The sequence below is a fragment of the Coturnix japonica genome, chromosome 34 (genome assembly GCF_054131305.1).
Source record: "Coturnix japonica strain WE chromosome 34, WE-NBRP24, whole genome shotgun sequence".
Lineage (NCBI taxonomy): Eukaryota > Metazoa > Chordata > Aves > Galliformes > Phasianidae > Coturnix > Coturnix japonica.
Window position 1 is genome coordinate 4,413,594 of NC_140696.1, and position 142,038 is coordinate 4,555,631.

General features: G+C 46.0%; 3 protein-coding genes across 32 annotated transcripts in view; 2 read left to right on the forward strand and 1 right to left on the reverse strand.

The window, feature by feature from the left end:
- The first annotated feature begins 6,275 nt into the window (after window positions 1-6,275).
- GRAMD1B (GRAM domain containing 1B) lies at window positions 6,276-102,791 on the forward strand. 27 transcript variants are annotated; one of them, XM_085526124.1, is made up of 22 exons: window positions 6,456-6,781; window positions 30,787-31,641; window positions 35,149-35,223; window positions 70,593-70,803; window positions 77,430-77,450; window positions 78,848-78,871; window positions 83,769-83,853; window positions 84,601-84,704; window positions 84,860-84,955; window positions 85,434-85,514; window positions 87,144-87,259; window positions 87,697-87,910; window positions 88,069-88,258; window positions 88,607-88,750; window positions 89,059-89,177; window positions 90,065-90,207; window positions 90,842-90,945; window positions 91,341-91,544; window positions 91,761-91,851; window positions 92,634-92,741; window positions 97,031-97,148; window positions 97,818-102,791. In XM_085526124.1, exons 2-22 carry the CDS (start codon window positions 31,277-31,279, stop codon window positions 97,905-97,907), a joined length of 2,703 nt encoding a protein of 900 aa, XP_085382250.1. In that variant the 5' UTR covers window positions 6,456-6,781; window positions 30,787-31,276; the 3' UTR covers window positions 97,908-102,791. The 27 variants fall into 27 exon arrangements, with proteins under 27 accessions (XP_085382258.1, XP_085382260.1, XP_085382250.1 ...); XM_085526132.1 differs by lacking the exon at window positions 30,787-31,641 and having other exon boundaries at window positions 6,276-6,781; window positions 35,146-35,223; XM_085526133.1 differs by lacking the exons at window positions 6,456-6,781; window positions 30,787-31,641 and adding an exon at window positions 20,212-20,252 and having other exon boundaries at window positions 35,146-35,223.
- Window positions 102,792-102,798: 7 nt separating this feature from the next.
- Window positions 102,799-110,414, reverse strand: SCN3B (sodium voltage-gated channel beta subunit 3). 4 transcript variants are annotated; one of them, XR_014938283.1, is made up of 8 exons: window positions 110,125-110,414; window positions 108,485-108,648; window positions 107,164-107,389; window positions 106,208-106,346; window positions 105,508-105,604; window positions 104,402-105,062; window positions 104,237-104,320; window positions 102,799-103,327 (listed from the first exon to the last, which is right to left on the reverse strand). XR_014938283.1 is itself a non-coding variant. In XM_032449136.2 (6 exons), exons 1-5 carry the CDS (start codon window positions 110,213-110,215, stop codon window positions 105,541-105,543), a joined length of 684 nt encoding a protein of 227 aa, XP_032305027.2. In that variant the 5' UTR covers window positions 110,216-110,414; the 3' UTR covers window positions 102,799-105,062; window positions 105,508-105,540. The 4 variants fall into 4 exon arrangements, 1 of the variants encoding a protein (XP_032305027.2); XR_014938282.1 differs by having other exon boundaries at window positions 102,799-104,320; XR_014938281.1 differs by having other exon boundaries at window positions 104,237-105,062.
- Window positions 110,415-127,859: 17,445 nt separating this feature from the next.
- The window catches only part of ATP12A (ATPase H+/K+ transporting non-gastric alpha2 subunit), a 16,025-nt gene continuing 1,846 nt past the window's right edge, over window positions 127,860-142,038 (forward strand). Inside the window, exons 1-20 of the mRNA XM_085526122.1 lie at window positions 127,860-128,142; window positions 129,756-129,896; window positions 131,474-131,533; window positions 131,878-132,081; window positions 132,595-132,708; window positions 132,896-133,030; window positions 133,556-133,673; window positions 134,301-134,569; window positions 134,662-134,860; window positions 135,325-135,434; window positions 135,704-135,838; window positions 136,116-136,308; window positions 136,693-136,868; window positions 137,200-137,336; window positions 137,756-137,906; window positions 139,636-139,804; window positions 140,524-140,678; window positions 140,789-140,912; window positions 141,168-141,313; window positions 141,568-141,701. Of these exons, the coding sequence (XP_085382248.1) occupies window positions 128,134-128,142; window positions 129,756-129,896; window positions 131,474-131,533; window positions 131,878-132,081; window positions 132,595-132,708; window positions 132,896-133,030; window positions 133,556-133,673; window positions 134,301-134,569; window positions 134,662-134,860; window positions 135,325-135,434; window positions 135,704-135,838; window positions 136,116-136,308; window positions 136,693-136,868; window positions 137,200-137,336; window positions 137,756-137,906; window positions 139,636-139,804; window positions 140,524-140,678; window positions 140,789-140,912; window positions 141,168-141,313; window positions 141,568-141,701 (2,879 nt within the window). The 5' untranslated portion in view covers window positions 127,860-128,133. The remainder of the gene's footprint in view (window positions 128,143-129,755; window positions 129,897-131,473; window positions 131,534-131,877; window positions 132,082-132,594; window positions 132,709-132,895; window positions 133,031-133,555; window positions 133,674-134,300; window positions 134,570-134,661; window positions 134,861-135,324; window positions 135,435-135,703; window positions 135,839-136,115; window positions 136,309-136,692; window positions 136,869-137,199; window positions 137,337-137,755; window positions 137,907-139,635; window positions 139,805-140,523; window positions 140,679-140,788; window positions 140,913-141,167; window positions 141,314-141,567; window positions 141,702-142,038) is intronic.

A 142,038-nucleotide genomic window follows, 5' to 3' on the forward strand; every position in this document is an offset into this window, starting at 1 on the left:
CAATCCTCTTTTTCTCAGCAAGCTTTTCTTGGTCAAGAGGAAGATACACAGAATGAGGCCCAACATCACCAGATCTGAAAGCACAGGATGTATTTGGAGATGATGTGCTGATAAACTTGGACGTGGACTGATTCCATCACCTAAAAACATCCCCTAAATTCCTGATAGAAGCACCTCAAACCTGTTGTGCATATTGGCAGCCACCTCTGAGTGCAGCATGGCTCTGCCACTGGATAACTGAGGATCAGCAAAGCCAGGGCAGATGATACCTGTGTATACCTGTGTGATAAGCCTTCATTGTGGTGGTGATCTCTAGCTCAGTTTGCTTTTATATTAAGACCTTGGTATGCTAAGGAGAGTGCTTCCCCCAAGAGCCTTTTGTTTGCAGTGCTCCTCTTGCCTCCTGGCTTTGAAAACTTCAGTGTTGTGGCATTGTGTAGCAAAGCTCCTGCTTTTTCCTAGTCTGTCAGCAAGCTTAAACTGGGCATGGATTTATTGAAGAGGGCTTGAAGGGCTGAAGCCTATGACAGAAAACTGTCAGGGTAACGTATACTCTATACTCTCACTTCATACCATAACATTACTTCCTCCCCTGTTCTCAGCTTTTGGGGCTACGTCTGCTACTGCCTTCTCTCAAATGAGAGATGTAGCCTCTGGGAGCACACTGGATATGTGGTTGTGTGATAAAGCCAAGAAAGCAAAAGGATGCAGGAGGAAAAATGGAAAAGATAATGATCCTTCTATACTTTGATATGAAGCCCGTAGCTATAAATAGAACCTTCATAGGAAGGTCCATAATTTGCTGTAGTACTAAAAATAATCCTGGTTGTTCCTGTCTGGCAGTCCTGCTACTGTCGTAACCCCTTGGCAGTCAGTGCTGCTGGCCTTAGCTGCAACATCTGATCCCTCAAGGCTCAAAATTTGCTATTTTTCTTATACCTACTGGAGGCTGGTTTGAGGACTTGTCTGCTTTTCAGTTCTAGGAGACACGTTATGCATATTCCTATCAGTTCTGAGTGTAGTTAGCCAGAAGGCTGCTCAGTATCCCACAAGCACAAATGGTGCAGGAAGAAGGCAACTGAATGACCATATCAGTTCTCTGCATCTCTATAGGCAGCTCACACTTGGCTTTTGCTTTGCATATAACCTTAGAAAACAGACTTAAAGCGATAGCAAATACAACCAGACAAGAAAACAGCACAACGAACGTGACCCAAATGTGTGAAAATATCATTAATGGAGTATCATAGATTAAGCAGAAGGTTCCTAGTAAAGTAATTTTAGTGAAGTAGAGAGTGGATTTGTTGCACTGCAGTGTGGAATACTGGCAAATGACGCTGCATCTTTTTCCTCCCCTAGGATATTTGCTGATAGATCTTGCACAGAGTGATTGCTATGAATATTTTACTTTGCTGTTCAACAGGCTAAAATGTGCTACCTCAGGAAACTATGAAATATTAATACTTGCTAGTCAGCAAACGATGAATGAATAATCCAGGTCTTGGATCAGACATGTTTCTGATGATCTGGATCTAGATTCCTAATGCAGAAGGTTTTGTTTGGCTAACATGGGAATAATGAATTTGCATACAATTTTCTTCTATGGGGAAGCTGAAAATTCAAGCTGTGTTGTCCAGGAGCCTGATGGGAACGAGCTGCCAGATTCATCCAGCTTACACAGCAGGCAAAATGTTGCCTTCTCTCTTCTTCCAGTCAAGGCAGCTGGTGATTTTAAGGCAACTCAAAGTAGGATGGAGGATCAGGGAAGCTGATGGACCATTTCCATTCGCTTCCGCCCAAGTGCTCCCTCTGTGTGCAGGCAGGAGGGCTTCCTCTAAGATGGTGGATGAGGGTGAAGAATGCCCAAGACCTGCAGGCTAAACAGTATTTAAGTAATGGACCTTCTGGTCACTGGGTATCTTTGGTATTTGGGGTTATAACTTGGGCAATAAAAATAGACACCAAAGTCAACAAATGCAGGAAGCCCTTACTCCTCAGATATTTTAAGGTGCAAACATCTTAAACCTGCAGGTATGTGTTTGGGTAGGAGTATTTAAATAAATCTGCATGGCACAGGCCACAGGAGTTGACTAAAAAGGTTATAACGAGCTGATTCAGTGACTACACTAACGAGATAGGAGCAGCTGTGATTTCATTGCTGCATTCCTCCGATTTCCTTGTGGAACTCTGAACTTCTTCACATGGTGCAGAGGTTGGCATGGTTTGTATAGATGTCAGAACCCCCCAAGGAGAGATGCTAAAGCTTCAGGTATTTGATGGTTCTCGTCTAAATGTGTCTCAGAGGTTAAGGCACAAGAGGTTTATTGAGTGTGGTGGGTTGGGCTTTGGCATCTCCATTTAAACCAGTGGCAGTCAGTAGTGTTCAGCATACCCAAGGTCAGTCCAGGCCACGTTTATTCTGGTTACTTATATCACTGAAAGACTAGGAAAGTTTCTGCTTCAAAAGCAGATGCTCTCCCCATATGTTCCGTGCAATTTCTTTTCCAGCATCAGATTGGAAGTTTTCTTATTAGAGGATTTTGAAGAAGAGCTGTTTTACAGTTTGGCAGGACTGGTGCCCTTGCTATACTGGTGATTTTACACTGACTTTGTTGTTCTCTTTGCTTGTTGCTTCAAAGATCTTGAAACATGTTGTGTGTGTTTATATGGTAGAAGGAGAAAATTGAAGAGCTGAGTTTGAGCAGTGCATCTTTATAGAGGTTTTCTCTTGGTAGGGAATGAACAGTGTGAATATTCTAAATGACCAATAAAATGGGTTCAAAATCACTTTTTTCTGCCTGTGGGGCTGAGAATTGTAATTCCTTTTGCATCCATTATTACCCTGTCCTTGAAAGAAGCCTCGAGGCCACAGCTTTTTCTTATGAACTTTAATCTCTGATATTTATTATTGCTGTCTATTGCTTGTCTGTCTGTCTCTAATGTAATCTATGTACGCTTGACTTGGCCTTGATGGCAATGGCTGTTTGGATGGGGGGAAGAGGAAGAAGGAATATGCTGAAGGTGCAGTAAGACTTGTGCCTGGCTTCTGGCCTTTCAAATGGAAGTCTCTGATTGTGGCCACTGTTTACCTGGCAAAGGACTTGTTCCTTCTTGGTCCATACTCTTACACACTACTTTTGGCCATTTTGGCATCTCAAAGATGATTTGATTGTCCTATTATGTTTACTCTTGTAGAGAAACCGTTAGATCAAGGCTGGAACTGGTGATTGAGCACCTGGTGAGGGGCTGGGGCTGCCCAGCATATTGTTTGCATCTGTGCTCCGCAGGTGGCCAGAATGAGCAGACCCAGTGTGCAGCCCCCCCTGGGCTCATACATGGGCCAGCCACTGAAGGATGAACAGTTTTTGGATGCTGTCTGAAAAGGAAACAGTTCTAGTAGTAAGTCTTTTGCTATTCAAGTGTCCTTTCTCTTCCTTAGCACTTCCAGGTATTGAGATACCCATTAACTTTGTAGTTTCCTGCTGCCTTTGTTTGAAGTATTTGTTCATAGGGAGCATGGGAGACCATAAGAAGGAATGATGTGAAAACCCAGAATCTGCTTCTTTATTAAAACAGCGTATCTCAGGAAAATAACTTGGTTCCTGTGCTGTGGCAGACTTAATGCGATGCTTAGATGGGATCTTCTATGTGTTTTATTTCTTCCTTTGTGAAGCTGTACTTCCTTTGTAGCTTATCAATATCCCTGTAAGTCTGTGAGGTCAAACAGCGTTCTCTGAAGCACTGGATTAGCTTTGTGCAGACTGTAACCTTGCAGAAGGGGATGTAAAATGGCAGAGATGCCTTTAAAGGGCACAAATCCTTTCCCTCTTAAGGGAACAGAATGTGATTTTATATCTAAAGATTGCATAATTACTGTAAGTGTAGGGAGCGTGTTTTTATTGCTATATCTACCTTCAGAAATTGCCATCAGTCCTGTGGAAAACCCTGTGTAACTTTACCATCCTCGGTGTATTTTAAGCTGTGCATTGACAGCTCTGTTTGCAAGGCTGATTTTCTGAGACATGGGGTGATGTGTGGAGCAGTAATAGGCTTCTGGAAGGGGTGAGCATTGCTTTTTATGGATGAGCACTCAAAACAAGGGACTGAGATAGCCTTAACATAACAGAATTGCTTGAGTAATGGCTGTATCTGAACAGCAGCTGTATTCCAGATATATTTTGGCTGCTGAGAACAGAATCCTTCAAATCCAGGTAGACTAACCCCAAACAGTGATTATAACGTTAAGTTTGCAGAATGTCTGGATGCTCCCTTGCAGATAAACCACTGCTGGCTTTGTGCTGTCAGCCTGCAGAGCTGCCTGGCTCGAGGGAGCTGTGCTTTACACAGGTTTGTTTCGTTAGCTGAAGAGCATTGATTTTGGTTCTGTGTTTGCTTATGCACAGCTGGTAAGGAGCATAGGCAAAGCAGTTTCCTTGCTTTAAAGGTCCAGGGATGGCTGTGTTTGGTGGATTATTTGTACTTCATAAAGTCGTATAATGTACAGAGTTGCTAGGATCGAGTCCAACTACAGTAAATAATATCCTACTATTACAGTGGGTAACTCCCCACACAGGGAATATTTTACCCCACGTGTGGCAGTAACCAAGGCTGCAATTTACTAGAGTCTAAAATAGACTTAGAATGAGGGTAGAGCTTTACCACTGGAGTAAAATTCCATTTAATTAACATATTTAATATAAAAGTTCCAGAAAGTACTTCCCATTTGGATACTGTGTATGTGAATACAAGCAGGTAGGGAAATGTAGGAGGCTGGATTTGAAGACCAAGGAGGTGTAATAAAGTTGCTCTTTTGAGCTGATTTTGTTATTTATCTTCTAGAGAAGTGGTTAAAGTTGCTGGGGGGTGTCTGTGTAACTTGTTAGCCAGCTGCTAACTTGTATATAAATCTACAGCTCAATGGTAATGAGTGCCTCAGCACATCATAATGCTGCTACTCTATATTAGATCAGATAATATAAACTGTACCCTCTAAATGAGATAATTCAGACTGGGTATGGGGAAAGGTTGTCCCTTCTGCTTGAAGGAATGAGGGGAGAACTACTTTACACTTCTGCTGTACATCTGCTGCTGTGTCCGTGAGCCAAGAAGTCTGGCTGTGCAGTGTGGGGTGTTCTGCTCTCTGCTTAGATTGTCTGCTATCCAAGGCAACCTGGGTTATCTGCACTGCAGTGTAGGCAAACTTCTGGTCCCTGGCTGCACTTTGGCTGCTGCTCTATTCATTTATAGCAGGTAAGATGGTTCCCAAGAAGGCTGCTTGCCATCTGGCTGCAGTCTGTCTACATCATGTAAAATGGGATTGCTAACAGTTGTGTGCTCTCAGGTGTTAAAGAACAAACACTGGGGTTTGCCAATGGTTGATTTGAAATGGTGGTAGGAAGGTCGTGGTTTGCTTTGAGAGCAAATGGTGTAGGAGCTCAGAGCTGGATTACAAGTGGAGGGCTTCACTGGGTTTATGTTGTGGGTTTTGATAATCTGTGGTCTCTTTGCCTTATGTTTCTAAGGTAGTATATGCTTCTTAACCCATTTTTTCCCCTTTGATTATGGTGGGATATATTGACCTACTAAAAGCAGTCCACTGGCTTTCTCTGATGCAGATCAAACGAGTCAGTCTGTCCCTGGAGACTTGTCAGGATAGGACAGAGCGTTTCTGATAGAACTGGAGCTTGTGTATTAGGTTCTGCAGCGGACTGTGGTGAAAAGACACAGATATGTGAGAGTTTCAGGCTGTACCCAGGTCTTTGACTTGATTGCAGTTGATGAGAACTTTGGTGTCTGAATCCCTAGGACATGCTTTTATGAAAGGGAGAATTGGTCTGTAGTCACTGAAATAAAACGATGTGCAAAAGCAAAGAAATGAGATTGGAAAAGAGAATCATATATCAATGCCATGAGTGTTATTTATTCTTATAGTGATACCTCTACTCAGAGGTGATCCTATGCTAGAACAAACCTGATTACCCATTAGCCTGGTCTAGATTAGTATCTGTGTTTCATATGTAATCCTAGCTCTCTAACCTTTCTGGGTCTGGAAACAAATACTTATTCTCCCAAAGAACTGTATGTAAACTGCAGGCAACTGGGGAACGTGCATGAAATCTGACCATCTCTAAATCCATCTGTAAGTGGAGGAAGTATAAATATTGAGACCTTCTCATAGTATGATTCAAACCAGCTCCGGGTAACAATGAGGGATTAAACTTGTTTAGACACCCTTGTAGCTCAGAAAACCCTTATTATGTTGATGCCAGGTTTTATTTGTAGTTTCCCCATCTGCAGCTGTTTAGCTGTTCTGTTTGTGTGGGGGATGCTGCTGGCTTTGCAGCCTCGTTATCACCGTGCCTTTAAATCCCTTTAAGATTGTATTGCAAAATCCCACCTGATCTGGGAGAGGAGCAGCGCTGAGCATGGATTGGAAAGCAGAGGGGAAGGAAGATCCCTTCAGAGAGGCACCCCTGCTTCCAACCCTGCAGCCAGAGGAGGGTTAACGAGGCTCACCGCTCCTGTGCGAGCAGTATACTTGGCAGCGAGAGATGCGCTACAGTGCGAGGGGAGGCATGGAGCAGCTCCCAGCTCTGTTGGCTGGCTGTCACTGACCTCACACCTCCAGAGCTGGTGTCCGGTTCACAGCGAAGGGTCCCCTCCTCCCCAGCCCGGATCCTGACCCTCTGGGGGGATCGTCTGCTCGTACGGAGACATCGGGCTCCAGCACTGCGAGGCGCTGCTGCCGGCTGATGAATGAGTGCCCTCTGAGCAGAGCCAGGTAAGAGCCGTGCTCCTGTTGCCATACTCTTGTCCCCGTGTGGCTCAGGTGATGCTGGGAGTCACTGGCAGTACTGGGTTTTGATGGTCTGCGGGAAGCAGATACATTGCTAATGGTTTACCATGTGGGGGATATAATAATCGAGGTGTTTGGGGGTAGATCTCTCTCCTTTGGAGGTGTCTGGGAGGGGATCTTGTGTCATTTTGTCTGGTGTGTTTCTTCCTTGGAGCTATGAGGTTACTGCAAGTCGATAGTAAAGCTATTAACATGGACTGCTGGAAGAAGCTGTGATGGGGAAGATCAGCTCATGTTCAGAGGGAGAAGAAATCTGCTTACTTTCCACTAAATTTTTATGAGTTTTAACTGGCTGAGACTCATCTCTGGGAGTCCCAGTATTAAAATACAGAACACCACATAAGAATGGAAGTGGTGTCCCATTGCACAGGAAGGATGATATTTTCACACAGTATATTTAGCAACACACGGTATTTTCTGGACCTCCTGGATATTGCAAAACACTTCAGCAGATAGTGCTTCAATTTTAATACCACGCTCTCCACACCCTGTGCTGATGCTTCTTATTCCTGTAGGTATATTTTTTATCCCCCCTTTAATTTCCTTACTTAGTTTATTTATAACCTAAGCGCTTTTCTTTAAGTACATATTCTTAGGCAAACACTTTAACATGCAGGCTGAGAAGCAGCACGCTGAATGTGAGTTTGCAGGCTGCTGGATGCAGCAGGTTAGTCCAGCACTCTCAATTTTGAGGTAAGGATCAGCTTCACAGATTACTCTTAGGATGAACTGTAACAAGGTTGTGAATATCCTGTGTAATTCATTTCTATACACATGTGTGACAGCAGGTGTTATTTAGAGCAGTAAATGATCCCATTCTTGGATGGGAGCATGAGCGGAACTGAGCAAGGATTTGGGCCACACTGATTATTGGGTGGATAAACTCTGCTTGTAAAACATATGTCTTTCTCAGAAGCAGACATTAGGCCTTAAATAGTGACAGCGTTAATCTTTGCTGCTGGCTGGTTGTGGTTATCTCAATAATAGCCAAATCTTTTAAAGTGGAGGGGAAGAAGTGGACACGTGAGAAATGTCAGCCCTGAGTGGTTTATGTTTGGGTGAATGCAGAAGTTACAAGCTTCATAAACCATTGGAATTTCAGACTCAAAAGCAGGCACAGGTTTGATCCAAGGTAAGGCAGGCATTCCCTTCTTTTCTAAGTGTTTTCCACAGAGTAGAGCATCTTGAAGAGAAGAAAAATGTCTTCAACTCTTGGGGGTTGAATGTACAGACTTCAAACACCACACTGTGCCTTAGAGTTGGGTTTGGTTTCGTCTTTGTGTTTTGCTTGAATTTCATGAAGGAGAAAAGAACTCTGCTAACAAACACTAGCAGAAATGTGGTTTGTGACCTAGATGATCAGTACCAGCTGTAATGCTCACCATGGGATGCTAACTTAGCAAGTGAATTCTGGAGCTAACTACTATTTATGGAATGACTGTGCTTGCTGCCAAAGGGCAGAAAATACATTATTCCAATTAATTTGCATCTTGAAGGAGTCTGAATCTTGGAGGTGACCATGTAATTCCCTGCAAGTAACCTTGGCTGCATGTGAAGTGCAACCCCTCATAGTCAATATTCTTAGTGTATATTTGGCTGCACTTCCGAAAGCATTTCACTTAGAAAAGACAAGGAATTCATAGTTGGCTGTTGTCCATGAAATACTGTGCGTGTAGTTAGACTGTGACATGCCTACATTGGAGGTGGATGCCGGTGAGTTCCAGCACTTGTTCAATATCACCCCTTAATATCTGTAAAGTACCTGTTGCTTATTTTTTAAACATCTGTAGATTTAAACGTGTCTTAAGATGTGACTATATTCCTATTCTGCTAATTTGTTTTTTGACCTGGCTTCTAAAGCCAAGCTTTTCCCTCGTGTTCAGTTAAATCTGATAGGTACTGTATGGTGGAAGTGCTGGAATTCTAGATTTGTGGTTAAGGAAGAATCTTAAATTCATTTGGGATTGGGCACTAAGGGAATACAGCAGCAGGGAAAGGTTCTGTAGGGAAGCAGGAGGAACTAAACGTAATCCTAACTGACCTGAGGAATGCAATCATATGCCATGGAAGCTCATGCAGGTTTTGTTCTCGGGATTAAAAATAGATTGGTCTACTGATTGTAATGCTGTCAATGATGACATGCATTTATTTGGCATGTCTATGTATTATGTTCAGCAAATACTCTGGTACAGAAGAACAATGCAAGTTGCAGAGCTAGAATGTCTCCTGTTTAACATGATGTCAGGTCGTGCATGCTGCTTTCCCATGAACTTATGAACTGTGCATCATCCTCCCCATCCCAATCCATACAAATGCTTATAGCACCATTTACTTCACATCTGTCTCAAACTGCTTCATGCATAACATAAACACAGGTTCACTAACAAATGACTCTGGAAACAGAAGTGTTCTCAGAACAGCATTACATGCTGGGTCAGGTGTGCAGTCAATAACTTGGTATGTATGCTGAATTTCACAGTGTTTTATGTGTTGAAGTGAATAAGAGTGAAACTAATTATGATCTTGATATTGTAGTTCTGTAGTCTGCATTCAAGCTCTTCTGTTGATGACAGCTATGGCCCAGCCTGCTGTTCTTATGGAAGATGAATAGTAGGATCTACGTTGCTTCATTGAAAGAGGAAGTAATTGGCTGGTTGAAAAGCTAGCATAGGACTCCTGGAGGTTTGAGTTGTCACTGCTCCATTGCTGGCTTCTGGAGTGACTAAGCATGTCACTTCAGGTCAGCCGTTGTAACAGAATGCTGATATAAGTGTCTAAGTACTGTGGATTGTGTTAGCCTTGCTGGTCCTCAGCTTCCAGCAGGCAAAACAAGTGTGATACCCTAGAGGGGGTTGTAGTGCTAAATGGAGATGGAGAAATTCTGTAGTTGCAACAGGAGCCAGTTAAACATCTCAGGTAGTTAATAAGCTGGTTTTAATTGCTTTCTGGCTAGCATTGCAGTTCCTCTTTCTGTTCTGGGGTGCAAGGTATAATTTTCAGAGGTCACCCCTTTTGCTTGTGTGACCAGTGAGGTGTCCCATGTTGTGCACCTTAGCTTGGGATGTTTTCAGACAGCATGCAGTGACACTGCTGTGCCCAGATGGAAGACTTGCCTTGAAAACTCAAAAGGAAGTGGTAACCCTGCTTAATGCTGTGTCTTGGTGGACTCTGCTATGATATAAACACATCTTCTTTTCCCTGTGAGACAAATAGATTGTGTAGGGCTAATTGCCTCCTGTCTGTGCTGTGCTGGAATGAAGGGGGATTGAAAACGCTCTTTGGAGATCATTATGATCGTGTTCAGCCCTGGTGTGATCCAAGAGAAGCTAATGCAAAAGAACAAGCTGTCGTCTCCCCCTGTGGTGCCGCGCTCATCATTGTGACACATGACACAGTAGAAAGGGCAAAGCCCCGTGAGCTGTGGGACCTTGCTGCCCTTTTAGCCCCTTCAGCAAAGAGGGAACACATCCCAAGAGGAATGGTTTACCTGATCTGACAGGCCTGGTTTTCAGGCTAACTGTATAAAATGTGGAGCAGAGCATGCACAGGGAGGGAAGATGTCTTCCCACGTGCCTTGCTCATCTCATACTAAACCAACCAGGTGGCTCAGAAAGAGAAACTGCTGTTTAGAGAGATCTTAGCTTGTGGTAAGACAGAGCACAGCTGGGTAGAGAAGTGAAACCAATTCTTGATGTGCTGGTGTAGGCTGCAGTGCTGATTCAGTGTGAGATTTCTGCAGCTTTCTTGCATACATTACCATTTCTAACTAGGTCACTTACAGTAACTATGCCCAGCTAGCAGGCCTGGTGACTGCAGTGTAGCCACATGTCCCCTTGCTGTGGATTTGAACTTTTTAGCATCTCTCATGCAGAGGAAAACCACATCAAGTCCAGCTAATGCCTGGTTAGTTGGCTGGGTTGTATCCTAGGAGAGAGGTTTATTGTTTTTTTCCCACAAATGATTCCTGATCTTTTCATTTGGGAGTATTTATGGGTGCTACGAAGACAAGGAGTTTGAACTAGTACAGAAGATGAATGAGAGAGACTTGTTCCATCTTGGGTTCCTTGGAACAGTCATTTAAGTACCTGTGGTCCTTTATATGCAAGGAGCAGTGACTACGGGGCTTAACACAATCGCAGTGTGTCTGTGGTAGAGCTTAGACAAGTCAGATAAGCCTTGTTTCCTTTTGAGCTGATAAGCACCTAAACTAGGCATCAGCTACAGCTTGAGTTTATCTCTACCTGCTGAGCGCTGGTACTGCGGAGTCAGTGATGTGGTGAGGTGGTGCACAGGGCGTCTGTGATCCTAAAAATAGGACTCTGTGCCCATTAAATAGCGACTGTGAGCAGGGGAACAAACAGGCTTTAGCCCTCGCTTGCTCAGAAGTCTGGAATCTTCCCTTCTGATGCAGTTCTAAGGAAATATGAAATATTCACATGCAGTTGTGCATCAAAGCAAGGAAAAGCTTCCTGCACGTTCCCCCCTCCTGTGCTGAGACTTGAATAAATCAAGTATTTACCAGTAAACAGGAAGAGAAACCCAGCCAAAGGTGTGTTTTGTGCTTGACCCCTGTCTGTTGTCTTCTTTCCTTCCTTTGCACAGTTTTAGAATTACAGCATCCGATACTCATCAAATCAAATTGTTACCAAATGCTGCAAGCCCACCACTAAATAATGTCCCTTAAGACCATAATGTCCTTATGTCCCTAAATAATGTCCCTTAAGTGCCAAGTCTGAATGTCCCCAAAGTACCTCTAAGGATGGTGACTCCATCTCCCTGGGCAGCCAATTCCAACGCATGATGTCTCTTTCTGGGATGGAATTCTTCTTGATATCCCACTTTAAACCTCAACCTCAATATGTCTTGTTGGCACACCTTTCCTCACACTTCCAATCTTGGTACTGAGTTTTCATGCTATGTTTTAAAAAGGCCTGTTTAGTGTTATGAGTTTGCCTTACAAATGTGTGTTGTAGGGGGAGAGAGTTCTCATCCCACAAGATATAAATGCTTGGTTTTGGACTCCCTTGGGTCACTGTCCCTATATGTGTTTATTCTAGTGAACTTTAATGTAATAGAAATGTCAAGGCATGTCTGTGAAAGCATCCCATAGACATGTGCACAACTCTGTTTTCTAATTCTTACCTGCCTCAATGAGAATTGTTATTCATAAGCAGGGATAGAATTGGAACTTGCTGTAACCTCATCCTGAGTGTTCAGAGCTGCTCTACTAAAGAGCAAGAATTTACTGGATTAGTAGAGATTGTGTTTAATAGCTTGCTAGCAGTCATGTCAGCTTTTGAACTCAAAGAGAGCCCATCAATCTACCGGGGCAGGATTACCAGCAGACCTGCTGTGGGGGAAGAAATTTCAGGGCTTGGTGTTTTGACCACGCCAAATGGTTGTTTCTTTACTTAGGGTTTAGAAACCCTATTGGGAAAGTGGGCGGCAGGATGGAGAAAATCAGCAACTCTGCATTACTCCTGGTGCGTGATTATTTAGTGTGATGTTTTCCATGGTGGCGTCCAGCCATAATGAAAAGCATGGGAGAGATTGCTATTTCCAGTAACCAGTTCCACCCTTTGTGCTGGGAAATGGTTGTAGGATAATTTGTTTATGATCACCAGGGTGGAAACTGCAACCTGGATCTAGATAAAGGCTTTACAAGTGACCCTAATTCTTACTTGTGCTACAGCCCTACACCCTTCTTCTACCTTTCCAACCTGAAGTTCAGTTGTGTTATGATTGAAAGAAGCTCCTTCTTAATTCCCTTAGTTCATTTTTGTCCTGTTATTCTGTGTTTCACACTCTGGAGACCTCTTTTAAACAACTTGAGTTGCGTGATGTTTTACCTTATGAGTCACTGCAGTCTCTCCATAGCTGTCATCCAGCCAAGATGTACTCATTCAAACTTATTAATCCAGTGGAGAAACTGATGAATTGGGTGATTCTTCTGCAGCATTTTTGCTTCTCCAGGTTTCCTTTTATCTTCAGATGTTTAGACTTCCCTGGCTCTGAGGGTGCCCAATAGTTGGACCAGTATTTAATGCTCAGCATTGACTGGTTGGTGAGATAAAAATCAGTGGGCTAGAGAAACAAATGCCTCAGCTCAAGGGAATTTCTACTGCTGAGTTACTTGGTTCTATGATACTTTCCACTTGGCAAAGTTGCCTCATTTCTTCAGCAATGTGTTTGCTTACGTTACAAAATTAGTCACCAAATCTGGGCCATCTTCTTCATTGGTTTTCATTCTAATTTCTATATCGTACAGCATAGGAAACCAGTATGCAATATTTGTCATGAACTTCTCTCAACTGAACATCTGCTCTTCCTTGTCCTTGCCAAGGAAAGCATTAGGGATCCACGCTGGATAGGAAAGAAGATTAAAAAATACCCTGTTTTGAGTTAGAGCTGTCTGTCAAAAGGCTTCTCCTTTGTAGCATGAAGGAGTGAGAATGAATGTGACCAGTGTGTATGAAGGCTCTGTGCTACCTCAGTAGCCCAATGAGAGAGAAGCTCCTAACCTTATAATGAGAATCTGTGGTACAAAGGCAGCTTTGATCTCTCATTTAGAAAAGCCAGATGAGGGCAAAATGGGACAGCAGCCCTAAAGGTTTTCTGTTGGAGCTTCTGGGAGGCAGTGCAGCAGTGTGGATTTGTGAGTGTTTCTGCCCATGTCCTGCTTGGAGACACTCTGTCTCCTGTGGGTTTTGGCACCTTCTCAGAGCTGTCTGTATAGCTCAAGTCAGGAGGAGCTCTGTATTCATGTGCTGCCTCTGAGCTAAGGAGCCCGTAGAGGTCTGGAACATCTGCTCCAATTCAAAGTCTGTGCAATGTTAGAGCTGGAAGAAGCAGTTCAGGTCAGTGCCTTCTCTGACCAATAACTGAAGGAACTGAGGCTGAACAGAGTGAGCTGCGTGGTGATGCTGACCAAGCTGGCGTGTGGGAAATGCATGTGAGATAAGGGTCATCCAGTGAAGAAATAACTGTTCTTGTTCTGTTTTCTGGTGGCTGATATTACCTTTGAAGGCAAACTTCTTTTTAAAACAGGTCTAGTGTTGTTCTGCAGTCAGTGCTCTCCATTGGTTTCACTGTCAAAATGTCAGTTAATACCAGTGCTGCAGTGCTTCCTTCAATCCATTAGTTTTAAGAGGCAATAGAGTTTAACAAGTGGGTTTTAGCTTTGTTTTTAGCTTCCCTTTCCCCCATTCATGAATTGTAAGTGTAGGAATCCAAGGAGCTTGACAATGCTGTCATGTCAGCCTGTCATTCTTCTGTGATGCTTATTGATGTATTTATTTCCTGTTACTTTGTGAAAGCTTAAATGAAATTATTCTGGGCTGTAATTTGAATGTCAAGTGTAATTATTGCTGAGATGATCTGCTTTCTAGTGCCCTTGACTCTCTAGAGACATCCCTTCATCTTGAAGAGAGAACAGAAATTGAGACGAGGTTGCTCAAGGCCAACACTTGTAGTTTGTGTCCACAAGAGAGCATTCTGCTTTCCCCATTTGCTGTGTGAACAAACTTCACAGAAGGGTATTTAAATTAATATTAAAGGAACTGTTAGAAGCATGGCAATAACAAATGTGTGTGTTGTGGCATAACTCTGCAGTTAGCCTCAGGGTAACCTAGGGTTTATAGCAGCAGCCTGGGGGTCAGCATCTCCAGGGTTGTTTGTTACCTTTAGATGGGCAGTAGTGATTGGCTCAATGGCTGCACACTTCTCTACCGAATCCCCATTTAAAACAAATAAAAACCCTAAATCCCATCAGCAGCAACAAGAAATGTTGAATGGGTTTTACTTCATGAAAACATTTCAGTATCCCACGTAACTGTTTGCATGGATCCTACAGCCTTCTGTCCGATATGTTAGTACCATAGAAAGGGATTCTGCCGCAGTAGTTGACAGCTGACTGGAAAACTACTGCTTAGATCTGCTTTAAAATGGGAGCTGGGTGTCATCATCTGTTGCACTGGTTTATGAGAATAGCAAAGATGCTCATCTTCAGCCTCTGTAGTGAATGGAGAACACACATGGCTTTGGAGATCATAAAACACATTGACAAATTGGCAAAGCATCTAAGGGTCGCTTGAATTGCTGCTTTTGTGATCCAGGAGTAAGAAAAGCTTCTGAAAGTATCTATTCTTTTAAGCATGTGGGGTTCCTGTTCCTCCTCTGGCCTCTTCCAGGCTGACTCCAGACTGAAAACAGAGAGGAAAACTAATCACAGCAACATAGCAAATCCATGTTAATAGTTTTACTACGAGCTTGCTCAAAGATGTGTGCTGCAGATGTCTTTAAATATGAAAATGAATTGGGTAAAGCTCTGTCAGTGGCAAGTAAGCTGCTCTGAGTAACAGCTTGGCGTATTCAAATCCAAATGTGCTGCTTCCAAAATGTCATGAAAATGTATGTGTAGTATTTGACTGTCTGTGTGCCATCTGTGTGTGTTCTAGTGAAGCTCTTCAATAACTTGTTAATCGTTACTGTGTTGTTCCTTTCTTTAGCACCCTCTGATCGTTAGCAGGATTCCCAAGATAATCTTATTCTTAGGGGTTTCATTCAACTAGATTATTATGGTTGGGTTTCACACATGAAGAGGAAATTAAACCATGAGCCCTTGCACTTGAGTGTTTTGGACTAAGGAGTGATCCTATTTGTTATTGTTAAAGGCATGTTAAGGGGTGAGAACACAGCTCCTATGTACTGAAGTGAATATAAACAAGTTAATGCATCAGTGTTGGGCAGTAACGAAGTGGTTTGAGGAGAGAAAGCAAGGGAGAACATAATGCTGGCAGCTTGGGAAACTGGTTAAGAACTAATTGTGCTCTGACTTTGCAGAGCTTCTTGGTGTGGCAAGAAGACAGCACAGCTCTGACAGAAGATGTATTCAGAAGATACCCACAATTTGTCACATAAAAATGTTATTAACTTCCATTATCTTTGGGAAGGAGAGAAGCATAATTGCCCCACTGCTGGGAATGTTTTAACTTCAGACTGTCCAACACTGATGTCTTATGCATATTTATACAATGTGTGTGACTGTGATTGGCAGTCTGAGATGAGCAAGGTTTGTTTGTGCTTTTGAGATGTGAAAGTGGTTATTAGAGCAGTGCAGGTGCCCATGGAAGCTGTGTGCAGCATCGTTTTATTTGGAAGGTGTTTACTTAACATTCATCTCTTTCACTCGTGTGTTTGTTCCTGTTCACTTCGGCAGTTCTTTGCTGAAGTTGTTTGTCTGAATGGAAACCAAAGGCTGCAAAAAGTCAAGACTTCCAATTGTGAGCTGAGGCTGGGACTGGTTCTGGTTCTCCCTATAATGACAGCCCAGGTTTCAGCTTTGATTCGCTTCCAAATCATCAACTGAAAACAACAGTATTTCAGCTCTGACCTCTGGGCTCTGTTCCAGTGAACTGACATTCACCAGAGTTTTTGATGCTGTGTTTTTCAGTGGGTTGGATTTAAATCCCTGCAGTGGAGAAAGCTGTATTCTCCAGAAGAGCACTAAGTGGCCAAGCTGTAAAGTGTGGGGGAGAGGATTTAGTGGGATTTACTTAAAGATCGACAAGGAAGGCTCTTCCTGAGCTGTAATGAGGGAATCTGATGCGAAGAGTGTGAAGTTTTGGCAGGCAATGTGAGGAATGTGCAATGGAGGAAGGCAGGAAGAGGTCAAAGAATTGTCCTGGAGGGATGCAATAAGAAAACAGGGTCTGGAAAGCTCAGTGAAGGGCAAGACCTGCTGTGTGCCTTGGAACTCTGATCTTATTAAGAAAGGCCTTGCTGTATGTTAATGTAATAAAAAGGAGGAAGAGCTCTGAGTGCTTTGTATGTAGTCTGTCCTACCCTGAGCTCTGCTGGGGGATGTCTCAGCATTGCACAAGTTCAGGGTATGGCTTAAAGTGAGTCTCCAAGATTGCATTTGGAATCAAAACATTTCCTTCTGGTTGAACACAATCAGAGGGAGTGGAAAAGAGAAATGAAATGGAGGAAAAAAGACAAGGGGGCATACGTTTCTTTAACTCTGTTCCTCTTATAACTGCACACAATGTTGCTTTTCCAATGGGAGACAAAGCAGCCAGATGTTGGGAGAACTCTGACTTTTCAGTGGGGAATTTGAAGCTATTTAATGTTTTTTGTAACATCTCCCGCTCTTCACTCATCTTTGTGAATGCTCCAGGAGAGTTTTGGGTCTTGGCTGAGATCGTGTTCCAGTTTTACAGCTAGAGAATGGAGGTTCAGATAGTCAGCTGCTTGGATAGTTTCAAATAGACAGCATTAAATAATATATCTGAGTTTAGTAGACTGACATGTGCTGATTAAGAATGTTTCAATACGTTTGCTTTGGCTTCTTTCTATTCTATTGCTTATTTCAGCATGAGATAGTGTATTTATGGTAGGAGTAACTGCATCAGACTCAGACACTCTGTTCAGCTGAGTTTTACCTGGGGAGACTTGACTGCAGTCCAAAAATAACATGTTTTGGTACGATTTTTCTCTTAATTTGTGAAGAAAATGGGGATTTCTGGGAAGTTTCTCCTACACTTAGCAGTGGCATAGTGTGCTTACTGTAACTGTGTCTATGGGCATCCCAGGTCTGTGGCACTGGGATGACTTGCAGCACCTGACCTCAAGCTGCCCTAGAGCTCTGTGCTGTCAGGTTTTTGTGCCAGCTGCAAGGCAGCAGATGTTTGGATGATGCTAACCTGGTCTGCATGGCTCCTGTTTTGCACAGATGACAGTCACCTCAGTTCCTTCCCACACAACCGCCTCCTTCACCTCCTCTGACAGTCAGGGCTCGTTTCCATGGAGCTGTTCCAGCCATACCTTAGGAAACCTTTTTTTCTGTTCCCCTATAGACATCATTTGAGGTTTCCATAGAAACCTTCTGAAGGAAGGCCCACGGTATCTTAAGCAAGTTAAGAACTTGGTAAACTCCATGTGTGCTCCTAACACACATGATGGCAGTGTTCACTGCCTGATTCATTATTCTACCTTGTGTTAGATATGTTGAAAAAGGCCTCAGGCACTGCCTGACTTAGTCAAGCTCAAACTCTGAAAGTTAGTTTCCTATTTAAAAGAAACAACTAGGAATTACTATTAATTAATCAACTGGTGTCACGTTGTGTATTTGAGATATGGAATTATATCATTTATATTTTTTGACTAGTGTTGGTCTTTTATAAAGATAAGAGTGGACTGATATAACTGTGCTGTATCCATCTCCCTGCCCCCCAACCCAGTCACCTTCATAACCTCAATTTGGGCTGAGAAGAATCATGTGGTTTTTAACAGAATCTATTGATATTGTGTTTGTGCTCTTTAGGTCAAGGGTGTGTCCTTTGTGTGCCTGCTGTGCTTCTTTAATTCCATTTGCTCTGAAGTTGACTGGGTTGTGTTGGTTGGATTGGTTTTTAGATCCTATGCTGTGACTTTAGTATAGAAAGATACTTTGAAGAGTTTGAGAGATAGTGAAGATGCAAAAAGAAAGTGTGTGTCACTTCAGTGACTGGAAAGTGTATTTCAGTGGTGCTAACCAAGAGGGAGATGGGAGGGCTCTACTGGTGACTCATAAATAGAGGGGAGGCAGTGGAAAGTTTGAGTTTGGCTGAAGTGCTGTGAGTGTCTGGAGGTGGATTCTCAATTATTGCATTACAGAAATGCCTGAAGAAGAAAAAAAATGATTCCTTCGGTCTCTTCTGTTTAAAAAAGAAAAGAAACCAACCACCCAATCTGTAACACTTTGTATTTTTGTCACTTGCCTTTTCTTGAGTTGAAGGTGACTAACATGGAGTATGTCCTAGTAAGCAATCACTTGAACATTCCTGTGCCTTTTTGCTGCTTGGATTACTAACAGCTGTTGTCGCACACTGTGGGCTTCAATTCACTTTTTGTTTCCTTGTGTTGCCCCTGCAGAAGTTTGAGAATCTCTTGATCAAGTTCCCTTTATTCTGTGTGCAGGCACTTGCCATACTTGGCTTCTAAACTTAGAGCCATGAATAATTTGTAATCTTTTTAATGATCTTTGCACAGTCCTAAGGAAAAATGGCCTGGATTTTGAAGGGAGAATCTCGCCGTTCCTTTGTGTAGCTGATTAAATAGTCCCTATTAACTGAAAGAACCGTGTGCTGGGTACTGTATGAAGGCAGCACTAGAGTAACTTCAAAAAGGGAATGGTCTGTGCCTCCCATGTCATTTGATTTCTGGTCTGGAGCTTGCTCTGTGTCAAAAGACTAAGTAGAAGAGCTTGGCTTTGTTGGCACTCCTGTATCCAGATCCAATGCACAAGAGAAGCACTGCCCTCAACAGGTTAGTTAGCCTTAGAAAGCAAACTGGGAGGGGAAACGGATCACTGCCTCATGAAGAAATGTAGCATCCTTTTACAGGATTCCAGTTCAAAAACCACCACCAAAAGCTGATGGGTTGACAGCACAAATAGATGTTTCCTATGGGGAGGGATTCATACATGTATAGATCTGTAGCTTGATAGAATTGCATGCTATGTCATGATAATGCATGTGAAAGGTTGCGCCTGCATATGCAAAGCTGCTCATGTGTATGTTTTTGCACATTAGAAGTCCAGCTGCATAATAGGGAGGACAGCTGTGTTTGCAAGTCTGTATTTAACCAGTGTGCTTATTTTATAAGCAGCTCCTGTGAGTGAAGAGGTTCTTAGGAGCCCAAATCCTGCTGCAGTCCTGTAGTTACTTTTTGAGAGGGGAAAGAGAGAAGGGTATCACTTCTTATACATCAACTCATACTGCTTACCCTGAAAACGATGCATGAAATCCCTATTCCTCTCCACAAGGTTGTCTTCATATAAAAGATATTCCTTAGCATCTCTTGCTAGTGCTGCCTTCTGTCCTAGAAAGGAATCTGTGCAGAGAGGTTGCTTGCAGGAGGGAGCAACGTGTGAGAGCAGAACCTCACCCAGTGGATGCTGCAGTCCCTGGTTCTGCTTTGCAGCCACTTGCTTTCCTTCTAGCCCTGTGTAGCAGCTGTGTAGCAGCAGTTGGTGCTTGCAGTTGCTTTCCGTGCTTGCTGAAATGCCAGAACAAGCTGTTAACTTACTGCAGTCGCAGACAGATTAGGGCCAGTGTTATAAATGTGAACTTTGTCAGTCGTAATCTCATCGTTTGTTTCCTCTGGCTTTAAAACTGCTCTTTGGATAGAGGTGGGGGCGAGGGGGGAAGGAGGGAGAGCCACAGAAGATCCTGCCTGAAACTCGTCCTTCCATTCATCCTATGATCCTGCAATCCTTCCTGCACACAGTGTGCCTTCACTCCACCACTGCAGCTCTGGAAGGTTCTGACATGAACCCACTGCTGTGCTTTAGAGGTTTCCCTGATGAAGATGGCTGTTGAAGACTGCCTATGTTTTCTGCTGTTCACTTAACCCTGTAAGTGCTGCACCACCATATGCATTTCATAATGGATTTTAAACATTTCAAACATGTGCTGTGTTGGACAATTTTAGTTCAGGAAGGGTTGGCTATTAAAAGGGAGAAAACAAGGAGTTGAGGACATGCAACAGTGGGTATTACACAGGTTTGTTTGTTGTAGCTGGGTTTTTGGATGCCAGTCTGCATGGGACAATAATGGTTTAGTAATTGCAATGGAAACTATTGAATGAAGAGTTGTTTGCTATTGAAATTAGTGTGGAAGGAAAAGCATTATGAAGTTACATGCCAGCTTTGTATAGCAACAGCTCTTAACAAAAGTGATAGTTATGTGAGTTCATTTAAATGCTTTAGTGTGTAATTGAGGTTTGTGTTGAGGATGAGTTGTAGGCAATACAGGGCAAGGCAAAAGTTGTTTGCTTCCAGTGGTCAATAAGCAGATCACATTGATGTTAAGGGGGAGTGTTATGCCATCAGATACCAGGTGTGGTGTTGCTGGTGGTCTTTGGAGAACTAAGATTTCAGTTGTTTTCTCCTACCTCAGCTGGTCAATCTCTTGTTGCAGTATATCACGTAACCAGAGGAATCTGCTCTACATGAGGTGGATTTGGTGGCAAATAACAATTCTACTTGAATTGGAGGCCGTGCTGGTTTCAGGCTTTGCATCGCTGAGGTCCACTGTGATAGTGGGAAGGAGGCAAACACTGAGTCAGCCGTGCTTTAATGTTTGAACAGCTGTGCTGCTGTCACTGGGCAGACACGGAGCCGTTGAGCTCTAATTTTACATCTTCATTTGTTTCTTTTCTCTTGATTCCCTTTCAAAGAGCATCATTCTAAACAAGCCCTCTGAGATGAGGGAGTTGTGTTTTTTTTTCCCCTTGTTTTGTTGTTTCTTTGTGTAGGTTCATCTGAGAAAGGGGCTGTTGCAAGCACCTGCTGAGGAAGTGTTAGTGCTGTGCTCACTTCAGGAGATACCCAACTCCTGCAGTCACCTTAAAATACACTGATACGGGGAAGAAAATGATATATTATGTAGATTCCTGCTCATGGGGGCTGACTTCTGTGTTCAAAAGCTTAGTGCAACTCCTCCAGAGAAGGACCTCGATCCTTCCTGCACATAAATTGGCTCATGTGATGTGAGGCTGGCAGATGATGCTCGTCTCTGTGTGACAAAAACCTTCTGCATTTCTCAAGCAGATGCTGTCGCTGCATCTTTGTTTCTTGATGAGAAGAGGCCCAGCCTGCCTGTCCATCTGGCTGCGCTTCTGCTTCACTAAGTGCTCTATTCTTTAAACTGGGCAGGTTGTTGTGATCTGAGCTGTTAGAAGCGGTTTTGTACCTCGGGCAGACAGCTGCATGGCTGTTTATATACTTGATTGGACTGTCCATTGAAGTTTGGGGGGGGAAAGGAACACTAACTTCTGCACAGCATTTGATTTCCACTGAGCCTGAACACCTTGGGAAAGGTGCTTTGGGAGTTCTTATCATAAAAGCTACTTGATGCAGCAGAACAAATTCTATTGCAAATTGCTGGAAGATACAGTTCTGTATCATGAAAGGAATATCTGAACAGAGCCATACGGAGCCATGACTGCAGAAACAACGTATATGAGTACAGACAGATTCCTCCCCACAGCCCCGTGCATATGAATGTTGATAGAAGTGTTAATTACTTGTGCTGTACCGTAGGATTCCGATGGTAATTTTATGTAGTTTAAATGCTTAATGCTCATCAGATGCAATCCAACGTGGTTAAACCAAGGCACAACTGAAAACCACAGGGATATGAAATCTCCATATAAAGATGAAAGATGCAACAGATGTCATCTCTTAAGTAAGGTAAGAAATTCATGGCCCTTCTCATTGGGGGCAGATGAAATCCCAATGGGAAGTGACACATCTCCAGTCCCCTCTTCCAGAGATTTACTTCTTAGTGCACATTTAGGATTTAAACAGAATGCTTTACTCTGAGAACTATTCAGGAATTGTTTGGCCATTGGCAGCCATACTACTGCTATCAGTACTCTTTAAACTATGCCTAATTATAAAGTCCATTCGTTATTTTAGACCCAAATCAAGTACTTACATAAGCTCTGTGCCTTAGATTTAATTACTGGATGTGATTCGCATCAGAGAAACTGATTCATCCAAAGTAGATAATTGCCAGATCCCAGTGTATTAAAGGAAGACATTTATCTCATGCCTCACTTCCACTTGCTGGGGCTTTTTTCTTTGCTATTTAATGCAGGCTTCTTTCTGACACCTTTAAAAAGGTGCTGTTGTACAGGTTAGCCCAAGGCATGCTGATGAGAGGCCCAGAAATAGCTTTTTTTCTTATCTAATAATTGTCATTGTTCACTCCAAACTAATACAGGTTTGCTGAGAAGTGGGAGTAGAACTGAGTGCGGGCAAGAATGAATGGCAGGTGTATTTATAACTAATGAATAGACGCTGCGAGTATTCATTCCTGCAGAGGCTATTGACTCAAATGCTGACTCCGGGCTGAATAATTTTCCAACTAAGAGTCAACTTTGGAAATGAAATCCAATTCGTGGTCCAGAGGTTTTTGTCTATTCCTGCTTTCAGATTCTTTTCCAAATGTGATGGCATTGTTTGCTAGGATTGGGGTTTTCTTTCATCCTACCATAGGTAGAATCCAGCCCTGAGGAACAGAAGCCATTCTGCTTGTATCTTGTCTTTAAAAACTACTGAATGGCCTTCAGTAGAAAAACTAAATCTCCTTCTGTGAGTGAGGAGTCCCAATTAGAAATATCTGGGAATGATGCTATTCCCCCACGTATGTTCACACATCCTGCCTGCATCCCTTCCCACTCGAAACATGCTTCTAAGATTAGCAGTGGTTAATATTTGAAATACAGGAACAGCTTGTTCCCAAAAGAAGCCTTGGGTTTGTAGGTTTGATAGACTGGGCAGAATAGGAGATGCAGGTACTGGTTGACTTTGCAGAGCATCTCAGTCTGTGGCAGATGCCAAAGTCCAGGTTTGCTTTCCTTTTGTCTCAGTGATTGCTCTCACATTCCACCAGAATTTTGCCTTCAGTTCTCCTTTGCTTAGCAGAAGTATATGAAAGAAAGGCCAGCTTGTCCTATATAATTCATTGTTTGGGTGTCAAGTCTTGTGCATGTAGCCAGCAAAACATCTTAGCACACAACTGGGTCCTTCAGCTTCCTCTACAAATATCCTCCCAGGAAGGAAGAAATTCCATATAGATATATAGATAAAACACTTTGCTGTTTTTTATCTCCTCCTCTGACAATTCAGTCCATGGTCTGTTAGCACCTGCTCCTCAGCTTTTGTCCTTTGGAAGCAAACCTGACATAACTTAAGAACATCTTGTACTCAGCAGCAGGACCCACAGGGAAAAGCCTTAGTGTCTGTATGAGCAGTGAAACTGCTGATCTCAAAGAATATAAGATGAGCAACTGGAATGTGGGAGGAAAAGCAAACCTCATAAGGGCAAGGAAATTCTTTTGGCAGTATCCAAAGAGGATGAACAGTGTTAATGACCCAGCTCTTGGAGAAAGGCTGACTTTAGCAGGCATGTCTGGCTTGCTTGAAGATCTCTCTGCATCCTCATTGCAGGCACAGCAATCTGATCTCGTAGGGTTTTGTGCTGTTGTCCAATGATGGACAGATTTGTTAAGGGTTGAGAGATCTTTTGTGGATGGCTCAGGGAACTGTGGGCTCTGGGTAAGATAATGTTTGACTAGAGATGAAAGAGTCTGGTAATAGTAGCAGCTAAGCATATAAAACACTTGCAACGTTGTATTAATAGTATCTTCTATGTCAATAAGGATACTGGAGGCAAGGAGCCATCTTACAGCCCCCATAGAACCTGCTTTATCTGAAGCTAATCAGTAACCCTGCCTGCAACTTTGTAGCCACTAGAGAGCAGCAGGACCCTGTTGGTAGAGGTTCCCCCAGCAGCTTGTGCTGCTGCCCTATTTGTGCTAAAGAGAATCTGTTGGGCTGTGGACGTGGAGAGGCAGGAGGGTGAACCCAGAGTGTGAAAATGGATGTTCAAGATGCATCGAGAAACCTCAGGGCAAGAGAGAGGTCTGCTACAGGTGCCTCATCACTGAGAAAAACAGTCTCATAATGTGAATTTAAGAAGCTGTCTTGTTAAATTGAATTAGATGGCACATAAAGCCTCTTTTTAGGGGGGATGATGGAAAAAGTGGGGTAGCCCCATTAGCAGATAGCTTGTAATTTGCTGTTGTTAGATATGGCAGCTTTTATTTCTTAGGTTTATTCTTCATGCTGCCAGTGCTTCATGTAATGGTACCACAAACCATTTCTCTCAGCTTCTGGTTTTAGAAAAGCTTTGATTAGAGGTTCGTGTCCTTCCATTTTGTAACTTGCCCTTTGCTGAAGATTATATTAAGTGTGTGGCAGTGGTTATTCACAGCTCCTAGTGAGTTTCATAAGGCAGAGGGGTCATCTGAAAACAGCCAGCGTGATGCTTAATTTGAGGGTATTTTCCTCTCATTCACAGCTTCTCAGAGTTCAGATGTGGTAGGAGAATAATCAGCATAAAGTGTGATAATAAAACTGGAGATGCTAACTGAGATATCAACTCATTAAACAGTGCAATCTTCAGACTGAATTTCCCAAGGAATATGAAGAGGTCAGCAGGGTTTTTATAGCTTGTGGTTTCTTAACTGTCACCAAATCAGATTTCCTCTTGAAGAGCAGTGGGATTTCAATGCATAACTTAGCTGCTATCAAGAGAGAAAGGAGCTGTATCTTCTATTCACCATCCTCAGGTGGATCCTTGATTTGCACTGCAGTCACTCCTATGGGTGACAGACCATAGAACCTCCAGCTCTGTTAGATCAGGTGGGCTCAGCTCTGCAGGGCTGTACACTGTACACAGGGAATCTGTGGTACCTGGAATTCTGCATGTGTGTATGTATAAAAATTAACTTATTTCCAGCTTAAATCAGTAGGTGTGACTGACTGCCTTGGTTTCAGTTGGGATGGAGTTGATTTCAGACCTCAGCTGCCTGCTGGATTAAACCACAGCAGTAAACCTCCTCAATTGCAACCAAGGCATCACTAATCTTAGCAAATGAACACGTAATGACAGAAACACTGCTGGGAAGATGCAGCTGTAAAAGAGTGGGTGGCATCCGTCACGTCTCCAAATGATCTGCAGTGACTGTTCCCAAGACGTATGGAATCAGCTACATTCCTGCCAGTGGATTGTGGAGGTGTTTATCAGAGATTTCACACCTGCACATGCAGACTCAGGTAAAACTTGTGCCTGAGGGGCATATTCAAGGCATTATGATTATATGTGATAAATGTGGCATCTCTGCTCTGACATTCATTGCATATGATGGTGGTTTTGATCTGTGTAGAACCTTCCCTGTCCATTCACTGTAAATAATTGCTACCCATTGGTGGTGCATGTACCATCTTATGTATGCGCTTGCTGTTATGCAAGCGAGAAACATGAGTTAATTTTGTGGCTGCAAATATACCTCACCTCAAACAACTTCGTGGCTTATAACCCAAGTGGAGAGAGAATTGTATCAGCATTACATGCTAAGTGTGATGGTTGTGCTGTGTGTGGGGGGAAATGGCCTTGCTTTGTCTCAATGTCAGCAGTTAAGTGCAGGATTGAGTGTGAATGGCAAAGTCAGCTGGAGGAGACATTTTTCAGCATTGAAGTGGTTCCCAAATAGCTCCATTCTGACAATTGTGAAGAGAAATGACAGTTTTCCTCAGGCATTTGTCTAATTGAGGAAATGAGCTTCTAGCAGCCTCACCGCTGAACTTGGGGATAATTGAGGTGATGGACAGGAGTGGTATTTTTAAAGCAATCTTTACGCTAGCTGTACAATGAGTTTACTAGTTGCAGAAAACCTTTCCTGTCCTTCTGTCATTCAGTGGCTATTAGGATTTCAGAGCTAGTTTTGGAGTTTCCATTTGATCTTGCACAGAGTAAGACTCAAGGAAGTACTTATTTCTTTTCCTGCAGGCATTCTTTTCCTCAATATTTTGTCAGGTAAAGCAATATTCTGCTTTTTGCTCTTCCAGCTGAGATGGGAAAAAGGACTTGGCAGTTGTGTGTGGGCATCAGAGTGGGCATCGCTGCTTGCTGAGAGGACTAAAGTCCTTCTGGAGCCTGGCTGTCCCATGAAGAGCAATGCAGTACTGGCTAAAGCACTCAGGGTTCTCCTTTGAGTTACGACCATTTCTTGGGGGCAAATAAAACTTAGCTATGCTCATTATTTTTTAAAGAGGGCTTGGAGGATTTGTCACAGCTGTGTGTAGGCAGTTTTGTGTCTTCCCAAATGCGCACTGAGAAACTTCTACCGTGTTTCTTTTTGTGTGGGTCTGGGTTAAATACAGCAAACTGGACTGACTCGAGCCAATGAAGCAGATATTTTAGCTGAGTAGGAAAGAATGTACTGTTCAGAGACCTTTTGTACTTACAGGCTTGCTCTGTGATTAATGGTGTGTGCTGTGAGCTGTGACCCGTTAGGAAAGTGCTGAGCAGGTAGTGGAAATCCAAGGAATTTGGACAGAGTCACTTATTTGTGTGCTATGTATGCAATGCAAAGCAAAGATGCCAAGCTCCAATGCAAACTTATTCAAACCATCACCTGTGCTTTGTGTGGGACCACATTTAACCTATGCTAGAGGAGGAGTGAGCCTTTGGTGATGCTCTGTAGCAGTGTAGGTAGGCAGTGCTAAATGATGATCTGCTCCAGTTCTAAATGGAAAAGAAAACCAAGGAAAAGGCCCTTGTTCTCTTGCTCCATTGCCATATTCTGATGAATCACTGCAAAGTCATGACAGCAATTCCATGTGTTTTGCTTGCTGGTCTTTGGCTCAGCTATCCATTTCAATTTGGATAGAAAGTGCTATAAAAGTGTGGTCTCACTGCTGGAAGAAACAGGTGGTTTGCTGTGCTGTTTATGGCTGGTGGTTGCTGGGGTTCTGGATGATGACTGAAGAACCTGGGCTTTGCAGCTGTGTTTGAATGCCTCCAGTTGTGTGATACTGTTAGCAATAATTCACGGGTTGGAGTCTTTAAGAGTTCCTGTTGCTGTGAGAATTGCTTCTTTCAGGAGGTGAGAGAGAAATAGGTACAAGGTAACTTTCAGCCCAAAGCACCATCAGGATCAGACCTCTTTCAAGCTATATATAAAGTAATAAAGCACTCCCAGAAGTTGTATAGATATGATTCTCCTAGGAGAGTTTGGATACAATGCAGTTAAGCCTGTTGCAACCCTTGTTATTGCTCATTTCAGCTGCTGCTGGTAGAGGTGGATTGTTGACAGCAAATGAGGCAGAGATGGGCATGGAATTTCAGCATCATGTTAACCATAGGTAATGCAACTAGTGCACATATAGGCTGTGCTTTACATGGGGCAGAATGATGCATGTGCCGCTGTTTTATTTCTAAGGCCATTTGTTTGCTGACTTGCAATCCAGCTGTTTCACTTCACAATGAGGTGTGTGGTGTAATGAGACAAAGCCTTGGCACAAAGTAAAGGCTTAAAGAATGTGAAATCTGGTGGCAAATAATCCAGGCTACAGTCATAGTGTAATGTTTCTCGTGGCAGAGATTGTGTCATCTCAAATTGGACATGTTGACTTCCATTGCACTGTGGCTGTTCTAACAGACATTGGTTTCCCTGAGAGTGACTGGGGCTACAAGACTGCCTCCATCTTGCTTTGTAATGCATTGAGGTCAGCCTGTTGCTGGTATTTCTCACCCTGCAGCCTGTGAAATCTGTGGCATCTGTCTTGTAAGGCAGAGCCTGAGTTTCAGAGAACAACACATGCAGGTATCTGGTATCACGTATCCAAAATATGCTCAGATGGGAGCAACTGCTGGCTGGTGTGCTGTGTTAAAGGGACAGCTTTGCAGGGCACTGAAGTCAGGCATGGTCAGCTGGTTGCTGCTCCTCGCATGTATCCACGAGTTTGGCATTTGTTAAGTTGTATAATATCTCATTCAAATTCAAAGGCCAAAGGATGTCACAGTCAGTTCTGGTGTAAGGATATGTTGTACTGTCACAATGTGATTATTCTTGCAGAACACTCTTGAGATGGAAGAATAAATGCAGATAAATATATACCTTTTTCATAGCACTGACACTCTGCATTCATCTGGTGGGGATGATGTTTTGTTTAAAACACGTGGGAAGGGCTGCCAAAGAATACAGGCTGCCATTAGTTTATGTTCTCAACTCAGGGAGGAGATTTTTAGCTTTTCTGGGGATGTTTTTCTTTATTCCTCTTATCAGTCCCATTCTACAGACACTGGAAACGTGTCCAGAATGCTTGGGTAGGAAATATCCCACAATATCCTTGATCAAGCTGTAGGACTGAGAGCTGTTTGCTGCTGTGCTCACTCAGTTGGGGCAGAGTCCTGCTGCAGCAGCAGAGGCTCTCGTGGAAGCAGTTAAATAGTGCTGTCATTGTGATTTGCACAGAAATAGCACTTGATCCTTGGTGCTATGTCTCACTTTGTGGGTCAGGTGCTTGAGTGGTCTCTCCTATTACATTGCTCCTGCTTTTTTTTTTTTTTTCCTAAGAGGCTTGGACAGGTGGTCGGCATCCTCTTTGCTTGATAAGAATGTCCTGAGGATGTTTGAGAACAAATAAGTGTTGCTTACTAACCAGTGAAGCACTTGGAATTAAAGGGTGTGTGTACCCTGTCTTAATCAGGTTCCCTTGGCACTGCCACTCTGTGAGCAGAGTAGGGATGGATTCTATCTTGCTGAGGGGGTTCCCAGTAGGGTTTAGTGAGCCAGAGGGTGAAGAAACTTCTGGAACTAAGGGCTGCTCATCTACTTGCTCCATTGGAGAGGAATGGAAGTACTTCTAGAGGATGGGGTGTGGGTGGGATTTAAGGGGAAACACTTTCTTTTCTTACCATCTTTATGTGAGAAATAAAACAGGAAAGCACCCCCCCTCCTTCGCCCCCCCCCAACCCTTGCAGTTGCAGGTATTTGCTCTTGGTTAAGATTTAGCAATGATTGAGTGCTCTTAGAGACACAGGTGTGTGGCCATGCACTGAAAGGGGTTTTCTGTGAGTTAACAGCTGGTTGATAATGTTCTGTATGTACAGGTGGCTCGGGTACTTGATTGCAGGTTGCTCCCTATTTGAGTCTGAGATTTAACTGTTTTATTCCATGTATATTTTTAAGTGGGGTGTTTGTGGAAGATGTTCTGATGGTGCTTGGCCTATTGGTACCCAGATGGCCGAAGCTCTTGATGTTGATTTCAAGCTTTGCTTCATCCAGTAACATAAAGGAGAAGCAGAGCACAAAAAAAGGGCAGTGCTACAAAGCAGGATTTAGGGATTCTTCCCCCTTTGCTCCTGACATAATAAATCTTCCCTTTTTGGACACATTCAGTTACATATGTCCCAGATTCCACAGTTTCTTCTGTTCCAAGTTCAAGTGAGGTTTATTTTCAAGCAAAACTTCGAGGCAGCTCATGCAAACCAAAATATTTTGGTTTGGGTCAACAGAAATATTGTTTTTAACCTGAAATCAGTGGGGCTTTTTTCTTTTTAAGGGTTCCGGCTGTTGAGTGAAAATTAAAGCTGTGTCAGATTAACTGGGATGTTTTGTTCTGACAGCGTGCTTAGAATTCATGGCAGCTGAATTGTAGTTGCTCTCTTGAAGTACTTCAGTTCTGTCACTCTCCCCTAAAAATCCATCTGGATGCAGTTTCATCCAGGAGCTTTTGAGGAATACAGGATCTGGATGGTGAATCACTTGCAGTGTTTGTTCTTAATGGCTTGGTTTCATCAGCTGAATTTTGCAAGGCTAGTCCCAATCCCGCTGTTCCTCCCAGTGCATGAGCCCTGGTTTTGCTTCCTTAGCATACTTGAATCTTCCACGTAGCATGTATGTTTATCCTAGTCTGAATCTGTCCTGCATGTTTAACTGTCTTTGTGGTGTCTTTGTTGTTCCTGGACCTTGAGACCGTTCATCACCCACTGTGCCATTTTGGAAGCAGCATTGCCCTGCAAGGACTCCCTTTTGTCAGCTTTCACCTACATGAATCTAAGCTAGAAAACCAGCCAGCCTCCCAATTCTGGTGCCACCTGCTGCCACTGCCTCTTCAGCTTCTCCTCAATCCCTGTCCTTTGCTGCCCTTTCTGTGAGCAGTCAATGGGCACTACAAATCCTAGCCTTGCAAGAAGGCTGTGGAAGCCTGACTTTGCTTGTCCCCTCCCTGCACGGGGTGGGCTGTCCAAGCACGAAGGTGGGACAAGGGGAAAGCCTGTCCAATTGGCTTCTACAGAAAGTTATTATTCCTTTGTACCCTTGTCATTCGGTTGATTTACAGCAGCAGCATATTTGGTAATATAAACCCTGTCCCTTGGGATTATGAGTGCGGTGATGCTTGGAGCAGCTGCCTGCACATGTCTTACCCGCTACTGAAAAAGAACATGCTGCTGCTGCTCCTCCTCCTCCTGATATTATCTAGTATCATTTCTTCCCTCCTTCTTTGTCTCTCTCTGACCTCCTCACAGCTCCACGCCGCTCCATACTTGCTTCGTCACTTAAGAAGACCACAGCTGAGTTCCCCAGCACAGCACCAGGAGAGTTTATACCTGAACCAACATTAGGCAAAGAAGACAGAAAGCAAAGAGGAGGGGGAGAGGGGAGGGGGGAACAATCTGATAGTGAGCCAAGCTGTTGCAAGCAAGTCCTGGTGCTAAACCCGCTGCTTTCAGAGACCAGGAGGGGAGGAACCTTGTTTGGCGGAGAGGGGAAGGACAAAAGAAACTTGAAACTGGCTTTCCTTGTGGCATGTCAGTCCTGAACACCCCCCCCTCTTCCCCACCCCCTGCTCGTTAAATGAAAGCACCTGAGGAACACGAGATTGCCTGCGTGAGAGGGAGGGCTGGTGCTGGACTGGGTGAGGGAGCAGAAAGGCGACTTGTGGCTTTGTGGTGTGGCTTACACTGAGATCAGAGCTAGCGTGCCTGGGGGTGGGAGCAGGAGGAGAAAGGGCACCTGATGCCAGCTGCCAATATGACAGAAACCCTGCAGCTCCCTGCCCTGCAAGTCTCAGAGCAGCAGGTGGTGGAGGGCAGCCGTGCCTGGTCCAGCTCATCCACCCCCACCCTGCGCAGGAAGCGCTTCAAGATGAGGCGGATGAAGAATGTGCAGGAGCAGAGCCTGGAGGCCGGCAGTTATCAGCAGGATTCTCCTTCCTCCAGCAAGGAATACCTGCAGCTCCCATCCATTGAGATCACCCCCTCCAGTGATGAGGACACTCCCTGGTCCAACTGCTCCACACCCAGTGCCTCCCCGCGTCGCAAGCGCTTCCTTCTGCGGAAGTGGCTGCGTGTCAGAGAGAAGAAGGAGTGCAGTGAGAGCAGGTATGTTGGTGGCCATCTCCCTTCCCCGCTCCCCAAAAAGCCCCTTGCAGTGGGTAGGGCCTGCTGAGCTCTTGGTGTGGCTCCGCTGAGGACTTTGTCCTCACCCAGTGGCTGGAATGGGTAATACAATGGGTTGGACTTGGTGATGGCGGATTAAATGGCATCGTTGTATGTGCAAACAGTGGGTGTGTTGGAAACAGCATCGCAGTCCTTCATTGTGGCTTTCCCTGTATCTTTTCTAAACAATGCAGGGCAAGCAAAAAGGACTTGTCTGAGCGGGGGAAATTGTGCTTAAAGATTGGGTGGTGGGACTGACTTCTGTGGTGTGTCCTGCAGAGATCTTCAGGAGAGAAGATAGTGACATCTCAGCTGGGGTTACCCAGACAGGGAATGCTGATGCTCAGTACTTGCTGGTTTGGGTTTTCTTGTTGGCTTGTTTTTGTTTCATTCTCTTGCTGGCACTGGGACAATGAGGGGATGATGGACACCATGGATCTGTGTGTCAAGATGTCTGAATTCAACTCTTGGTTGCTTTCCAGACCTGAAAGTTACTCTGCACTTTGGCTGAAAAGTAGAGGATAAATAATTCCAAGGCTCCCAAGGGCTTGTCAGTGCAGCAGGATGGATGTCCAGCGAGTTATTGAGTAGACATGAAGCAATAGCTTTACCTTATCGAACTGTGCAGGTGTAGCTGGTGTCTGCATCATGCAGTGTAGTTCTCTCCTCTTTTAGTGTCTGAAGGGAACAATGTACCTGTCATGAAGGGCCTGAAAAATACAGCATGCTTTCTCTGTAGGGAAGTTAGCACTGCATTAATCTTCATGTTAGCTTAGTGTGGGCTAACTTTGTCTTTCCCTTCAGCCTATGGCTTTATGCTTTAATGTAGGTACTGCTTTTCTCTCTGAGTATGCGATAGCTCTTCTTGCAGAAATACCTAGAATAGACTTCTGTGCTGATGGAGTGATGGAGGTGATGGTGTTGTTAACCTTGGATATGTTTTTGAAGTGCTGACTGGCTAAAAACCACCTCAGCCGATGGATTAGTTGGCATTAGCATACCAAAGCCAGCATGGCACCTCCACCCTTCAAATGGAGTGGGCTTCAAATCTGTCCCTTTTACAATGGAAAACACATGATGTTTTCAAATGGTATATTTCCTTTTCCAGTCCAGAAGGAGAAAACCCAACATGGTCACAGTGTGCTGTGCCACTGCACTCCTGATAACTCAGCTCTTTCTTGCCACTGCTGCAGAGTGGTTTGGCTCTTTGCAACAGGTGCTGGGAGCACTGTGTGACTCCTGTGCAGCAATTAGTTATTATAATCTTGAAGCCCAGCAGCCTGTACCCCATCACATGGCCGGATTTCCGCAGGGCTCTCCAGGGAAAAGCTGCTAGCTGAGATCAAGCTGTGCTCCAGCTGATGTGTTCCACTGATGCACGCACTGCTCACAGCCCTGAGCCGCAGCAGCAGCTCTGGCCGTCAGCACGCAGCGTGCATCCAAGTGAATAAACTCCATCCTATAAAATATTTTAGGACACCAGGTAGTTTTTAGTAGCCTGTGTAATTTTTATGGCTGTTTACCAACTGGATCTCCGCAAACTGTTTGGTGGTTGATAGTGAGAGCCAAAGAGCGGCTGTTTGTTAAACATAAAGGAGTGTATGTAGGAGCTTAGCACTGCCTGCACCACTGAAACAGTGGGAAGAAGCCATTTTCTGACATAGGGCCTTTCCTATAACTGATGCTTGCCTGAAAACAGTTCATATGTTGTTCTTCATATGTGCTTCTTGCTTGAGAAGGTGCTGAGGGGTCTTAGGTGATGCTTAGAGCCTCACTGTTGGCACTGGGGCTTTGAGAAACAACCTTATGAATTCTAGTTGTAACATTGCAGTGCCTTGGAATGAAATAAGGAGCTGTTTGCTTTTAACTGCTCTTAGTATAAAATTGCAATGCCTATGTGTAAAACTTCCCCTTGGATTACTTCTCAGTGCTGTTCTATCTTTTTTTCCCCTCCTCCTAACACTGAGCGTCTTGAGCATTGGCTGGTGACAAGAGGGCAAGGTGTTGCAATATCTGTATCCCATTAAAGTTTAAACCTTAACCTGAGGGACTTCTTGAGCTTAGGTGAGTGGGTGAGCGTGGAAGGGTTGAAGGTACACCTTGTATGACTGTAGTAAATGTTCATCTGGGACTGCCAGCATTGCAGGAGCAGTACTTGGGTTGTATTATATTGGACTTCTCTTCCTGGTAAGTTCTGCTGTCTGCTTAATCAAAATGGATGTGGCAAAGATTTTTTTGGGAGGGTTTCCATCTGGGGATAAATGAGAAGATACGGAGTGTGTGAATATTTGTATGTAAAATGTATATAATGAGGGCTGCTGAACTCCTTGCATGCTTTGGGTTCATGGAGATCTCACCACAGTGCTGGCTTTCTAAACTATCCCTTGGTTTAGAGAACGTTCTTGGTTATGGTTTTTGGTAAGAAGTTGTTTCACAGCTTGAAGCCAATAAAAAGTTCTTGCTCTTGAGTTGTCCTTTCTGCTATGAAATGCTTGGGAAATGAATGATGGAGTATGTGGGTACAGGAACAGCAAATGCAATCTCTCCCCTCTTGCTGCATGCCATGATGTTTACCTGCCTTGGCTCTGATGGAAAAACCACATTGCATGCAGTGGGGAAGCAAGGAAGGTGTAGTTATCATTGGTGGATGATGTATTTTGTGGCTCCTGGTGTCAGGGAAAAGCACCCTGTGTTCTGGGTGGGACTGCACAGTTTGTGGTAGGGCTGTGCTGCCCTGGCTCACAGGTGGGTACCCAGGCTGGGTGGAGGGAAGCCAGCCCTGGGGCAGCTGCTCTATGTGCTGCAGCCTGTTGTCTGAAGGAAGAATCAGAACTGTTCAGGGCTTGGAAGGGAAGCTTTGCAAGGAGGTAAGCAGTAGAAATGAGCAGCAGCAGCTCTGAGGCCTTGGAGCAGGTGGAGGCTGCTGGAAGAGAAACAGTCCAACTTCATGCAGGGCTGTTACAAAAACAAAAAGGAAACTAATAGCACTGAAAACCCAAACACAAGAAAAAGCAAATCCACAAAACACTGCAGAAACCCCCGACCCATTTACAGGAGAAGAGTGACATCTTGTGGGCTCAGCTTGCAGTTCTCCACCACAAATGGAGCAGTCACTCCTGGCCACTTCAGCTTGAGGAATGGCTGCCTTGTGGTGCTGCCCAGACACTGGTGGTAGTTGAATGTGAAGCTGTATGAAACCATTCTGGGGTGGTGTGATGAATTAGTTTATATACTCCTGTAGCTCTTACTTAGGGAAGCTTTACTAGATGAGATGAAGAAGCTTTAAACCACTCATGCCTGCTGTACATCAGATATGAACTTCCTTCCTTAGTTTCTCTCCGCACCCTTAGTGTGATGAAGGATGAACCTTGTGTTGTTCTCGGTCTAGCTTTAAAACTGAAGTGTCTAATGTGGAAATCTCTCTTAACTGCTTGTCTTCTATTGCAGCAGCCAGCAGAGCAGCCAGCAGAGCAGCCACGATGACGACTCGTCCCGGTTCTTGAGCCCTCACACTCGTGACGACAGGTAGGGCTGGATGGGGCTCCGAGCACTGCTGGAGCTGTGGGTATCCCTGTGCACTGCAGAGTGGCACCAGGCAGCCTTTGAGGGTCCCTTCCTTCTCATTTCTGTGATCTGAGCTCATCTGTAGCAGCTGTGATGTTCAAGAAGAAACTCAAGTTTCTTGTGCTTAGGGTTGATTGATGACTGCTGTAAGATGCATCACTGGCATAGAAGCTGCTGAAAAATGAATGCTTGTTTTTGTGTGTGATTTATTGTTGTTACTCTGCCCAGAGATATGATTGAGAGTTTTGCTGTATCTTGTAGCTCATCTCGTGAGCCTGAAAGTGCTTCAATTTCTTTTGTGCCTTGAGCCTTTCTGTCCTGGTTTGGCTCCTGCAGGTCCCTTTCCCTAATAACACCCTGGTCTAGATTTTAGATTATATTATTTTTTTATGCTGTGACTATGCTGTATTTAATGTTGCAACTGTGGATCACAGCAAAGCTGATTGGAGTGCTTCATGAGAAGCATTGCGATGTGGCTTGTGCTCCATGTGTGCAGTGAGAAGAGCTGTGTTCCTGCTCTGTTACTCAGTTACCCACCCAAGCCATCCTTGAGGCCAAAGGCCTTTCTTAGGACTGCAGCAGGGCAAACTCTCCCTGAACTCAGACCCCCCACTGATGTCAGAGACCAAAGGATTGAGTAAGAACTGGGTAACAGCTAAAGAAGCATCTGAGGAATCTCCCACTTGAGAGAACATCCCAACCCTGGGGAGCTAATTAATATCCCAGCAGAATTTGACTCTGAATTAGTACTTAGTAGATGCAGCTAACCTTCTCTTCCATATGTTTCCCTCCAATTATCAGTCTCTCTGGTGCTGTGGAGCCTGGCGTAATTGACTATTGGGGAGCAATGTTTGCAACTGGTAAATAAAGAATCTGACAGCAAAGCAGATGGGTACTTAGATTATACCTGGACTTTCTATATACATAGTGCAAGCTGCTGTGTTACTTGACCTAGGATTTCACAGGTTTATAGAGTTAGGCTTCCTTAACTCTCAGATGGGGGTTTTCTGAGTACGGCAAGAAGAGGCACTTCCAAATCATTCCCAGCTTTCATAGGTAGATTAAACCAGAGCCCTTAGGTTGATGCTGAGAGCATCTTTGTGGCTGGAAGTGTTTGTAAGAGTGCTGCCAGATCTCAGACCAGAGTGATGGTGAGCCTGCAACATTCTCACAACCTTAGATTTAATTTCAAGTCAGCTGTGTTTGCTTGTTTAATTGATGATATAGGAATTCTAACTAAAAATAACTAAGAGGTTTCATAAGTCCTGCAAGTGGTGACAAAAGCTGAAGAGAAGGGCAGGAGAAAGAAGAACAAAAAGTCATGTGGTGCACACCTCCTCTTGGCCTGCTGCCTTTGGCATTGCAGGCAGGTGCACTACAAGGACCAGAGCAGAGAGAGAGAGCAAAGATCAGCATCCACATCAGTGTGCCTGGAAGAGGGCTAAAAGAAGCTACCCCAGCTGGAATAAAGGGATGCTGAGTTGCTATGTGGACTGTGGGATTTAAAATAAAGAATGGAGAGGAATATATAGCTGAGGATAACTGATACCTGGACTAGGCATAATCAAGATCTTAGCCTGCATGCTCTTACTGTGGGTTATGGTACCAGGGAACGCTGCTCATGGAGTTCAGTGCTCAGTGATGGGATTCCAAGGATCGTGCTCCAACCCGAGGGCTCTTTCAGAGAAGATTCAATGTTTGCTCTGCTGGCTGATGCGCTCAGTGTCGACCAGCAGCTCTGTTTCTTGAGGTGTGAGCTGTTGAATTGTGAAGCACAGTCATGGTCCAGAACCCACACCCTGAAAAGGTGTCCTGCAGCACAGCAGTGAAGCAGGTCTGCCATCTGCATGTGTCTTCCCTGAGGAAAAAGCTTTCCTTCTGCAAAGTCATGTAAGTTGTGTGTGTGCGTCATACCTGGTTGCTAATGCTGAGAGGGAGCCTGTGCAGATTTGTCTTCATTGTAAATGTGTGCTGTGTGGGTATTTTCTGGTGTCATGGAAGGGAAAAGTAAAGCTAGGAAGACTTAGCTTCCTGCCCTATGATCACGGGTGAGTTTGGATGAATCATTTGAGTGATTTTTCATACCTCATAGGAAATAGATAAGAGGTGCTGGATTAAGCTTGTGGGTTGCTCAGGTACTGAAACATCACGACCATAAGAGTATGAAGAGAAGTGGTAGAGCTGAGTTGGTGTCCAAAAAGTTGTTCTCTCAAGCAACTTGACTTAAAGTAACTCACAGCATGGGTAAGGTTGGGATGGAGGCAGCTGGAGACCTTGAGATGTACGTACATACAGTTCCCTAATCGTGAGACAAAGATATAAGTTGCTTTCAGCTCTGTTTTCTACATGAAGTCTAAGGTCATGAGTCTGCTTGTGCTTGAACCAAGGATTTGTTCTGCCTTGTGGCATTGAGGTTTGGAACACAGACAAAGCTTCAATGCTGAGTTTAGGCTACTGGGATGGAGGGGAAATCAGTCCTCAGCCTTGTATGCAATCTAAGGAGACAAACTGCTAAGGTGGAGGCATGGAAGTGGAAAGTATGGGAATGGAGAGCAATAGGGCACAGTACTGGGAGAAAAGAAGCACTCTTATGGCCTTATTAATCAAAATTAAAGAAATGAGAAGAGCTACATCTAAAATACCCCAGCTTCTTATGACCTGTATCTTAGTTAGCCCCATAGTCTGTGCAGTAACTTATTCTGGTAATTCTGGGGCTGTGGGGCTTGTTTTACCTTTGCATAATCTAATGAGAGTTTCCTCAATGGATCAAAATCGAGGACTTGCAAAAGGATTAGAGAATAAGTTAAGACAGAGACAAGAAATTCTGCCTGCCATTTGGGTTTGCAGGAAGTTGTGCAAAGATCTGGAAGGAAGACAGACCTCTTTGGTTATTGCCAATGTTGTATCTCGGGGATCTGTTTGAGAAGCTAGGAGGAATTCAGTGTTTCAATAGTGTACTCAGGACTTGCTTATACTGCACCTTCCTTTCCCATGTCCCTTTTCCCCTTGACGTGAGGAGAAGTTGACTTCCATGCTTCCCCTGAACTCCAATGAGTCAGTTGGACTTAACATTAAATGGACTAATGTTGGAGATGCTTAACCAGAATGGCACAAAGCTCCTTTGTCACACAGGAAAGATGGCTAATGTTTAGTCAGAACTCATGTCCTCCCTGAACCTTCCTCCTTATATCATTGCTGCTGATTGCTGGGCCCAGCACTGATTCTGAGCTGCAGAAGACAAGAAGAGCAACATAAGAGCAGCTCTCTTCCACTTGGGCTGCTAGATTTGCTGCTGTCGGCAGAGCTATTGTGAATGGAAATAGCAGCCGCCCTGTTCCTCATGCGCCAGCATTGTTCCTTCCTTTGAAGATGGGCTGTTGTTAATTACAGCGTGCTTAGAGATGCTCTGGTGGATAAGAGCAGGCTGCTACCAAGCAGCTGGAATAAGATGAATTTCTTCTCTCTGTGTTTAGCTGAGAAGCTGCTTTTGCACCTGGTGTGCCAGCTCAGTGGTTCTGCCCTGTAGAGGGGTAAAGCTGTTTGGAAGGAAAGCTCTCATCCCTTTTCCCTGAAGTCCTGGTGTTCTGTCAGTGAAGATAAGGATGTTCTTTTTGTTTTCCATTCTTACTCTTTTAATCCTAAGGAGACTGATCTTGAGAGCACTTTGTGGTTTTGGAGCAAGGGGAATGTACCCTATGCTTCCCTCCTTCAGAACAGAGGGATGTAGAAGGACAGACACCTCCTCTGCCTTGCCTGGGGCCAGCAACCAGGGGGAGACCTCAGAGGATGAACTGGCTTTCTTTGCCCATATGCTCAGTTGTTGCCATTGCTCAGCATGGCAGTCTGAAGCTTGGAAGAGTTTAGAGCAATCGACGAGCTTGAGAGCAGGGTGATTTTAAGCTTCCTATAGTAATGTAACATATCTTACCTCTGGGTGTTAGCCTCTGAGAGGCAGTTTGATATCACAGAAAGCAGGTAGACTACATTCAGAGTCCCAACCATCACTGAGAATAAATAATTCTTCTTATCATTTGGCCCTCTGTTCCAAGCTGCTGTGGCACAAAGGTATCTGCATGTTGCCCCTTTGAGAACTCAGCTCTCAGCTTTCGGCATGAGAGCATCCATGCAGATCAGTAGTGGAACTTCACAAGGAGTGATCTTACACCAGATGTAACAGCAGGGCAAAGCAGGATTTGGATCTCACTTCTCCATTTCCTGATCAGTTCAGTCTCTGCTGGATCAGTGCTTTATCATTAGGTAAAACCCTGCTGTGCCTTGATATCTCTGAATGCAGAGGAGTTCTGACAGACCTCATGTGGCTGCGTCACCAGCTTGTGATGCTCAGGAACACGAGGAGGAGGAGAGGAGATATTCTGATGTCCCTCTTCTTCCTTATCTGAGATGCAGGGCAGATTCCTTGTCCTGCCTTCCTGCTGGTTCCTGGGAACAGAGGACTCAGTTGTGAAACTGTATTTCACTTGGAGGCTTTCAGGTTACTTCATCGACTCTGCATCCTCTGGGAGCTTTGGGATATTCAGGCTATTACAGCTGGTAGCTTGAGGGATGCAGAGGTGTGGGGGGGAGGCTGAAATGCATTGCTGTAAACCATCCCATTTCACAGAGCTCCAGTTTAGTAGGTAAGCCTCCTGTCAGCAGGCTTACATGCAGCATGCTTTCATCTGCTAAGCCCCTTGCAAAGATTCACCTTGCAGCAGAGCACTTACTGTGCCTCGGAGCAATACTGCTTTAGAAGCAGCCATCAGAGGGTTTCAGAGAACTTGATTGATTTTTAGCCTCTCACAGCCAGTACTCAGGCTTTTGAATAGAAAGGAGTGAGGCTTTTTGAGGGAGCCTGACACTTAATTCAGGTAGTGCTTGGCCAGGCTTATACAGCGATGCTGTATGACCTGGATTAGACTCCTTTTACTTCGCAGCTATAGGCCAGAAGTTCTTAAGCTGTGAAACACATCACTTCTGCTGTATAGATGCCTGCATAACCTGCTAAGTGGCCTGGTATACATCTACATATGTAACCTTCCAATTATATTGCATATACCCAAAGGTGGGTATAGAAGTTGTGGCTGTACCAGGGATCTCTTTTCAATGCATAGAAATGAACTGGTGGTACAAGGTTTTCTCAGAGCTCTGCGTAGGCATTGCTTCTGTCTCACTGTCAAAGAAACCCACCATCCTTTGCAGGAGGTGTTTTAATTGAGATCTCATGAGAAACCTCAGTTCGTTTGCAAGTCCTGTAGGGAGCTTAGCTGGCACTCCTGTTGCAGAGATAAGATCTGGAAGTACGTTCTTCCTTTGTATTTTGTGGAGTGATTGATGGATGAATGCAGTGCAGTAAAACAAAGGTGTTATGTAAAAAAGCAGGGGAGGAGGAGGGGGCAGAGAGATGATGCATAGCTCTACAGGTCCCTTCTTCACAGCATTTCTTCCTTGTGATGAGAAGCAGCTCAGGAAGTAGTGCTTGAGGTCCCCAATTGTAGCCTGGGCCTTGATGTGGTGTTTAGGTGTTACCTGCATGGAGCTCCAGCTCTGGGTGTACATTGAGACGAGTGGTTGGTAGAGAGGATGGTATAGAAGAAAGGAGGTGACTGTACTGTTAGTCAACTGTGCTACAGCTGACATACAACTGACCAAGAGGATGGAACTGCTTATTGTGTCAGAAGGAAGTGCTTGACATCTCTTCTGCTGTCCTTAGTGCAGTGCTTTGTAATTAATTGGAAGGGGTGAGGTGGGAAGGGTGCCTTGAGGCGTCAGACCCTTCAGCTGCTGCAACTGAAATCTGCTTAGGATGCTGTTAAGGGCTCAGATCTCTTGAGCTTTTCCTCAGAGCTTTGGAGATGGAGTGAAATCTGCTAATTTGTAGTGACCTGTTGGATGTGCAGTGGGCATGGAAAAGAAGATAACTACTCAAGAGAATAGCTGGGGGAGAAGCATTGCAGGGCTAAGCAGGTTAAAACCCATCTGTTGAGCCAGTAAATGAACAGGCAGGACTGGCACTTATCAGAAGGCAGAAACTGAAAGCTGCTTAAAGTTTTTCTAGACTACTTCATGTTGCTTTACCATGGCCTTTTTCATGCTTTTAGTGCTGTTTATCTATGGCATATGGAAGTATTTGCAATGTTTACCTTGGAAAATGTGTGCATCTTTGCATTTCATAGTTGGCTGCCTAAACGGGGAAACACCAAGCACTGAAAATATATAATACAACATAAAGAAGCAGAAGTGAGATGGGGGCTGCCTGGGAGTTCTATGGTGTTTGATTCTTGATGCATTCCATGAATGCTGGAAATAAGGTACTGTTTGGAAATGCAGTGCACAAAAAATAATGTCAGGAAGAGGTAGTGAAGCATTAAGTGCTTTATAGAGAGCTGTCCTTGCAACTTTGGGTTTTAGCTGCCTCTTTTCACATGCTTTCTCTCCACCCTGAGATTCTGCTTCCATTTAGCAAAGTGCTCAACCCAGTGAGAAGCTCATCTGTGTGTTCCCCCTCATAGCAAGAGCATCTTCAGCAGAGGTTTGAGTGATGCTGTGCCTTTAAAATTGAATCGTCTGTGATAGAAGAAATCTGAGAGCACAGAAAGGAAACCAGTGCCTCTTGCGCAGAGCAAGCTCTTTGGAGATTTCTCCATTGCTCTGCATTCTCACCAGCCTGGTTGCTGCTCCTTCCCTTTGGGGCCAAACGGCAGCCACTAGGATAGCATCGATGGAAGCCATCCCAGAGCCATCTTAATGGTGATGTTACATCTCTCTGCGGTGGACTCTGAGCTCACCAATCTGTGCCTCTTTCTCCCCAAAACTGCTGTGTGTGTGTATACAGCTGGGATTTCATCTTCTTCTGACTAAACAGCGTTTCGCTCCCTCGCTGCTGAAGCAACACTTGCTCAGGTTTCTGGGGGAACACATGGCACTTGGACAGACTTCCCCATGCTGGTGACTGTAACCGTGTGAGTGCTCACCGTGACCTCATTTCTTCCTTTTTTTTCCTCCTCCTCCTCCCTTGTTTATCCTCCCATCCGTTTCTTTCTTGGCCTTTGCAGAGTATTTGTTGTGCGTTTCGGTGATAAGATGGCAGCATGCGTCTCCCCACCGCGCCATGCATCGTAACAAGGTCAGGTGTTATCATGGGTACTAACCAAGCTCTGTCCTTGAGCCCCTCTGCTGGACCTCTGCTTTTCTCCTGTGCTCCTGCAAGTCTGACTTAAAAACTCTTCCTTAAGCCCTCTCTGCTGCTTGTTCTCCCTTTCCTCTTCAGTACCCCACTGTAAAGCTTTGGTTGTAGAATGCCTTTGTGCTCTTTCCCTTACCCTTTTCTTTTTGTTTAAATAGCAGGTCACATGTAAACATGGGCCTTGCTTGAGGGATGTTGGTCTGTCAGAGTTTCAGGTGTGGTAAGGTGGTGGTATTTCCCTGTTGGGGAAAATAGAGAAGCTTCACTTCAGGCTTAAACATGTAGGTGCTCAGACTTCCTTACCTATCCCCAACCTTAGAGGGTGTTGCTTTGTCTGCACAGTAACTGCCATGCATCAGTGCCTTCAAACTCAATCGTTCTGGGTTTCTGAATGCAGGGTGGCTTTGTGGTCTGTGACACAGTGAGATAAGTCATCATTGTACCCCTAGTTGCAAGCAGTCACCCTTTGCTCCACCTTGTTGATGCCACTTCTATTGGAAGGTCCCTCTGCCATGTAAGAGTGTGTGTTGTGTGCTTGGGCTGAGGTGCCTGTGTCTGTGAGTTGGAGGCTTTTGTCTGAGAGCTGATTCTGGAGCTGCTGCTTTCTCTGGTTTAGTCTGAGGTTTCAAAAACAAGAGGGCTCTTTTTCCTTCAAGACTTTGCAGTTCGTTCTTGAAGTCAATATATTGTGTGCATGCTCCTGCTGCAATGTTTCTCACCCCTTCATCTGCCCCTTCTTTTTTTGCCTGGGAGAGGATATTGCATTAGATGTGTGGGTCAGACCAGTACAGAAAGCTTAGTTTTTCTGGTGTGCTGCCTCTGTGGATTGCCTTTTAAGCAGTGCCAGCCCAAAGGCTTAAGTTTATACCTTACTTAAAGACGTAGCTTGATGTACCTGAATGTTATGTTATTACAAAAGGTCTTGAGTTCTGGCTGTCAGGCATCTCATAGCACTCTGATTTTTGAGAGATCAAGTGTTGAGCATTGTACTCTCATCCTGTCAAGCTGTCAGGCTTGGGAATGATGTATTCCATGCCACAAGTTACTTCAGAATATCCTGGCCTAAGAAAAAGGGAGGTGATCAGTCCATTGCACTTGTGCTTCAAACTATCAAGCCTTGCTGCCTTCCCATGGGCTGCTGCAGGTTACTTGTGATGGAAGGTAGAATTCAATGATGGCTTTTTAGCTTCCTGACAGACTGAGATCCAGGAGTTTCAAGGCATGTTGTGAGTCATGGTCTGTTGTTAGCCCACAGTGAGTGAGCCTTTTTTGGGAGGGTTGTTGCACCATTACAGGCAAAGGCAAGTTTGAACTCTTAACCTTCCAAGATAATGATGGGAAGAAGAGCCAGAAGACTTTGTGTGACAGCAACAGGCCTCTTTCATTACAGTATTGCTCTGAATCATCTTGGTTTCTCCACTCTGCTAATATACATCATCATACAAATATCATCATTTTCCTTTTCAAGAATATCTTTCCCATCCCAAATCTTTACATGAAATTACTTTTTATCTCTGGACAGAGAGGAGCTTCTCTCCATGTTTTTAACTCCACGATAGCCAAAGTTCTCTCTTTCCTGCTGCAGTAATCTTTAGCCTTGCTCTCTCCTCCAAGACCCTCAGATATAATTTTCATGCCCTGCTGAACCACATTGGCATGGAAAGAAGTAGCTTAGCTGCACTTTCTGTTCTGCATACAGTGTGACTACATCTCCCATGATGCAAAATGCATGTTTTATTTCTGGAAATGAAGGCTCACGTGATTTCCCAGCTGCTGCAGCAAATAGGGAGTCCCTACTGAGATTGTTCTCCATGGGAAATGGAGGTGTGTCCTAACTTGCTGTGATTGCATCTGACAGCAGAGGCTGTGGGGCTGCAGAACGCTGCTGACTTCAGGAAGGAGTTGGGAATTCATCCATCTGGCTTGTTTTCCTAAACACTGAGGTGCAGAACAGTCAAACTACTGCTTCCATACATTCTGGGGCCCTTCACAGTTTTCTTTCTCTTTCCCCTTAATGTTCACTTGTTTATTCCATTCCCTCCCACTAACATCACTAACAGGATTTTGTCTTGCTTGCACGTTCCATAGAAGCTCATGGTTTTTGACAGCTGCTCCCAACTCCTGCAGGCTTTCCTTTCTTCCCACATGGGAGAACCAAACCACACCTCACATGCAGTGCTCTGAGCTCTGCCTGCAGGTCACATCTTCTCCAAGGAACTCATGCCACAGCCTGAACCTTTTGTTTCTATCATGTGGGTGCCTAAACAACTCATGTTTTAGTTCACAGGGAGCTTTGAGGCTTTGCAGGCTCACACCCCAAACTAATGCAATGGTATGGCTGTATCTATTCATAGCAGTTTGGATCCTCACCCAGAGCTCAGTGTGTCACACTGGGTTGTTCCCTTCCGAAAAGTGGACTTCCTCAAGAGACGTTTCCTGTTTTGCTTTTAAGCTCCCGAGCTGGAATTAGCTGCTGTAATGAGAGTGCAGAGTGGGAACTGATATTTACGAGTAGGTGACTACATGAAAGACAGCAGAAATACACCCTTTTAGTGTGCATTTCAGTACATTGAATACAGCAAAGCTCAATGAGGCTGCTTTATGGGGTGTGTGTGCATGTATGCCTGTGCACAAGAAATGAGTAGCACAGCTTTGCAGAAAATAGGTAGCTGCCCTTGAATTCGTGTAAACTGTTGAGTGCATTGTAAATTACATACCAGTGCCCCCTGGGCTTTGTGTACTGTAGTGTGCAGTGCCTGCCGTGTGCCGAAGCACCGCTTGCTGCACTGCTCTATGAATAAGCACTTTCATGCAGTGATGTTTCCAGCCCTTAGAGGCTCTTAATTTGACTGAGCTCTGCGGTGGTTTTTTTCCAGCCTTCCTCTCCCTCCCTCCCAGCCCGGATTGCTCACGTCTCTCTGCTCTGCCAGCACCGGAGCACTCTGACCACTGGCGTGCAGCGGCTCCTGGCTGGCTCATCAGCTCCAGCCTGGTTTTGTGTCTGGAGCAGACCAGGAGGAGCGAGAGGGAGAGGCTGTGGGTGATGGTCGGGGCTGGCTGAAGTCACCCTATGCCACCAATCGCTGCCTCGGCAGCTCCGGGTGCCTTTTGACGCCAGCACAGATTCACCTTAGAGGATGATTTGATATTTGCAGCGTCTGAGCTGACAGTGTGCACCACAGAGTCCTTAGTGTAGGCCCAGTCATTTCTGTGTGTTATCCTGAGGTGAGTGCTCTCAGTAGGGTGCAGATGACTAACCTCCACCTTTCATTTTCTTTTTTATTCCTCTGCACGTGTTACTCTCTCTTTAAATGGTCTCTGCTATGCTTATCTTCTCTTGCAGCACTGCTTCTCTGCCTGTCTGGCTGTCTTTTCTCACGCTATCCTTTCCTCTTCCTTCCCCCCCTTCCTCCTCCTCGCACCTCATCCTTCCTCCTTCACCCACTGCGCTGCCCAGGCCCCACTCCTTTGTCCTGATTTCTGAAGCACCTACATTAGGGGGTTTGTTGCCCCTCTCCCCTCCCATAGAGCAAGAAGGAGGAAGAGCAGCATGGCCTCTTACCCCCAGGCAGGCATGGGTTGCTGCCTGCTCCCTGCAGGAGCTCAGACTTGAAACCAGGGGGAGGAGGCAGGCTGTTCCCCAGCATCCTACACTAATCTGGGGGTCAGCAGCAGGGAGGGCTGCTGAATTACATGGATTCTGTGCCAGCCTCCAGTTGGGAATCTAAATTGGGACTGTCAGCTTGAGATGCTTTTCCTTTGTGTTTGGGGGTAGCATGGTGAGTTCTTCTATGACTTCCATGTTGCTCCCATCCACCTGTCAAACTGTCTGTCCTTTCTTCACCATCCTTTTCTTGACTCTCCTTTTCTCTCCCCCTTTTCCTTCAATGCCCTTGTTTACTGATAGGCCAAGCAGAAAACATGGAGACGTCTGATATGGCGACAGCAAAGGTAGGATGGAAATGCTGCCGGCCTCACTGTGCGTAAGTGGTTTCGCTTGGCAACTTCTTACTTTCTCTCACCCTTTTTGCTTTCTCCAGACCCTTTTCCCTGAAGCTGGGAGTGGTTTTAGTGCTGAGGGTTGGCAGCAGGGTTTGCATTCCAGGATAAAGTTGGTTTTGGGGCTGTGGTCTGTGCAGAGCTTTTCTTGTAAGATTTCAGAATCTTCCTGCCCTAAAATATTGATGCTTTAGGCTGAGGTGGGGATAGGAGAGATGTGTGGGGGTCTGCATTGCTGCCAGCGGCAGTGCTGCCTTTGTCCAAAGGAAAACCTGAGAGAGCTGGGATGCTGGCTGCAGCCTGCATTGCTGCTGTATGAGAAAGGATCGCTAGAGGGTGCTTAAGGGGAAGGTTTCCCACCGAGTCTGTCTTGTGGAGCAGAAACGCCTTTTAGCAGCTTAATTTTCTTCTCTTTTTTTCATTATTATTATTTTTTGAAGGGGGGGAGGAGGGGAAGCACCACAAGGGAATGCTGATTGATACAATAATTGGAGCTTGTAGATGCATCTGCCCTTTTAATGCAAGGCTTCTGTTCTGGCTTTGCTCAGGCTGTAGGTTCTGTTCTCTGGGCTGGCAGATGGGAAATGTGTGGGAATGGAGGGGGGAGAGGGTGAGATGGGGTGGGGAGAGAGATGGATGCTGCACGTGGCTTCTGCATGCTCCTCTAGGGAGGACTGGGAAGCATTAAGCTGGCTCACTATTAGATGCTTCTGTATCATAGCAGGGGAAGTTGATGGTGTCTCTGTAGCAAATGGTTGTTTTCTATTGTGCCCCCAATGCAACTTCACCTGGCACTGAGCGGGATTGAGAAGGCAGAACTTGGAAAGAGGGAAATGGCATCAGTGGTTACAAAGCACCTGCACTGAGCTGGATGCTCAAGCCTGGCAGTGTGATATTCTGTGCTCCAGGAGGCACCTGCTTCACATAGAGGTAGTCCACAGTTCAGAAACCCATGGTGCTGTCCAGATTGAAGGGCTTTGTCCTATATCTTAGTTAAATTCAAGTGAAGTAATTATTTTCCCCTTTCCCATTTATTTCTGCTGAATACTGTGTATTTTCCACTTCACACTGCCATAATTCCTCCAAGACTGCACCATGCTTGTGGGCAGCTGCCCTGTTTAGCCCCAGGACTGGGTTATAGGGTTTGAGTTTATGGCATTAGTTAATAAATTCTATGAAATGCTTCAGGGTAAACACAACGTTATAAAGGTAAAATCCTTCTCACTATTATGTTTGCATAGACTTCAGCTGCCAGTCACTGCATACCCACAAAGAATTGGAGGAGGAGGTTTAACTGGTTTATTTCTGTCAGCCTGAGTGCTGGGAGCATCCCAGGGCTGTAGCACAGGATGTCGCTTACTTCCATGGCTGCTCTCCATTGTATTGCACTGCTGCTTCCTTTGCTGCTGGGACACCTTCCAGGGCATCTCAGGAACTGGCATTTCCTGCCATGCCAGAGAAGGGTCCCATATTGAGTGCTTCAAAAATGAAGGCATGGCTTTGAGCAACGTGCAACTTGTGGCTTTAGTCTTGGGGTGATCATTCACTCCTGTTGTAAGGCTTTCTGGGCAATCAAATGCTACTTGCCCTGTATGTGCTGTGGCCCATTGCATTGGGCTTGCAACATGCCGTCCCATCACCTCACAACTTGGCTTCTAACTGTCCCAATAAATGTAGGAGCACTGTTTCGTTTTTTTTCCTTTGCCCCTTGCTGAGAACCAGAGGGTAACGCAATTAACCCATTAACAAAGCAAATTGCCTCCACGTGATGCTCAAATGCTTCCCAGGAAAGCATGAATCACCTTCCAGGTAATCAGCGAGTGGAAAGGTGGAACATAAGTCAGAGAGATGGTTTCCATTCCCCTCACAGCAGAGGGGTTCTGCTTTCTGCACTGCATGTGTGCACATGGCAAGTCCTCGGTGCTGCTGGTGTGGTGCAGAGGTAATTAAGCTCCTGATTTACGTCTTCTGTCTTGAAGGAAATCTGTTTGTCTTATGAGCTGTAACTCGAACAATGAGTGAAGTGAGAAAAGATGCCTGTTAGCAGAACCTTGGGGTTCTTTCTTCTGTGGGGATACTGGTTGGCTTGTATTAGATGGCTCTTGCTGAGGCTGCTGTGGGGAGTAAGGGGAGAAAGATGATGGAGTAACACAGGATAACTGGCTGCTATTTTTCCACTCAGAGGGTGATGACACACTGGAACAAGTTATCCAAGGAGGCTCGTATTTACACTACGGTCTTATTTTCAGTTACTGTTTTTTGCTGTTCATGTGGAAAGAGAAAAGTTTTTGCCCCAAGGAAGGATAGTTTGGGTGGGCTCTGCACACAGGGTATGATCATCAAAGATGATCTGTGTTCACATTGACACAATGCACAGCCTGCCCTTGGAGCTTCTATATCACAACACGATGAGCATCTCCTTGCAGTGCAGTCTTAAATCAGCACAGCTTGCCCAGTTTCCACCCAGAGCTTTATGGCAGAGCCAGAACTGCCTTTGATCCCTTAAGGCCCCAGTTCTCTTTTCTGCTTTCCTATTCTGCTCTGTGGGATGGATGCTCAGGATAGAGTAGGTAGATAATTTATCTGGGATTCAGCTTGTGTGTGACTTGTAAGTATTCTTAGCACTGTGGAGGTGGGCAGGGTGGTTGCACGTAGCCTACCTCTCTTGATATGTACACGTGCTCTTTTGTTCTCCTATTTAAATTTTAATATTACTCGTTCCTCTTGAGTATTGCATGCAGATGAAGGAGGAGAAGGGAAAGGGTTTACCTGCACATTGCAAACTGCAACAGAGGGAGCAGCTCAAGGAAGGCAGAACTGAGAGTGTCCAAAGCACTCACATAGGGTGACCTGTGGTCCTCTCTCTCAGGCTGTGAGCGCTGCAGACAGCAGATCCCAGCTGAGCTGTGATGGAGATGGCAGCACCTGCCAGTCTGATGCTCACACAGATACTTCCCACTTCTAAGTGATCTATTTCCTTTGATAATTTCCTAACCTTCACGTTACTCTTCTGTATATTATTTTTAAAGTACATGACTGCTTATCTCTTAATACCTTTCTTGCCTGAGCTTTGATTTCTAAACATGTGACTGCAGCATTAGTCTGTCCCAGATTTGCCAAGCTTGCAGGTCTCCTGACCCATTTTGCAGCATTGTGATTTGCTTCCCTCCTTGCAACCTGCAGGCCGCAGATGTGCAGCATTTCATGGTGTGAAGTGGAGCTGAGGCCAGGCAGCTCATATAGAATTGGACCTTATGGGGGCTGAGATTTGAGGGCAGCTGTGTGTGGGATGCAGTTCCCCATTCAGTCATTGCTTCCTTCTGCAGCCAGCTCAGTATTAAATGCTGAAGCAGAAAGTGCAACCCGTGTCACAAGCGTGGGGGAAGCCAGGTGGATGATGGGGTTAACACCAAATTGCTTTTTCCCTTTTGCAATTGGACTTCTGAGAAAGGCATCTCGGCATCGCTTGTGTGCTTTCTGAAACTTCTGCCCCCTGCTGAGAAGCCGGTTTCCTTTCAGCTGCGGCTTTTGAATGCCCAAAGCCATTTCCAGCTGAAATCAGAACTAGAAATCGGCTTCTGCTTGTTGTGATTCATTGAGGGGAGGGGGGGAAATGTCTAGTGCTGCTTTTGAGCGGGATGATGCGGAGGTGAGGAGGAACTTTGTGCTTTGTGCAGGTGATGTGCGTTCATCAATGGCTTCTTCCTACTCAGGGCCAATTGCACATTAAGCTTTTTAAGCCAGAAGTGCTGAACTCGTCCCCCCTGCTGTTGCAGATGGGGGTTTAGTGTTGTCCCATTAATAGCGGTGTCACGGCTGGGCTGTGAGGTTCGTCATTCAAAGAGTAACACAAACTCAGCTCCCAAATAGATCCTTCATGATACGGAGGGAGTAATGGGCATTTCTCCCCCTTCTGCGTCACCCACTGCCCTGCAGCGCCTGCCTGCCCCATCCCCATCCAGCACAGCCCGGTATCGGAGCACAGGAGCGGATCTCAGGCCGGTGCCGGTGCCGTGGGCGGGCCGTGCGGTGCCGTGCGGTGCCGCACATGCTCAGCAGGCGGCGGGGCGGTTCGGGAGCCGGCGGTGCGGCTGCGGGCGGCCCTGCGCCTCTCGGCCGCGCTCGGGGCGGGCGCCGGGGGCGGGAGGCGGCGGGGCCGCGCCGCTGGGGGGTTCGGTGTATGGGGTTCGGCGGCCGGTTCCGCTCCAATATGTCCTGCGAGCTGCGGAGCTGGCGGTGGGCACGCAAGGACGAGGGCAGAGGCTTCTCGTGACTGTACTGATGAAAGGCTTCAAGCTCGCCTGGTAAGCGCAACGCCGGGGCGAGAGGGGGGGTGATGCGCTCCCGAACGCCGCTCCGCCGCAGCAGCCCTGCGGGGATCCCCTGTATCCACGGTGCTGTTCCTGCTCGGGTATCTCCGTCTCATTGCGGCGCTGTCCTTTGCTCCGGGCATCTGATGCCGCCGCTTCTCCTCCTCTGATTGCTCTGCTCGGGGCTGTGCATGAATTTGCATCCCTGGATGCGCGCACATCGCGTCCGCGCACCTGAGAGCCTGGAGAGTACGTATAGAGATAGAGAAAAACAGAGCTTTTCACCCGAAGAAAGGTGGTGAATATGGCTTGTGCCCTACGTGTGTGGAATGGCTTCTGCTAGGCTCGCCTTTTAAATAGCTGCTCTCGGGGTTATATGCACCTTGTCGACATCTTTCCATAAGGACGCCCTGCAGGTATCGCGGCGCTCTGAACCACCGTGCTGCTCCGGGGGGGCTCGGGGTTGCAACCCAGGCTGCATCGGGGAGCAGAAGGGATGGGTGTGGGGATGGAAGCTGCTTAGCAAAGCTGGGTGTGTATCCGAAATGTTTGCATGTAAATATTCTCATTGCTGGCGTTTATTTTTAAGGTCGGTGTTTTATATGGGTAGGTGATATATACGGTTGCAGTTCTGCGTATGGCGTGTTGAATTCAACTCGATTAGCTGTATAAAACCTTGAGCATGTCGAAAGTACCGAGCTGCAGTCAATAGCCTCTGAATCACAAAGATGAAATCAATTTAATTACAACTTTATCAGATGGGAACGGTTCCGTGGTGGAATGATGGAATGTGACTTTGTAATTTGGATTGAAATCACTGAGGGGATGGCAAGGCCTGTTTCTTAACCTAAAGATTCCTCTGTAATGGTAGAGGCAGTAATCGTAGGGATAACGGCCTCTTGCTGAACTCTGCAGCTTCACATCAGTTTGAATTTAGTACTTTGAGATGCTTGGCCATAAAGTGTGAGAAAGCAGCGAAGTTCTTCTTGGTTTGTTGTTTTGTTGATCGTGGCTATTTTTATTGTTATTCTTTTTGCTGTGGAAGAAAAGCAGTAGGGCACAGCAGTAGGAAGCATCCTGTACTGGGCCCCAGGGGACGGGCTGGAGCCAGAGATGACTCAATAGAGCATCACTTCTGATTTCTATAATCTTGCCTTTTATTTAATTACAGTTAAAGCCTTTAGAGTTTTCCTGCATGTGTATGAGCATACATAAGGCAGAGCTGTTGGAAATCACATATAGCTTCTCTGTCCCCTTTGCTGCTTTACGTGGTGTGCAGTCGGGCTGATGAGTTGCATAATAGCTGAGCGTACTACCGGGTGAAGCTGAGTATGTGTTAGAAATGCCATGATGGTGTGGATCTGCAATAACATGGCACCCTGCTGCATTCAGCTCTGCCCATCCGTGAGCAGCACTGGGCCGTTCCTGTTAGTTGTGTAACTGGAGCACTTTTGCACTCCCAGTTCTATCACAGCTCTTATAATGATTAGCCTGGGAACCAATCTGTTAATTTTGTCAGGCTTCAGAGGTGAGCAGGTGGTGCTGGGCAGGAGCAGGAGCTGGATTGGGGCATGAGGGCATCACTGAAATGGTTGTGGTGTTTTTAGCTCTGCCCTCTCAGCTGTGTGTGCCTGGAGCTGCTGTGTGCACAGTGCTGCCCTGGGGCTGTGTGGGCAGCAGGGAGCTGTGCAAATGGCCTATGCTGTTCCCTGGGAACGCTTAGAGAGCGATTCCCAAACCCCAGCACCCCTTTCATCTCCCTCAGAATCCCTAGAGAAACAGGTGAGCTGTTTTGATGGCTCACTGTGTTTAATAGAAGCATGCAACGTTTTGAATCTCTGCAGCAGTTGTTATGCTCCTCCTCAAGGACGTCTGTGTTTGCACACACTTTCATTTACTTTGCTGTTCAGCCGCATCCAGGCACCAAAGGGTGTGTTAAGGATGCTGTTTAAGTCCTGGTTCACCTATGAAGATGTGTGTGTGTGTCCCTGCTGGATTGATCAGTGTGGATAACCAGGAGCACAGACCTAAACAGAGACTGCAGAGTTCTCTGCTGCTTGTTGGACCTGGTTCCGATACCTCCACGTGGGTTGGATGGCCTCAGATATTCATAATGAGTTTGCTTTGCAGGGTTAGCATTCATTTCAAGTGGAAAAAGCGCCTCAAACGTGGTTTAGCCTTTGCTTTAGAAGCAGTGGTTCCAGTTTGACGTGGCACTGCTGGGGTTAATGCAGATTTCCGCATGGAACAGTTCTGAAAGGACACATGATTTCGTTCTGTACCAGGAAGGGCAGCAGCGCGGGGACAGAGTGCTGTCAGCAGGAGCTGCCCTCTCTGACCACGAGGATGTGCACCCTCCTGCCTTCAGCCCACCCCTTGGTTGGGTGCTCCTGCTCTGCTCAGGATGCTGCAGGGCGTTTTCTCAGGGTGCCTTTGGCCACTTGTGGGTCTCATGGGGGAGCGTTGTTTTGGCACAGGACCACGTGCTGAGCCCTGAGACGATGTCATGCAGTTTTTGCAGCCCGCCGCCTAATTTTGCCCAAAAATGATCTCATCACCATCTGGTGTCGTGTCAGTGCTGCGTGCTGTCGAGTCACTGGGCTGTCACAGCACACTGCAGCACAGCACAGTCCTGCTGTGTAACCATCATGGCTTTGTGACATCGCACTGTGACAGTACAGTGTTGCTGTACAAAGCCATGGAGTCCAGCATCCTGCTATCCAAAATAATCCTGCGGTTCCCCGGTGCCTCGTTACCACCCCACAACATGCATTTGTCTCATTGGGGCCCGGTGTCCTGGTTTGATAAGTCATCTTCCTGTCACGGTGTGCTGCTCTAATGCTGAGAGAGAACTTGTGCTTTCTCTCCCCTCCAGTTTCGGGCACTGCTGCTGCTGTGCTCCCTTCCTCTGGGCTGAAGCAAATGACTGAAGAAGTCATGCAGGGACCAAAGCAAGCTGGTAGTTGAGCTCCATGTCCCATAAATAGGATGCTGAGCAAAGCTCTGCCTCTTTTTCTCCTTCCTTTTTCATGGCTTGTTTGTTGACTGGGATATTTCTCAACCTCAGGACCTGCTGTATGGAACCTACAGAGAAAATAAAGGCCGAAGGCTCTACCTAAAAATAAGCCTGTAATTCATTTTTCTGTAAGTGCCTGTGGGTGAGGAAAAAACTGTGAATGTTCCAACACCCTACTTATCTGAAGGAAGGATCTATTATATAGTTGTGGGGGTGGGATGGGAACTAGGTAGGGTTACAGAACAGCAGAGCTAAAATTAGCCCTTGCTTGATGTCAGGGAGCAGGGAAGATTAACGTGGGGTGTTTTCAGTTAGGCAGCAGTGATTGCAGGATTCTTTTGCTTTCAGAGCTGGCCAGAGCCCTTGCAGAGGGTCCTAACAGGGTCTTAGGGCCACAGGTATTCAGGAGAGGAGTGAGGGGTTCCATCAGCATCACTCTATTCCTGTGTACCTTTGTCCTTACGGTCCAGCCTTGCAGCATCTTTGAAGCCTGAAAGCTGAAAGCAGGGGTGTGATACAGAGCATCTGGACTTGCTGTAATGCAGTGAAGTGACACGTGTGGGCGTGGGGTGTCCAGGATTCACGCTTCCTTAATTAAACAGTGAAACAGTGATGCGGCGTAAATAGCTTTTAGCTTCACCTCCACGCCGCAGAGTGTTAAAGAGCCGCCCTGGGCGGTAGAAATGAACTTGGTTCTATTGCATTGCAAACGAAAGATGGGTTTTAAAAGTGGTTCTTGCTCAGATTTGTTGGAGGAGGGTAGCAAAAGAGTTCAGCTGAAATGACATAATTGTGCTGTTGTGCGTATTGTGTTTAACTCCTAACAGGAAGGTCAAACTGTTATTTGTGTCAGAGTGCCCTGTGTTAACCGGCTCTTTTTGCCTCTACATCTTTCTTTCTTTCTTTTTCCCCTTGTGCTTTTTGTTCTGCACGTGGATGTGGGGACTCAGAGTGTTCCCGTTTGCTGTGCTGTGGTGGGAAGAGGGAACCATATTGGTAGGTCAGTCTGCACGTTGTTCTGCATCCAGAATATTCTGGGTTATCTGGCTGAACCTCTGGCAGTTGTGGGCTCTCTGCTTCCTCTCTTAGCAGGACCAAACGTTACGATGTTGTGTCAGATGGCACAAAGAACTTCCAATGGGGATCTCTAGATTAATTTTGCAAATGGTTTCACGGTACGATCAAGTGATTAGCGGCGGGTTTTGTGCTAATTTAGCTGGGCTTTTAGGGAGTGGGAAGCGATAGCAAGCAGCTGAGAACCCAGGCCATGTGTGCTGATGGGAAGGGAAAACCTCGCATGCGATTCGCATGGCCAGGCTGTGCTCAGCTGCAGTAACCCAGCCAGAAATAGAACCGAGATCGGCTCATTTCCAGTTTTTGTCCTGGGCCGCACGTTGAATTAATACCTTCAGCGCTAATATGGTATAAAGTACAATCAAAGGGACTTTTGGAGTTGAAAACAAACAAACAAACGAACAAATTACAGTGGTAATAGACTGCGTGAAGAAAAACTGAGTCATTGTGAGCCCCTTGGTCTGAGATTTGGTTTGCTCTGGTTCTGCGTGATGCCGGATTTGCAGAGCTCCCCTTTGGTGTCATTTTGTTTGCAACAGGGTTTGCTTTCAGCATCGGATTTTGACTCCAAACGTGATGAACTGACGACGTTTTGTTCTGTAATACACATGTGCTGATGGAGAGCTCTGTGAGGACAGCATCTCATACACTGTGGCAGTGCAGAGCTGTGCTGCCAGCACCCAGCATCCATCCTTCAGATTTCTCCTTGGGCTGCAGATTATCGTGACTGATTGGATCCCAATCATTTGTGGTCCCTCTAAAATTGCCTTCTCTGCTTATCGGATGGTAAAATCGCCTTGCTGGCTGCGTAGTCCTTCAGCAGCCTCACAAATGTCAAGTGAAGGGCAAACTGCTTGGAGCCGTCCTGCAGCCAATGCTTGCTCAGGGCTGAGAGCAGTGAGGCTGCAACGTGGCTCCTCCTGAGGTGCCTTTCTTTGGGTATACGGTAGGAAAAACACATGAAAAGAGGTAAATACAGTAAAGAAGTGGTTGTGGGTAAGATTTATCAAGAACTGGTAGTCTCTATGAAGGCGTAAATGTGGATTGGAGGCTCTTGGTGTGCTGTTTAACCACTGAGCACCTTCCAATGAGAAGCAAGGCCCAGGCTGGAGGAGCTGGGAATTGGAAGAGACCATTTATGCCAGGGTCTGTCCAGATGGATCACAGTCTTGCCCCCATGCTGCTTTCTCTGTCTGCAGCATGGGGCACGCCATTGCTCTCTCTTCCCCCTTGCGCTCCCTCCTGCTGAAGCCGTTTGGTATTTGCATGTGCAGGAAGGGGATGGAGAGCACTGTTCAGCAGTGCTGTGTGTGATTCACCCCACGTGTCTCAATGGTTCTATTGAAGTAAACAGAAACACTCACATATTTTACATTTTTTTTGCTCAGTCAGGGCTATTCTGTTTGATAAGTGGGCAAGGTCAAGGCTTGAAAGAGCCAACTATTGCCATCAGAGCACCAGAGTCAGCATCCTGCTCAAGAGTCTCTTTTGGTTGATCACGTTTGCCCTTGGGAACAGAGCTCCTCAGTCTCCAAGCTCACCAATGTCATTCCTTTGCCCTGTTTAGCAGCCCTGTGCTTGTTCTTGAGCGTTCCTTTGCATGTGGCTCATTTCAGTCCTGGTTGTAAAGTGCAACTCAATATCAGCCTGCTGTTATGTTTGTAATTGATACTTACTATGAGCGGTAACCGTTAATTTTCAGTATTTTGAGTCTGGAAAAGTAAATTATATAAATCGAGATATAATAGCAGTAATACTATCCAAGCATAAAATAAGCAAGTTCAAAAGAGGGTATTTCAGACCAAAACAAATGCTGCGCGTAAGTTTGTTGCTTTTCTTTTCCTTCTGCAACTCGTTTAGAGCCACATGCTCAATGCAAGATGGTAGAATGCCTTCTCTAAGCTTCTCCTGCACTGGTGCTTTCCATTTGGCCAGCTTTAGGTTTCACTTTGTGCAGTGGTTTGCTGTACCATTTCTTATGGATGGAACGCTCTCTCTGCTTAGCCAAGGGGCCTGGAGTGGATGTTCTGCTTTTTGTTTGCTAACATGGGATGTGAAGTGCTGCCATTGACATTGGGTGGAGTCACAGCCACTCTACATGTATGGCAAAGGAGCAGACATGGAAGGATGTGATTTGATGGCAGGGATTTGGTATTTGGGGTAATTTTAAACCACTTGGAATCTCAGGTTTTGGATGAATGTGGTTTCACCACACCTGATTTTGGAACTAGAAGGAGAAAGAAGGAGGAGAGCATGAGTTGGGTGAAAATGATGTAGGGCAAAAGAAGTAGGTATATAGTCAGGAGTAGTAAAAAAATATCCATATATTCACATGAAAAAAGGCACCAAATTAGCTGTGGGGGGAGGAAGGAAAACAACTTATCTTTGGTGTAGAGAACAGCTCTGTCTTTAACTAAATGTGTTCTTTAAATGAAATACTAAGCAAACAAGCCTGGGTTTAAATGACAGCAAGAAGAGAATCCAAGGATTCCAGGGGAGTCGTTTGGAAGCTCTACACAAGTGAGGGATGGTACACGAAGTGCTGTGAATTAAAAGGTTTGCTTTGGGGACAGGCATTTGAGAAAGCTGGTGGATAGAGCTGTAATTTTGGTGTCTTTCTGACCCGTTAGGAATGGAAATAAAGCAGCTACACAGTTCTGAAAGAAGCATCCTTTGTTTATGAGGAAATGGGGTTGTGGGTTTGCAGCCCTCCGTAATGCAGTAATTAAGGAGTGGTGTGGCGGCCTTCAGTCTGACGTACGTTTTAGGAACGGGGTTTGGGAGGTGAACTGCTGCTTAGCTGTAGGCCTTGGAAAGATGCTCTGTGCTGTGTCAGCTGCAGCTCAGGGACACTGGCCAGCATTCAGTGGCTGGTTCAAGGCAATGAAACTGCATCATCGGTTCAGATACACGCAATATTGGTTTTCCAAGGTTTTTTTTTCCCTGTTGGAGGGCAGGTCATAGCAGAAGTGATTTTGGAAACAGATCTGAAATTGTGTTGGTTTTTGGTGTTTTTATTTTAGTGAGAAGGTTTTGCAAATGGCTCTTTGCCACGCAAGGAGAGTTTCATGCACAAGAGCCAATGCAAATCCTGAGGAGTTACAGCCACTACAGGCCATGCAGGAAAAGGGTAGAGAAAATGAAATGATAATAGCCTTGGTTTGCAGATGACCAGCCCACCACATCACTGCCATTTCTCCTAGCTGATATGGCTGAAGTTATTTATTAATGCCTTTATTAATGGCTGCCTAATGCCGTTTATGAACATGGCAAATGGAAATGGCTGTACCACTTCTCTCATTCTCCCGACTGCAGTGATTTGCCTTCAGCCTCATTTCTTCCTCTCAATTTAGTTTCATCTCACTGCTCATTGTTATAAGATCTTTTAATCTCTCTCTCTCTGTGGCATTTACATTCTTCAAATATTTGTTGACTACTTTGCTTTGTTTAACCTCCAAGTGTCTTTTTGTAAATGAGCCTCATGAATAATGTGATGTTTTTGTTGCTTTCCTTTGAGTTTATTCCTCTACAGGAATGTGGAGCTGTGCTGCTGCTCCTTTGCGTTCTCAGTTCCTTGGCTTGATGTACGTGCTTTGCTGTTGCCTCTATAACGCCTGTATGGAGTAGGAACGAAATAAAGGAGCAGTGCTGACTGCTCCTTTGTCATCACAGGAGGCCTCTCTGCTTTTCAGAGCACTGGGATATTTGCTAAAGCACAGCTCATGTGTTGCATGGGATGCCAGGGATGTGCAGGACAGGTGGGTTGCAGCAGGAGGTGACAAGAGTGAGGAGGCTGTGACATCTGCAGCTGCAGCCAGCAAAGGGAGCAAGGAGCAGGCAGGGTTAAGGAAACCCTGCTGATGTGGGATACGAGCATTCTTAAAGAGACAGTGGGTGCGTTTCTTATTCCAGTGGGCAGCAGCCAGTTCAGATGCCAGAGCTGGTGGCACGTTGCAAAGAAGGCTTTGTTTCAGCTCTACCAGGCTGCTATCAGAGCAGGGAATCTGTGTGTCAACTACTTTTGCGAACACAAAATGCATCGGAGCAGGGAGAAGCTCGCGTGCTTTAATGCTCTCTCCCTCAGCAGAACTGCTGCTGTCTGCAGTTTAAATGCTTTCAGAATCGGATAGCAGAGGAGCAGGGAAGACACAGTGCTGTGCCTCGGGAAAGGCGACGTGGTAACAGGCGATGCAAGCAAGTTAGCTCTTCATTGCTCACCTCCCCAGCAGGCAGCAGGACTCTCCCTGTGGATGCAGGTTTCTGTGTGTTTGAGTGCGTGCAGAGGTCTGTCAGTTCCATGGGAAGATGTTCTGATGCAGTGCAGGGATGGGATGGGGTACAGGGGGTTGCTGGGATGGAAGGGAGTGGGGTGTAAGGGAGAAGCTGGGCAAGGCACTTAGAGAGCAGCACATCTGTGCTGTGCAGGAGTAAGGGCTGCACTGAGTGGCTGCTCAGTGGGTTTCTGGGTGAGGCCAGCAGGATTACAGGAATCCGAGCCCATCCTGGAAGGAAAGGGTCATGCAAGGTTAAGAAAGTCAATTAGTGAGAGTGGGGATGGATCCATTGTGTCTGAATGGGTGGCCAGAGAGAAGATTTCTAGTGGTTCCGGTGACGGGGGGTGGGTCTGAAAGCAGTGATTGGTGAAGGCTTTAAAAGGCTGAATTTGGTTGGAATAAAGAGATTTGAGCAGCCCCAAAAATCGGAGCAGCTGCTGTAACTGCAGCTGTATGACACGATGTGGAAGCGAACATTGCACCAGGCAGTGCTAAAGAAAGGGATGGCACCCTTGTAATGCTCTTTTCCTTTTAAATAAATGTACTCATGGGTCTGGGCTGTTCCCGTGCAGTGTGGTGTGGGGCAGGGAGTGCAGGGGACTGCAGCAGTGGGGCATGGCTGTACCAGGAGGCTGGCTGTAGCCTGGCTGCTGGGACTGAGCAGCTGATGTGCATTCTGCTCTCTCCAATGGCAGCTATTGAAGCTTTACCCAGATGGCAGGGAGTTCTCCCTTTGTGCTTGGCTTGCCTAAGGCAGTGTACATAAGGGTTGCTTCCTTGCTATTTGGAGCAAGAGTGGATGTGGCTTCCTCACATTGAGTGCTGTCCAAAGGATGGGATTGGTGTGCTTTGGGTTTGAGGTGATGTTTGACTGCTGCTTGTCTGATGTTGCTCTAAATATAACTGAAAATACAGTGATGTGTGCTGTTTACCTCTGCCCTAAAGGGGTAAGAAAAGAAATACACCAATAACAGAGGCAGTTTTGTAATGATCCTGCAGGAGCCTGTCATTAATGCTCAATCTCCTGTTTCTCCTGCTATTTATCTGTGTGTATGATGTCATTACTGTGGTTAACCTGTTGTTTTGCTTTTCCTTCCATCCTTTCTTAAACTGGGCATGCTTCTTGCACCTGGAATGCCCTCAGACCTTGCAGTCGAAGGTATCTCCTTGAGCACAGTGGGGTTTGGACTGAGCACAGCCTGGTGTCCCCATGCCCTTCACTGCAGGGTTGGAGGCTGGCAGTCAGCTATTGAGGGTGGGGTTCTGTCTGTCTGCAAGCTGCCCAGCCATCATCACAGTGCTAGGAAACAGAGAAATGCCAGTGTTGTGTTTAATGCTTGAGCTCCGAAATTTCTGCTGGTGTTATTGATGTTCTGGTTAATCTTCATTTCCAAGTACACTGACTGCTGTACGCGTTATCTGTCAGTGTGGCGTGAGTGCTTCTGGAGGGAAACATGCAACAGCTTATCATCAGTGCACTGGGGCAGAGCATGTGATGGCTCCAGAGGCAAAAAGGAGATGGACTTAATATCATACGAAAACTGGCAAGGAGGTCAGCCTTTTCCATTGCATCATCCCAAACCAGTAGGTTCCAGGCTGGAGCTGTTGTCTCTGTGTGGTCAGTTGGGTATTTGCTTTCTTTTGGCTATTTGTCCTTACCAGGATGCCACACCATGAAGGGATGTGATTCTTTTGTTTCCAATGCACAGAGCAGTGTTGGGCCTACTGAGTGTCATGGCCTCATTTCCCTTTTGCTGTCCTTCATCCCCAGTTTCAGATCCCACACTGATTTAAAGAGGGCTACAAGTTCATTACATATTCTCACAGGTAACGTTGTTTATGAAGACATTACTGCAGAGATCTTGGGTAATTCCACATGCGATAGCAGTGGTTGATGATAAAACTTCCTACAAAGATCCTGGGCACACTAAAATCAGTTGTCCTGTTTGAAGGAGGCTCCAGCCCTCCCTCAGGTGCCTTATCCCTTGGTGCTGCCCCTCAGTCCTCACTCACTGTCATGACATCTGTCACGACATCATGACACCTTTCCTGCTCTGAACCCTCCATGTGCAGTTTGGAGCTTGGTGCAATCCCAACAGGTAGGACTCTTTGTTTCCTGGGTGAGGTAGGATCTGCTGCTGTGAATGCCTTGAATTCTGTATGTTTCCTTTTGTGCAATTAAGGAGAGCTAATGAGCTCCTTTTAGTGCAGTCTCCTTGCAGAGGTAGCTGACCTCTTGTTAATCTTGGATTAAGTTCTTAGTAAGAACTGGCTCTTTGTGTGTCCCAGTTAAGATGTTGACACTTTGTTCTCTCTCCTTGTTCTCCTCCTCCCCCCTCGGCCTTCCCATGCCTTTGAGTACATGAATGCCTCCTTCCTCCCCCATGCTGGAGGAGCCCATGTGCTCATAGCAGCCATCGCACCCATGAAAATGCTGTTATCAGTTCTGAGTGCTCCAACAAGGTTTTGGCTCGTTCTGGTACCCATATGGGAGCACATTTCTTTTTGCAGAGGGAGAAGAAAGAGTTCTGGAAATTCTCTTTATTGTTTAACAGGGTGAGAATGCCGGGGTTTGAAGTGCAGCACCCACTTTGTGTGCTGGAGGCTGCCCCAATGTTCTGTGGGCAGGAGGCAGCCAACAGGACCGCAAATCCCAGTCACAGAGTGGAGAGTGTGATGGAGAAACACAGCTTCTGTGCTGCACCAAGGATGTGAGCACAACATTAATTACCATCCAAGTAAGTCAGCTACCCATTAACGCTAATCTTACTTGCAGATCCTGAGGTTGTAGTGTTCCACTGGGGATGCCCTGAGGACAGGTATACTGAGATTGCTGGTATGCCTTGCTGAAGCTGCCATCAAAAGTGCTGTGGGAGCGTAACTGTCCTTGGTTCTGTTCTGAACTCAGCTGAAGATTTGACCTGTTGGGTGAAACTCATGGCTCACACACTCACTCACTCCTTCCTCTGTGCATTCAGACTGTCTCCTGTGTATCCATTGTCAGCCTTGGGCTTTAATTACATGGCCAGTGCATCGTTTCCCCTCACCTGAGATTCAATATGCATCAACATGCTTGAGTTTCGGCTGGGCAGTGCTGTCTGCTGTAGGTGTGCGTGCTTGGAACCAGAGCTCCTTGTAGGAGTGCTACTGTTGTGGGAGCTTCCACCCAGTGTGGGGCTCATAAGTGCAGTGTTGGGGCAGTGGTGTGAGGTTGTGCTGTGGGAAGTTCAGCAGTCAAGGCCTCCCCAAGCTGACCTCAGAGGAAATAATGTGCTGGTGCTTGTCTTGCTTTTCTGGCACCACGGCAAGAGGTGAGAGTGTTATGTGCAGGCAGAACTGGTCAACGTAAAATGAGTTCTGCAACTCTTGAATTGAATGGGAACGGGTAGCTTAAGAGAACTTTGAAGATCCTCTTCCCAGTGCACTGTTACCAAAGGTTCAAAGTCTTCATAGTGACATGCATGGTGCTGCAGAGAACCAGAAACATACCCAGAATGTTTCTCCCTCTGTTGAATTCTTGGTTGAATTTTGAAGATCTAATTAAGTTCTTAAAGCACTTGAGGTTTCAAATTACCCATAACTTTGCCTTGTGCACACACCACCCAAGCAAAGCCTAAGGAGCTTTTCATCAGGTAAGCCTTGCATTTTTACAGCTGCTCTTACAGTGCTTTTAGAAGCCAAACTTTCTTTGGATTCATCATATCTCGTGTCTCTCTGAAGGATGGTCTTAACCTCAGGTGCTGGACTCATCTTGCCAATTCATGACCTGCTTTGAGCCTCAACGTGCTCTCAATGCGTGACTCTGAGTGTCATACAGAAACAAACAGAATAGGTTCACAGGCTGCGAAACAAAATGGGGTCATTCAGCCGCCTCCTTTGAAGTATAAAGACTTGCCCAAACTGATTTTTGTTTGAGGTACAGAACGGAATTTAGAAGAGCATGAAACCTTCCTTTGTGTTGTTTTCCAAAGTTGGGTTATCTTGCTTTGAATTAAGTAGTTTTTAGCACTGTTGCTTCTAAAAACGCATCTCTTTCATCTTGGCAGAGTTTGCTCTGCTGAAGCTGTGGTGGACGTGTAGAGTTAGAGCCTGAATTCAGGCATTAATGGGTGAAGTGGCAGTTGTCTCTTTTGGTGGCGTTATGGGTTATTTTTGGTGCTCTTTGTAAATCTCAGTTACTTGTGAACATGTAATTATTTGTCTGATAATATAATGTCTGATTTTAACAGAAGTCAGTCAGTTTAAAATCATGCACAGCATGTGAATTGCACGGGGGCACATGTGATGGTGCAAATCATTGATTCATAGAAGCAAAGCACCTCCTGCTCCCACTGCTTTAGATTATTTGAGGTGCTGGATGACCAGCCTTTGGGAGAGGTCTTTTGGGACAGTAGTACTGTAAGTGGTGACTGATTCTGAAGAGAAAATTATCAGCAGTTTCAGTGCCTGGAATGGGTAAAATACAACATAAGGAAGCAGAGGGCAGAGCAATGCATATTTACATCACTTAAGGTGTAGTGGGAGCAGTAGGTCTCCAAGAGGTCATTTGCAGCATCTAAATTTGGCTGCAGTTGCCTGGCTTAGGTACTCTGAATCATGCTCTGGAGTTGCCTTCCTGGCTCCATTGACACCACAGGGAGCTCTTACAGCAAACATATCTGATAGGTGATGAGAAGGTATGTGTTTTTAAACCACTGTGGCCAAACTGGTGCAGCATCTTTGGCCCAGGAGCAGGTGTGAGTGTCCTTCAGAAACCTCACTGACGCTACAACAAGAGTCACCAACTTCCCATGATACAACTCTTAAACAATCCCCAGGCCTGTTTATACATGGCTAGGCATGAAAAATTAAACCTCATTAGCTTTGTGGATGGAGTGAGCTAAATTGAGTTGAGGTCACCTTAATTCGGAATGTGTCCTCGCGGTGTTTCATTCAGTTTAGATAATCCACTTTGCCTGTTAATTAGGGTTTAATTTTCCTGACTGTTCTTGTATTGACATGCTTGCAGGTTTTGAAACTTTCTCTTAAAGGAATGGATGGGTGTGTGTGTGTGTGCAGGGAGAATGAAGGGATATATTCTTTTAACCCGGAGGATCTTCACTCATAGGCTTAGCCAAGACTTGACAAACAGCACCCAGAAATGCCAAGATTATAATCAGGGGCCATCGGGAAAAATCCCAGGAGCTCCCCCTCCCCCTTCTGGTGGGCAGGGATGGATCCCCAGGCATTAAGGGGCTCGCGTTATGTAAAGAGGCAGCCCACAGGCTGTGTGCATGCGCACGCGTGTGCGCGTGTGTGCGCGTGCAGCGGAGGGTGTGAAAGAGCCGGCATCACCAGCAGCACAAAGAGCAGGGAGGGGGGGGAGAGGGAGGCTGAACCATGGCAGGAGCCTGGGTAGTGTGTGGGGTGGCTGGGAGAGAGGGTTGGGGGTGTCCATAAGGACTCCCACCCCGATCCCCCATTCCTTCAGCACGGGCGATGGTGATGGAGGTGAGCACACACGAGTGCATGAATGAATGAATTCCTAGCTGCTCCGCGCTGCGTTCCGGTCCCTAATGGCTACCAGGTTAGTGTTCCTCTCCTGTTCTGTTGCCGACGTCTCTCTTCCTCTCTCTCTGCCTCTATGTGCCGTCTGCTGGCTCCGAGCGTGTGCCTGTGTGTGTACGTGTGCATATGTGTGTGTGAAAGACACAGCCCGAGTGCTGCTTGTGCCACGCTGAGCACAGGTTTGCTGAGCAAATTACCGTCCGAGACATACGCTTTCCAGGCAGATTAAATCTGGAGTCCATGTTGGTTGCCATTGCTGCTCCTTTCTGTTCGGGGGACTTGAAAGCAGACAGCGTGACATCATGTTGCAGAGATGCTTCATTTCTTTCCCCTTCCCCAGCCCCGATTTCTTTCTCCCTTATTCTCCCCTATGTGTGCGCCCTACCTCTCCTGCAGCGGAATTGCCAGAGCAGCCTTTTCGATTGTTTGTAACAACGAGGATCAAATCTGATTGTTGTTTGCAGCTTTCTCTCCCCTCACCCCTCCTGCTTTTCCCTTCTCTCCAGCTGCCCACCCCCCACCTCCCACCCCCACCACCAAGGGACAGCTCTGCTCACTGGGCATTGGAGGGGCTGAGCCCGCTGTCTGGCCCCACAGCACCTCACCGGAGGCAGCAGCTGCAGGAAGATGGTGTTTTTGTTTGCCCATGTGCTCCTTTGCTCTCAGAGCTCACAGAGCATGCAGGCTGCTGTCTGGGTTCTGCTTTGCATTCCTCTCAGCGTTGATGTATTTGCAGAGAAAGGGATAGGTTTTTGTGCTGCTCCATCCTCCCAGCACTATACAGGTGGCTGTTTATTTATTTATCTTCCCTATTCCCTGCAAATACTACTTTCCTTAGATTACTGATGACTGGCATCATCCTGTCCATCATGGAAATTACTGATTCAGAGTGTGTATATATATATATATATATATATATATATATATATGTATATATATACACCCGTGTCTTTGCTCTGTAAGTCACGTGCATCTTCAGGACAACCCCTTTTGAAGCTGGTAGATTTACCATGGAGCTCCTGACTTTGGCTCAGTAGAATAGGAGGAAATTTTAAGCTAAAGTGCATTAATTCTTGATGCCCAACTGCTCGTGCCACTGAGAACCAGAGAGCTGGATGAAGGAAGAGAATATGCCACGTGGGGACAAGCCTGAATCGGGTCCTGGGGACAAAGGACTGTAAGTGAGTGATGGTTTTATGCCCTTGGCCCTCTGTTTTTAGCTCCCAGCTGGGCTGTGCTGCTGCATGGTTAGAGCAAAGGAGAGAGGTGGCATAGAGGATATTGGGGTGAGGGGATGGGGGATGTTGCATTGTTGTTTTTAGAATAATAAAAAGATGGAACATTGAGGGATGAGGGAAATAAACCAATTTGGTCAGGGTTGAAGATCACAGCATCTTCCATTAATCCCTGCAAGCTGATGGTGGTGAGTGGGAGGATGTAAAACTCCAGCTTTGTCTTCTAGTTCTGAGATGCACGGTGTCCCAGCACCTTGTTGCTGGCAAGGTGTGATGTGAGGCTTTGTTAGATGAGTAACCTGTGATTTATAGAACCCTTGTTGCAAGACTGGATTGCATTCAGGAGGATGCTACCTGTGCTGGGGATAAAGGCCTGTGTCAGCTTTGCTGAGGTTATGGCATGAGATGGGCTGGAAGGAAGAAGGTTTGTGCTCTCCATGAGGTAACATGGGAATCATCCAAAAACCAGTCTGGGTATTGATCATTATCAAGAGCATTATTGCATTTTTTAAAAATATCTATGTTGAAAAGCTGTGCGAGGCATTGAAGGCAGGATCAGATATTGCAGTTCCTGCTGTTAATTACAGGAGCCATTGTGATGGGAAGGAGGGGAAACAAAGCCCTTCTGGTTATCCTTTCTGGAGGTTCCCTGGGGCTGTGGCAGGGCTGGGTGTGAAGCAGGAGCACAGTGGGCTTCACAGGGATATTGAAGTCTTACTTTGCATTATTTTGCATTGTTCTCCCTTTACTGCTTCCCCAAATTCTTCTTCTTATTCATCCCACTTTGTTCCAGGTGGTTTGCCCCCCTTCGGAGCAGATGTAACTATTAATTTGTGGGTGATTAAGCAGTTTAGGATATAAATTATAACACCTTTTTGGTTCTCTGCAGATGAATGGCTCTTTCTAGCATATGCCTGTTGCAATATCAGGCATTACTGTTAAGATTTCTCTTGTTCTACTTAGAAAACACGTTCTGACTTTTTCTAGGGAAGCTGAGGATCGTTTTGAGCGCAGTACAGTGGGAGTTTCCATACGATATGAGACCGTATGTCCATTGGAATTGCTTGTCTGTCTCCAGTGGTAACCAGTATCAGATTCAAAGGAAAACAATGACAGTGTTAATAATACATTTGACCAGCCTCGCGATGCTGTTATGTGTGCTGATGGCACATTCTTCCTTAACACTTGCAGTGATTTGCTCCTCCCCTTGAAGCACAGTAATTGCATTAATTTTATCTCATAAATATGTAAACACGCTATTGAATCTCACAGGAGGAGGAAACTATTGTGTGAACCTTCAAAATAATCATGGAAATGGTTTGACACGATGGATCTCTCTGTTACAAACTAACTGCTCAAAAAGCAAGCAGAAAGTGTACTCTAAGTATTGTTTTTAAAGCAGTTGTCATGCAACACTGCTCAGTGTCTGCACAGCTCTATAGCTGGCCCTCCTACTGCTTTAATGCTTTCTTTGTATCTCTTTTTTTGCTGGGAGATGCAGCGTAAGCATAGTGTTCTGTTATAGCCTTTAGAACAAGGGCAAAGCAAAGGATGCAGGGAGGGTTTCGTTCTCAGCTGATAAATCCGTGTAGGTTGGTGATGACCAAAAAGTTGTTGCCATCTTTTTGCTGCTCGGTGGGCTGCTTAATGAGTTTCTGAACCTCAGCTTTTTCCAGTGATGTCAGACTGTATCAGAGAAAAGCATTTTTGTGGGCGTCCAATTAACCCCCTTGCTAGCTGCTGCTGCTGAGGAGAATTAACTCTTTTTGTCAGCCAGCCAGGCTTGAGGTGCCTTCTTGACCCTGTGTTATTTCCTGCTCTTTTCGAGGCTATACCAGCACACTTCTGTTTTGTGTGAGGATATCCTTCGTCCTTGAAAGCATGTAAGCACAGGCCTGACTTTGTTTGCAGCCTAGATTTCAGTGGGCCCCGACACAGAGCTAAATGCATGCTTGAGTTCTTTGCTTCTTCACAGACATAGCACTCAGTACCATACAGAATGAAGCCTGATGGCTGCAGTGCTGCCTGTCGCCCCATTTGGGCCCCCTGTTGCATGCTGACAGATGGGGGGACGTGCAGCTTTTGCACCTCTGTTCTGGCAAAGCAAGTTCCTCTGGGAACCATGGTGATGGTGGAGGCTGAGATTAGCTTTCCGGATCAGGACTTTCTTCAGGAAGTCTGAGAGGGTTAGAAATATGCTGCAGGAAATGGTGTCACCGATCTGTGTCTGCCTTCTGGGAAGCCAGCGGTGGCAGCGAGGCAGGGAGATCTGTATGAGTGAGGCTGCCCCTTGCTCCCATAGATCCTTCGGTACCCTCCTAACACAATGATTGAGTTGTAATTCACATTCTGCAGCTGCAGGATTGAAATGGATTTGCGTTGCATCCTCTTAATCCCAGCTGATCATTACCTGCAAGGAGCCCAGTGCTGTGCCCACAGCATGGCTGTGCCACGCTGCTGCATGGGCTGGGGGGCAAAGGCTTTTCAGCAGGTACATAGGGGGGCTGTGCTTGGCTGGGGGTTGCACCCAGGAACAACAAGTGTTTGCTTCCTAGGTGGGCTTGTTTGTGTTCCGTCCCTCTCTTGGCCTGTTGCATTCACTAAAGGCTGCTCTGCAGGGGTGTGCAAGGCCCTGAATGCTCTCTGCTCAATTAGTTCTGTAAAGCATTGTTTATTACTATTATTATTCTTTTTTTTTCTTTTTTTTTTTAATTGTCAAAGTGGGTCAAGTCGTTTTGGCATTTCAGGCGCCCGATTCCTGGTTCAATTGCAGGCCTCGGTCACTATGACAACTGCAGCAAGCGTTCGTCATGGCTGTGCCTTGGGCCAGGTTCAAACTTGGGGCTGCAGCATTAGCACAGAGAGTGTTGAGGGGCTCGGGATGAAGGGCTGCAGGTTTGTAGGGCTGTGCAAGGAGCTGATTTAGCTTTGTAGGGCACACAGAAGATGCTCAGTGACTGGAAAGCAAATTCCGAGGTCGATCTGCTCTCTGAGGTTCCTTTTGGCAGAGCTGGCACAGGCAGGGCATGCCAAGCTGAGTGAGCACCTATGTGCCAGCTGCTGTGGAGCTGCAGCAGTTTGGGTTAGTCAGGCATGGCCAAAAAACCCACTGGAGGAGCAATGCAAGTCCTTGAGCCATCAGTATGAGCCAGCCATCTCAGCTACACACTGCCTGGGCTAGGTGTGCTGCGTGCAGCCTTAAAGCACACTGAGAATGTGTTTTTCATGTCTGCGTGAGTGTACATTGAAATGAGTATTAATTTATTGCAGCCCACAGGAGGCAAAGTCTGTCTCATTTATCATTTGATTGCATTTTGGCAGGTTCCATCTGAGTTTCACGTGTGTACAGTGCTTCTCTATGTTGCTTTTAAACTGGTTATCTTATGCTTTACTTTAGAAGCAGGCAGAATTCGGTGCTGTGTTATAATTGTAATGAACAGAGCCTTGGCTGAATGTGACCTGGTCTTTAGAAGAGTTGCTTGAAGATGAAACTCAAAGTGAAACCTGCGTGTGAGCTCCCATGAGCTGAAAATGGAAGGGAGGTGGTGCTTGAGGAGCTCAAGTTTTGTAGGGCTGCAGCAGAAAAGCAGAATGTCCATTCAGAGCAATCCAGCACAGTGATAGGTGACTCAGGAATGCTCGATTCAGATTCCTCCCTTGTAATTCTTGGGAGCTCTCGAATCAGTTTGCATTGAGTTGAGCATGCTGAGGCAAGATTGAGGAAATTTGCTGTAATGCCAGATAAGCAATTACACAGCATGAGCAGGAGCAATAGAGCCTCAGAATTATTAATAAGCATAGGAATGGCAATTGGAAACCATTTCCGTCTCTGATGAAGTGCAGGTTGCAATGCCCTTTGCACAGCACCTTGTGCACGTGGAAAAAGGCATCAAAGAGAAGGAACAGCGTGGGGATCTGAGTTTTTATGTCTTACACTGGGATTGATGCTCAGCTCAGTGTTAAAATGGGTTTCTGCTTTAGGTGTTGGCGGAAGGCATGGGTTGAGAAGCTCCATTCCCTTCAACGATTCATTGTTTCCGTGAATCTCTTTCCTTCTTTGATTTAAGTCATGAGAGCTTTTTATGTTCTGGTGAACTGTTTTCGTGCTGTCTCTAACTGGTGTGGGAAAAGGATGGTTTGATGCAGGAAGTCATGACCGCATCATCTGTGAGTGGTGGCATCTCCCCCAACCCCCCCCCCAGTGCCCCAGGGGTTTTGATAGACTTTAATGGAGCATTTCCTCAAAGATAAGGTTCCTTTTTTTTGTGCATGCTGCTGGGAAGGAGGGGTAGGGTGGGCCTTTATGGTGAGCGTGCTGACATCTCCCTTAGTCTTGAGCACAAGTTGAGGTTTTCTGAGCTCGGTTCACCATTTTCAAGTCTTAGAGCCTACAGGAGAGAATGAGGTCATTTTCCCCCCTTCTTCTCCACTCAGTTGAAGAGTGGGTGGAAAAAGACACTGACAAGCAGCTGAAGTTCCAGTTGCTCACATTGAGTGACATCTATCTGCTGCCTCACTTCACTGGGAGAGATCAGTCCCAAGCGTGACAGTGGGTATGTGGCTTTGGGCACCTTTATCTGCTGTGATATTGGAGAAACCTCTGGGTAGTGCCTCACCTCAAGGGGAGAGTGCAGCATTTGCTTTCTGTTGGAGCTGCAGGTTGACATCCCTGCTCTGTCTTTCTATTTGCAGTACTGCCAGTAACTCAAACCGCAGCACGCCTGCCTGCTCCCCCATCCTGCGCAAACGCTCCCGGTCCCCAACACCGCAGGACTCCCAAGGAGACACCATGGTGGAAAAAGGCTCAGACCACTCGTCAGACAAATCCCCTTCCACGCCGGAGCAGGGTGTACAGCGGAGCTGTTCCTCTCAGTCGGGCCGCAGTGGGGCCAAGAACTCCAAGGTAAGGAGCGAGCAAATAACTGTGGTCAAGATGCACACTAAGTAACATAACTGGCTTTGTCCAGTGCTATCTATTTACCTCCTTCTTCCCCCATTATGATTCTAAGAACTGGAGGCCATCTGGGTAGGTCAGACCTACCCTCTGTCATCCTTTCAGTGGACTCAGTCCATGAATTGCTGATGGCTTGGACTGTGGCTCAGAACTGGCTTTTGTAGGCTAATCATTCGGGGCCCTGTTGTCTTGGCAGGCACTGTGATTTTGAATAAGACCTTGAAAATCAGCTGTTGCAATTGCTCTTTATCAATTAGATCATGGAGGGTCATGGAACACATAAAGATTCCTCTGTGCAGACAGCTTGTAAAAAGCCCACGCATCTCTCTAGTCCTGGCCAAGCCGTGTTGAGATGAGGTTCAAGCTGTACAGAATCAGTTTGCTAGTCCTCTGCATGGTGTCTCCTAATGGTACAATATTACAGGTGTCTGAAATCTTGGACAGATGATACTTTTCCTCAGTAAGGGACAGTATTGGACAGTATTTTGACAGCATTGGAGCCCGTATCAGCCTTGTCTTTGCTGTACAGAAAGGATGAGGGTTTCAGGTGTGGGGCCTCCTAATTTACTGTGAACAGTGGGATTTGGTGAAGCAGGGCTGTGGGAACCAAGTGTAACCTTTGATAGCAACGCTGACGTCAGTGGTGTAGTAGCTGCCAGGAGCATTTGCGTTTTACTCATTTTGCAAAGTGAAATATTTCACCCTGAACCACTCCACAGTGTCAGAAATGACTGTGTGGAATAAACGCTGGCTTGTGGGCAATGAGCTGTTGGGTCCTTCGCCCAACTTAGTGCTGGATTGTGTCATGTGCATGAAAAGTCTTCATCTTGGCATTCACCATCAGGAGAGGAAACAGGATCCACTGGCCCACACTCCCTGGGCTGATTTGCTCTCTCATCTCTAAGGAAGGAGGATGTGTGTTAAAAAGATGAGTTGAAGGGATTTTTGGGGGACTTTTGAGGCTAGGCGGTTCTGGGGCTGCCCTTGAGGTCAGACTTGCTTCCTGTGTGCCCAGTAACCTTCAGCCACCACCCCTGGGTGGAGGAGAATGTGTGATGGTACTGTCAGGCCCAGTGTGTATGGGCAGTCTGTCCCCAGATAGAAGCCATGTAAGTGGGAGGAGGCAGGATGCTTGCTGTGCTCATTGCACACCGAGGGTCAGCCTGTCAGGGCAATAGCATCCTCAGCAAGGGGTGTTCCTGAGGTGAGTTGTGTTGCTTTAGCTGCGATGGGATTCAAGGCCACAGTAATGTGATTCTTAACAACGCAGGGACTGCTGAAGCTTAATAGTATAGCTTAATAATAATTCATGGTGCTTTGAACAAGGAAAGGAAGTGGAACTGGGAGGGTTACGATGCTGACTGTTGGGTTTGGTGGGTTTTCCTTCTCTTGAATCGTGAGGTAATTTCTCTTCTTTCCTTAATTTCTCTCTTTTCATTCCTGCATGCTTTCTCTCCGATTAAGTCACACAAGCGCCTCTCCAAAGTAAGCCTTCTTTTTTCTCTCCTGTGCCCCACTGTAGAATTGTCTCATTCTGCAGAACCCCTCCCTGTGGTACCGAGCAGTGACTCCAGTAAGGCATTCTCCTGGCACGGCTGTGAGAATGTCAGCAAGAGCTCACCCCGATGCCTGTAGCTGAGAAGCTGGTTTCACTTATATCACTGGGATCTCATTAATATTTGCTCACATGGTGTGAAAACTGGCCTGTTCCCCACATTCCTTCTATTAATTTCAAGTAATTTTAGGCTTCGTTTTAAGATTTGCTTTTCCTCTCCCTTAAAATGAGTTGCTGCCTTTATAGGGAGAGACCCTCTGGTCTTTGGTAAGGCTGAACTGTACCATAATCCATCTTCTTTCCTCCCTTCTTTTATGCCTTTTGGAAGCGGGAGTTGATCTCTCTCTAACTTAACTGTTTGTTTGTTTTATGATGAAGAGTTGATTTGAGGCCATTGATCTCATTTCATTGACCTTTCATGTTTTTCTGTGTGATGTAAATATTAAAGATCGGTGATTTCAAATGAACCCAGCTTAAACCTGGTAGAACAGACTCATCCCGAATGAATTGTGAGAATTCATGGGCTCGCTCTGGAAGGTAGTAAGTAGAAAATCCCTCTGTGGGGTGCTTGGATTGGAGATGAGCTCATCTGAGACGTGATCTCACATCTCTGTGCTGCCCTCAGAAGAGTGTAAAAATCAGACACGCTGTTGGGATGCTTATTGGACAAAGTGTCAGGCTGTTGGCATTTCTACATGTGAATGCAAGTGAAGTTATAAATCAGAATGGCTTGGATGGCTTCGTAATCCGCCAAATCAATGTCTTGGCTTTTCCCCAGCTGATACCTTGGATTCAATTCTAAGCAACCTCCTAGTAAGCAGTGAAGTTTACAGTGCTGTGTTACTGTTTTTCCTTGGTCAGAATGCCCCTTGTAGCCAGCCGTGTCTTGCATGATTGCTGGTGGCTGCTGGGATCTTCATGTCTTCCTTTAGATAGGTTGTCTTTTGCATGGTAATTGTAGCTTGGGTGCTATATAGAGGATTGTGGGCCTAAGATCTAAAGTGAGGTGTGACACCAGTTCTATGGAAGACACAAGTATGGAGTGGCAGAGCCCTGCAGGGCTTGCTGGTGAGTAGAGGCACATGGGCAGGCTGGGTTGGAGGTGAGAAGAGCTTTGATAGGGAGCGATGCGTGCAGTGTGTTTGTATTGCTGCTGTGCTTTATAACAGCTAGAGAAACAAAAGGAAGATGGAGCCGAGGTGAGTGCTGGTGTATGGAAAGCAGATGCAGAGAAAGGGGGTCCTGGGCTCTCCCAGTCCTTATCAAAGCCAGAATCTCACCCTGTGCTCCACAAAACAGCCCCTTTTGGTATGAGAGGGTCGGGTGCAGTGAGCTCCCTGTCTCTCCCTACATGACGAAGATTCCTGTTTAAGATGGGGAAAGGCTGGGAACAAAGAAAGGAGGGGCAGACATGGTGAAATCTCCTTTTTCAGCCTCTTCTCCTTTCCCCACCCCACTTCTGTAAGAAGAACGGTTTGATTTTTCCAACCTGTCTCGCTGATGAAATGAAACAGCTTGAGCCCATGAGTTTGATGCTGTGTTGATACAACCGCTGACAGCTCTGCTTGAAGTCCCTTGCCCTCTTTTGTCTGTCGCTCTGATTGTCGTGCTGCAGTGCTGCCATCAGAGGGAGCGCTTCACCAGGAGTTTTTAAGCACTGGATTGCATCTGTAAGAGGCCTTTCTTGGAGCTGGTTTCCCTTGCCATCCACCACCATGGCATGGACCAGATGATTGTAAGCCTGTCTCAGCCTTAGGCTCACACTGCTGCTCCTGAAACAGCTTTCTGGGCTTAGGGAACGAAGGGATTTTGCTTACTGCCAACAGTGAGATAAGGTATTTTTAACTCTCTTGCTCTTGCACAGAGATAAACGTGCTTTCATCTCTGTTGCAAGATTCTTCCCACTGTCTGTGCCTAATAGCAACGCAGACTCAGAAGACTGTAGAGCCGTTTAGGTGGGGAGGGGTCTCTGAAGGTCTCTGGTCCAAAATCCTGTTCAAAGTCAGGTTGATTTGGTTAGACTGAGTTGCCCAGAGACTTCCCTGCATTTTGAATGGAGATACCACAGCCTTGCTTGGGTCCCTGCTCCAGTGCTTAACCACTCTTGCTGTGAACAGGCTTTATCCAAGTAGAATTCCCTTACTGCAGCATATGACTGTTGCACCTTGTCCTTTTAGTGTCAGTTTTGAGAAGAGTTTGGCTGTGTCTTCCCATTTGATCCTCCTGCTGGGAGGCACAATCCCCCTTTGAGGTATTCTGCTCATTTTGAACAGAGCTGACGAGTCTGAGAATAAAGTGCATCGATGTATTTGAGTTACAGGGATACAGAAGACAGGTGAATAGTGTAGATCTAGAGGTATGCAGACCAGGAGGGAAGGGTTCTGGAATGTATTCAGAGCTCTGTGCCCTCACCCTGGCTCTGTGCCCCCATTTCCCTGGTTATAAAATAGACTTAGTGATATATCTGTAGCCCATGGCATGTCATTCACTTGGCAGAATGTTTCTGTTCCTCTGGAAGCAGAAGTATGTAGGAGGGATTGTGATCCTGCTCCCAGTAGTGCTGAAAGATGGAAACTTCTGTCGGCTTCAAGCTGGCAAGCTGAACTTCATTCATGTGATCCTTTGCTTCCCATCTGCACTATAAAGCTGTAACTTTCCAAGCAAATACAGGATTATTAACCCACAAAGATTCAGGGGCAGCCTTACAGTCATTAGAGGCTCATAAATGCCCCATTTTTCCTCTTTTCTCAACTTCTCCAACACTTCCTGGTTACAGCCACCATGTAACTCTGCATTCTGCTGTCAGCTCCCACAGCATCACCTCTGCAAACCAGTGGCATCTTTTCCACTTTAGTGTGCAGCTCCCTTCCTCCCCTCCTGCTTCATTTGATCTTTTCTGTTCTAATGCTTATGGTTTCTTTTTCCAGTATGACAGACTTAACCTGCTCAAAGTAAGAATATGTTTTTCCTCTTTCTTTTTCACCCCTCTCTGCTATTCTGTCTCTTGATTTTTGCAGTCTGCAGCCCTGACACTCTGTGATAAACCTTTTCTCTTTATAAGTTGAACGCAGTTGAAGTTGGGTTTAAGAAGTCAGGTTATCACAGAGCCTTAGTTTTGCTCTTCTTTGGACTCTCTGTAGTTACATGTAAAATGTAGATGATGGGGATGAAAGAACCTCCTCATGTTTAGGAAACTTGAAGCCTAAGATGAAGCTTGGGTATCCATCTAAAGGAAAAGGGAAGATGCTGCAGAGGAGCCACTGCTGGGGGTGGCTTTTCCTTGTCCCCTTGCAGAGAAGAATGGCTTCAGCTGGACAGTTTATGAATGGAGGGTATGGCCACGCATGGAGAAGTGTAGAAAGTAAGAGAAGAGATTCCTCTACTTAGTTATTGAGCCTGTTCAGCTCTTTGGCTCATATCCTTTCCCCTGGGTTTGGGGAAAGGCCTTAGGAGTGTTGCTCATTCAGGTATCAAATTGCTGTGGTTTGTTTTGTGACATATTCCATGTTACAATGGGGATTTTCATTGAGGACCAGTGCAGTGAACAGAATGATTTCCCAACTGGCCAAAGTGCCTGAGGGTGGCAAAAACAGTCCTTGGGAAGGGTTGGCTGCCAGCTGGGTGTGGGATATGGGTGCATTGATGTACAGGGAGCACAGGAAACTGTGAGCAGGGAGGAGAGCATGTCTTCATAGCAATCTCTGGTCCAATCTGTTCTCATTAACACTCTGCACTTACTTCCTTATGGTAAAACATGATGAACCAAACATCATTGCTCCTGTTGTGAGCTATCCCAGCACAGCTGATTTCTGTGTTTATGGCAAATAGGAACGTAGGTCTCTGAGTGAAACTTTCTCAGACTCCCTTAAAAGTCTGAGATGAGTTTGTTTGCCTCGGTATTCTAGCCTGGATGGGATATAAAACTGACAAATACTCCCAGTCCAAAGTCAGATGCAAGATGTCTTCAAAGACAGAAGTGCAGTAAGACATTGCTTCTGCCTTTGTCCATTCAGCAGAACTCAGCTGGGTGCCATGTAAGGTGTGTGGCTGTGGGTTGGAGGAAGGATTGGGTGCAGCTGTGGGGCTGCTGGCACCCACAGTGCTGATGCTGTGCCCCATGGCTCAGCACTGCTCATGTTGTAAGGCTGCAGTGCCACAAGCTTTGTTGCTGTACTGGGGTAAATCCACCCCAGCCGTGGGGATGCTTCTGCTCTGTGTCCTGACATTGGAAAGCCAGCCTTGCCGGAATGGGACTTCTCTGGCTGAAAATGGCTTTCCAAGAGTGACTTTCCAAGCCAAATGAGCCTTTTCAGATGCTCCAGTGTGACATGTGGCCTGTCCTGAAACCATCTGAAATGCCATAATAAGGACAAAAACATACGTGTGCAGATGATGCAAAACACTGTGCTAAAATGTTGCAAATAAGTCTCTTTTTTTTTACTGTTCAGCTTTTCTATTGCTTTCCTTCAGCAACGTTCTTGTCCCTATACGTGTCTCCCTTTTAAAATGTAAAATACTACTGGAAGTGTTGGCTGATGGCTGCTGTGAGTATAAGGGTCTCCCTGCATTCTGAAGGTTCACCAAGTGTTGTTGTTTGCAGCGGGTCCATTCAAATCAGTGTGATTTTCCCAACCTGGGCTGCAGGCCTGGAAAACGAAGCCTCAAACAGAAACATGTGGCAGTGGTTATGATGAGCTCCTCTGTTGCTAGTGGGCATTGCTGTTCTGCAAAAGGGATTGCAGCATGTGCTCGGGTGCGTGTGCGTGCATGTGGACATGCACACATTAGCCTGAACTGTTTCCTATTATAGATTCTCGCTCCTGGATTTGATCTTTGTTTCTGTAACTGACAATAGCAGTGTTAGAACTTGCTGTAAAAGGCATTGAAATCTCCTGTTTAATCTCACTTTCACTTTGCTAATTGCGCAAACCAGTTTGGACCCAGTTTCTCTGTCCGTCTTTCTTTTTGATCCTAAGATCTCTGTGCTAACTAATGCTTCTCTTTTATTTTGTCCTTACAGAAAAGCCAGAGTTGGTATAATGTAAGTACTCCCGTTTCTCTTGTCCCTGGGTGAAAGTGGGCTGGGTGCCTGGGCGGGGGGGGGAAGGTGCAAAGGGGCTTTGCAGGGGCAGTGGGGCAAACTGACCATTTCTGAATAGAAGGGATGGAAATGGCTCAGAACTGGCAAAGGACACCTGGCATCCTAAGGGAAAGGGTGCCAGCCACAAGGAGCCAAAGCTTCGTCCTTCTGCTCACTCTTCTGGCTCTCTACATCCATTATCTCCCGGTTCCCTATCAGAGTTTATCTTGATATGGTGACAAACAGAGCTGCCACCGTGCAAACCCTTTGCATCTCAGGATGGAGTGGGGCAAGAGAGGAATTACTTCCCATTGATCTCACAGAAAAACGAAGATAGTTTATCTTTTGCTTCTGCCTCAATCTTATTTTTGTTCTGCGAGCATGAGTAGCAGCATTGTAGGCACACAGCTGCTGGTTTACACATTCCCATAGTTGGACACCTCTGCATGGTTGAACCCTCAGGCTCTTTAGAGCAGCTACCAGCAGCTCAGTGCCTTTGCAGCCAAATGCAGCAGCCGCTCCATGTTCCGCAGCATCCCCACCTTCCTGCAGCATGAGACAGAAGAACCAGAGCTTTTAGCTGCTATGATGCACTCAGATCTGATGCAGGCACAAGGGGCAGACTTCAAATAACCAGCACCAGGATTTTTCGCTTCCTCTGCCTTCTCTGCAAGTCATTTGCGTGGCTGGTTAGGTACCATGCTGTGTAGCTGGAGCATCTTGTGTCCTGGCTGGGGAGCTCCATGGCATGAGGCTGAGATCTTGTCAGCATTAACAGCAGCATTGGTTTGACTGGGCTCATGGGTTTGAGTCACTGGATAGACACATCAGAGAGGGGCTCCTGTTGGAGCAGGCTCTTTGTTACCAGCAAAGGAGGAGGAGGTGCTTTTTTGCTTTTCTCTTCTTTTTGCACCTTATCCGTTTTGCTTCAGTAATAACTTAAGCTATAAGCCTGCTATGTCTTTGGGGTGAAATCCTATTTGCTGATTATTCCAGGTGTTAAATATATTTGGTTTGATGTAGGAATTCTTTAGCAGCATGGGCAGGCAGGAGCTGACCTCAGAAGCAGGTAGTGGCATGAAGAGAGGATGGTAAGCACAGGAGAGCAGGTTGGCAGAGAAAAGGCAATCAGAGGCAGGTGGGGCACATAGGCAGCCCACCCAGGCATGTGGAGGCCGTGGCCATGGCTCAAGGTGACTTCTGCTGTTGCACAAGAGCTGAGTCAGGCTGTAGCTGCTGAGATGCACACCCTGCTGCACGATGCTTTGCTATGGTCTGCTTCTGTGGGTCTCTTCGTGTTTCTGTGTCCTCTCTATCTTATCTTTCTGTTCTCTTGTTTTTCCTCCATATATTTTCAGCATGAGAGACAGTACATCCGGAGAGTAAGCACTGGCTGCATATTTTGTGGTTCCCCCCCACAATTATTTTCCTTTAGAAAACAAAACATGTTCTAGTGAGTAGAGACGTTCTGGCCAGATAAAAGCAGCAATGTGGAGACACAGATGGGCTGCAAACTGCAGGGAGGCATTAAATCCTATTGGCAGTATTAATATTAAAAATTTGCTAATGTTTCTCCTTGATAGAGTTTCTTTGCTTTGCCAGCTCTTTCCCAGCAGGATTTTTCTGGCACTTGGACCAGTCTGATTCCTCTGTTTATTATCCACACTGCTCCAGAAATGAACCTGTGCAGGCAACCCCCATCATGAAGCCTCACAGGTTCATTTGTCTCACTTGCCCCTACTTCTGTTGTACAAGAAGTTCTCTGTGCTTGCAGCAAACACTCCACCTTCTTCGTGTTGCTTTTGTGGCCATGGGTGCCAGACCAAAGGTACAGTCCCTGCCTCAAATTGCACACAGCCCTCAGAGCATCAATGGTCAGAAAGCCAGCTTCACTTTTTGCTGCTTTTAACTGGTCTTTGTAGTGCCATGTTTGCCAATTGGAAACCTTCCTTCTCTCTCTCCCAGATTCCTTTTTTTTCTTCGTTTTCCTTAATATTTTACCAACTTTTCTGTCCTTGCGTGTTCTCCTCTTGATCCTAGCAGTGCTTTTTGGGATTGGCATCCCTGCCAGACTGACAAGTGGGAGAAAGGGAGTGAACCAAGCTCATGGGTTGATATGGCAAGAGACCTGCCCTTCTGTGCTCTTGGTGCTTTCTCTTTGCTCTCCAGACATGAGTACAAGCTGGTCAGGTTCACTGTGAGATTTTAGAAGAGGAACACCAGAATGAATGCACTCAACTTCTGTGGGTTTGCTTTCTGTTTGTGCCCTCAGGGTGGAAAAGCAAACATCTCTGAGCTCACCACCAGGAGCAAGGAAACATCCCTGAGGTGTTTCTCATGCCTTTGGTGGGGAACATCAGACATGGAGCCCCTGGCTTGGAGGAACTGCTGTCGTGCAGACTACAGCTGGTTGGCAGTGCTTTAGGCCTCACCCATCTGTGCTCATCCATCAGGACGCAGTTTGAGTTGTCTGTGTGCCGAATTATCATCGGTTTATTAAAGAGTTTTATTAAAGAGCTTTAACATTTATTTTTAAAGAAAGAATAGAGCTCCCAAACAAGTTTTCTCTGTAACTTTGTTTATTGAAACAGAGGTGTGACTTATTCTGCAGACCAGACATGCTTAGCAGTGGGGAGTTCACATCCCTCTTCCCTGGTGACATGGAGGAGGAGGCCGTGCTGGCAATGTGGGATGCAGGAGCTCCACAAGTTGCTAAGAGGAATCATTCTCCCAACAGAAGCCCTTAAAAGCAGAGACAAATTGGAGATGTTTTCTTGCCAAAGCAAAAAGTCTTTGTCCTTCTTTTGCTGGGGCTTTGGGGGGGAGGAGGAGCAGCTGGGTTTCATGTCTGCCTCTCCATAGCAAAAGTTGCTTCTGTAAGTTCCCATCTCTGCTCCCAGATCTGTGTGCCAGGAGAGTTACAGCACCTGATGGTGTTAGTGAGGTGCTGTCCATCAGGGCTGCTTCCTGTGCCATGTGCTATAGCAAGACCATTCCTTTCCCAGTTCTTACACTGTCAAACTTCCCTGTGCTGTCCCATCCCCCAGCAGTGGCAGCTTTAGATTTCCCACGTATTTCTCAGTGTATTATCAGCAAGATGTGACCCTGGGCCCAGTTCTCCCTTTTCCTCCTCTGAGCCTCCTCTCCACCCTTCATAGTGCCACCCTGTCCCGTCTCTATCTGTTTGCAGAAGAGTTAATGTTTGCTGTCCCCACCTCCGGCTGAGCTCATCCGATCACTGGTGCCATTTAGATCTGGCACGGGGATGGTGGGTATGTAATCAGAGGGGTTTTCTGGAAGTAATCCCATAAGTCGTTAGGCAGCAAAAAGGGACATCCGTTACAACAAGCAGATAGCTCATGGTTGTGTGCAGTGCTGATACCTCATCCTATTTAGGTTGCAGGAATCACTTTGCTCTCTCCTTGTCTCGGGGTGGCTGATGGACGTGCCCTTCTGATGGTGGCAGGCCCCTGTGCATGCACAGGTTATTTGGAAGAATGAGGCTGAGATGGACAGGGTGGAGATGAGACCTGCAGGGAGTTTATTGCTGGTGCCTGGAGGAGCTCTTGCTCTTCCTCCCTTCCCAAAACGACCTGATGAAGTGACACCAAACCAGCTCTGTGCTTTTGGAGGGGCTGGGAAATACATGCAGGAGCAGCTGAGCCCTGAAGTCCTAACTGTGTGCATCTCAGATGGCTGATTTCATCATGGCTATGTTCTGCAGGCTGGGCTTTCCTTACCCCGGCCCCTTTCACCCCCCCACGCCTCCCCCAGCACGCTCTGTCCAGCAACTTTCCATTACAGGAAACATCTGCTGGGAGGCAGGGCTGAGCCTGGGTTACTGCAGGGCATTGGCCCACAGAGTTACCCAGCCACAGTAACTTAAAGCATGTGCAAGTGGTTTCAGTATCTCCACACCCGCTCCTTCCATCAGAAACCTTAGCAGAGACCGAAGCTGCTTTTCAGAGCAGAAGAGGGATAGGAGAGACAGGAGAGGAGAGCTGCGGTGGGCAATGAAGAATTTACTACTTTTCTAGTTTCAAAGGGGAAAAAAACAACAACCAACCAACCAGCTGAACTGCAGCTAGAGCTGTGAATACAGCTGGGCTGGCAGGGTGCTGGCAATTGGAACTATTTTAGTTACCAGCTCTGGCATTGCTGGCCATCGGGGCTGGCTCTGAGGCTGCAAACAAGGCATTGCACGGAGCTGCTCGGGCTGTCAGCACATTTACAGCCCTTTTCCAGGGGATGCCCCCAGCAATAAGTGGAAGAGAGGAGCTCAAGCATTGCCTGCCAGCTCACTTATCCTCATGAGCCTCTTCTTTGAAGCCTTCTGGAGGAGGAGTCCTCTCTCAGATCTGCAGAGGCCGCTGGGGCAGATGACCTGAATGTGAGCAGGGAAGAAGGGGAAGGCACGTAAAGTCCTGCCAAGCTGCTGAATCTCTTTGGACATTGAATCTAAACAAGAAGTGGTGACAGCAGGAACAGGAAAAGCAGAGTTTGACTGAGAACACGGGGAGCTGTGCAAGTGCTGAGGGAGCACCATGGATTCCTTGCTGGAGTGTGGGGCTCTCTGGCATCCCATACTGGATCAAGAACTCCCATATCTGCATTGGGACCTGGAGGGGCTTGCTGACTTAACCCAAGAGGTTCTCAACCATGGATCAGATGAAATCCCAGCTGTGAGTGTCTCTAAACTGAAGTGTTTGTAACCGAAGTTCTAGTGCTAAGCAGAGTTGTCTACAGGCTTTGGACAGGTCAGAACATCCCGGACTATGGGAGAGGGATTGGAGCACCCCTCCGTATGGAGACCATACTGCTAAGTCTGGTTGCTATAATGCAATGAACCCAAAGCTCAGGGCTGATCATAGTCTTATTCTCACCTCCTTTGCACATCCTCTACCTGTCCTAGGAAATCTTGGCTTTAAGCTCTTGGTGGAGCCAATCTGTCCAAGGTGTTTTCTAGATATTCAGGCTAGAAGTTGGGTAAGTGAAAATCATATTTCTGTCAATTGCTGGATTGTAGGTTTTATTCAGAAATAAGGGCCTTTGGGCCCACAGGGCTGGAGCATGTGTCTCAAGTACTAAGATAATGTTAAATAATACTGTTTCTAGTTCATTGAATTGATGTGTGGAAGAGGAATGCTGTTTATGAGTGGGATTCTGTGCTTCTGACTTTGGCTTTGACAGCATTTGCTGGTTTTGAGTGGGTAGTGCTGAGCAATCTATGTGTGCCTCCTTCCCCCCTTTTCTCAGACAGAATCTTCTATAATCAGACTGATCTGGGGAAGCCCTCAGATGTGTGCCCACCATTTTGCATTGGGAGAGATGTGTTTTGCAGCTGGAGGAGGTAGGAAAGGATTGTTGAGAGGAAAGGGAAGAGAGGAAAGGGAAGGTACCCCAGCTTGCTCTGCCGTCCATGTGTTTGTGGGAGAAAGCATGAGAGACTGGATGAGATACTGAAATTGCACCTGCCTCTATGTCAGTCAGCTCTGCCTGCTGAAGATGTTCTGGCTATTCTGAGTTGCTGTCATCGTGTGTGTGGCATTACGAGGTGGACTTTGGTTAAAACTGTAGGCTCAGGGACAGAGTTGCATTAAAATTCAGCAAAGACCAGAGAGAAGCCAGCTCCCACAGCCAGCAGCACGGCCTCCTCTGTTGCCTCCCATGAGGTCTGCAGAATAAGTGGAAAACATGGTTGAGTTCCCATGCAAACCTCTTCTGCAATCACGTTCCCCCTCTGCCAGCAGGTAGCGGTGGGTTTGCTGACTACCAGGTGAAGCACTTGATGGGGAAGGGAAAGGGAATGTCTGTGTTACTCCGGAGCTCTTGGTGACATCGATCGCTCAAGCTCCTGTATCAGGGCTGCAGCTGTACTTAAGCACCTGTTGTCTGGGGTTGCTCTGCTGTTCCTGGGGTTGGTAGGTAGTTGTTGCATTGCAAACTGAGCATGTATTGTACCTTGGGCAGTTTATGGTGGCAGGAAAGGAGATATCCCCCAAAGTCACAGCTCACACGCAGTTCTGCATTGCAGACAAAGGTATAGGCCTTCTGTGCTGTACTTACTCTTCCAAGTCAGGTTCTCCTCTTCCTCTCACTTAATGCAATGATTCCCACATCCTCCCATCTGTGTGTCTGCTGTGATGGGAGCTCCTGGCCTCATGCTTTGTAAGTGCATCCGATCCCCCTTCTCCTTCTCAAGGCGTTCCTATTTTTCCCACTTCATTTCCCCGTACTCATGCCTGCCCCTCTCTTTAACAGACCCTCTGTTATTTGCAGGTATTGAGTCCGACCTACAAACAACGGAATGAAGATTTCAGGAAACTCTTCAAACATCTTCCCGACACGGAGCGCCTCATTGTAGGTAAGGACAGTCCCTTTGTGCAGCGCTCTTTTTTAGTGCAGGCCTTTGGCTTTAGGGGTGAAACAGCACACGTACATGCAGCATTTCCTTATGGTTTGAGGAGCGTGTTCTCCTCCATAGTGCTCCCTGAATCTCACTGTTAGGGTCTGAACTCTTTCCTCCATTGGTCATTGTTGCGTTCTCAATGTGCACACTGCTGAGCTTCCCTTTTATTGAACTCCTTTGTGCATCTCCAGTGCTCCCTACTCACACACGACTGCCTTCCCTAAATACATTTAGGCTTTGGCCCTGCAGTTGATTAGTGGCTGCCCGCTGCATCACATCTGTTCTTTTATCTTATGTAACTGATGATCTCATACCATGTCTCATACTGCTCAAATAGGCACATCCTAGCAGAGGAATGGATATTCTTTAGGGGGCTTAAATTGGGAGAGAAACAAGCAATGACACTAGAAGGTGAGAAGGAAAACCCAGGTTAAAATCTAGAAATACTCCATAAAATGCTACAGAATGGCCAGATAATGGGGCAAGGTAGTTTGTCAGTAAAAGAGGTTGTGTGTGGCATGCTGTATTTGTAACCCAGTGCACAGAGCAGCATCTGTGGCTCAGTTCCTTCTGGCTTTGCATTGACTTGCTGCAGAATTATGCTGAGTAACTTCCCCTGGTGCTGCTGCTTATCCTCACATTTAGGCTGTCCTGCCTCCTCGTCTCAGTGCCCCTTAATTATCATCTCTTGTTCACCTACAGATTACTCATGTGCGCTACAAAGAGACATTCTCCTGCAGGGCCGCCTCTACCTCTCTGAAAACTGGATCTGCTTTTACAGCAACATCTTCCGCTGGGAGACGCTGGTAAGGCTCTCTGACTGGCACACTGAGCATGTATTCTACGTCAGTATATTTGCTGACAACTCTAAAAGCACTCTTTCCATCGTCCTTCTCACCGGTGTCTCTCATTACCTGCTTTCTTTTTCTGCCTTCCCCTTTCTGCATGGCTCTGACTGTAGCTGACAGTTCGCTTGAAGGATATCTGCTCGATGACCAAGGAAAAAACAGCACGGCTCATTCCTAACGCCATCCAAGTTTGCACTGACACTGAAAAGGTACCTCCTGGAAGCTTCCACCACTGGGGCCACATTGTCTGGGTGTCAGGGGAATGGAGTTAGCACCACCTCCATGGGTGTTTTTGGAATGGACTTCTGGTGGTTTGTGGGGCATGGGAGAAGCATGAATGGAAAAGGGCTGGGTGCGGAGCTTCTGCAAACCTCAGGCTCCAGTTGAGTCTGAAATTCATGTCTATAGCTCCTATGTGGAGTGTTGAGAAAGTAGAACTGGGTTATACAGTAGTCCTTAACTGATGGAGCTCTTCTTGTGCTTGGACCTGCTCTGTTGGTTGAGAGGCACTCAGCCATGCCATGCAGGCTCTGTGGGCTTCTATCTGTGCCCAAGAACTGAGTGGCAGTGCTTTACGTCTCACTCAGTCCATCTGTGCACTCCAAAAGTGATCCAAGGAGGTGTTTTTCTTCATCCCTTTGAGGGCCTTTTCTGAAATGATTTTTCTTACCGTCTCTTCCCATTCAGCACTTTTTTACTTCCTTTGGGGCTCGAGACAGGACGTACATGATGATGTTCAGACTCTGGCAGAACGCTCTCCTTGACAAGGTATTGAAGCCAGCACCTCAGCATTGGGTTGGGATGAAAGGCAGGTGGGGAATTTATGCTGAAGCACAATTCCTGGGGCTAATATGTATACATAAAAAAGACATGGTGGCAATCGTGTATAGAAGGGGCAGGGATGGTGCTGTGGGTGCAAATACCTCTTGTTGTGTGGAATTCTGTCTGCCTACAGACATGTACTGGGTGTCTCTCTGACTCTTAATGAGGTGTGGAAATCTCGGGGAGGAGATTTTTCAGGTCTGTAATACAAATTACAGCAAGCAATTCAAACTGTAACCCAGACAGCTCAGTACACAGACAGTGTTCTTAGTATGTCTGTGCTTCAGAAGTGTAGAGGGCATCCCTAGTTAGAATGAGAATGGTGGGGCGTACATTGAGGAAAGGCTCAGTAGGTTGGATTTTCAAGTGGGGAAATGCACCTGCTGTGCTACCCTCAGTGTATATACTATATTTGGTCTAAGTATCTGTTCCACTGTCCATTGAGTATTCCTGGCTTTGCTGCAGGAGTAAGACTCAGGGCTGATCTTACAGGGTTGCCAGCATTTGGAGATATTTGGGCCTAAGTTCATACTATACTGGAAGGCTGAAGTTATCATGTACCAGAATGCTCTGTCCTGAGGTTGGGGTAGTATTTAATGTGCAAAGGGATCACTTTGCAATGGGCAGCTTGTGTTGCTACCATATGCTGTAATTTAATCAGCCTTTGGAAGATGATAACAAAATTTAGTGCCCTTGGTTTCAAAGTCATAGCGAATGGGAACTGAGATACGGAATGACCAAGGCAGGAAACACTTAGTGCTTTATCTGTGTGTAGGATCTTTGCCTAGCAGGAGAGGGAATGAGAGGCAGGTGTGCTTTGCTTGGTAGGACACATGAATTACAGAGAATGTATGTGAAAAGAAGGTAAAACAGAATTAGATATCCATTCTCATTTGAGTCTCTTATTTTTGCTGGCCATGTTTAGGAACTGGTTTAAAGAATATCCCACCTTACCGTGTACAGGGAGAAGCTGAAGCCAGCAAAAGTCCCCTAGGGTTATTTTCCATCATTACCAAGAAATCTTTGTCATCGATCATACGTTTCTCACATGTGAAAATCTGTTGCCTTTCATCCGTGTCCCACATACTTAAATCACGAGTTCTGCCCCATTTCTTGAGCTCCAGAATGCAATCATATGGCTGTCAGCTGACCTGCATCCCTGAAAAGTTGGGCTTTTGTGAGTGGTCTTGTTAATTCATTTTCAGTTCTTAACTTGAGATACATGTAAGCTTTCCCCAGTAGTAACCTCTCTTGATTTTAAACTGCAGCAGAAAATGTTTCTCTTTTAGATAGTTTTCCTGATTTCTGTAGTTTTTAGGTGGCTTTCATTTAATCTCCTAATGCACTGGGGTTGAACATTACTTGTGCTGTTCAGGGTGTAGCCTCGTGCTTGGGACATCTCAGTCCACAGTGCTGTTCACTTCCATTACCTACAACAGGAGTCAAACATGAAAGTGGTTCAGACAGTGCTAGATCAGCACTTAGCAGTGTGAGTCCCAGTGTAAGTGTGGTATATTCACTATGGTTTAGTCATTTTGATTGTAAGAGTATCCTGATCTGTGTTCACTCTTTTAGCCTCTCTGTCCAAAGGAGCTCTGGCACTTTGTCCACCAGTGTTATGGGAACGAGCTGGGTCTGACCAGCGATGATGAAGATTATGTGCCTCCTGATGATGACTTCAACACAATGGGGTGAGTGAGGGAGAATGGTATCTGTTTGTGATGAAGGAAAGATGGCTTCAGGAGAGCCAAAGTCTTTCAGTATTTCATAAGTCAAACTCCTATTTGTCCCTGCTGAGAGGTTTTGGGTTCTGGTCAAATATTTCTTTGGCTATAGGTGTGTAATAGCTAAAAAGCTGAAAGTGTACCAGTTCCTCCTGGAAACTGGTGGGAGCTGAAATAGTTGTGTCTCTATTTGCTGAGCTAGATGAGTGATCCTGTAAATGTGCCAGAGTGTCCCATTCACTGGACTAGTCAGCATGTTGCCTGGTCAGAAAGTGCTGATGCTTGCCAGTCTGTGTATAAACACTTGTATAATTTGGGCTTGATCTCCCCTGCTCTGAGCCATTTCTGCTTCCAATCAGACTAGAAACTGCACAGAAATATTCTTACTTGCTCTGTGTGTCCAGTTGTAGCTGTACTGAGAGGTGTAAACATAAAAACCTGTGTTCTCTGTGGCGTCTCAGCTACTGTGAAGAAATCCCTGTGGAAGAGAATGAAGTCAATGACAGCTCCTCAAAAAGCAGCATGGAGGCCAAGCCAGAAGCTAGCCCTCAGCTGCCAAAGAAATCAGTAACTGCCAGCACACTGACATCCACAGGGAGCAGTGAAGCACCAGCCTCGGTAAGTGGTCTCCATTATTTAATTTCCAGACATGCCAGTTATTCAAAGGTGTGATAGTGTATGAATATGAACAATATGCAGATGGGAATAGTTGTCAGAAATAATCCCCACTTTCTAGTTGCTGGTCGTGCCCTCACTGTGCTCTGTCCTCGCTGCAGTTTGATGGGGTGCTACCAGAAGAGGAGGAGGTGGTAGCAGAGAGTCCTGTGGAAAAAGACCTTGGCATTGCAAATATCATGGGAGAGAAAATAGAGATCATTGCCCCTGTGAACTCCCCTTCTCTGGACTTCAATGACAACGAGGACATTCCCACTGAGCTCAGTGACTCATCTGAGACCCATGATGAAGGTATGCAGGGCAGGCCATCAGTGTTTTGTTTTTCCTCTGTCTATTTCATGGAGGGACTAGGAGAGTAAATACTGAGTTCGTTTTATGGACCTTAATGTCCAGATGCAAAGAATCCTTGATCTGGGCTACAGGAAGTGAATAAGAGGTTTATTTGGAAGAATGTCCCTAAGAAATCCCATATAGATAATTACCCCTCCTGATGTTCCTGCTGTTGTCCTGGGATTGGTGGGAAAAAAAGAGATAAAAGTAATTCCATTCTATAAGACACTGTCGTGATGCTGTATGAACACAGCCTGTGATGCTGGCACAGAGGATCAAGGTGGGGCTTGCGGGCCTGTTTCCCCACAGGTGAAGTCCAGGCATTTTATGAGGACTTGAATGGCCGTCAGTATGTGAACGAAGTGTTCAACTTCAGTGTGGACAAGCTGTATGACTTGCTCTTCACGGACTCCCAGTTCCAGAGGGACTTCATGGAACAGCGTCGGTTCTCTGGTAAGCTGCTGCTGCTGCTGGCAAAGCCCAGCTGCCAATGGGGGTTGTGTTCCCTGTGAGGTCTTTGGGACTGCTGTAATCTGTATTGATGGCAATCAAAAGCAAGCAGAACCTGCCTTGTTTGGCACTGTGGGTTTATTTTCTAAGTACAGGAGACCTTTCCTACACACTTATTTGAGTCTGAGTGCTTCTGCAGCTGAGCTCTGCAGGGGGAAGGAAATACACTCCTGAGCCTGGTTATTTGATTATGCCTTTTCCTTGGGCATCCCTTTCAATTACTTTGACTGAATATTGTTTTCTCCCCTCAGATATTATCTTTCACCCCTGGAAGAAAGAAGAAAATGGCAATCAAACCAGAGTGATCTTGTACACCATTACCCTCACCAACCCTCTGGCTCCCAAAACTGCCACTGTCACTGAGACACAGGTATGTGAGAGCTCAGCAATGGTGTAATGCTTTGTACAATCAGATCTGTGATTTCCTTCCTTGCCCCAGGCATGCTGCTTCGCACCTTTGCATTCGTCCTATCTGTTTTCCTTTACACGTTTTTCTTGTATTAACTTGCTACCTGGTATCACTGCGAATATGAAGAGCTGATCTTAAGCTCACAGTGGTTTGTTCTGCAAGGAAAGGACCGTTATATTTCCAGCAAAAGCAGATCAGTTGGTCACCAAGCAGCACGTTCTAATATCTTGTCTGTTGCCTGTCGTGATGGTTTTTGAGCTGCCAGCACAGGACAGTCACGTACTGTCAGCTCATCCTTATCACAGTTCCCCATTGAGCTGTCAGGTCTTTTAGTGGTAAGGGCTATGAGATGGCTGTTATAAAAGGTAAAAAAGTAAAATGAAAAATGGGAGCATCCGCAGTGCATTCAGAGAGCTGGGCTGCCTGTTTTCAGTAGGTGCTGCAGCTACAGAGATTAAAATACTTGAACAGGGATGTGTTCAAGTGGCCAAGGGTAACAGCTGTAAGTTAGCTAGAGAGAATATTAAAGGGGAATCAAGGAAAGATGGGGTGGCTCAGCAGTGTGATTCAGGGAAGGAGAATCTCAAATCCCACCTTGCAAGGGTGGGAAGAAGTGTGCTGTGCAGAAGCAAGGATTGGTGTGCAGGGAAGGAGAAGGCAAGGTGATGGGCAAAGGGCACACTTCACTGCACAGAACTGCATATCTGATGTGAAATGCTGGATGGGCATGGGCATGGTCTACTATCTGTCACAGAGCTGTATTTGTAAAGTGCTAGTGAAGGTGCCTATCTATCAAAGCCATGTTCTAACCAGACTAATAGTTGCCTTGCATGCTGTCTTTTATGCAGACAATGTACAAAGCCAGCCAAGAAAGCGAGTGCTATGTCATAGATGCAGAGGTGCTAACTCACGACGTCCCCTACCATGATTATTTCTACACCATTAACCGCTACACATTGACTCGTGTTGCCAGAAACAAAAGCCGACTCAGGTACAATTCTGGTGGGATGAACAGCTTTATTGACAACCAAAAGTCACCTTTGGGTGGGAGCGCTGCTTTTGGTGTGGCAGGAGGGGTGGGGAGAACTGAGTCTTGTGTCCTTGTTGCAGAGAGTTAGAACATGGAGCAGCTGCCTATTGTGGCAGCACTGAGAAGATAGTACAGTTGTTGCAGAGGGCTTATGGTTGGGTCAGAGAGATCTGCAGACTTCATACTTCAAAGCAGTTGTTTGCAGGAACAGTTGCCATACACAGCAAACAACTCATTAAGTGGTAGGACGTGCTTGCAGGCTGTGCCTCTGCAAAGCACCTTGCAGGACAAGCAGAGGAATTTGGTATTAGGAGAAGCTCTAGGGCTTGTGTTTCAATCTGATATGCAATCTTAATGTCTGCCTGCACATGGCCAGGGGTGTTGGGAGTCCTCTCATGGGAAGCTTTCTTGAGGCCTTCCTGCCTCTGCTTTTGGAAGGGTTTTTCATGTGGTGCTTCTGATGTGAAAACACAAAGGGAAGAAACCATTGCAGAGATAAGCATAGGCTTGATTGATTTTCATGTACGTGCTGACAAAGGACTGGATGTAACCTCTAGAAGGAAAATGGAAAGAGTGACTTCCCTTCTTCTTACAGGGTTTCCACAGAGTTACGTTACAGGAAGCAGCCTTGGGGGCTGGTAAAATCCTTCATCGAGAAGAACTTCTGGAGTGGCCTAGAAGATTATTTCCGTCATTTAGGTAAGGGTTGCAGTGACCGGAGCTGCTGCAATGGCAGCATCACTCTCATTAGTTTATGCACGCCTCTCTGTAAGCAGGTGATGTAATGGTGTGGTAGCTGCTGCTGGGGATTAGACTTCAGAGAGGCTTTTAAATGGGGTCAGCCAAAGTTATTGCCCAGCAGCTGGCGGCACTTGCTGACCATCAGCTCTGCTGTGACATGAGTGTATGGGGTAAGGGTTTAGCTAAAGGTGTGGGGATCTGTAGTGTGTGTTGTGGCACGGTTATCTCATACCCTGGCATTTAGTACGTGTACTCCATCCAGCTGCTGTGCCAGTAGAGAGCTTAGAGTTTGCATCATTGCAATGCTAGTTCCGCTTCTATTAAATGATTTATCTCCCTTGTTGTTACTGCAGAAAGTGAATTGACCAAAACAGAGAGCACATACCTGGCTGAGGTCCACAGACAATCCCCCAAAGAGAAGGTGAGCAAGCAATCTACAGTCCGCAGGAGGAAACGGGCCCATGCCCATCTGCGGGTGCCGCACTTGGAGGAGGTGCTGAGTCCAGTCACCACCCCCACGGATGAGGAGGTTGCTCACCGAATCAAGCACGTGGCAGGTAAGGAACCACAGACCCCTCAGACATGGGCATGGAGGGCTGGATATCTCTGGAGACAAGCTGGAAGTATGCTCATAATGGGGAGAAAGGCCTGGGCTTCTTAAAGCAGTGGATACATGATGATTGTTTTGAATGAGATAGAGGATCATGCAGTGGAAAAGCATTGCCCCCTCCATAGGACAGCATTTCATAGCTGACACAAACCTGTCTCCTCAGGTTCCACACAGACGAGGCACATCCCCGAGGAGAGCCCCAGTGGCTTCCACCTGCAGAGCGTTTCCAAGCTGCTCCTCGTCATCAGTTTTGTGTAAGTGATTTGATTTTAACTCAGCCTTCACAGTCAGCCTTCAACTTACTTTCTCCTCTCATGTTTCTGGTGTTCTCTGCTCCCGTCAGTGCTGAAAGCAGTGATTTGCACAGCTTGTGGTGGAATTCTCACTTCAGTGCAAGGCAGGAGCAGGCAGTGCTGGCTGCACTGTGCCTTTTCATGGCAGTGCCCAGCATGAGTAACTCTTTATAGGTGCCCACAAGAGCCACACAGCTCATCTTTTCCTGGTTGAATTTCACCATTAATTGCAAGACCACAGTTAGTTCTTTCCCTCTTAAGTCTCTTCCCACTGTTCCTTCCTGCCCTCCTCCCCACCATTTATCTTCTGTACTGTCTGTGAGCCTTCTCTGCTCAACCCAGTTTCTCCTGATCTGTGTCAGTCTGTTTCTAACCTGCAGCTACTCCGTCTTTTCTCTTCCCTGCTCCCATTAGGATCTGTTTCAGGTACTGTCTCTCTCTCTCTCCCTCTTTTTTTCTTTTAAACCTTCTTATTCTCCTTTTTCCCTCCCTTTCTCCATATTCAGCACATCCACTCATTCAGCCTGTCCGATGCATCAGTCATTGTTGTCAATCTGTCCTCCTCATACATCTCTCTCATGTGAAGTTTTGGGTTCTGCTTTCTTGGGCCCTTACTCAGAGTAAATTGACACACAGTGTGGACCCAGGAACCTTAAGAAAGCCCTGGGTGTCCTCCCAGGTCTGACAGGCAGGCAGTGGGGTAGCAGCACTCACAGTAAATGGACTGTTTTCTTTATTTGCAGCCTGGTGTTGCTGGTCATTCTCAATATGATGCTGTTCTACAAACTTTGGATGTTGGAATATACCACCCAGACGCTCACAGCGTGGCAGGGCTTGAGGCTACAGGAAAGGTACTGGCACACCAGCTTTGTTTTTCTAACTTCTTGCATGTTTTCTGTTGGTGTTAGAAACACCAAAGCTCAGGGCTACCATGTGGATTGTTTCTCTTTGGTATGTAATAGAAGAAACATATCTAATAGCTGAAGCAGGCAAAACATATGTAATAAATGAAGCAGGAGATTTGCTAAAGTTATTTGTTGGGGAAAAGCACCTCCTCCTTCCCCTGCCCCCTCATTTTCTCCTCCTCCTCCCCCATCTTTTTCCCCCCTTCCTTCTTCCACCCCCTCCCCCTTCCTCCTCCTCCACCTGTTCCTATCCCCCCTTCCTTCTTATCCCCTCCTCTTCCTCCCGACCCTTTCCTTCCCTCCCCCTCCTCTTCCCCCCCCAAAATCATCTTCCTCCCCTCCATCATCTTCCTCCCGCCAATCATCTTCCTCATCTTCCTCCCCCCATCATCTTCCTCATCTTCCTCCCCCTTCATCTTCCTCCCACCATCATCTTCCTCATCTTCCTCCCACCATCATCTTCCTCATCTTCCTCCCACCGTCGTCTTCCTCCCACCGTCGTCTTCCTCCCACCGTCGTCTTCCTCCCACCATCATCTTCCTCCCACCATCGTCTTCCTCATCTTCCTCCCACCGTCATCTTCCTCCCACCGTCATCTTCCTCCCACCGTCATCTTCCTCCCACCGTCATCTTCCTCCCACCGTCATCTTCCTCATCTTCCTCCCACCGTCATCTTCCTCATCTTCCTCTCACCATCATCTTCCTCATCTTCCTCCCCCTTCATCTTCCTCCCACCATCATCTTCATCTTCCTCCCTCATCATCTTCCTCATCTTCCTTCCCCATCATCTTCCTCATCTTCCTCCCACCATCATCTTCCTCATCTTCCTCCCACCGTCATCTTCCTCATCTTCCTCCCACCCTCATCTTCCTCATCTACCTCCAACCATCATCTTCCTCATCTTCCTCCCACCATCATCTTCCTCCCACCGTCATCTTCCTCCCCCATCTTCCTCCCACCGTCATCTTCCTCATCTTCCTCCCACCGTCATCTTCCTCCCACCATCATCTTCCTCCCACATCTTCCTCCCACCGTCATCTTCCTCATCTTCCTCCCACCGTCATCTTCCTCATCTTCCTCCCACCATCATCTTCCTCCCCCTTCATCTTCCTCATCTTCCTCCCCCTTCATCTTCCTCATCTTCCTCCCCCTTCATCTTCCTCCCACCATCATCTTTCTCATCTTCATCCCACCATCATCTTCCTCATCTTCCTCCCACCGGCATCTTCCTCATCTTCCTCCAACCATCATCTTCCTCATCTTCCCCCCCATCATCTTCCTCATCTTCCTCCCACCATCATCTTCCTCCCCCATCATCTTCCTCATCTTCCTCCCACCCTCATCTTCCTCATCTTCCTCCCACCATCATCTTCCTCATCTTCCTCCCACCATCATCTTCCTCATCTTCCTCCCACCGTCGTCTTCCTCCCACCGTCGTCTTCCTCCCACCGTCGTCTTCCTCCCACCATCATCTTCCTCCCACCATCATCTTCCTCATCTTCCTCCCACCATCATCTTCCTCCCACCATCATCTTCCTCCCACCATCATCTTCCTCCCACCATCATCTTCCTCCCACCATCATCTTCCTCCCACCGTCATCTTCCTCATCTTCCTCCCACCATCATCTTCTCCCCCCATCATCTTCCTCATCTTCCTCCCACCATCATCTTCCTCATCTTCCTCCCACCATCATCTTCCTCCCACCATCATCTTCCTCCCACCATCATCTTCCTCCCACCATCATCTTCCTCATCTTCCTCCCACCATCATCTTCCTCCCACCATCATCTTCCTCCCACCATCATCTTCCTCCCACCATCATCTTCCTCCCACCGTCATCTTCCTCATCTTCCTCCCACCATCATCTTCTCCCCCCATCATCTTCCTCATCTTCCTCCCACCATCATCTTCCTCCCACCATCATCTTCCTCCCACCATCATCTTCCTCCCACCATCATCTTCCTCCCACCATCATCTTCCTCCCACCATCATCTTCCTCATCTTCCTCCCACCCATCATCTTCCTCGTCTTCCTCCCGCCATCATCTTCCTCCCGCCCATCATCTTCCTCCCGCCCATCATCTTCCTCATCTTCCTCCCGCCCATCATCTTCCTCCCGCCATCGTCTTCCTCCCGCCATCGTCTTCCTCCCGCCATCATCTTCCTCCCCCCATCATCTTCCTCATCTTCCTCCCACCCATCATCTTCCTCATCTTCCTCCCACCATCATCTTCCTCCCACCATCATCTTCCTCCCACCATCATCTTCCTCCCACCATCATCTTCCTCCCACCATCATCTTCCTCATCTTCCTCCCACCATCATCTTCCTCCCGCCCATCATCTTCCTCATCTTCCTCCCACCATCATCTTCCTCATCTTCCTCCCGCCCATCATCTTCCTCGTCTTCCTCCCGCCATCGTCTTCCTCCCGCCATCATCTTCCTCCCGCCCATCATCTTCCTCATCTTCCTCCCGCCCATCATCTTCCTCATCTTCCTCCCGCCCATCATGTTCCTCCCGCCCATCATCTTCCTCCCGCCCATCATCTTCCTCATCTTCCTCCCGCCCATCATCTTCCTCCCACCTGTCATCTTCCTCCTCTTCCTCCCACCATCATCTTCCTCCCGCCCATCATCTTCCTCTTGCCCTCCCTGTTTAAGTATACCATTTATCCTATATGTTCTTTAATATTACTGCTTGCTCTATGCCCCCATAGCTAGAACTTCATTGTTTTTTAACTGCAGTTTCCATGACCAAATCTGCTTGCTGTGTCAGAATTGGTCTATGCTCTCCTTTAGGCTCCCCTGCCTGTTCCTGTGTATCCGTGAGACTTAGAGTGGGCAGGGATCCCACATATAAGTATAATCAATCCTCTTCCTTCCAACAAATAAAGCAGCCGTTTTTAGAAGTATTTATTAGAGATGGACAGTGCATCCATTTTAAAACTGCAGTAGCTTGTTGTAGTTGTGCTTGAAGTGTCATTGCTTTATATCCACCTTTGGAGCTGGCTGAGCAGGACAGTTGCAAGCACTCAAGCTCCTGTTGGGAAGATCACAAGGACAGGTTGCTGCTTACAGCAACAAGACTGCAGCGCCAGGCAATGACTGGCTCAAGGTGATGATAAATCTCTGTAAAACAAGGAGCACAACTAAAGCAGTTAACACAGCAGTCAGCAAATGAGCAGTGGGGTGCTGCTGCTAAGATAAGAGGGGAACCAATTAGACTGTTAAGTTACAGTGCTAGGAGAAAGAGTAAGTGTATCTTTAGAGGTTAGTTTTGGGAGCAGTCATGGCCATATCCACTCAGTTTCCAGGGTAGGACACATGAAAATCTCCACTACATCCTGTAAAGCTTAAGTATAAGACAGGCAATAACTGAGGGAGGAGGGATCCAGCTATCTGAAGAAGTAGCAGAGCCTAAGAGGTAAGTTAAAGTCAAAGCAATGATTTAGTTGTCTTAGAGACTAGCAAAGCCCAAGAGAGTAAAGAAAAGACACCCAGGAGAAGACAGAAGCTTAGCTGCAAGCTTAACTACCTTAGAAACCAGCAAGGCCCAAGACAAAGCAATAGTTAGATGAGGGCAGACAAAAACAACTTACCTCTCCAGGGAAAAGCATGCAGAAATCACCCTGATATGCCCTGAAGTCTTCCTGCAGCTGCCTGAACTCTGCTCCTCCTCACAGCTTTTATGCTCCATGGCCCAAGAAAGCTCCACCTGCTCTCCAGGCACATTGCTTTCACCTGCTTGAACCCCTGATTGGCAGCTCAGGGCAGCCAGTCCTGGGGATCTTCTCATCAGTAGCTTGAGTGCTTCCATCTGGAGGATTGATTAGGCCTGAAGGGAGGAGACATTAATTGAGTAAAGAAAATCTGGTATTAAGATAAAGACTGACACAGCAGGGGAAAAAAACCACCCCCAAAAATATGGATTGCTTGTCCAGCAGTGTTATGTTGTGTTCCCTATCAGTGATGGGGGGGAGGAAGATGATGAAGATGATGGGGGGAGGAGGGCGAGGAAGATGATGGGGAGAAAGATTAGGAAGATGAAGGGGGGAGGAAGAGGAGGAAGATGATGGAGGGAGGAAGAGGAGGAAGATGATGGAGGGGAGGAAGATGAGGAAGACGATGGGGGGAGGAAGATGAGGAAGATGATGGGGAGGAAGATGATGGGGGGAGGAAGATGAGGAAGATGGGGGGGAGGAAGATGAGGAAGATTCACTCCTGTTCTGCTTTGCAGGTTACCCCAGTCGCAAACAGAATGGGCCCAGTTACTAGAATCCCAGCAGAAGTATCATGACTCAGAGTTACAAAAATGGCGTGAGATCATCAAATCCTCTGTGATGCTTCTAGACCAGGTGAGACCACAGTCACTGTGTCCTCCCAGCCCATCACCTGCAATCCCTCAGCCTTACCTGGACCACTGCAGCCCATTGGGTGCATCACCTCCACTCCCATCTCCCTTTAAAGTCTATCTTCTGACACTGGGCTGGGCAGGAGGTCCCAAGGGCTGTTCAGATGGTTTCTGTATCATCTCCACTCAAATCAAGGGGAGAATCCTGCAGGGCCAAAACCTTATATTAGACAACACAGCTTGTAGCTACTCTGTGGCATCTGAGAGGGTGCTGCAAAGACTCTAGCACTGTTTGCTATGCAGAATTCTTCTCCTTGACTCTGGGGTTGTATGTAGTTTACATGGACAGAGGCATAGCCCCTTCACAGCACAGATGCAGCAGTTTTAGAACCCATTCCCTCAAGAGCTGCTAAGACACCGGGCAGCTTGGAATGGTGTTCATTAATGAAAGAAGCTGCTGCTCCCTAAGGTGAGTGTCTGTATCCCTGTGCACCACTCTGCTCAACCCCTATTTGTTAACTCACCAGCTCCCATCTTCTCAGTCCCCTCATTGGTCGCCCAGCCCCAAAAACCAGATTATAATGGCACCAATACTTACAATGGATGGAGGAGGCACCAATGAGGAAGGAAATCCCAGGGTAGCAGCACACTGGAGATGTTTCTTGTCTTACAGATGAAGGATTCACTAATAAATCTCCAGAATGGCATCGGGTCCCGGGACTTCGGGTCAGATCCAGAGGAGAAACGGAAACGTTTCCACTAACAGGCAGGAATACAGGAGGCCAGAGGACGGTGTGCAATATGTGTAAATAGGATATATAAATATATATATATATATATAAATATATATACAGAATATAAATATATATATTATATACAGATTTTAAGAGAAAAAAAAAACAAAACAAAAAGCCTACGTACTGAGAGGAAGGACTGACCTCCAACACTGGCTGAAATGGAGGGTCTCAGTGGTAGTGTGGGGTGTGTGTGTGCGTGTGTGTGTCTATGGGAGGGCTGTGCTCTCCTGGCACTGAGGTGTGCTTAGGGATGCACCCAGGTGTGCAACCCTGGGCCTGTTTGCATCACTGTTCTGTAATATTCCTGGCTGTCCGTCTGTCTGTCTGTTCTGTTTCTGTTGTTTCAAAGGGAAGCATCAGAGTGAATGCCCCTCCCCTCCCTGCGCATGAAGGTCCCTGACTGATGATATGTATCTACACATATAAAGGGAACACTGTCAACTTTCTTACCTTGCTGGCTTCAGGGCAGAGAGGTTTTGGCAATCACCATCGATCCCTTACAAAACGATCCCCCCCCCCATTTGGAGAGAAAGGCCTCCAGAGGAATTGCTGTAGGTCTGTGGAGATCAGGTCTCCCTGGCAATCATCTTCTATGTCTCTTGGAGCAGAAATGCAATTTGCTGCCATGCTGGTCAGCCTGGTTCAGAGAGCAAAGCACAGAACGTAAACGAGCCTGAAATGCTTCCTCCAAACACTTAGTTTGCCTCCTCCTGTAAATTGATAGTGCATTAATAGCCAAGGAGATGGAAGGGAGCAGGAGTATCTGCCCACGGTGCTCAGAGGGAGGAGAGCCACACTGCAGAAAGCACACTTCCATTTCTTTTGATAGTGTCCCCTTTACTTTTGCTGTGGTTCTCTGCTTTCTGTGTGCTTGGGCCCCTGCCATTAAGCCATCCCTGTGCTGAAGATCTACATCGGTGCTGACAAGGGCTGCCTGTGGGACTTTCTCCAACAGGGAGAGTGGCCCAGCTTCAAAAGAAAACCAAAATGAGTATTGATATGTGAGCATTCCTTCCTGCCAAGCTGGGTTAGCACAACATGGAGTGGGAGTGCTAAGGTGAATTTACCTCTCATCCCTGGTCTGTGAGATGGTTTTGCTCATACCTCTCAGCTCTCACCTTTACTTCTGAGCTATGTAGGAAAAGAATTTTCTTCCTTGAAGACAGAAAAAGTGCTGCCAAGGGGTGTGGGATGGACCTGGGTGTTGTCCACAATGTAAGGCAGTAACTGGGATCACTCCTAAGCTAGACAGCACTGCAATGGCTCCTTAAGCAAGTCAGGTGGCAGATGTGTTACAAAAACAGTCTGCATTTTTACTTCTTCCATGGCATTTCTCCAGATTCCCATTAGCAGCCACATGAGGGGCAGAGGGACTGTGCACTGGGTGGGATGGGGGGTGCCCGAGTAAGCAATTAATAAATGCTTTGTAATCTTACCCAGCCAGGTAGGTTAGGTGATGGGTGAGGCACTCAGTCTCCACCTTTGTTCAGAACCTTTGTTCAGAACCAGGCCATGTCCACCTCCAGGAAGGAGTCAGCTGTGTGTTCCCCACAAGAAATGGTGCAGGTCTCATGTATTCAGTGGTCTTTAGCTCTAACTGGCACTGAAAAAGCAGGGAACATAAGGGTGAGTGAGTGTTTATTTGCATCTTGGAATAGCAGGAACACTAATCCACGCAGCTGGGGAAAACCCTCACAGCTTTCACAGCCCAACCAGGGCAAGGTACCACTGTTAGAATAACCTGCTGATTTCTCCCAGCCTGCCTAATAATTGAATGACTGAATGCTAGACACAGTATGACTCAGAGAAGACGACTCACAAACAGGTTATTGAATGCACTTAAAAGACTGTGAAAGCAAGGTACAATTGGCAATGCCTCGGGAACTAGGGAGTAACTTGTATTTATGACTGTTTCATTTCATGCTGCTGACTACTGTGCTGCTCCCTGACTTCTTCCAGGGATGCTGCTCAAATGGCTGCTATACAATGAATCTGAGCTGCTAGAGCCTGAGAAGGGCATTCTGCTGCTCTCACCTTGGGACCAGGGGGCCCCAGTTCCCTGCTGCTGATGTACCACACTGGCTGAGATAACCCTTTGCATCTCCCACAGTTGCTAAGCACAGAAGAAAGCTTTGCAGCCCATCTTTCCCCCTCTTTTAGTATTTAGGGTTCAAAATAAATGCCAGTAGCTGGAAAAGGCTGCTTACCGATCTGACATTCCCTTTGCTTAAGTGTGCATCCTCCTCCCTATGCAGCATCACTGCAGACCATGGTCACGTTGGGTTCTGGATGTTCCCACTGGTACAGCTTCCTTGGGCTTGGCCTTAGAGACAAATTAATGTGAGGTTACACACATGCTGCTGTAAAAGTATTCATCACTACTATTCATTTTGCCTGCACGTTAAACTGGGTTTAACGTGTTTGATGTAAATAATCTGGCAAACAAAGCTGGGTTTGGATTTGCTGAATTTTGGCAGCTACAAAAGAGACTGTCAAAGAAACGTGGCTCCAGCCAAACGTGCACATTGATGCCAACAGAGAGGAGCCAATTTGTGCCAAGTTAAGATGCCACCTATCAGCAGGAGGGAGATGACAGAGCTCTGCCTTGCCTGTTTGTCACCTGCTCCTGTAGGAGAATACACCACTAACCCTAGCTTGATAGAACTTCAATAAATACCTTTTAATGGTTACCTACAAGGAAATGTTTGGGTTATGGCAGCTGGGATGAGCTCAAGTTGAATTATTTGAGCACTTTTCCCATCAGACAGGCCCTGTTTGTTTCAGAAGCTCACTTGGGTGAGATGGGGACAGACTTCATCCTGCTCACCCCCTCAGCACCAACCTACATAGCCTACACATATCTGCTTTTCCCCACCTTTATAGGAGCCAGTAGAGAGTTCAATTTCCAATTAGCAGCTGGGAACACTTAAGATGAGACCTCCTAGATGTGCTCTGCAGTGATTTCTGTGCAGACAGAGGTGACAGGTAGGCCTGCAATACACCAAAGCTGTGTAAAACACCTGCAAGCCTCACAGTTAGGCTGCACATAATAAGTGCGTCTCTATGCTTGCTCCCAGGTGAGGTATGTACCAAACTAACCATTTTCCAGCATACCATCAGGTAACTCTCTGAGTTTCCTTTTTCCAACCAGGATAACAGGCTGATGACTTTCTAATTTAGAAGGTAGGGATTTCTGGCTCCACAGGATGCTGACATTGGCACAGAGCTCAGTGCTTGCAGCTGGGGGCAGGAGGGGCAATTCCGTCCCATTTCTCACAGCAGAGCTGTGTTGGCAGAACAGCTCTGAGGGATGTGCTCAACCCAGACAGTTCTGCTGCCATGGAGAAGTTCTGTGGTGGGTTCATGTAGATTCTGGCTTGGTCTTTTCAGACAGTCTCAGCAGGGGCTTGTTTAAAAACAATACACAAATAACAGAGACTCTTAAACCAAAGCACCTGAGGTAAGTAGCCTGCAAAACATCTGTGTCGGTGTAGTTGCTGAGGTGTGACTGTGCTGACTTTTGGGCCCGTTCCCTCTGCCTGGCATGCTCTGATCTCCGTGCTTTGCACCCTCCCCTGCACGAGTCTCTTTGTGCCATAATACCTTTCTTTCTGAGATGTGCACACTGGCCAAACAATATCCTCATGTCTTTACTGACTGAGATTATCCCCTCACCCAGCCAGACAGCATGGGCTTCAACCCTCTGCATGGATCCTGCTGTGCCATGCTCCCCTCTCCCACACGTTCTGCAGTGCTTGCTATGGCTTTTCCCTCTCCCCACACCCCTCTCTGCTGCCAGACAATCATTCCCCTTAGTCGTGGATGGACTGACCTGGTGCTGTCCCTGCTTGCCTTCCCTTGATGCAGTCTGTACGCCCCTTTTAAGTGAATGTGTTCTGTTTGTTTTCTTAATTTCTTTCTTTTTCAGTAGGGAAAAAAACAAAAGACTTCCTTCTGCGGAAGGAGTTGTATTTGCACATGGCTCAGGGAGGAACCTCCTCTGGCCGTTTCTGTTACCTCACTCATGTAGGCCAATTCCATTGCTAACGTTAAATGGCCACCCTTCCCCAACCCAAACTGCAAGAATCATTAGGGAATAAAACAAACGTGCAGCTCAGCCCAAACTGCCCCAGCAGCATTAGGAGGTGGGAGAAAAGCTGTTGAAAAACAGCTCTACCAGCAAAGAGGTGGAGCCTGCGCCACACTTTGCAAGCCCACCTCCCTTGGAATAGCACTTAGCAGAGCAGATACAGCAGCACTAACCTGACTCTTGGCCCGACGAGCTCAGAGCAGAGGGAGGAGCAGCAGAACCGTCGCATCTCTGACCACCAGGACTGGCACTGTGTGGCTGTGGCACCTCTCTGGGCCGCCGTCACTGTCACAGCAGTTCATCTCATCACGCTCTCCAGGGCTGGGTAAAGCTGCTAAGCATCCCTGGGGTGTGTTCTGCCCACCTGAGCCCCAGGCAACCCCAATTGCTGCCATAATTGCAGATTAATGAGGATCTCCTCGAGGGAACAGACCATACAGACACCCACGGGGGTGTGCAATTCCCTTCTGGATTTGAGCACCGAGGGGCCTGGGAGGCAGAGGGCTGTTTGGCCACAGCCTGCAGCACTGATGTGAACTACAGGGTGGGCTGGGGGAGGACCCGTGGTTTTGTTTTAGGAGTTGTTAAATTGTCATCAGGTTTGCGCTGTGCGCAAAAAAAAACTGCAAGAAAACGATGATGAAAACTTACCTGGTAGAACCTAGGAATTGTTGTAAAGGCTCTGCAGCCCAGACTCCGTGTAAGTAGCTCGTACAATGGGAGTACGGTATCAATTAAAAGAGAAATCTATCCAACAGCAGTGCGACTCGTGTTTTGTTCTTTTTATTGTCCTGCCTGCTTCTAGGCTTCTCTATTGCTTCCAAATACACACACAGGGTCTCTTCAGGTACCAGCCAGGACTGTCTCCTCTCAGGACATAACCTGCCTTTAATGCTGCCCTTGTAATAAACCAACTCATTCCTTGTAATAAACCAACTCATTCCTTGTAATAAACCAAACTCAACTGGCAAAGTGAAAGACGTGCCCAAAAAGCATCTAAAGATGATGTATAAAACACCACAAGGTGTGGGACTATGGGACAGCCCTTCTTTACCACCCAAGGTAGCTCACAAGGAGCTTTACTCCCTTTTTGGCTCAACATTGCACCATCAGCACTTCACAAGGGCTGGGAGGAACAGGGCTGAAGTGGGAGGGGGGTTCAGTGACCTTACCTAAAAACCACCCTGGGTTTTAGTGCCGTGATCAGCGACGGAAACTGCAGGGACAGCTCCTCTGTTGCTGTGGATCTAGAGTTGGGATTATGCCCCCAAGTGCCCCGAGGCCAGGCAAGATGGCCTAGGGAAAATGAAGACACTCAGCAGAATGAGAGGAGGAGGTATTTGGGGATATTAAGAGTTTAAGGTGCCCAGACTACAAGCGTGCTTCAGCTGCAAGATGTGCTCAGGTTGCCAGACTCAGCTCTGTGAGGACTGCATCGTAACAGCTGGCTAAAGTTGAAACTTGCTCTTAATAAAGGAATTTTGAACATAGGCCAGTTAGAAATCCAGCCTGGATCTGACTTAAAAATGGAGACATTCCTATGATTTTTAGCAACACAAACTGCAGCAGAACATAAGCAGGGGGAAATTCAGTACATAAGCATGCCTTGAGATTCACAAGCACTTGGTAGTATTTAGAAGCAGTCGGTGTAGCAAAATTTGTCAGCTCTTGCAAGCAATAAAGGCTCCATTGCAGCAGGGATGTTACAACATCTCCCATATGAAAAACCCTTCCATCTTTCCCCACTTCATCCTAAAGTACAACTCCACCCTGGCCAATGTTTCTGCCTGTTTCTTCCTCATAATATGGTGGCTCTGCTCAACTAATCTACGTTTGAAGCCAGAAAACTAATTGCACTCTGCTTAAGCTATTACGATTCAGAAGGTACATTTGCATAGGTACCATTGAACTTATAGTGTATTTCCTGTGCAGAAATGTGTCATTTACAATAAATACTGACTATTCAAATTGGTGACTAAGCACAAAACAGAATTACAACAGACTAGGAGAAAATAAGAAGCATTTTCTCTCTATTCCTCTAGATGGTGCTGCAATACAGGATAAGACAACCATCACAATTGCAAGGGTTATTTTACAAAGCTGGGTCCCACCCAGAGGGCTACGCATCCTATTTACTTTGCTTGCCTGTTTGAATCCAGCTATCTTCCTATCAGAGCATCCCCCAGGAACAGGTTAAAGGCATACCTTGTCTTACTGGCTCTCCTGTGGCTGCTGAACGCGGCTCCACAGGTTATTCCTATCACTCTGTATGCTTGAGGAGTAAACCTGCTGCACAAGGTAAATGGAAGGAACTAAGAATTTCAACTCTTGCTAAGTGAAAGGGAGGGGACAGGGGGTTCTTATACTTACGTTATACAGCCTCCCAAATTAGGAGTACTTCAGGATTTCTATTCTCAGCTCCCTCCTTCAGAAGCAGGTCTGACCATAGCACAGGGACTCATCTTCCTACTACATGTTTTTATCTGTTTTAATGCATCTCACGCTACTCTGCATCTGCCCTGGTAGCCCAAAGTCCAAAGGAACTTATTGAGCAACAAATACGCTAATTAAACTCTTCCTGCTTAACCTACAGTGACTTCTTGGGCTGTGGTGGAACATCATCACCTTAAGATGAAGATATTCCCAGTCCTGTGGGTCAGAGTAACAGTAACACATACCCTTAATGTCTGCAATGGAGAACTAGCATATTTTGCAAATAAAGGCGGTGGTGACAGCAGCTAAGAAATGACATTAACAGTTACAAAGCCATTAACGTGATGATGGAACTGAAACTTGGGAAGGAGCCGTGCTGCCCGCACCCCCTGTGCCCTTTGCTCAGCATGCTTCAAAAGAAGAGTCCTTTAACAAATGGGCTGGCAGCTCAGAATGGAGTCATGAGGCCAAAGTCAAGGCTGTACAGAGTCCAAGGCAAATGGAAGAGAATTTACACTTCCCCATATTTCCTCCTGACGGCGTAGAGCGCGCCCTCAAACCTGGCTGGCACGACGTGGTCCTTCTGTCTTCAGAGCCCCTGTAAGTGAGAGAATACCCCATAGAGTGCAAGTCATTGGAATGTGCTCATGGAAGGGTCCATCAGCACAATGCCTGAAGGGACACAAGACTTCCAGGGATCAAGATTCCAGTCTTCTGCACATAAAACCCTCCAATAACAGATGTTTCCTCTGCAGATTCCTGTCCTTCCTCCTGCATACAGCTCCCTATCTGCAGGGCACAGTCACTATTTCCAACACCTGAGGATTAGGTATAGGAGGAGTAATTAAATCACGGCCTGAATGCTACCATTCAACGATACTTTAATTGCTTCTGTGGTCACTATGGAAGCTCCAGACAAGGGGCAAAAACTCCAGGGATCTCTGCTCTGCCACCTCCCCAGCACCACATAATCCTAACCCACAGCAGTAAGGCTGAAGGGTGGACAGGCACAAGCAGCAATTCACTGCTCCCTCATCACTTACCTTGGTGCTGTGCACTCTGCAGACGCCTCTCTGCTATTCCTCCACAGGCACGGCACAGTTCTCCTTGTTTTCTGATGGAATTGCAAGGTAGTCTGTCCTGTAGTCAGAACAAAAAAGATGAAAGCATAACCTGAAGTGTGTAGTTCGAGTCCATTCACTTCTTCAGAGATGCTGAATTCCCTGAGGCACCTCTAAGGTAACAAACATCACTCACAGAAGATCCTTGGCATAACCAGAAGCAGATGCTGAGCCTTACCCTACTGTAAAACCCCATGCATACAGCTTTCCCACCACATTCAAAGAGCACTGTTAGTTAAGCTGAGAACGTAAAAAGATAGGAATAGGCCAGCATAAAAACTGGGACACCTCTGCTCTGTCAGCTTGCCAGAATTACTCTCCTCTTGTGCTTTATCACAGTATCGGCTATAGACTTGTGAGTCACATCTCTAGAAGTGGGCCTTCCAGGAGAGCATCTCCATGTGGTTCAAATAGGGCCATCTTGGAATCCTGCCCACCTTGGCCACCCTCCCTACAATGCACATCATCCCTCCTTTCCCAGTGCACCAACTCTTTGGTTACTCCTTTCCAGTGCAATGATTTCAGACATAGCAAACCTCAAATAGAAATGTGCAATAGCTAAGTACAGCCTTCTTGCAATCTGACCTGGATTGAGAACCTTCTGGAGAGATGTCAAACTTACGCATTTTCCTGGGCAGCCTCCTCTGCCTTCGAGACTTTCCTGTAGCAATAGACCATTTCTATCAGTAGCCACAAGGTGAGGAAGACCAGCAGAATGTACATCATGATTTCAGAGATGACTGAGGTGAAGTCTTCTCCAGCTGTTAAGAGAATGAAACCATCTCTGATCATTTCCATGCAGCTGTTGGAGCACAGCAGCACCATTCAGACCTTCCCACCCTCGTCTCCTCTTTCCTAACCCACTTCATCACACAGTCCCAACAGCCACTACACAGTGAGGGGTCAAAAGACAGGAAAATAGGTGAGGCTGCCAATAAAACAGGCCAGCAGCAATTTCAGGCCATGTTTCCACTGGTATCAAAGATGCACAGGCTTGTCTGTGTCTTGTGTTCTCTGCAACCCACACATTCATACAGATTGCTCACCGTGAGCCTATCTCAGCTGTACATACCCTTTCCTTTCCATGTCCTATTTGCTGCAGTTTGCTTGAGTGTGCTGTGCCAACAGTGATTTGGAGAGAGATCATAATAGACACTCACAGGGAAGAAAGGAAGGGAAGGCATAAAATAATAAGATGAGGAATTGAACTTGTCCCTCTCTGGAGTGGACAGCAGGATTCCTATGGCCAGGATCTCAGCACAGAACTGGGTGAAATCAAGAGTAATGGTAAGACAGAAGAGCAGTGCAAAGGGAAGGAGGATGCAAGAGACTGAAATCAAAATGGAGAATGAGTTCAGAGAGGGAGGGGGTGGAAGTGAGGAAGGAGCGGCTGTGGGTAGCCAGGCAAAATCTGTGCTGTAGCATCCCTGAGCCACCAGGGGAGAGGTGAGGGCTCTGACCAGACAAAGTGGAAACCTCTGCTTGATCCTCCTCCTGCAATGCAATCCAAATCCCATCCCTGTATAAAACACCCATGGCCAGTTAGGATATGACACGATTTCTGCCAGCCCTCCATACCCTCTTCCACCACGGTGAGGTGGATCAATCTGGAGCTTGTGAAGAGAGGCCGGTGAATCTCAAACTCAAACTCCCGGGTGATGTTACAGGTGTAGATACCCGAGTCATTCAAGGTGACATTTAACACAGTGATGGACACATCCTGCATGTCTTTACTCCCATTCCATTGTATCCGACCACTGAAGCGGCTTGGAAATTCATGATTCATTTTCCTGTGCTCGTAGATCTGCGAGGGGACAGGAAGGGATATTCTGATTAATAGCTGACTTCAACCTCAGACAGCAACACAACATATCCAAGGAACTCAGCTCTCCACTGGCTTCATGTGTGCATGTTCTGGGATGTGGCCTTCTTGGGATCAACATATGTCCTTATTTTGCTATCCTTTACCCTAAAATCTCAGTCTGTTTTACCAAAGAGAGAAAACTGAATTATTTCCATCATGGAAGTAACAAAACAGAGGTGGAGAGCAGCAGAGATACATATGGACAATGGGCAGGAGATTATTTGCTGCCTTGCCTGGCCCTACTTAATCATGATGAAACGAAGGCACAGATCTAATTCTTCACGCTTGGATAAAAGAGCTACTGAAACCTTATTCTCAGATTTACCATTCTTGCAAGGTTCCCATTTTAATTCACCCTGAAAACTAATTTTACCTTTTCCTGACAGGGATCCAAAGCAACTCGCTCAGATCCTCCCACAGTCAGCACACACCACTGGTTTCTTTGTGGCAAAAAAGAATTCAACTCTGTCCTACAGATTTAGCAGAGCCTGATTTAACCTCCAAAGAACAGCTTCTGAATTCAGAAGCATCCCAAGAAACATCCCAGTTAGCCAATGTGGCTGGATGTCATCCCATGCTTCTGTTTTCCCTTCTCAATCCCTTTGTATATTGGATGATACGCAACCCAAAATGTCTGAACTCACCAACAGATTCTAGCTTTTCCTGCCATGGGTACCTGCTGTGTGCTAATCAGCTCAGCTAATCAGCTCAGCAAGGAAAAGATGCTTTAGTTACTGCTCAGCTATAGACCCTTTGGGTAAAAATACCATATAAACTGAAGATCTGGAATTTGGAGCTGATTTTAGCTACCAGCTCATTTCTCCTCTATGATATTAAAGCAGCCTGCTGGCCATTCCTACAGACTTTGAATGAAAACATGGCATAAATCTTGTCGTTATGTCTGGGTCTCTTCATCAAGGAACTTGTGGCAAGGCAAACTCACACTCTTCATATTAAATCTTTTGGCTTCTGCCATGAGTTCTTTGGATTGCATGGCCTACCAAAGCAAGGGCTCAGCTACCCAGACATACATACGGGTTCATCTTTGCCACCCTCCGGCCTGTAGAACCATTCCACCACTGTGCTGGCTGTGACCTCTTCTCTTTTCATGCAGGAGATGCAGAGCAGCTTCATGTCCGTCCCCTGGACCGCCTCTGTCTCTGATGGAACTTCAACACATACTGCAGAACAAAAACCAGCTAGGAAAAAAGCATAGAGGGAAAGTGAGCAAGGATATGAGAGAGAAACACGGAGGCTGCAGTTATCCACACACATTGTCCCCAATGGAAAACCCTTTGATTCACTACCAGCACCCTCTGCCTCTCTTCCTTCTCTGAGATATAAATAATGCATCATAATTAACAGAAGGTGATCATTTCATGCAGATTCACCTCTCCAGCATCTGCTTTGTTACAACGTTTAATTCTTCCCATAGTAATTGATGCTGTTTTGAAGGCACGGTTCATTCTTTCTCCCACATGCTGAGCATGCTCCCATTCCAGCAGCAATTAAAGTCTGGGATGAGAGAAAGCCCAGAATTCAAGCATGGAGGAACGCCTCGCTCTTTGTGTGAGTTGAAAGGTGGATGTTTTTCATCTGGCAGCGTGCTCAAAACAAAGGGTTAAGATTCTCCATGCTTCCTGTTTCTAGGTTTCATAAGCAGTCCTGGAAATCAAGGGCTTGGACTTGAGTGCATTTGGCAGCTGGGGGAGTTATTGATTTTACGTGCACTCCGCTTTAAAACGCTTCCAATCAGATCTGTGCAAACATGGGCAGATATAAAACACAGCTCTCCCAAACGAGACAAAAAAAATCAGTCTTTGAAGGCAAATGCTTGATATGAAACCCAGCGCGACATCTCAAGACGAAATCCCTGCTGACATTTGTCCCCTGGGCTAAACAATGCTGGGTTCCGTCTGTCCCACCCTGTCTCCAAAGCCTCGAGTGCAGCTCAGTGGAGATGCTGACTTGGCTGCTGCTCCCTCCTCCCCAGCCTCTGAGATTCCATTAACCCTCAACTCTCATGCACTGTGAGACATAGGACCTATCCTGGAAACAGCCTCTTTCTCCCACATCACCTCTATGGATAGCAACAGTTTTCTGGGAGGAATAAAAAAGCAACTACTTGATCGTGCTCTACTCCAGATACACTAAATGCACACACACGCATGCAAACAGAGCTGTACATATCCATGCGTATTAAACTGAGCTATATTAGCATCACTAACAGCATATCTTTGGACTGAGGATCAATGGCAATAAAACCCAAACGTTTCCTTCAGGTTACAAAGCCTGCACTGAAAAGCAGAGCATGGAGTGTGCGCTGCATGTGGGTTCGCTGTAATTTAACTGCACGTTAAATTGCATTGCACATTTTACAACAAAAGCCAACAGGAAACAGCGAGGAACTTGCAGGCGTGTGCAAGAGCACGCTTTGTGCCAGAAGTCCACTTAGCAATATCACATTTCTTTGCTCATATTAACTCCCATTAGCTTGGTATTAACTCCGTATCCATGTTATTCCCTTCTCTTCCTGTAAGCAAAACAAAAAGCCGCTCCAAAGGCTGGGCTTTGTGACAGCGTTAAAGGAACCCTGCGAGGTTTGAAAGAGCATCCTCCAAACACGGGGTTTGGGAAGAACCCTCCCGAAGGCATCACGCAATGGAAGCACCTACCCCAAACAACCAAAGCGGCCGAAGACGCGCAGATCAGCCGTGTCAACGCAGCCATTGTTCCAAACGAGGAGGTTCCAAGCGAGGAGCTCATCCACTGGGCACAGCTCCTTCTTCAAACGCTCCGACGCAACAGGATGCTCCGAAGGCAGCACCACGGACAGGGGTCGGAGGCAGCACCACGGACAGGGGTCGGGGTAGAGCCGGGCGGCTCCGGGAGCAGCAGGTGGCTGCTGGGGAGCCCCGGAGCGCTCCGCCGGAGCTCAGCCTCCCTCGGCCGGCAACGGCTGCGCGGAGCTCAGCCTCACCCGGGTGGGGGGCCCGGCTCACGGCAGGCATGCGCGGGCCCTCCCTCATCACCAGCCCCGGCCCCAGCTTGGGGCTCCTCCCGGTCGTGGAGAAGCAGCTTGGGGTTTTCTGTTCCCCACTGGGTTGTGATGGAGTCAGAGCGTGGCCCCCTCCCCTTTTTTTTCCCCCTCTTGGTTGGAGAGGGGATATTAGCATCGTTTAGTTGTCTCAGAAATAAAGCCAGATAAAGAGATGGGGGAGAGTTATCTGTGCGAGGTCACTGGGAGGGCTTTGCCTATAATGATTATAATGCTATAATACTAGCATTTGTACGGCTCTGAAGGTCACAGTTGGAAATACTGGGAAATCCTCTCCTCATGTTCCAGTCTGATTCCCAGGAGCTCAGTGCCAGCAGCAGGCTGGGCTTTCTCGGTTTGGACTGGAGCCACAGCACCCAGAAGGGCTCCAACTCTGAAGGTCACAGTGGGCAGAGAGGGAGAAATGAAGTGCTCGTTAAATGGGCTCCCTCTTCACAATGCATCTGTGCTGATGGCAGCTCAACCCACAGCACAACCTATTGAATGAAACCTGGCCAATTCCATCAGACAATGGCATGGGAGCAACTTCCTGAGCCAAAACCCAGGAGTGTGCATTGGACACATGAGAACCACCCAACTGGAAACAGCAGCCATATGAAAGCATTGGCTTCAGCCCTTTGGCTGGACATGGATACCCAACAGGGCACAGCACTGCTGAGTCCGGACCTGCCCATCACTGCGGCTTGGTCCTGAGGGCACACACATGGAATCTGGTCCCTACACTGCATAAGCAAAGCAGGCACACAGCAAAGATTCTGAATGCTCTAATTAAACATCACCCAATCGCTTATATCAGGGACTGCGACCCCTGAAACCTTCACAGCCCTGAAGCAGCAGTAGCTGACCAAAGCCATGGCAGCTTCCATCTCCTCTGCCCATAGGGTTCTCCAGCTTTATCCACCACCCTAACATCAAACATCCCAAAGCAAACACCCACATATCTGCTGGGGCCAGGAGCAGAGACCAGATGTCAGCAGCACCCTTCCATTTTCTCCCTTAAAAGCCATCAGTCATGAATATCCAAATCAGAATACTTAACTTTTCCCCGAAGGAAGCAAAAATAGCACCTGCAATACCCAGAGATGATAACACATTAAGTCCCATGCACATCTCCCATTGCCCCTGGCTGTCTACACAAGTCAACAAAGGAAAGGCAGGCTTAGCTATAGGATTTGCTCCTAGCTTTTCCGGAACAATCCAATCTGTGTGTGGCAGATGAGTGCTGGTGGAGGGTATTTTTATAGACACAGGAACCACCGAACAATGTCCACAGCGATCTCATCTGACAAGCACCTGTTTCATGAAGTGCAATGGAAATCATATCTGTTCCCAGGCAGTCAGGTGCACTGCCAGGAACTGCAGGACATGGATCAGCAGAGCTGCACTGTGTTGTGCTTTACAACTCACATCCACCCCAGAGAACACAGCCAGGAGTGGGACAGGGGGGTCCAAGTCTATGGGATCATGAGGATGCAGCAGCTCTTTGATTTGCTCAGCAGCCACTAATCGACCCTTCACCCTCAGCACAGTGTAGCTCAGGTTCCTCTGTGCAGAAACAGCATCCTCTTCTCTAACCCCATGCACTCCAGAAGTCATCTGACAACCAACTGAAATTACAGTAACAAACAAACATCCTTAAATAATAATGAGTTTTCCCTCAGAGTCATTTATGTGCAGACCTGAAGCACTGCACGCTACTCATCCTGGTCAGTCTGGAGTTCTAATTACTATTTAAAGATGGGAAATGTGGCCCAGGGGTGAAGAAAATCACTGGTGAAACAGGGGTGGTGGATTGTAACACAATAAGCCACAGGGCAGAGAAGCAAACAGACATCACATCCTTTCCCCATCTACAGCTTCAATGTGCACTACAGACAAAGCATAAGATGATTTGCAGTGCAGACTCTTGGTCTAGAATGTGTTCCCTGGACATGCTGCCCAGACCTCTTCAGAAAACCCTTCAAACAATCAGGACATCATACTGAAAGCTTCAGTTTTCTCTGCTGTGTGAGAGATGGAGAATATACATTCATCAAAACCCACCCAGCCTAATGATGCACAGCTGCTGCTCCTTGCTATGATGCCTGCAGGGAGCGGGCTGGAGCAGAGTCACAGCCCATAGGGTGCAGGATGCTCAGTGCCACAAAGCCCTCAGCTGTTTTAGCACTTCAGGGGATGTGGTGAAGGGGGATGAATGCTGAGAGGGAGATCTTGAGTGCTGCAAGCAGCAGCCCAACTTATCATGCAGGGATTGCTATGGCAACCCACCCAGTTAATGCTTCACCAGCAAAAAGGAAAGAAAAAAAGGGGGAAAAAAAAGGCTGGTAGTTCCACACAGGCACAACAGGACCAGGAGATAAAAGGTAAATTCAGCACCCCCACCCCCACTAATCCCTCAATCTCCTGGTCTCTGAGCCAGGCTATGGGAGGAGGAGCACAGAACATGCATCTCTGGCCTCCACGTGACAGCCATCTCAGCAGTTCCTCTGTCACTGCCATAATCATGTCAGCTCACTTCAGCACAACTGTTGTGCAGCTAAACATCAGCAAGGTTTGTTCCTTGCCCCTTTTTCTGTCCGTCAGGAGCCAACACAGGAACCCACTGCCAGCACCAACTGCTCGTTGCCATCTCAGCCTCAAGGCAGCCAAAGCCCTGTGACAACAGATTGTGCGTGTTCTATCTTAACTGCTGCTCCCAGAGCTTCATTTAGCTCTGCTCACGCCTGAAGAAGAGACCTCCAAGGCCTCTGGATGGGCGATATTCTGACCTCTTAATGCCAGCTGCTCTCCCTTTCTGTTTGCAATGACGACACATGAAGCATCCCTGTGCCATCCTTACCTCACACAGCCTGCTCAACATGCCTCCATTTATCCTCAGCTCTTAGAACTGTTTTCAGGTCTAAAAACAAAGAGAACTAGACACAGACACTCCTCTCTATGAACAAGAGGGCTCGGGCCAGCAGTCTGTGAGCCCTCAGTGCTTTTCTTAGTGGTGCTCTCTCTCAGATAAATACTTCCTCTGACACAGAAGAGCACAAACACAGCCCACATACTTGGATCCCTTTAAGCAGCAGGTGTACCGAGAAGGCTGGGTTGAAAATTGCCCTCTCTGTGTCTGAGAAACTGGCACCGAGATTCATTCCTCCACACTGCCAACACTCTGTGGTCAGTTAAACCCTGGTCCCACTCCAGGTACTTGAGATATTGTTCTCTGAGACTCAGCAGCAAGAAGATCAAGCAGTGTATACGCCCATAGGAGAACCTTTGCATGCTGTAAAGTGCTGTTTTACCAAGCTGCAGCTTAACGAGGTGGCACTTTCACAGATATGCTTTTAGGCCTCTCCTCCGCCCATTCAATTCAGCAGTGGATGGAAATCCATTAGGGTCAGATTGCCACACACAGCCATTCACATCTGCTCATTTAATTTCTCCTTCTCTTTAAACTCTTACTGCTCCCAAAATACACCGATGCATCAATTATTTTAGCACCTCACAGTGGCTGTTCCTCTGTCAAATTAAACCTCGTGCATCAAGTATTGCCATCTTAACTTGGCTGAATTGAACTGAAGCCACTGCGGTTTTCTTCCTTAAGGGGTATGGAAGACTGAACCTCCCCATAGCCAGCATTAAACAAGGAAAACTCATCGTTAACTCCTTTTTCAAGCACATCTGTAATACATCAGACATCACATGTAATAAAAAAGGCAAAAAAAAGAAGGCAATATGACAAATTTTCCAGGTCAAATTCGAAGCTGCTGGGTAAAGTAATGTACATTACTTTGTATTTGAGCTTTGAATATATCAGTGTGGTTTGCAGTGCCGCTGATGGCCGCCAGAGGGCGCTGTGCTCCCTGCGTTATGGCACCGCGCTTCTTAATGGCTGGAGATACTGAGCTTAAGTGATGCTAAATGAAGACATAAGATTTATGAGACACAGTAAAAGCAAGAGGGATGCAGAAAGCCCTCCCCAGACTTAAGCTTGGAACACAGCACAGAACCAATTCCATCCACTTGCTCACTTCCTCCTGCTTCACCAGCTCTAAGAAGGATGAATCAGTAACTGCTGCTATCACATACAGATATCCGTGTATTCCAGCCAGAGATCAGCCAGTTAAGATAAATAAAGTAATTCAAAACATTAAAGATAGTTGGGGAATCAGAGGGAATAAGGCAATTCTAGCAGCAGCCCTTGAACAGAGCAGAACAAGAGCACCCCTATATCACGTTCCATGCACAGGACAGCCAGCTCCCTGAGTCAGGTAATTAATTGCCTGGAGGTCATTGCGGTTGTGTATTTCAAGGTCAGCTTAAACTGGGTCATCAGCTCAAGTCTGTGTTTTGGCCAAGGCTAAAAATCAGGGTCAACTGCCAGCACCACATCGAAGATGAAACCAAGAGGTCCTAAAGGTGGTCCTAAAGGCAACATTGGTCCTCAAGGTGCCATTATTACTTGTCCACCCTCAATGCTCAATGAAACCAAACCCATCTTTTTGGATGGTACTTACTTTGGAAGCAGAAACAGCTTCATTCCAGCACTAGAGATGGGGCCTCCAACTCCAGACCATGGGATGCTGTTGGTGGATGCTCCCCACAACAGAAATCCAGCATTCCAGCATGGTGCTTCCAGCAGGTCATTGCTATTGGAAAGAACTCCCTATTAAAAGAAAAGAGTGTTTGCTATTACTCATAACTGAGAGAGAAGCTTGCTGTTATAAGAGAACTAAGTTTTATCTGCGCTTCCAATATATTTTCCTTGTTATTACTATGTGCACACTTGAATAATCACAACAGGAAACCACTTGCTGTGCCTTTTGTCTCTTTCTTTCCTGTTTGTACAGATTCAACCCCACAGGATCCCTATCCAGATAACAACGACCCAATGGAAACCATGGGCTGTGCACAAGGAGCCATATGTGCCCATATGTGCCCTTCTATCTAAATAAAAGTAGAGGTATTGGAAGCCATTCACAGCATGGCTAAAGCCCTGTAGGAATGAGGTGAAAGGGAAGCCAGGTGACCCAGTGAGGAGTGGTGTGATCATTTCCATTCCAATGGCACTACACATACCCTTCAGCTGCTAACAGTACCCGAGTTCCTAAGTTCTGATCATTCAAGCACCCAGGATGCTCACAGTCCATCTCCAGCAGCTACTTATTACTCCCAATATAAACAACCTCCAATCAAGAAAACACTTTTGGAAGAACAGTTCTCATTCTAAAGCCAGGATCTTTTATTTTCAAGACTTTCTATGGGCTTTTATGTATAGGATCAGCAGGATGAGGTCACCACGAAGCTTGAAATGAGCAGCACAGACATCATGGGATGCCCTCTGTTTTTCAGCAGCCATCGAACAAAGCCACTGAGGGAGAATTATACAGAAAGATTTGGTTTTTCCCTTCTATAAAACACTCTTGTTTTATGCCAGAAATTTCATTACATTAAAACCAGGCTGTGTGTTTCAAAGCACAACCCTGACAGATGTTCCCAGTTGGCTGCATTTAAACACCCCCCCCCCCCCAATCTGCCTGGATTATGTTCCCATCTCCAGTGCAGAACTGCTCTCCATGCACAGCTCTGGGTGCCATAGACAAAGGTGCTCAGTGGGTTTGGGCCGCACACTGCACAGGGCAACTCCCACTGCTTTTACCACAGTCCTTCCTCCTCCTACACCCATCCTGATATAAACCAGGTGACATATTCCAACAAAGGAGCTGTTTGTTCTATAAATAAGGCTTTTTTTAACCTCCCCCCCCCCCTCACATACCACAGGTGTGAGAGCCCTTTCCCAGCATCTAAGAACAACAACACACAACCAGGATCAACACGGGTTGTTTCTCCAAGGAACGACACACCTCGGTGCAGCACCCACAAGCACGGGGCTATTTCTGAAGCAGAAATAAGGCTTTCACACATCCTTGAGTGAAGCTTACTTTGACTCAGAAACCAACAGCAAGCTATTAGCAAGTACCTTAAGCACAACAGCTAATTTGAGTTGACCCAAAATACCATGAAAGGTCCCCATTACCCACCCCAATTATTATAGGGTCCATACAAGTAGAATCTGAAAGACCATGTAGATACATGGGGCCACCTCTGCACACAAGCTGATGCTAAATGCATTCATGTGTTCAATATCCCTTCATTATCACCTCCTGATTTCAACCATTGCAGCCCATGAGGACCAACCCCCCCAGGAGGCACGGGGGCTGACAGAGGCCAAGCACTCTGCTAAAGGCCACAGATTCCAGCCAGGTTGAGGTGGGGGCCTCTGCCTTCCTGTTTCCTGTTGCCATGACCAGGTTACACGGCCTCCACCCCACTGCTGACCCCATACCTTCATTGCTGCCCCATGATCACACACAGACCTATTTACCAATCCTGGTCTTTTGCCCTGACACAGCTTGCTCAGCAAAACCTCCTCACTCATTTCCCTTTCCAGGCAAAGCTTTACAGTCCCTTCTTTTCCCCATCCTGTAGCAGACAGATTCTCTTGCACGTTGTTCCAATCCCGAAGCCAAAACATGGGCTTGAAAGACTCAAGTCTTCTGACTACATCTGGAAAATACAACACAACCACCCTGCTGTGAGTAGGGCCTATCTCCAAGATATATACTTTATATACTATCTCATGAGGTGCATCAACACTCCTGATGACCAAACTGCAAATTCCTTTCAGCTCATGATGTAATAAGGTGGGGGTTCTCATTGGGTACAGTGATGCTGAACAACATCAGGAGTCCTTTATGGAGAAATAGGAGAGTATAGGGCTTCCCTACAGCAGGTTGGTGCAGCAGAGAGCACAGCTACTGGATCAGAACTGTCTGCCTGCCTTGCATAGCAGACCCCAATACTCATTCAAGGAATCTCAGGAAAGGAAATGTTTTCCCACCTGCATCCTGCTCTATTGAGGCCAACCCAGTCTTGGCTTCAGCTGCAATTTCCTACTTCAACCTGAGTAAAACTCCCCAGCCCTTCCCTGGAGCAGTCCAGAAAGCAGTTCATGTGTGATAAGGGTTCTCATTCTTCGGTGCAGTGCTCGGAAGTGGGAAGGAAGCAGCATTCCCACACTTGTTCCCATTGCCAGCTGGTTGCCTCTAAGCAGTTAATCACCCACCTCTCACGTGGCCTGTAACACTTTCTGCAAGGAGGCTGGCAAGCACAAGCTGGCTACCAATACAAAAACAGGGCATGCAGCACTGATGAGCATGAAGGATGAAGATAGGAGTCCTGCCCTTCGGTCTTTCCAGACATACACAGGCTACGAGGCTGAGTTTTACTGTTTATCAACACATAATGCCAGAACAGAAAGTAGGTCAGCAAGCAAGGGATCTCAAAACTGCAGGAAGCTACCTGCCAGCGCCTGTCTCTGGGGTGGGCTGGATGTGTGTAGGCACCAGCAAAGCTGATTTTTAGAGAGAAAAAACCAAAACAGTTTGATCTCAGGGGTGCAGTGAACTCCCCCAGATCAAGTGAGCCAGCACTCAGGAGAGGGAGATGTTCATACCAAGGTGCCCTGGGCAGAGACATGCTGCCAGCTCTGGGTGCTCTCTCTGCACCAAAAAGTCAGCCCAATGCATGGCAAAGAAGTGATTACAACATCAGACTCGGGCACAGGCACACACAGCTTTAAGCTATTCTTCCTGAGTGCCCTACATAAGAAACCCAAACAAATTAAAGAATGAGTAATGGAAAGGTAGGAGGTGGCAGGGCTTGTTTTGGTTCAGGAAAGGATTCCCATCCCTTGCTTGGAATCTAAATTGGATTCAATTTAGATTACAATGAGGCAAGGCCAAACCCCCTTGACGAATGAGCTGCTGAAGTAGATCACTTGTATTCTGCAGCCTTTCTTTAATAAACTCATTTATTTGTCTCCTGCTTCTGCTTTTGTTTCTGATGTTATCAGCCTCCTGCCATGTCCTCCCCTGTCCCCCTAGTCCAGGGTAGCCCTTACAGTCTCCCTCAGTGAGGACAGAAGCAATTTGTTGTCTAGTGGAGAGAGAATGTGTGCTTGGGCTGATAAGTGGATTATCTCCATAAACACGCTTTATAATGCAACGACACCCCACGCTCACAAAACCAAAGGAATTAATCACAGCCAGCAATGTGACATCCAAAGGAGAAAGCTCCCTCTCCTGCCTACTATGCTGCTATTGCAGCCAGACTCTCCTCTAAAGGGAAAAGACAGGAAAAATGCACATAACATAAGAAAATCCAGGTTCATGCTCGCCATGTATCTGCAGGAGGATGTGCCCACTGAACACAGATCCAGCAGCTGTGAGGTTACAGCACTGTGTGCCCAGTTGCAAGAAACACAACAGGACAGAGTCCAGCCACCTCATCACCTTGGGGATGCTCAGGCATTGTTGTCTGGTTGGTTCACTGCAGTATAAGCTTTCATTTTGTTTTCATGGTACCCCCTTATCCTAAGGATACTGCAGGAGGTATCACAGCCCCTGTTATCTCCATTTCAGAAGAAATCAAGAACGTGCAGCTATACTTAGAGAAGATGCTCAGTTCCTCACTGGACTGAAACTCTTTCATCTCTGACTCATCTCCATAAGGAAGCGAAGCACATGCAAATCATATATGGATCCAGATCAGTGTACCTGGCAGACCTTTACGTGCTCTGCTTGCTTTATCAGCAGGCATTCATTCATTTCATATTTCTCAAGAACTAAATCTATAGCTCGCTCTTGCTGAGTAATGGGGTTGGTGTAAATCGAAAGCGGAATCTATCAGTGGCAGCTGGTAACAAGAAGGGATGTGGACAGGACTAAATGCTGACCAGCAGCACCCAGCAGTAGCAGCAGACATGCTCTTCACCTCCAGCTAATTCAAGCTGCCAAACGCACTTTACTGCTTCATGTCAGTTGCATGGTCTTCTTGAAAAGACCTTCAAGATCATCAAGTTCAATGGGAAAGACAGAACCTTGAGATCCAACCTGCAACCCAGAGCAGGAAGCTGAATGCAGCGGGTCAAAGCCCTGATCAGAAGGAAAGTCCACAGTGGTTGGGCTCAACTCCATAGCTCAGTGACTCAGGAACAGAGATGGATATGGGGGAAAGGGCGTAAGTGAGGATGTTACCTGGGGATGACACAGCTTTGTGACGTGGTGCCAGTTTCCTCCAATGGATCAAAACCAAAGCGCTGTCATTCCAATGCTAATGTGCTCATTTTTGTCTCTTCCACACAGAACCCAACTTCACAATGGGCAGCACTCAGAGCTTTCAGCTTTTGCACTTACGTTTTATGCACCAACCCAATAAACACAGTTATTTGCCCAAAGAGCTTTCCTGAATGGATGCTCGGTTATTAATCTTAAAATACATTGCATTAAAGAGTAATTCATTTTCAAACGATGCAGCTGTGTACATTTCTACATGCTATGATTACAAAGCCTCCCTTTTCCAACAAGTGGACATTTTCAGGGTCCTGAAATAGCTCTAAGTGATAGCTATTATATTATATCCACGCCATCTATAAAAATACCAGCTTTCACTTCCACGGAAGCAAATACTAACTCATGTATTTCAATTTGCCACGATTACATTTGCCTTAGGAGAGAGGAATAATACACATTTTGGTACTTTTTGAGCCATCTTTAATGCATTATCTGTCTCTATCACCCCGGCTGCCTGAACTGCATTACAATTTAAAACAATTACACGAGCAGACAAAGACCAAGTTTACTATTGCCAGCTAAAAAGCACGTGGATAGTGGCCAACAAAAGCCCAAGTCAGTAACTAAGCTATGCTCATTTCCAATTTCAGATTCCCATCATCATCAAGAAGGATGAGAACTTCTAAAGTAAAATTACCACGCTGGAGCTAAGCGCTGTGAATCTCATCGCCAAGCAGCTCTCGCATTAAGAGAGACGGCTTTTAAGATGCCTCCTGGAATCAAGATGGCAAAATGCTGCACATTCCTCTACCAACAGTTCTCTAAAGCATCCATGCCAACCTCCTAACGGCTTAATTAGCTGAGAACTACGCAGAGGCTCTGGAAACCAATCTATTTATCATCTGCATTTGAGTAACTTCACCTTTGCAAAGCACTATGCAAACACCAATGACTGCTGTGATGCAGTGGAGCTCGTGCTGCATTGCTTGTGCAGACAGGCTGCACGGCAGCAAGGAGGAGCGCTCGGGGCAGAGCCACAACCAAGACAACTCAATTTGTTCTCCCTCTCATCATTAGCAGAGATCTTGCCAAGCTATTTCACCTTGTTTGCTTGCTTATATTACCACAATGCTTATTTGCATGTAACTCATGACTGACCTCAACCTCCACCCGCTGGCTTGTAGGGCTCTGCACATTGAACACGGCATTGGCCACATAAGCAGCCTCTCCTTGCCACTTAGTTTGTTCACAAATCCACTCAGCCCAGATGCATTCAGGATAATGAAGCAGAACTTGATGGGACTTGTAAGAGGTGCTCTTGGTAACAGATCTTTTCCCCATGGATGTGACAGACGGAAGCTCAATTCCTGCCTAAATGTGTTCATTGGAAGCCCAAGGACAGCACAAGCTCACATCATTTTGACAGACCTGTACACAAAAGCCAACTCCAAATATACCACATGCTTCAAAGATGCTTGTTTTGGCATTTAAAACATGTCACCTGGGCTCATCTATGGGCATTTGCTCCTCAGGACAGGACTCGCCTCCCCTAAAAGCCAGGGAATTCATCCAAATTATTCTTCCAGGCTCCTCCTCTGCTCAGGCAGAGAGCAGCATGCCTCCACAGGGTAATCATTATCTCATATATGCTTAACACAAACGAGACGAATTGCTGTCTGGAGGTGCTTCTTTCTTCCCTTTGGCTATAAAGACAAACTGAGTGACTAGCGCAGCCTCAGAGTTAAATTAGATGAGCTGTATCTCATCCTAAGCAATTTTATACTAGGGGATCCCATTATGTTTCTCAGCAATCAGGCAAATTATACAGCAAAGAGACACAAATGAAGCGAGCAGAAAGCTCGGGTCTCCTTGTTCACTGGGACCTCACTACTGCCATTCATTTCACTGTGGGAGCGCTCAGGTTGTATTTGCCAGCTGTGCAAACCCTGGAGCAGACTGACAGCCCCACAGAGCAGCACATCACAGAGCTGTGACACTGTGAGCACGACTTCTGCACATTTCCTGGCTCTTCTGCAGGCTGCTGCCCCTCTGTGACTCAGTTTCTCCATCTATAAAGAGGTGATGATGCTCCTGACCTCTTCTACTTACTGCTGGACAAACAACCCCAGTACATGGTGGACATGCACAGGCTGAGCCTTGGAAGGTAACTCATTCTGTAACCCTACAGGGTAATGGGGCCTTTCTGGGGCTCAGCACAATAAATAATGAAGTACAACAGAAATTATGTGCAAAAGGAGAAGATCTACAGGGCAAAAGCTAAACTCGGTGAACGTTTCCTATTGAGGACAATATTTTGGAGCTGTTCAATACAAATGTTTCACCAGAAGAAAAACTACAAGACACTTGGGTCCACGTCACATCTAACAAGACCTGGAAGCCTTTGTGAAATGCCTTCTGCGACATTAACCACGCTGTCTTGAGCCAATCCCAAAGTCGCATGGGCTACAATGGGACATGAATTCAAAGATGCTGTCAACATCATGTCCATGTTTCCAGCCCATCAGGCACAGAATCCATCTTCTCTCCCAACAGTGACTCAAACCTCTACTAACTCAAGTGTTTCAGAGTGAAGGAACGGGCTTCATAAAGAAGCCAGGGTGACAGTATGAGGCTTATTACTTAAATATCTACTAGCTATTATTCCTAATGAGAATATCTTTCATCCGTCCATTTCATAATTATTTTAGAGGTGAGAATGAATGAAAAAATGCCTTAAGAAAAAGCCACATGGCTGTTATTAGCACAGATGTCACTATGTCAGAAAGCAGAACGTAGCAGCTATAGCCCTGTTTAGCATCCACGTGTGAGCTTCTTTCCCAAGAGGAAAGCAGGTGAAAGGTCCAACAGCCCCAGGATGGAGCACGAGGATGCACACAGCTCATGGGGAGCTCTGAAGGAGCACAACCTCCTCCTTGCCTACAGCCCATTGCTCCGCTTGAGGCCATCATTGCAAATGAAGCTCTGGATGGAGCCAAGGGCATGGAAGCCAATATGGAAACAAAGCACAGACACTGGTGCTGAGGGCACAGGTCCTGGCCAAGCCTCTTCACGTGCCTTTGACAAATATGAAACAAGTTTTTCCAGCCCCTAAGCATTTTCAGTGCAAGGTCTACGCGGGTGACATTTCACACTGCTCTGAGCTGCATATGAACCCACGTGTCTTTTAAATTCCACAGATGAAATGCTGCTTCCAACTTCACATTGCTGCTCAAACGCCTCCGTTTTATCACACCCAGAACCACTTCAAGACCATTTTCTCTCCTTCTGAAAGTCTCAGGTTTACCCCAGCACATAAACATGACTGGTCTTGGAAGGCGGAAGCATCTTGGATGGAAATACAATGAACATGAAATACACAAAGGTTCTCTGAAATATTTCTGCAGGTACAACTGAGAAGACAAAGCACTTTTTCCATCCACACCATTTAAAGCAACCTGCAGAATTCCACTACTATGATATCACATGTAAATGGGGAGAAAAATAAAGGGAAGAAAAGGGCACAATGCGCTCCATTAAATGCTTCAACTGATTCCTATCGCTGCTCTTACAACCTACACAATTTTCTGGAGACGCAGATGCAAAGGCAAAATGAGAAAGTAACTTAAAAAAAATAGCTATTTTAAAACATGCTCCACTCTCGTCTTTGCTGCGCTGCTGAAGCCCACCATTCTCAATGCCTGCTCCAGTTACTGGCAATGTAAGTTTTGCTCCCTGCCTGCAAATCTGCAAGCACAGTCCCAGATGGGAATACCAAACAGAGGTCAATCTGCATCCATGCAATGGTTGCTGGCTGTCAGGTCTCGTAAACCATGAGCCATCGCTTCGTCAGTCCCAGCCTTTGGCCTTAACAGACTGTGACTAAAGATCCTGACTTGCTCTGCTAGCAGCTGTTGCAAGCTGTGAGCCAGCAACTTGGCATTCTCAGCTGACACACTCACCCCTTCAGTGCTCGCAAACCATCATTTTCTGCTAGCAGAGCTCTTGGGTGACACAACATCAATGTAAGGCCACCACGGGGTAAAAAAAATAAATAAGAAACCCCTCTGTTTGAACAACCCACATTCAACCAACTGACTCATTTTTAATCACTTTCCAATAGAGGTCACCCAGCCAGTAAACATCTGGTCATGGCACCTCAACAGCCTTATAATGTGAATTATCTCGTCCTGCTGTATCAGTTGTCAATTACTTGTACAGTCACCTTAGTCCAATGACCTGCTTTCCATTATAAGAATAGCAAGAGCCACAAGACCCAAGTTTTCTTGCAAAGAGTGTCTTGCTGTTGCCCAGCTGCGATGTCTCTAAGGAATGAGGTTGGATATGTTGGTGTAGAGGACTGAATGTGGACTGCAAACTACATGTCAGCTATACAAGCTCTAGATATACTGGTTTGGAATACCTGACTTGTACATGACTTCCCTATTTTAAAGTGGAAAAAGGAATTGTTTTGCCCAAGAACAATGAAAGCATCAAGAAAACAACAAACTGGAATTATTGAACTCCTGTAAATTACGTATAATTGCAAACGAAACACTGAAAACCTCAGGATGTTTAAAGAAGAACTTTCAGCCCTAAGCAAACCTTTGTGAAGCACCAGGTAGTCGTAAAGAGGTGGAAGTTCAACCTTCCTAATTCCTTTAATACCACATTCAGTAAGGACTGAATAATGGTTCGTATCATTGGCACTAAGAAGCAGAAAGGATAAGAAAATCCAAGACCTTGTGCCTCACCTGTGCCTTCTATCTCTTTTCCCCTCAGAAACACAGCATTTCAGTACAAGATTGCTGGCCTCATATTTGTCAAAGGCACATGAAGGGGCTTGGCTGAGCCCGGCACCCCACCCCGACTCACAAAAAATGTGCCAGATTTACTTCTTGCTTTGAACTTCCTTAAGGCAGGGAGCAGTGAGTTCAGCAGTCAGCAGCATGCTGTGAAAGGCAGAGCTCTGCAGCTCCCTGCTTCACACAACCCACAGGCACTTTGGGTCCATCAGAGACAGTCATGGCTTCTTGATGATCCAACAGGTCTCAATTGAGCCATTCTTCTCATTAAAAAGCAGCTAAATACCAACGTCTGCATAGCTATAGAGTCTAAAAAGAAACTCTAAGCAAGGACTAAAGATAAACAGACCAGTCACTTCTTCCACGCCTGTCTCTTCCTTAGATAAAGAGAAGAAATAAATGACGCATTGAAATAAATGACCCATTTTATCTTTGTTACCGCTTGTGGATAAACAAGAATAGTCTCAATAACACACCAACTCCAAAATCCATCAAGGTGTAGCAATTCCTTTTATGGAATGGAAATACAACTTTCACTCAGACTACACCAGCAGTGACTGTGCCGTGGCTGCAGGGATAGGTCAACACAGTACTGCTATTGCTAACTTCAGATTTGGATTTACGTTTACAATGCTAGGTAAAAAGCAACACAAAACAACATCTCTCTACAACCAGAGATAAGCATGTTCTAAGGCAAGACATGCATGCTGTACCCCAAACCATAGTTTTGCTGCTGTAAAAGCAATGAATGAAGAAGAAAAGCACTGAGCACACACAGAGGCCATTGTGCTCCCTCTGCTGCTCTCCCAGAGGAAAGGCAACAAGCCCGTATCACACCTTGGGAAAGCAAATGAACACACACCTACCACCACCCAAACCTGCATCTTTGGGTGCTTCAAAAGCTGCACTGTGCCCATTGTGCAAATACAAGCATAGGAGGCGTGTAAATACAACTATTAATAATTAAAAATATTAAATTCCAAAGGTAAACGTCTGCAGGAAGAAAAAAGCAAATCCATTCTACTTCTTTACTCCAAAGCTTTCACAACCACTTTTCCCTTCTCTGCACAACCAGAACATATACAAGACCCTGACACATGTACCAGCAAGCCTGCAGCCTTCATGCAGTACAATGCAATACAGCATGATAAACAACAGCCAAACATTCCCATTTGTCCTTGTGCAACACTTGCAAGCAGAAATGACCTTAGAACAACATCAAAATAAGACAGTATTTCAGAAAGGAAGCTTGCTATTTTTAAGGTTAATGTATAAGAATCAGAACAACACACCTTTATTTTACCTTCAAACCAGGGCTCAGCTCTGGGCGTTGAGACACGCTGGGAACTCACATGATGATTACAGCTCTTACACAGACATCAGCTTATATCCCTCTCAATGCATGTCACATCTTGCCAAGCCAAGGGAAGAACGCTTCACTGCCAGGATTCAACAGTGTGTGCACTTGTCTAGAGCTGCAGCCTGGCTTCTCACGTGGGCTTTATTCCTGATGCTTTTGCAGCTGGGCTATAAACAATAAAAAACAAGATCAGTGCTCCCAACAGTGGGATATTACACTGCCCAACCACAGTATGTTGGCTCACAAGGAACATGCGATTAGCCTTTTATAGCACTTCCCATCGGTACTTTGAAATTTACAAGGAAACCAACCATTCTCTCAGTGGAACAGAAGTTAATAAAACTGCCATTGAGCTTTTTAACAATCAGTTTCTTACTTTTAACTTGGCAGCTCAATATAGGCCATTTGTTAGCAGGCAATCCCAGGTCAATGCTTTGTATACTGTTAGGCTATGGCACTGTCATAAGGCTTTCTCAGTTTAATTAATTTTCTACAAGAACACCCTTTAATAAGACAGATGCTTTGGTGTAAATGCTGCAAGACCATAGCATACAGTGTGCTTTGCTGCCAAACACTGTTCTAATTGCACCTCTAACATTTGTCCTCAGGCAAAAGTTGTTGTGACTTTGAGAAATGCAAAACCTGCTAAAATGACCCAGATGACATCCTAAATCATGAATTCTTACTTATTTCTACAAGTCAATTAACAGCAGGATTCTATATACATCCCTGTGTTCCTTGATGGGTTGTGAATCCAAGTTCCCAGTTAAAAGTTATCAAGGAAGAAGCCAAGAATACTACCCTGTTTCCACATTCTCCAGCCTGTTGATTTGACTAATAAATGCAATGGACAACACAACTACGTGTCTGGATGGCATTTCTCTATTTCCAAGTATGTGTTTGCTTTTGAAACCCCCTCATTTCCAGTGTCAGCAGTGAGTTTGGTGCTAAATCTGCTCACCACACTTCTCGATCCTCATGGTTCTAATGCCTTGGTAATGGGAATCAATGGATACAGTCAGTGTGTGCTCTTGAACATGGCGCATATTACGAAATCTCAAGTACTTGTATGTTAATGAAAAGGTTTCTATTCAAGCTCCAGGATACAAACCAGCTCTCAATAAAATAAACAGCTGAAAATGAATCTGAAACCTTTTGAGGTGCACTTCTGTACCTTGCATAATGTCTTAAGATGGAGAATGCCATAGAAAAAGACCAACAGATGTAAACTGAGAAGTATAAATAAAGCTATTTATAAATGTGATCATCATTTAAGGAGGTATGACACTCTACTCATTGCAGTCCATCCATAATCTGAACATGGATCTGTTTCAGTAGTAAGGGATGTTTCTTGGTTGTCTTCTTCCAGGCAGATAGAAGACACTCTTACCCAAAGTAATGTTAAAGCAGAAATAATATTTCCACATGTATAACTTCATTTTAATGCAGTAAAACTGCAGGGATGTAGAAAAAGTTAACATTACTTCTGACTGGTGAGATACCAAGTGTGGGGCATCACATGTGTCGTCTTTCTCACTTCCATATTGAAGCTTGTAATTGGTACAAGACCATTAACATTCAATATTTGGGTAAGTGCTCTTACTCAAAACACTTTCTTTTATCTATGTATAAAAGTTGAAAACACAACAAATGTAATCCACAAATAAAGAGTGAATGCCAAGTTCAGAAACTTAATGGGACACTGCTCCACTAAACCCCCAGTACATACACAGGGCAGGGATTGGGCTTCTAGGGACCATAGGCAGCACACAGAGCATCACAGCAGCAGCTAGGAGGCACAACACAAGCACAGACTTCCTTTACTCCAGCAGATGTTGCTGTAACAGCTGGATATGCAAAGGGAGTCCAGTGCTGGAAAGCCTCTGAAGGAAACTCTTTGCTTCTAGCAAGATGAATAATACACCTGTTCCCTAGTCATGAGCAAACACTACAAAGGAATAATTAGAAACTATCTGACCTGAAACCCACATGCCCATTACCGTGGTATTTTTCCACCTACTACAGGTGAAACAGAAGATGGGCTGGACCTGGAAGGGGAGGGGTGGAGTGGCAGCACAAGATGCTGATTTATAAAGCACCAGCAAACAGTGCTCCTTCTCCACAGGCTTTGGACAACAAACTCGTCCTGCCTGAAGGATGCCAAAACGCAAGCAGGATTCCAGCTAACATCTGCTTGTTGAACTACCACCCCTGTGAGCTTCTGCACTGCAACAGCCAGAAGTGTTCTGAGTTACTCTTCTCTCCTTTTGGGCTTTTGCTTTTCATCTGGAGCTTTTGGCTTGGCTGCTTCATTGCATCTGGAAAGGAATAAGCTCACCAAGATGGTAAAGGTGAGTACAATGTTCACTACTGCATGAATTCCTTCCTACTAACAAGCTCTAAATTAATGTATGTTTATCAGAAAAATAAGCAAAGCAAAGAATTGGTATTAAACTATTGGGCATCCAGTCTTAATGACTAAAGTTGTCAATCTTGATATGTATGCACTTCCAACCCTAAAATGAGAAGAGATCAGACTGGATAGAAAACACCTCCAGGAATGGCTAGTTTTGTAATCCATGCTTTCATGAACTCTCTTGCAAATACTAAAAGCTGAGATTTTATGAAAATGTGCAGGTTAGAGGTTATATGTACATCATGCACAGCAATCAACAGCATTTACTGCCTTCACCCATTTTCTTTCTTCTCCTTTTCCTGCTAGGTTGTCATGATAGGCAGCTGCTTTCTCTCTATCTTGGTCTATCTGCTGGAGATTTGAAAAGCCAGACAGATCTTCAAGTTGGATAGTTTAAGGGAGGGAGTAGGAGTGTAAAGGAAGAATCCCAGCAGATGAACCAGATTGTGTGTCTTTGGTGTGATTCAAAATTTAGAACATCCTGTAATAGAGAAGTTCTGTATCTGGGATATTTATCTAACAAACTGAAGTGCTTTAGAAGGATTTCAGGCTTGTAACTGCCAGAACCACTCACCAGCTCTTAGCTTTTCCCTTCCTCAAGATAAAATGTCAAGACTTCAACATTCCTTTAATGAAAGGGCATCTGAGGACAGGAGGTCAGTCTGGAGTTCAGAATACTAGTAAGCAATGAGATATCTAAACCCTTTCTTTCCTCATTGTTTCCATCACTTAAGCTGTCTGATTTAGGCTTTATACAGGACGACTACATTCAATTCACCTGAAATATTTCCTCTGTGGGAATCTAAACAATGATAAATGTCCTGCAAAATGTGTGTGTACCTATCAGCAGCACACCAGCACATCCATCCCACTAGTAAAGCACACTGTCAGATAAGATCCAGCATAACTCTCATGAGAGTCTGATGGTTAATCTCTAAAGAAGCCTCTGAAATGGGGTCAACCAATAGTCCTTCCAAGGAATGGCATGTAATTTACAACGTAATTAGGATCTGGAACGTTATGATTATAGAAGCAGGCAAATGGGCAACACAGGAAGTCTGCCCTTCAGATTACGGTGTTAACGTAAAGTTAGGAGGATGCAACCCTCCTCAAGTTATGTTATCCATAAAGCAGAACGTCAGAGGTTTGGCAGCATCCCTGGGTTACTTACCTGTTACTACACCATTATGAGTGAAGACAAAAAGTAACTGGCTTGGTTCTCTCTGGCAGCCCAATAAGCTGTTTGCCTCCATTTAATGCCATCTGCTGTAAACATGTCAATATAAACATGTAAATGGTAATTTTAATTAAAAATGACATTGAAGTTGTGTCTCTAAAAAGCTGTAGGAACAACCAAAGAAGAAATGTTCTCATTCAGTTTCTCCTTTCTTTCCTTCTGAGGTCTTGGGCAGCACAGGGATAGCACTCAGAGTTGCCAGGAGAAGAAAACAGTAGCAATTCCTAACTTAGCAAAGAAAAAGGAGCATTTGTCTAGATCTGATCTGTTCAGGTGCATGCAACAAAGCTAAAACCTTCCTTCTTCCACAGAAAAAGTCTGATGTTTATTCAGTTGAGATCAATGGGCTAAAAGATCTGGAAAAAACAGAGACTGGAGATGAAGAGAAGTACAAAGACCTGAAGGGCAACAAGAAAAAAAAGAATGAAGAACTGAAGAAAGAACTGGACCTGGTGAGTATTGCTAAATCTCCATCAGCTGGCAGGACAGCCTCAACCACTGCTTGAATGAATGCTGGTGAATGGAAGTGCCAGTGCTGAAAATCCAACAGGGAGGAATAAGCTTCCTTACGCCCCTAAAGTATGGCTGATAGAAAAGCTGTGCAGGATCAATATCTGTAATGAAAGTATGATTCTGGCTTGATGAAGCCACCACTGGTACAGAGCAGTGCATCCCTACCAAGGTCTGTGCTTTCCCAGATGGAATTACTATAAGCTTCCTTCCCTCAGCTGTCATTTGCACAGCCAGCCAGGAAGAAGAGGGAAGAGAGGAGCAAAATATCTTGCTCCAGAGATTGCTAGTAGATCTAGAAGGATGCCTCAGCTTTACAAAGTTTTTTCCCTGCAATGTAATTCAAAGAATGAGCATGGAGCTCAAGGAACCTGCATTTCCTTCTGGCTTGCTAGGGATCCGCTGGCTGGGTTTGGAAAACTCATTTCCTCCATGCATGTTTCAGTTTCCCAATCTGAAACATGAAGTTAATTATTCTGACCTCTTTTCTGGACTGCTTTAAGAACAGCTCACAGCAAAGGCAATGCACAGGTTAGGCAGTATTTCAAAGGTAAAGAAACCCCCAAACAAGCAATCAATTTCTCTATCATCTTTCTGAGCTCTATTCAGTCCCAGCTAAATAATTCTCAATGTAGCCCATCTTTACCACTGGGGATGTAACAGCACTCTCATGTTTCTAAAGAGAAATCAAAGCACAGACAGTTTAATTGACTCATCCGAGCAGCAATGAATCATTGTGAAAACAATGGTGAGAACTCACAAATTCTTGGCTTCCAAACCTCTGTTCACCACAAGATATAATTGGGTCAGTGATACCACAGCCATGTCACTGCGGGGGAAGGAGGAGAGCTTTCTCATTGCCCTCTCCCATGGCTCTTTTCTTAACTTAGAACCTGCTGCCTCCTTCCACAAGACCACAGCAAATCATTCCACATGCCCTCCCTCCCTTTCTCAATCAGACACCAAAGCTACTGTCACACACATCCCATTATATCCCATTGGTGGGTTATGGTACTGAATGCATGGTCCTGTAATGCATAAAGACCAAGTATTTGTGTTGAGCAATTAAAATGAGAACCCCATCCTGCTCCTGTGAGAGATTTGCAGGAGAGATTTACAGATATATGCATAAAACCAAAAGAAAGCACCAGCTCCCAGCGGTGTGTACACTTCTAGCAGCTCCTCGAGTCTATCTCAAAGCTTTTCACACTTACCAGTTAAGCTTCTTGACTCTACAGAACGCTGACGTTTGTGGTGAAAGCCATTTCCGTCCAGCAGAAGACAAGTGTTGTAAATGCTTTGCAAATAGGAAAATAGGAGCAAATGCCAGAGGTGCGAGTGGATAAGAGGAGACTTGTACTTTTTCTGATGATCTATACTGTTTGTTTGTGGAAGTGGGATGCCATTCTAGCAACTGGATCCATAGCTCCAGATCCAGGCACTTAGAACCACCTCCAGATCCTGATACAAAACTTACTCTGCTCACTGTCTGCTATTTTCTCTCTATTTTGGAATCCAGGATGACCACAAACTCAGCACTTCACAACTGGAGGAAAAGTACGGCACAAGCATCGACAGAGTAAGTCCATAGGGCATCATTGAGAAACTTCCTGATTCAGATGCCTTCCTTTAACCTCTGGCTAATCTACAGCTGCATGGAGGCAGTGGGAAAGCATTCCAATTGGCAGACTGACAAAGATGCACTCATGGATGCCTGCATAACCATAGAGCACTAGCTCCCAATAACGCCTCAAACAAGCAGCATCTCAGTGCACAGCACCTAACCTTCGGAAATCAAAGGCACAGGTTACCGATCCATAACACTAATAATGCTTAGGAGACAAGCAGCACACACTTTTTCTAAGCTGAGATAAAAACCTGTTTTTTGTGACTCCATGATAAACGTGGCATTTCCTTTTGCAGGGTCTCTCCAGTGCAAGAGCAGCAGAGATCCTGGCTCGTGATGGTCCCAACTCACTCACTCCTCCCAAAGCCACTCCTGAAATTGTTAAGTTCCTCAAGCAGATGGTGGGAGGGTTTTCCATCCTCTTATGGATTGGAGCTGTCTTCTCCTGGATTTCATTTGGCATTCAGTTGGGCCAGGGAGTTGAATCAGCCTTTGACAATGTAAGTGTTTGAATAACTACAAAGCGAGTACGCGACCCTTTGACAATCTAAGTAATTGAAATACTACTTCATAGTTACTCAGTAACAACCAGGAGGCCTTTTGTTCCTTCAGGACTCTCCCTTTACTACTGAACAGTTCTGTTAAATACCTGACATACCACTTCTAAGAGTGCCTGTCCAAAGGTTTTATAACTACTGCCTGTAATCACAATACCTGAACACACTGGAATCTTTGACTTTAGTTCTCTGCTAGGAATATAATTGATTCAGGATCATGCCAGGTTTGATTTAGAGGTTTTTAGAGAGACGGGACATTTGCCATTATATCTCTTTATACCCCAGAAACTTTACTTGATCAACAGCAAGGCAAAACTTGAAAGCTCTCTTCTCAATTTGACTTTTAGTCTGCTTCAATCCCTCATTTTAAGTTTCTTGAAACCATACAGAACTATATGATTTACTCCACCAGAGGAACTACTTTCAGCTAACTGGATTATTTCTTTCATTTATCAGCTCTACCTTGGTGTAGTCCTTGCACTGGTCGTCATCCTCACTGGTATCTTCGCTTACTATCAGGAAGCAAAAAGCACAAACATCATGGCCAGCTTCAGTAAAATGATTCCACAGGTGAGATTAACCAAGGCATTTCTTTTGGGATGAAGGCTCACCCTGATAACGCACCTCAAAATGACTGAAGTGGGACTTTTATATAAGCCCCTTACATATAAGCAATAAGCACAACTTGAATCTACCTCTTGGTTGGGTGTTTAGAGGGCAGCACCATACTCATTTGGGTCTTATTTCTGCCTTTCAGCAAGCTCTCGTCATCAGAGATGGAGAAAAGAAGGAAATGCCAGCAGACCAGCTGGTAGTAGGAGACATTGTGGAAATAAAGGGTGGAGACAGGATCCCAGCAGACATTCGTCTGATCGCTGCTCAGGGGTGCAAGGTAAGCAGTGCTTTATAGAGCACACTAAGAGAGCGTAAGAATGGTTTAGAGGCTTTTATGACATAAACTATTTCTGCACATCTAGTACAAGTTATTCGAGCTTTAAAATTCAACAACATTTAAGACACAGAATACAGAAGCTCTACTGAGATGCTCAGCTCATGCCATACTAACATCCCTGCTTCCTGAACATCAGAACATGCCATTATAGCCATAACGTGTTCTAGCAATGCTTTTTGCCAGGGCAGCAGCAGACATAGCAACACTGCACTACATACATCCAGAGACCTGGAGTGAGGTCTTCACCTTTCAGGCTGCCACTGAAAATCCCACCAACAAACACACAGCGTGGACTGAACCAATTTCCTGCTGAAATACATCCCCACAGTGACAGTCATCACACAGAACAGCGCTGAGAGATGATGGCCCTGTCACCTGTTATTAAACATGCTGCAGCCTTCCTTTGGGCTGCACAGAACTGCGTGTTACTGACTTTAATATGGGCATGTCTCCGTTTCATTAAAGGTGGACAATTCTTCACTCACAGGGGAATCAGAACCACAGCCCCGCTCCTGTGACTTCACCCACGAGAACCCCTTGGAGACCAGGAACATTGCATTCTACTCCACCACCTGTGTGGAAGGTTTGTAGCCAGCAATGACCTCCAAAAATGGCACCTGTAGGGAGTGCTATATAATACTTTTAACTCACTTTGAACTTATTCTGCCTCAAGGAATTCCAGAATGGTTTGATTGCTGTAAGAAATGGTTTTCCAAAGGACACCAAAATAAAACCTGCAGTACTGAGCAGGTTGTTCCACCATGTCAAGCAGCGAGACCTTTGTTTTAACACCTAACCTAGTTATGGGCGCGACAAGCAATTAACTGCAGTTCTATTGTGGCCTTTCAATCATCACCTTTAGAAACGTCAAGCTGCAGAGGCCTCTTATGTACTTGTAGATGCTTCTGTGAAAGGGCTCTGTATACTTGAAGGTGTTGCTCCTGTTCTCAGAACCAAAAAGCAGGTGTTATACCTAACAGACTACCTGCTAGGAAACTACACAGTGCCTTGGGTAATGCTGCATTACCACTGCAACACCATCAGAAAAGACTCACTAAGGAAAATAGAAAGGGAAGGAAAGACAAAACCCAAGGGAAAATAAATAATTCTGGGGTGAGGTCTCAGCCACATTAAGGCTGAAAGGGGTCTTTGTTAACCAGTACTGCGTAGGGAGACCAGTCTTGGAGCTGATGGTCTTATTTCCCTGCAGGCACAGCTACTGGAATTGTAATCAACACGGGGGACCGCACGATCATTGGGAGGATTGCTTCTCTTGCATCAGGAGTAGGAAATGAGAAGACACCCATTGCTATTGAGATAGAACACTTTGTCTACCTGGTGGCAGGAGTGGCCATTTCCATTGGCGTCCTCTTCTTCATTATTTCTGTATCAATGAGATACAAGATTCTGGACTCCATCATTTTTCTCATTGGCATCATTGTGGCAAATGTGCCAGAGGGACTGCTAGCCACTGTAACAGTAAGTCTGCACATGAAGTCAATAATTAAAAAAAAAGTCTTTAATGGTACCTCACTGGCAACAAGCTGAACTTCTTTATTTACTCCTACCAGGTAAGTCTGTCTCTGACAGCCAAGCGGATGGCAAAGAAAAACTGTCTGGTGAAGAACTTGGAAGCTGTGGAAACACTTGGCTCTACTTCCATCATCTGCTCTGACAAGACAGGGACCCTCACGCAGAACAGGATGACTGTTGCCCACCTCTGGTTTGATAATCAAATCTACTCAGCTGACACCAGTGAAGATCAAACAAGTAAATATGGCAGTGGGGGATGTGGAAAAGGGTGGCTACACGGGATGTTTCCCACTTACAGTCTGTCCAACTGATATCAATGAGGTTTATCTGTTCAGAGCTAAAACAGATACACCTCGCTGCCACACACAAATGCAGTGTGCAATAGGAAAGTCCCCTCTTTGCCACATAGAGATAAGAACAAAACAATTCCTATCACAGAAAATAAGCCTGGAGGAGGTTCTAATTCCAGGTGCACTAACACTGAATTTGGGAGGGAAAGAAGCACAGAAACTTTATCTAAGTAACTTTGCCAAAACAGCTGATCGCTGTAAACTTCCTGTTAAAGTGTTTTTCTGTAACAAAACCTATCAAAAGTACAACCTTATTTTGCAAACAATTCAATTGTGTTGGTTCAAACTTGAGCCTTTACTTCTACTACATAGATTGCTAAAGGATGCTGTGTTCATTTTGCTTCTCTTCAGCCCAATCTTTTGACCAAAGCTCTCCATCATGGACAGCACTATCAAAAATTGTAACTCTATGCAACCGAGCAGAATTCAGACCAGGACAGGAGAACCTCCCGATAATGAAGGTACCGCTTCACATCAACTTCTTCCTTTTCCTTTGGTTGAGCAATACACACAAGCTGTTCTATTTGGCTCCAGCCTTCTAACTCACTATAGGCTATCAACTCATGAAAAAAATCTAAGGCAAATCTTTTAGCACAAGGATATTTTGGAGATAACTGCTGCTTTATCACTGCTGCTCAAGCACACAGCATCTTATAGAACCATATAAGCTGTCACGAAAGAGGTTTAGAAGTACATGTGTTACCAACTGTCTCTTCTCTCATCCATACAGAGAGTTGTGGTGGGTGATGCCTCTGAAACAGCTCTGCTGAAATTTGCAGAGGTTGTCCTGGGTGATGTCATGAATATTCGAGCACGGAACAAGAAAGTGGCTGAAATTCCCTTCAACTCTACCAACAAATTCCAGGTGTGTTTCAGTTCTTGGGAACAGGTCAGACTGTTTCCAGCTTTCAGTGTTTCCATCAGTTTATCCAATGCAGCAGTTTGTGACCTGGAAGCTTTAATAGGTGAATTCAATGACAGGGAAGATTTAACCTACAATAACTGTAGTTCATTTCATTCAATGGAAAGAATGATACGTGAGAAAGGAGAATAAATATTATTTCTATGTAAAGTGAGCCAAAATGGTAACACGTAAGGACAGTATATGCTATTTTTAAATGACTTCATATTGTGGCACACAGCTCTCCATTCATGAGACTGACGATCCCAATGACAAACGCTTTCTGCTGGTGATGAAAGGCGCCCCAGAGAGGATCTTAGAGAGATGCAGCACTATCATGATCAATGGGAAAGAAGAACCACTCGACAGTGAAAAGGCAGAAGCTTTCCAAACAGCATACATGGAGCTGGGAGGCCTGGGAGAAAGAGTGCTTGGTGAGTCCTAAATAGAGGGACTATAAGAGAACTGCGGTGCAAAATAGGGAGTTCAAATCCTGTGTGTATGGACTTTGTTCCCCTTGCAGTGAAGGGTAAAAAGCAAAGTGTGCTGCCTACTATGCAGGCTGCTAAATACTCACTGCCATGATGTAAGCTCCCTGTGGCAGGGATGCTCTTACTGCTATATACCCATGTCAATCTGAAACACTGTGCAGCCAAAACAAAGTTACAACTGCAGGCTAAATAATCCTCCATAGAAAGCAAATGGTTAAATGCACTGGAATTTATAGCCGAGAAAAAAATGTGATGCTAAGCTACAGCAAGCTCTGCACTTTCTTTCATTATTTCCTGTACATTCAGTCAACATGCATCTCCTTTCAGGTTTCTGTCACCTGTACCTGCCTGAAAATGAGTTTCCAGACACCTACCCATTTGACACAGATTCCATGAATTTTCCCACCTCCAATCTATGCTTTGTTGGGCTCTTATCTATGATTGACCCGCCTCGTTCCACAGTGCCAGATGCCGTCTCAAAGTGCCGCAGCGCTGGGATCAAGGTGGGGATCTCACAATATTCCTAAAGACTGTAACCTCAGTATACGTAGCATGAAATCTCATAAGAAAAGGTTTCTTTACTCTGTGTTATAACTAATGATAAAGATTTTTTTTCGCAGCTCTTATAAAATGGTGTCAATAACAAGAGGTAGAGAACTGAATACAGACTGAAATCAGTAGCCACAACCCATCTTTGTTATGTAAATAGCACAGCTTTCCAAGTTCAGATTCTAAACTGCTTCCTGGTCTAGAATAATAGATATTTCACCTAATCTCTCTGCATCCACAGCACGTGTATTTGTCATTGACTCCAAGCACTTCTCCCTTCCTCAGGTTATCATGGTCACTGGTGATCACCCGATCACTGCTAAGGCCATTGCCAAGAGCGTGGGCATCATTTCAGCCACCAGTGAGACAGTGGAAGACATTGCAAAGCGCCTCAACATTCCTGTTGAGCAAGTCAACAGACAGTAAGAGCAGGCAGAATATCTGTGATACCCACTGCCTTCATTTCCTGAGAGCTATGCCTTCTTCTACAGTGCTTTTAGCCAAACTCTATGAGCTCCTCTTTCAAAGACAGAGATGTCTTTAGAGACGTCTTCCTCCTCCACTCTCATCTACCCCCCCATCTCTCAGAGTACTCTTGAAAATGCATTTGCTGTTGTTAAGTCTGCTCTGGCAGAAGCTCTAATTACTTCCCCCTGTATCTAGGTAACTAATTCAGTCTGGGTTTCTGCAGCAGCCTTCATTCAACACCTGCTGATTAACTAATGCTTGTGAAATTAACTCAACTTGCTGCTCTCCTCACTGTTAAGCTGCATTCATTCTATGAGTGCACTGTTCTCTATCTAAGCCTTTTGATCTGAAAACATACCCGTGGTTATCACAGGGAGGCTACAGCAGCCGTAGTGAACGGGATGGAGCTGAAGGACATGACCTTGCAGGAGCTGGATGAAGTTTTGTGCAACCATTCGGAGATCGTCTTTGCACGGACATCGCCCCAACAGAAACTTATCATAGTTGAAGGCTGCCAAAGACAGGTAAGAGGTGCACAAGCTTCTGCACAGACACAGCTCTGCTGCATTTCCACTGGTATCATCACCCAGGTGACAGCGGAAGGCAATTTCCAGTGCACTCTGAGCTCTGTTCATACTGCTCTCACTGTGCCAGAGCAGCATCACACAGATTGCCACAATCACTGTCCTCTCTGGACAGAACCCAAGTTCTTTAAATTCCTGCTACAGACTCTGAACTCCTACTGACAAAATGAGCTTCTCCAAAGCACGAATGCCTCAGAGCTGTGCTGAGGGGTCTGACAGGCTTGCTGTAATTCAGAGGTGCTGCTGGGATGCACAGCAAGCATCCTGGGTAGAGATTTGCACACTCTTTGGGAAGGAGCCTTCACCCAGGAATTCTTTAAACCCAGATCAAAGCCACATATTACCACATCCTCTCATCTTATCTCTTGTGGCCATTTAGACCTATGTACTTCCCTCCCACAGGAATGTTTAGACAAGAAGCAAGATATGAATCCCACAAAATGTCATCGCGTGATTTATCTGTGACCAAGCCTTATCTAGATTACTTTCAAAGACTGCAAAAGAACCCACAGTAAGCATGAATCTAAGGCAGGATTTAAAGAGGGATTGTCCCACTCGCATGCAGCATTATGTAAGGGAGCACAGAGCGCAGCCAGCACAGGAGGCACAAGGAAAGAAATGACAAATATAGTGCTCCAGAGAAGATGCAGATTGTCATTCAATGATTTTCCCCTCTGCCACATCTTCCAAATAGATGCTGCAAATCAAAAGCAATGCTACCACCATGCCTGCACTTCACAGGGATGGAGATCCAGCACAAGCCACTATTTTCACTTATGCAATTATGCCAGCACTAAGCTTTCCAATCAGCATTAACAGCTCTTCAAGTTTAAGCCTGAATTGCTTTCGGGGAAGAGAGGGAGGAAAAAAAAAAGAAAAGAGGATAAAAATCTTCCCATTAAATCTCATTTTTAATTTTGTTTCTTTTTAATGCCCTTTGGCAGACAAAGTAAATGTGTTCTGTACTGCTTGGACACCCACACTCTCAGTGGATGGAGAAGGACTCAGAGGAACATCCCCTTTCCCCCCTCTTGAGCCACTCAGTCTACACGCTGTGTTTAGTACTGAGAGCTTCTAAGCCATTCTGTCCATGGCAATATTTATCAGTAGTGACACTGTGCTAAATCCCCAAAGGGACAGGACGTTCTGCATTTGCTTTAATCAGTTTGTCAGGCTTTTTCCCACTCAGAACACTGTGTTGCTACCCAGCTGTGAGATTTTACACCAAGCAGTAGAGGATCCTTTGCAGTAGATGGTTTCATTGGAAGATAAAGCTGAATTGAATGACCAGCTTTCCATCTTCTGGATTCCCAACATAGCATGCCAATGGTCAGAGTTGTTGGGATAGGATACAAAGGGTCTCTAGCTGAACAGCTACAAGGTTTTAATCTTAATTGTAAACCAAGTGAGTCTGTAAGCACTGCACAAAAGAAAAGGACAGATCATGTCTGGGGTCCCTGAATTTCCCATTTCTCTCTGCTGACTGTGGAGTCAACCTTGACAACACACAGACACCTATTTAGCCATCTGCTGCACGCAGTCTGAGCCTACCATATTAATTCTAGAGACTTAATGAGACTGAGAAGAGTGCTGAGAGCTGAATGTCCTCAGAGAAAGAAGGCACCACATCCTCTACAACCCCACATTTGGATCCTTTTGTGTGTTGCAGGGTGCAGTTGTTGCTGTGACTGGAGATGGAGTCAATGACTCCCCTGCTCTTAAAAAAGCAGATATTGGAATTGCTATGGGCATTGCTGGTTCTGATGCAGCTAAAAATGCAGCTGATATGGTACTGCTGGACGATAACTTTGCTTCTATAGTCACAGGAGTGGAAGAAGGTAAAAATAACATTGCTATCTCTTTTCTTAGCTGAAAGGTGCTGACAGCCACACAGCATTGGCTGGTCAGTCCTCCTGATCCTGTCCTCCTGCATCCCTCTCTGCAAACAGCTCCTCTAGTGTCTCCCTTATTTTCATCCCAGATATCAAAATAGGATTTTGGTATTTGAAAAAAGAAAATGGAAACTGTTTCCATCCAAAGGCACTACAAAGACAATAAGGAAACCATTCCTCTCTTGTACATACTTGCTAAGTAGAGCATTGGTTTGCTATCTTTGCTTGTTCAAACTCCAAACAAAAACATTTCTCATCTTGATCCTACACAGTCCTTATCATCATAAAGATACAAGCTGTTTTCTTTACATTTTAACCTTAATACTTGCTTGTACAGAATCTTTACTGTGCTGCACCCAAACAAATAAACTCCTTCTCCAGCTGCAAAGTGCTCATGGCTTGCATTAAAACCACAGCGTGCTGAGGAATGGGAGTTTCCATCTTTCTCACTGAGACTTTAATTACCATTTTCAGGAGGGTCAAAGGGAAGGTAGGTTAACAGCTTAGGGATTAAAAAAGCACCTTAAAGGTGTATGAGGAACTACATGGAGAACACACATAAACCATGGCTGCTTCCACTTAAATTAGTTAGAAAAATTAAGTTTTTGGGTTATTTATTCTATGTTTGCAATCAGCTGTTACAGAAGCTTTTCCTTTTCCTCCAGGCCGCCTGATCTTTGACAACCTAAAGAAAACAATCGCCTACACTCTGACTAAGAATATTGCTGAGCTCTGTCCCTTTCTTATCTACATTATCGCCAGCATTCCAATGCCCATTGGCACCATCACCATCCTATTCATTGACCTGGGAACAGACATTGTAAGTTGCTGCCTCAGAGCTGAATAGAGAAATACCCTCACAAGTACCAGAAGCTGGGTGTATAGGGACAGATGCTGCTACAAGACCCTGATGGTTTATCTCTGTTGCAGATCCCCTCTGTTGCATTAGCCTATGAAAAAGCTGAAAGCGATATTATGAACAGGAGACCTCGAAACAAAAAGAAAGACAGGCTGGTGAACGAGCAGCTGGCTATATACTCCTATCTGCAGATTGGTAGGTTGGCCTATTCTCCATTACACCACCTTGCATCTGCAGAACGAGATAGAAACAAGTTCTTTCATTTCTTAGAAAAGGTGAACGTGAAATTAAACCAGCAATCCTAGATTAGGATTGCTATATCCTATTAGATATAGAGACTGGCAGCCCTACACGCAGCAAGGGGGTTGGAGCTTGATGATCCCTGAGGTCCCTTCCAACCCAAACTGTTCTCTCTATGACACAATTGATTCTCCCTCTTTGACTTTGCAGGTATCATGCAGTCAATAGGAGCCTTCGTGACGTATTTTACAGTCTATGCAGAACAAGGCTTCCTCCCTTCCACGCTGCTGGGTGTTCGAGTCGACTGGGAAAACAACGCTATTAATGACTTTGAAGACTCTTATGGACAGGAATGGGTAAAGAAGCACCACAATATCTTGACACTGCGTCATTAAAATCCAACGCTCTCCTCCAAAACACAAGATTAAGAAAAGAAAGGGAGGCTTAGATATAAACATTGGCCCAAATCCGATCACTGCACACCTTAATCTAGAATAACTGAGTTTATCCCTTTGTAATGGAAATCTTCCTGCCAAGGTTTACAGTTGCTTCCACAAGAGAGGAGTGTCGGATATAACACAGCTATTTGTTTTTCCCCTTTGCTTTGCAGACTAAATACCAGAGGACGTACCTGCAGTGGACTGGCTACACTGCCTTCTTTGTCAGCATCACCATTCAGCAAGTTGCAGATTTGATTATCAGGAAAACAAGAAGAAATTCCATTTTCCAGCAGGGTCTTTTCCGGTAGGTTTTTCTGGTCCTTTACCTGACAGGTGGAAGGTTAAATTAACCCACCACTAATTAGCTCAGAGATTTGCCCCTTCGTGTTCAGTTGTTGAACAATATCAATTATCAATAGTTAGGTCACTTGAGCTTCAAGCTAACTGCAGCCTGCAGGTAAGGAACACAAGCTGGTCCAGCTCTCCACAATAGTGCTGGATGTCCTTTGCAAAGGGTTCTGTGCCTGTCAATCCCATGAAAGCCAGGGAATTAAAGACATCTAGTGGGATGGAGGCTGCATGTCAAAGCTGGCATTTGGAGTATTTCAGATAGGGAAGCAAACTGGTTTTCTTTCTTTATC

Bases quoted from the DNA above. Each gene is read 5' to 3' on its own strand.
- SCN3B (XM_032449136.2), bottom strand. From the start codon at position 110,215: ATGAGCTCCTCGCTTGGAACCTCCTCGTTTGGAACAATGGCTGCGTTG. The intron at 108,649-110,124 runs GTAGGTGCTTCC...CTTTTTTCCTAG, and splicing joins GGCCGCTTTGGTTGTTTGGG to CTGGTTTTTGTTCTGCAGTA. The intron at 105,605-106,207 runs GTAAGTTTGACA...TTCTGACTACAG, and splicing joins GAGGCTGCCCAGGAAAATGC to GACAGACTACCTTGCAATTC.
- GRAMD1B (XM_085526123.1), top strand. From the start codon at position 31,277: ATGCCAGCTGCCAATATGACAGAAACCCTGCAGCTCCCTGCCCTGCAA. The intron at 84,956-85,433 runs GTACCTCCTGGA...CTTCCCATTCAG, and splicing joins TTTGCACTGACACTGAAAAG to CACTTTTTTACTTCCTTTGG. The intron at 92,742-97,030 runs GTACTGGCACAC...TCTGCTTTGCAG, and splicing joins GGCTTGAGGCTACAGGAAAG to GTTACCCCAGTCGCAAACAG.